Consider the following 144,179-nt stretch of genomic DNA (forward strand, 5'->3'; position numbering starts at 1 on the left):
ACCAACAAGGGAAGATTTGCTATTGTATCTTGTAGTCGGGAAGAAAGCAGATCAGATCCGAGAAATAACTGGAGGGGAACGTTCAGCAATACAGATCATACTTCCTCATTAAGAGGTTCGAGATGAGTAAGTGTTTGACGGAAATCAGCTAACCACTTGATTCAGTGACAGGTATCCTGAATGGTACACAGTGAACCAGAATGTTTGAGTGATTCAGGTAGATGACTGAAAATTCAATAAATAAACTCTCATGTCTGTTTGAGCTACATTGCTGGAAGTAAGCTTACCAGCGCTGCTCCAATTACGTTTGCATAAGGAATATGGAGTTTAGGGAATGCAGTTGATGAAAAGATCAATAATTGTCTTCGAATCCATACAGTGCAAAAGGAGGCCATCAGGCTCTTCGAGTCTGCAGTGACTCTCCGACAGAGTATATTTTCCTGGTCCTCTCCTGCTCCATCACCGTAACCCCACAGATTTCTCGTGGCGATTTATTCTAACCCACAAATATTTGACAAGTTGGAATGCTGAACGCATCTAACCTGCACATCATTGAACTGTCGGAGGAAAAGGGGCACCCCACACAGACACTGGGAGCATCTGCAAACTCCACGTAGCCTGGAACTGAACCCGGATTCCTGGAATTATGAGGCAGCAGTGCTAACCACTGTGACACCACTGTACCAATTAATGACAGCCAAGCACACACGATGGGGTGAATGGCCCATCGCACGATCTGCAAATGTTTTGGATTTGCAGGATTCCCTTGGTGGTTTACACACTTCGCTGTGCGGATGTGAGCAGTGAGGATAAGGTGGTGCTGCTCCATTGGATGACTGTCGATAAAACGCGAAGTGCAGCCATGGTCTGCTCCACTACTTTTGCCTTCACCGTCTTTGCCCGGGTGCAGACAGCAGCGGAATGAATCGCTTCAGCAATTGCTGATGGCGGGTAGTGGGGCTGATCAACAAGGAAGGATCACTGCTTAAATCTGGTGAACATTATCCATTTCCAACCAATCCAAGAGCAGAGAACACACGTGAATTTAAATGTATGTCGCTAACTTTAGCTATCTGCTTCTTATTTACACCGCCAGTCTCATGGTCTCTACTAATGACGGATTCATTAAATGAGACAAATAGAAAGGGCACATTGATTGTCAGGTAGCAATGTGAAAACACCGCAACGACGGTAAGTCACGCCACCTGCTGGTGGTTTCGGGTAGCTTTGTTTGTCGAGTTTGTCAAACTCTGTTGTCACCCTTTGAATTATTTGAATTAATTTCCAGTCATTTGATAGCGACAAGGAGGTTTACAAAAAATGAGAGGTTGGTATAACAGAGAGACGGAAGCAATGAGACAGAGTTATGAGGAAAGTCGCATAAGACACAGAAGGAACCAGAAAATGCGATTCTTCACAGCTCTCATTTATTGGCGGGGAATATCCATCAGTTCCGGCAGAATAGCCAATCCTGTCTCTGGGAAATGCCCCTCAGTTTCTCAAAAAATAAACCCAGACTATAACAGGGGCTACCCTTTACACTGGATTGGAATCACCGGCAGAATTAGAGCATTTTGTTACTTTGTATCGAGATGTATACACGGAAACCATCTGTTCTCCATGCTCCTTACTGATTATAATGATCTTGCTGCCCGGCGGGTCCATTATTAAATGTTAACCATGTCATCCAGTGGTTATTTTTAAACCCTGACTTTTGAGCTAATCTGTATTTACGTGACATGAATGAGTGGCAAAACTTCAGTGTTCCAGGCTCATTTCGAATTGACAATTCGGGAAGGACAGTGTGGACTGGACTGCCGTTACTTGATAATCTACACTACCCCAGCTCTCCACTGGTACATGCAGTCTTCCGGGGAAGCTCCGAGATATTTGCTGAAGAAATATAGCTTAGGGGGTGAAGAAAGGTCCCCAAGCCGAGGTTCTCTGCAGATTTGCTGAAGGGAAACAAAACAGTTCCTTTATATCTTCTGTCGAATACTGCCGTGTATTTCCGTGCGATGGAGACACATATGGAGCGGATCCAGGAGACGAAACTCCCCAGAATGGGTGTTCCAGTTGGTGGCCAGAGGATGACGCTGTCACACCGATAAATAGGGACAAGAATTAAACTCAGTGGGAGTCACAGGAATCTTCCGAAAAGAACAAAATATAACCCCCCACAAGAAGAGGTGAGGGACACTTGCGGAATTGTATTAGTTGGTTTTAACTCGCGTACATAATTAAACTCGCCGTTATAAATCTATTTGATCTATTTCGTTGACTTAGTGTTTTGAAGCTGTTTCCATGCCTCTCTGTAACATTAAACAACTCTTCCTCATCTCCCCTTTTAGATTTCTGGAGCCTTTGGCCCGAGACCAGTTCTCTGGTTTTTTTTGATCAGACTGTGCTGTTGCGTCCGAAACAGTTTATGAAAAATGAACAGATTTCAGAACTCATTGACTTTGATCATTCAATTGAATTTCACAATGTTTCCCAAACAGTATTCAAATATTCATCTGATTTACAGAATCAAGGAGCAGCGACAAACAGATGAACAAGCCAGATATGATAAGAAGTTTAATGCTACCCTGGTATCAGGTGGAGACAGTCAGGGAGATGTGGAAATTGGCTGCTCGGATTTGTTTGAGAAATCAAAGTCACAACTTTATGAAATGTGTTCAGGGTGTGCAAGCTGTCTGGAATGTAGCAATAGTGATCAAATAAACGCTATGAACAGCTCACCCTCAAAGGCCCCCAGAAACTGAAAAGGGAGATGGAGCGAGTGGTGTTCAATATGGTAAGCAGGCATGGAAAAAGAAGGAAAAGGACAAATAGGGACTTCGGGATCAGAGGACGTCACACAAACATGGAGAACTGTCCGTCTGCTGTGTGTGTGGCGCTTCACGGCGAGGTTTGACGGATGTTTGGGATTTTATCACCCAGGTCTGATTTTAGAGGAAAACAGAGTTGATTAGCAGGAGAAGGGACGATTTAATTGACACATTCATTATGTGATGGACTTGTCGGCCTAAAACGGTTCTGCAGTTTGTTTTCTCGGCCTCTCCTGGAAACAGTTCGGTGACAGTTGATCCGAGGTGAATATGGTTTCCTGTCGGTTTGTGTTTGAGCGGCTGACAGCGCCGCTGCTCATTGTGGCTGCATCTGCCAGAGGTTCTATACAGCAGCGAGGAGCTCTGACTTATCTTGCTGAGACAGTTTTTGTACAGGACTCAGGCTGCTTTCCATCACTGTGAGGCTGAAAGCGCAGTAATACACGGCCGCGTCAGACAACTGCAGATCCGAGATAGTCAAACTGATGGATTTCTTCGGGGTTTGGAGGTCAGTCGAGAAACGGATTTTCGCAAAATCTGCTTTATCTTCATCACCCCCCGAGTACTTCTCCAGTATGTACTCGGGCTGGGAGTCTGGATGCTGTCGATACCAGTATAAATAATAGCTGGTTTCTGCAGTATCATAGTTGCAGTTTAATGTCACCACGTCTCCTTCTGGCTTAACATCTGAGGACAGCGGCTGAGTGACAGAATCTCCATGGGTCAGACCTGGAAAATATGTTCAAATAGATAAAGAAAAGAGTGACGTGACTCAACAGTAAGATTCCACCCCAGTTTTGGAAATGAGAAAACTAACGTGATGCCCAGAAATACCTGTTAGAAATGCCCCCCACACAATCCAAATGACGAGTATCTTCATTGTCTCTGTCCGCTCTGTGAAAGCGGAATTGGTTATTTGAAGACACCCATTCTAAATCCCCACCCTTAATAATCTGACGACATTTCTCAGAGGCTCATGCGTCAGTTCCGTGTCTCGCCAGTGGCACCCTGAGATTGGTAATTGCTCAGATGACTATCAGTGAATAGAAGCTCCCCAACCTGTACTACATTCGGTGTCACTGTTGGGCGAATTGTTCCGCTTTGGAAACGGGATGTCAAGAAAAAAACCTTCATTTTGTTATTGGAACGGAGGAGCAAGGAGTGTTGATACATTTGGTGGATTTCCAATCAATGTTCTGTGCACATTCTCTTAATTTTAGCATCCGAGCATTAGTGCCTGAGCCTCAGTGAGAGTCCAGAGAACGGTGGAGGCTGTGGGCCACTGAATAATTTTAAAACTGAGTGAAACCAACATTTTAACGAAAATGTATGCCACGGTTCAAGAAGATCAAGGCAGAAAAGTGGATTTAAACGGAAATTCAGATGAACAGTAATCTGACTGAATGTTAGAGCAGATTTGCAGGCAGTCTAATTTTTATGTTCGAATGTTGAGATATCGGTGGATGGGCTGTGAATACCATGCAATCTTCTTTGTTTTACTGAAGGTACAGAGAAATCAATCAATGAAGTCTAGTTGCCTGTATATTATTCCTGAGATAATGTAAAGCGTGTACTGTGGGTGCTGTCCTGAAAGCTGGCCATGCACTGTTGGAGAACAGATATCCACTCCATCTGATGAAGGAGCTGTGCTCCGAAAGCTTATGGTATTTGCTACCAAATAAACCTGTTGGACTTTAACCTGGTGTTGTGAGACTTCTTACTGTCTGAAATCAGCAGGGTTAGGATATGAAATTGTCATGGTGCAGCTAATTGTGACATTGCCGTTTCTTCAAAGGTCCACTCAGAGACAACCCGATGCACTGTGTGGTTGTGATCCCATTCTGATATAATGTACTGGGAAGAGTCAACTTTAAGAACTTGCGCTTTTTCTTATTAATTATTATCAACATGGGAGTCACTGGACAAGTAGTTCAAGGGCCCAGAATAATGCTTTGGGAAAATTAGTTCAAATCCCACCATATCAAATCGTTATATTTCAATTCGATTTTGGAGAAAAATGGTCAAAAATTAAATTTAGAAAAGTCAAGGTTAAATTTAAATGTGATGAATTGATATTGAAAGCTCGTCGCATTGATGGTGCTGGAACGCTTTCACTGCAAATCCACCTAGTTCACTAATGCACTTTGTGGAAGGAAATATGCCATCCTAGCGAGGCCTGGAATGTGTGCGATTGCAGAATAACAACAATATAACGAATTCTCAAATATCCCAGCCCGGTTCGAGGACAAAACGTGATGGACAGAAATATTGTCTTGTCACCGACGCCCAATTAATAATTTTTAAAAAGAGTTCATATCATTTGAATAATGGCAATGCCTGAGTTACAGCGGTCAGGAGAACAGCATATTCTTTACTTTCAATTGGGAAGAAAACGCTAAGTGAGAAGTGAGAAAATTGATGAGGAGAGGTCGGTTGTGGTTCTGCTTCCTTCTCCCCGAGTCTATGACTACAGTTCGGAAAAAATCCCCGTAACACTAAGGGGCTATTTAGCATGACCAATGCACCTAACCTGCAAATTTTTGGACTGTGGGAGGAAACCGTAGCATCTGGAGAATACCCAGGTAGACACGGAGAGAACGTGCAAACTCCGCACAGACAGTCATCCAAGGCCGGAATTGTATCTGGGTTCCTTGCGCTGTAAGGCAGCAATGATAACCACTGTGCCACCGTGCCGCTCATTTAGTAATGCAGGACACGTGAGGTAGGCCAGAGAGAGGGGGCGACACAGAGCAGAAAAAATAGACTGCGGGCTTTGTTGCCAATAGCAACGGTATGCCAATGGTACCAGAGACATTGTCCGTGTCATTTCAAGTTTGGAGAAACATGTGACGACTGCGCCCTCTGACGGTGACTCAGGGTACGTGACACTGTCCGCAAGCGCAAGGTTGTCGATGGGCAGACTCCAGCGGTCTTTTATTGAGAGACGTGTTTTCAAACAATTCAACTATGTAAACACACGCTAGGGAAATATAAATAAATTGAAAGAACAGTGCATTCTGTGTCATTTCTGAATCTCTTCCTTTCTGTCCTCCCCCCATCAGTTGGCTTTGTATTTCGCACTCGTAATGTCTCACTTTCTTTCATTTCTCCTTCCATACTTTTCAAATTGGTTGTCCTCTGCCTGTAATCCTAAGCAGAAAACGATTTCCAGAATTTTGACGCAAGGAACGGCGATATGGTTCAAAATGAGGATGGTGTGTGGCTTGAAGTGGTGCCGCAGAATGTGGTGTTCTTGTGCATCTGTTCCTCTTCTCCTCAGAGATGAAAGAGATTCCGGATTTCGAAGGTGCTATCGAAGCAGGCCTGGCGGGTTAATTTAATCAAAGTTTCAAGTACATACATTAACTTATAATGGAAGAACAAAGAACAATACAGCACAGGAACAGGCCCTTCGGCCCTCCAAGCCCGCGCCGCTCCCCGGTCCAGGATTGAATCCTGAATCCAGGATCCCCGCCCAATTTTCCAGCCTATCTACATCCTAATATCCTATCCACCGAGCTGTCCCTCACAGCTACGATGCTTTGTTCATCACAACCTATTAACTCACCCCCACCCCCCCATTCCAGACCATGTGATCTCCAGGGAGAGGCGAAAACCCAGAGTGAAAACCCCAGGGCCAATATGGGGAAAAAAATCTGGGAAATTCCTCTCCGACCCCCTGAGGCGATCGAAACGAGTCCAGGAGATCACACTGGCCCTGATCGGAAAATGCTTCCCAACCCTATTCATTTCCACTTCTAGACTGTGGTTTTGTTGGTTAACAAATAAGGATCATTGGACACCGTTATTTTTAAGAAGGTTTGTTTATTGATGAGAAACGTTGCGCAAACCTGGTTATCCAGATTGCCGAGTGACATTGATTTATAGAGTCCACTCTCTAAGCCTCTTGTGTCGTCCACCTCCTCCTCTTCCAGTTACCATGCCCCAAGAGGGCATTGGTGACCATGGATGTCCATTTGACCGCTCTGTGATTTCAAAGTACTCCAGCGGTCTGTCATTGACTTCTGCAGTATTGTTGACCAGGTATCGGTTCCGTTCCCATCACCTGCCATCAGCAATACTGAAAGGATTTACAGGCTGATAATCAACGTGTTGACCTCGTTAAGAACATGACCATCAAGTTTGGTAGTTTGTGTTCTGTGGAACGAAGGGAACTTGGCGTGTTTGTCCACAGATGTCTGAAAGAGGAAGGGGATGTTAGTAGGGTGGTGAAAAGGGCGTACGTGACACTTCACTTTGTCAATCATGACATAGGTTGCAAAAGCAGGGAACTCATGTTGGAACTGTGCAGAACTTTGGTGAGGCCACAGCTTGAGTACCGTGTGCAGTTCAGGTCGCCACATTCTCGGAAGGATGTGATTGCAATGCAGGGGGTGCAGAAGATATTTACCAGGATACTACCTGGGATAGAACATTTAAGTTATGAAGCAAGGTTGGGTAGGCTTGGCTTGTTTTCGTTGGAGCAGAGAAAACTGAGGGGCGACCTGATCGAGGTGTACAAGATTATGAGATACACGGACAGAGTGGATAAAGAGCAGCTATTCCCCTTAATTGAAGGGTCAGTCATGAGGCGAAATAGGTTCTAGGTGAGGGACAGGAGGTTTCGGGGGAATGTGAGGAAAGCCTGTTTACCCAGAGGGCGGTGACAGTCTGGAGTACGCTGCCTGGGAGGATTGCAAAATCTCTTCCCAGCATTTTCTTCCAAGTCCCGCAGTTTGATTTGAAACAGCACAGCTTCTGTTTGTAGCTTCACCACAGACTCAAACTTCACCACAGACTCAAACTTCACACACAGACTCAAACTTCACACACAGACTCAAACTTCACACACAGACTCAAACTTCACACACAGACTCAAACTTCACACACACAGACTCAAACTCCACACACAGACTCAAACTTCACCACAGACTCAAACTTCACACACAGACTCAAACTTCACACACAGACTCAAACTTCACACACAGACTCAAACTTCACCACAGACTCAAACTTCACCACAGACTCAAACTTCACCACAGACTCCAACTTCACACACAGACTCAAACTTCACCACAGACTCAAACTTCACCACAGACTCAAACTTCACACACAGACTCCAACTTCACACACAGACCCAAACTTCACACACAGAACCAAACTTCACACACAGACTCAAACTTCACACACAGACTCAAACTTCACACACAGACTCCAACTTCACACACAGACCCAAACTTCACACACAGAACCAAACTTCACACACAGACTCAAACTTCACACACAGACTCAAACTTCACACACAGACTCAAACTTCACACACAGACTCAAACTTCACACACAGACCCAAACTTCACCACAGACTCAAACTTCACACACAGACTCAAACTTCACCACAGACTCAAACTTCACACACAGACTCAAACTTCACCACACACTCAAACTTCACACACAGACTCCAACTTCACACACAGACTCAAACTTCACACACAGACTCAAACTTCACACACAGACTCAAACTTCATCACAGACTCAAACTTCACACACAGACTCAAACTTCACACACAGACTCAAACTTCACACACAGACTCAAACTTCACCACACACTCAAACTTCACACACAGACTCCAACTTCACACACAGACTCAAACTTTACACACAGACTCAAACTTCACACACAGACTCAAACTTCACCACACACTCAAACTTCACACACAGACTCAAACTTCACACACAGATTCAAACTCCACCACAGACTCAAACTTCACACACAGACTCAAACTTCACACACAGACTCAAACTTCACACACAGACTCAAACTTCACACACAGACTCAAACTTTACACACAGACTCAAACTTCACACACAGACTCAAACTTCACCACACACTCAAACTTCACACACAGACTCCAACTTCACACATAGACTCAAACTTCACACACAGACTCGAACTTCACACACAGACTCAAACTTCACACACAGACTCAAACTTCACACACAGACTCAAACTTCACACACAGACTCAAACTTCATCCTCTGGACAACATCTGTGAGGAAAACACTTTCTTTCTCCCCCTGGGAAATACAGAGACAGAGAAATTCTCTGGAACTGGAATTAGAGCTAAATATAGTGAGGGGGAAATGTTTGTATTTTGTGGAACCTGTTTTTATTGTCTGAACTTTTAAAGTGTAATTTATCTTGTCTATTCAAATACTGTTTCTTAATGCATGATTCAGTGATGTTAATTTTAGATTAATTTTTAAAGTAAAATTTTTTAAAAATGAAACATTGTCTTTCAGTTTATTCCATTGGGATTTGTGGGAATGTGTTTATTATAAGGTGACCATGAGGATCGTAACAACATTGATATGTCTGGTGTTGTTATATGGTGCATATGGTGTGGAGATGCCGGTGTTGGACTGGGGTGGGCACAGTAAGAAGTCTCACAACACCTGGTTAAAGTCCAATGGGTTTATTTGGAATCACGAGCTTTCAGAGCGCTGCTCCTTCTCACCTGATGAAGGGGCAGTGCTCTGAAAGCTTGTGATTCCAAATAAACCTGTTGTACTTTAACCTGGTGTTGTGAGACTTCTTACTATATGGTGCATATTAGGTATATTATTTATGGATTTGTATTACAGTTGATGTTGTTTAATTCCAGAATAGTATTGTAACTACTCTGTATATTTTCCAGTCAAAGAGTCAGCAGAGCACAAGATAAATCAATTCAGCAGCTTGAGTCCATGCCAAGTCTCTGTCGGGGAATCCACTCAGTGCCATTTTTCCTCCATACCCCTGTTCCCCAGTACGTTTAATTCCTTCAAGTGCCCGACCAATTTTATTTTGAAATGACTGGTCGTCTCCACTTCCACCACTCTCATCGTCAGTGAGTTCCAGAACATGATTGCTTGCTCCCCAAGTCAAGTTCTTCCGCACCCATCTGTATCTCTAATCATGTAATAGAGTTCTGAATATTGCATACATTTTTAGTCCACTAAATATGCAAATTTTTTATATGCTTAGACACAAGCCTGTGAGAAGATTTCAGGAATATGTGTCCTGTACATGAAATAGTCGGCACGGATCTGTCGATTAGGATGAATCAGCACCCTCAGGACAATGTCTATTTCAGGTCCAGCAAAGGTGAGAATGGAGGGAGAGTGTTTGGGATGGAGATTTACAAATTTTCAAGAATGAGAGGAAAGAATGTTCCACAGAAACTAGAATTGTCTGTTCTGAGTTTTTATCCTGTACTGGCAGCAATGATTTTTGTGAATTTCTTTCACAGGCTATTAGAAGGGGAGAATTTACAGACACAAATCTCAACAAACATGACGTTAGGATCTGACAGAGTCACACAATTGTTCAGGATTTGAATACCATCGGCATTTGAAACTAGAATGGAAAATGTTTGTCTGTTCCTTCAAACTGTTTAAACATCAGTGTGACTGGAAAATCACTGAGACACATCCACTCGAGTGAGAGTATTCCAGTGAACTGACTGTGGAAAGAGCTTTAACCAGTTACACAGCCTGGAAAAGATTGAAGGATTCACAGTGAGGAGAGACCATGTCTGTGTTAACTGTGGGGTCAAATCTTCATCTGAACCTGGAGATGTACAAAGACACTCAGACCATGGAAATGTAGGGACTGTGGGAAGGGATTCAATTGTCCCTCGAAGCTGGAAACCCTTCGATGCAGCCACACTGTGGAGACACCGTTCACCTGCTCTGAGTTTGGAAGGGGATTTCGTGATTCATCCACCCTGAGGAATCACCAGCGACTTCACATCAGGGAGAGGCCATTCACCTGCTCTGAGTGTGGGAAGAAATTCAGCGATTCGTCTGCCCTGCTGACACACCAGCGGGTTCACAATGGGGAGAGACCATTCACCTGTTGTGTGTGTGGAAAGGGATTCACTCAGTCATCTACCCTGCAGAACCACCAGCGATTTCACACGGGTGAGGGACTGTCCCCCTGCTCAGAGCATGGGAAGGGATTCACTCACTCATCCCTCCCGCTGACAAACCAACCCATTCACACCATGGCAGGCACACCGATTAGTGATCTTTTGGATGCTTTGACTGTGGCTGTTAATTGTATCAATAGAGGTGAAGTTTATTCAAATTGAGGGCACTGATGAGATAGTTATAATGAGCAGGTAAAAAGTGGAACTCACTAATATAACTTGGAGTCAGAGTTGAACCTGTAATGTTTGATTCTGTGAACAAATCTAGACCAAATAAAGTTTGACTCCACCCCAAGGCTGTCAGGATTATAACATGGTAACATAAAATGCTTGTCTAATGGTGAAGGTTGGAAACTAAAAGAAAGTATATTTCGGACAGAAGCTTCCAATCCCAGCAGCTTTTGTGAGAAATGACTGAAAGGCAGTGGGAATTGTCAGGGTCTGATTACCTGCTGATGCTCTCGGAGTCTGAACCATACAACCAGTGGAAGAATGAAGTGGCGATGTGGACACGGGTTACATCCCGATCAAGGAGGAAACAAGATCTGGCCTTGGCACTGTCACTTCCTAACACAAGGAAAATCAGCAACAAAGCATTTTCTGACCAGCCAAACTGCAAGTTGATAACTGCACTGGCACGGATGATTCATGTCAAGAATTCACTTCAGGTGGTTGGAGGGTAGAGTCCCTGTCAATTGGTCTATGGGAGAAATCCCTAATTCCCCTCTGTGCCGGGCGATCGCCCCCCTGCTTTAAAGGGATACAATTAGTTCCATTTTCAGTCATCAATTATCTGATTGTTCCATGAAAAGAATTGCTCGAAGCAACAAATTATTGGAGATACCAGAAGAGGGTTTCTTCATGTGTAACGTTTGGACTGAAGGAGAAAAACCATCTTTTTCTTCGATTTGTTTTGAAACACTGTTTGTGTGAATTTTTGCGATCCCGGTCAGGACTGTTAACGTTTGCAGAGAAATTCGAACACCCGGTGATTAACTGAAAGAATTACATCACAAGATTCCACATTTTTAAACAAAAACAAACTTTACTGTATGTTTAAATAAAATTTAAAAAGACAACACTACAAATTGAATACTACAGCCAATAAAGATTTATGATATAAACCAAGTTCTATTTTTTTACCTCACCCCAAGAGTTTCTTTATACTTAACAATATCTTGAAGGTTCATTCACTTCTGTTCCTAGGACCATCCCAAAGGTATGTCAAAGCTCTCCACAATTCACTTTAATTCTCCCCAGTACTCCAGATATTCTCCAAGCTCCAAGAGTTTATGGGAGTCCATCCATTATCTTTTCACTAAACAAGCCTCCAATTTTCCTTTAAACTCTCAAACTGTGGACTCCTCATTCCAAACATGGGCTTCACTGCATTCTTGCTGAGGGATTTAAATGTTGGAAACACCCCTGGTTTCCAATGGTCCTCTAGGCTTCTAGTCCCACAGCTGGTTCACAGTTCCTGGTCCCACAACTGGTGGCTTCCAAGCTAACTGCAGACTGTCCGTTGGAACCAGGTCATTGATTGGAAAGGACTCAAAAGGTTACGGGGAAAAGGCAGGAGAATGGGATTGAGATTTATCAGCCATGATCGAATGGCACAGCAGATTCAATGGGCCGAATAGCCTAATTCTGCTCCAATATCTTATGGTCTAATTCTAACCAAGGCTCCACCCTGAATCACATATCCCCATGGTAACAGAGACGATTGAATATCTAACAGATATTCAGCTTCAAAATTGGACCTTTTTTCCTGAGGTCTGCATGAAGAATTCACCTAACAAAAACAGTACAATAATTGTCAGACCCAATGTCTCCAGCTAAAAGACCCAGCTGACCTTTTACAGTTCTTACCTCTGGAGTTTTGACTTCTGAAACCAACATGGACCATGCTTTGTGACTGCGAATTCCCTGAGGGTGTTTTTGTCAGATTCTCAATCCAGGTTTTCCATTTTTTAAAAGCAATTCTTGCAACTAATTCTTATTTCTAAAACATAGGAATTATAAAATTAGATTTCTGTAACAAAAACAGGAAGAAATGAAAATGTATCACCTTCATAATATCCCAGTTAGAATATTACAATATACAACATGCTGTATATCTGAACAGCCATGATCTTATTGAATGGCGGAGCAGGCTCGAAGGGCCAAATGGCCTCCTCCTGTTCCTCAATCCACTGTTTTCCTATGTTGATCTATCTTATAACCTGCAACAGACACAATAATCCCTCCATTGTCCACTTCACATTCACAAGTCCAGCTTGATAACAGCACACTGCTGGGTTCCATGTCCAGGAATTCAGTCCACTGAAGGTGGAAATTACTGCTTGCAGTGTTTTCTGAAAGTTCTCTTTTTACAATAATTATAGTCCAAAGTTCCTCCTGCAAGAGGACAGTCCTCATTGCTGTTCATTTGTGAATTTTCAAGTTCTGTTTTAAAACAGTCTGTTCAGAGTTCACGTTTTGAAATTTATTTTCTTCCATATTTGTGGTTCCTCCATTGTTTAAATCCAGAGAGAATATTCCAGTCAATTCCACATTGAAACTGTCTTCTTCTTGCTCAGTTATAGCTGATTCCTTTATTGTCCAGGACAATATATTCACAATATCTTTAAAACAGAAATTAAACATTCCCATTTGATTTCAGACAGTAACATATTCTGTTAGTTTGTTCTTTATTGTCGATGTCAGGCTGGGGTTGTTCCCCTTGGAGCAAAGGAGGTTGAGGGGAGATTTGATAGAGGTGGACAAGATTCTGACAGGTTTAGATAAAGGTGGACAAAGAAAAGCTGTTCCCATTAGCTGAAGGGACAAGGACTAGGGGGGACACAGATTTCTTGTTTTGGGTCAGAGATGCAAGGGGGGGGTGGGGGGGGGATGTGAGGAAGAATATTCTGATGCAGCGAATGGTAATGACCTGAAACTCGCTGCCTACGAGGGTGGAGGAAGTGGAGACAATAAACAATTACAAAGGAAATTGGATGGGCATTTGGGATGTTCCAAACAGAACGAAGAACAAAGAAAATTTTGTTTTCTTGAAACAAAAAGAAACAAAAAAAGAACAAAGAAAATCCATCAAGACATCATTTGACTGAGTGTGGCAGAAAGGGACCGACACAGGGTTGGAGTCGGTGGGATTCGGGGGAGGGCGGGGGGGAACTCTCCACCGGTTGGGGATATACCAGGGACAGACGAGGATGGCTGTGGTTGTTGGAGGTCAGTCATCACTGCAAGGGTCACTGCAGAGTTCATCTAAAACTCTGCTGGCCATGTTTAAACTCAGTAAGAAGTTTAACAACACCAGGTTAAAGTCCAACAGGTTTATTTGGTAGCAAAAGCCACACAAGCTTTCGAGGCTCTGAGCCCCTTCTTCAGGTGAGTGGGAATTCTGTTCACAAACAGAACTTATAAGACACAGACTCAATTTACATGAATAATGGTTGGAATGCGAATACTTACAACTAATCCAGTCTTTAAGAAACAAAACAATGGGAGTGGGGAGAGCATCAAGACAGGCTAAAAAGATGTGTATTGTCTCCAGACAAGACAGCCAGTGAAACTCTGCAGGTCCACGCAACTGTGGGAGTTACAAATAGTGTGACATAAATTCTGATTCTAGGATCGCATGATAAAGACTCAGGAGGAAAAAAGCAGAAATATTTATGTGAAATAGTGTGACATAAACCCAATATCCCGGTTGAGGCCGTCCTTGTGTGTGCGGAACCTGGCTATCAGTTTCTGCTCCGCGACTCTGCGCTGTCGTGTGTCGCGAAGGCCGCCTTGGAGAACGCTTACCCGAATATCAGAGGCCGAATGCCCGTGACCGCTGAAGTGCTCCCCAACAGGAAGAGAACAGTCTTGCCTGGTGATTGTCGAGCGGTGTTCATTCATCCGTTGTCGCAGCGTCTGCATAGTTTCCCCAATGTACCATGCCTCGGGACATCCTTTCTTGCAGCGTATCAGGTAGACAACGTTGGCCGAGTTGCAAGAGTATGTACCGTGTACCTGGTGGATGGTGTTCTCACGTGAGATGATGGCATCTGTGTCGATGATCCGGCACGTCTTGCAGAGGTTGCTGTGGCAGGGTTGTGTGGTGTCTTGGTCACTGTTCTCCTGAAGGCTGGGTAGTTTGCTGCGGACAATGGTCTGTTTGAGGTTGTGCGGTTGTTTGAAGGCAAGAAGTGGGGGTGTGGGGATGGCCTTGGCGAGATGTTCGTCTTCATCAATGACATGTTGAAGGCTCCGGAGGAGATGCCGTAGCTTCTCCGCTCCGGGGAAGTACTGGACAACGAAGGGTACTCTGTCCACTGTGTCCCGTGTTTGTCTTCTGAGGAGGTCGGTGCGGTTTTTCGCTGTGGCGCGTTGGAACTGTTGATCAATGAGTCTAGCGCCATATCCTGTTCTTATGAGGGCATCTTTCAGCGTCTGGAGGTGTCTGTTGCGATCCTCCTCATCCGAGCAGATCCTGTGTATACGGAGGGCTTGTCCGTAGGGGATGGCTTCTTTAACGTGTTTAGGGTGGAAGCTGGAGAAGTGGAGCATCGTGAGGTTATCCGTGGGCTTGCGGTACAGTGAGGTGCTGAGGTGACCGTCCTTAATGGAGATGCGCGTGTCCAAGAATGCAACCGATTCCGGAGAGTAGTCTATGGTGAGCCTGATGGTGGGATGGAACTTGTTGATGTCATCATAGAGTTGTTTCAGTGATTGTTCACCATGAGTCCAAAGGAAGAAAATGTCATCGATGTATCTAGTGTATAGCATCGGTTGAAGGTCCCGTGCGGTGAAGAAGTCTTGTTCGAACCTGTGCATGAAGATGTTGGCATCTTCATGAAGATCTATGATGACATCAACAAGTTCCATCCCACCATCAGGCTCACCATAGACTACTCTCCGGAATCGGTTGCATTCTTGGACACGCGCATCTCCATTAAGGACGGTCACCTCAGCACCTCACTGTACCGCAAGCCCACGGATAACCTCATGATGCTCCACTTCTCCAGCTTCCACCCTAAACACGTTAAAGAAGCCATCCCCTACGGACAAGCCCTCCGTATACACAGGATCTGCTCGGATGAGGAGGATCGCAACAGACACCTCCAGACGCTGAAAGATGCCCTCATAAGAACAGGATATGGCGCTAGACTCATGGATCAACAGTTCCAACGCGCCACAGCGAAAAACCGCACCGACCTCCTCAGAAGACAAACACGGGACACAGTGGACAGAGTACCCTTCGTTGTCCAGTACTTCCCCGGAGCGGAGAAGCTACGGCATCTCCTCCGGAGCCTTCAACATGTCATTGATGAAGACGAACATCTCGCCAAGGCCATCCCCACACCCCCACTTCTTGCCTTCAAACAACCGCACAACCTCAAACAGACCATTGTCCGCAGCAAACTACCCAGCCTTCAGGAGAACAGTGACCAAGACACCACACAACCCTGCCACAGCAACCTCTGCAAGACGTGCCGGATCATCGACACAGATGCCATCATCTCACGTGAGAACACCATCCACCAGGTACACGGTACATACTCTTGCAACTCGGCCAACGTTGTCTACCTGATACGCTGCAAGAAAGGATGTCCCGAGGCATGGTACATTGGGGAAACTATGCAGACGCTGCGACAACGGATGAATGAACACCGCTCGACAATCACCAGGCAAGACTGTTCTCTTCCTGTTGGGGAGCACTTCAGCGGTCACGGGCATTCGGCCTCTGATATTCGGGTAAGCGTTCTCCAAGGCGGCCTTCGCGACACACGACAGCGCAGAGTCGCGGAGCAGAAACTGATAGCCAGGTTCCGCACACACAAGGACGGCCTCAACCGGGATATTGGGTTTATGTCACACTATTTCACATAAATATTTCTGCTTTTTTCCTCCTGAGTCTTTATCATGCGATCCTAGAATCAGAATTTATGTCACACTATTTGTAACTCCCACAGTTGCGTGGACCTGCAGAGTTTCACTGGCTGCCTTGTCTGGAGACAATACACATCTTTTTAGCCTGTCTTGATGCTCTCTCCACTCCCATTGTTTTGTTTCTTAAAGACTGGATTAGTTGTAAGTATTCGCATTCCAACCATTATTCATGTAAATTGAGTCTGTGTCTTATAAGTTCTGTTTGTGAACAGAATTCCCACTCACCTGAAGAAGGGGCTCAGAGCCTCGAAAGCTTGTGTGGCTTTTGCTACCAAATAAACCTGTTGGACTTTAACCTGGTGTTGTTAAACTTCTTACTGTGTTTACCCCAGTCCAACGCCGGCATCTCCACATCATGTTTAAACTCACATTAAGTGTTATTCCACTATCACCCTTGTGCACGATGATCCACCCAGTAAAGCAACAACTTAATATTAAAATTCTCATCCTTGGTTTCAAATCACTCCATGACCTTGCCTGTCCCAATATCTATAATCTCCTATCAGCCCCACAACCCTCAATATATTACACTGCTCTAATTCTGGTCTTTAGTTTGTCCCTGACCTTGCTTCACCATTGCAAGCTCTACCTTCAGTTGCTTAGGCTCCAACCTCTGGAGTACCATCCCGACACGTCTCCAGCTCTCCATCTCGCTTTACTCCTTTAACACACCCCTTAAAATCTACCACTTTGACCAAACTTTTGGTCATCTAACCTAATATCTTCTTTGTGGCTCAATATCATGCTTTACTTTACAATGCTCCTTGGATGTTTTATTACTTTAAGGCGCTATATAAATATATTTTGTTGTTCCTCATGTCTCCTGGACCTAATCATTTTCAGCGGCTTCATTAATTACCGTCTCCCCACCGTAGGGTGGGAAACGGGGATGTTCACTGATGATTGCAGTGTATATTACCATTCACAACTCTGAATACTGAAGCTGCCCGCATGCAGCGCAGGACCAGGACAACATTCAGGTTGGAGCTAATACTGTCAATTCATACTGATACCACATAATTATCAGGAAATATCTATTTCCAGCAAGAAAATCTAACCATCTTCCCTTGATATTCAATGGCATTACCATCAGTGAATGTCCCACCAGCAATAACTTTGGGGTTACCATTGACCAGTCATTTAAATACTGTGGTTACAAAAGCAGATCAGAGGTTGGGAGCTTTGTGGCAGGTTACTCACTTAATGACTCCCCAAAGGCTTGCCATGATTCACAAGGTATAAATCAGGAGTAAGGTGGAATATTCCCTACCTGGATGAGTGTATCTGCAACAATTTTGTAGATCCTATCCAGGACAAAGTAGCCCGCCTGATCAGCATCTCAAATACCACCTTAAACATTCACTCTCCACCATTAGCCCACAATGGTGGCAGTGTATCCCACATATTAGATGCACTGCAAGAAATCACCAAGGCTGTTTTCACAGCATGTTCCAAACCCTAACTTCTACCACTTGAAAAACAAGTGCAGCCAGAGTTTGGGAATGCCACCATCTGCAAATTGTACTCCACATCACATACCATTCTGAGTTGAAAATCAATCACCATTCCTTCTCTGTCACTGCATCAAATTCCTGGAACTCCCCAACAGCATTGTGGGTATACCTACACCAGATGGATTGCAGCGATTCAAGAAAGTGGCTCACTTTCTTCACAAGGGCAATCAGTGATGCACAATGAATGTTGGCCTTGCCAGCCACATTCACATCCCCTGAAAGAATAAAACAAAATCCTCATCCCTGGTATCATTCCCAGTCATGAGGACTGTAATTATCAATGAACAGCTCCGCTTTCGACTTTATGATGGGGGGAAGGTCATTGGTGGAGCAACTGAGGATGGATGGGCCTCGGACACTACCCTGGGGCTGAGATGATTGGCCTCCAACAACCGCGATCATCCTCCTCTGTGCGGGATGTGGCTCTCGCCGGTGGAGAGTTTCCCCCTGATTCCCATTGACTTCAATGTTAATCGGGTTGCTTGATGCCACGCACAGTCAAATGCTGCCTTGATGTCAATGGCAATCACTCCAACATCACCCAGTTCAACTCTTTTGTCCATGTTTGGACAAAGGCTGTAAATGAGGCAGGAGGTGAGTGGTCCTCGGTGGAACCCAAAATGAGCATCAGTGAGCAGGTTATTGCTGTATAAATGCTGCTTGATCGCACCGTTGGCAACAACATCTTCCATCATTTTGCTGATGATCGAGACGAGAGACATTGGATGGCAGTTGGCCAGTTTGGATTTTTCCTTATCCATCGCCTTCAGCTGTTTATTGATATCCCTTGAAGTGAATCGAATTGGCTGAAGATGGGCATCTGTGATACTAGGGACCTCAGGATGGATAATCCATATGGAGAGATTAGAGAAGCTGGAATTGCACTCTATAGAGCAGGAAAGGTTAAGGAAAGATTTAATCGTGATATTCAAACTTTTGAGAGGTTTTGATAAAATGCATGTCTGTTTCCATTGGTTGAGAACTAAAAGACATCGGGTGGAATTTCATGAAAAAAAGTCGAAGTGCTGAATGAGTGAGAAAAGTTTCAAACTCGTTTCTTGGGCAGATTAAAAAACGCAATCTTGTGGCACTTAGTCAAAAACAGTCACAATATAATCCTCACTGCAGGAGGAAGGGGAGGAACCTAAACTTGCTGGGGAAGCCAGCTGCTGATCTGGAGGGGTGTCATTGTGCATGCGCTCCATCCTCCCAGTTTCCATCTTCAGTGGACATCCCCCCCTCCCCACAGAAATCGCCCCGCCAATCTCCTCATCTGTAGCGTTTCCCCCAAATCACCAACCCCTCCCCGCAATCAGCATCCCTGCAGAGTTCCCCCTCTCGCCACCTCCCCGATCGCCACCCCTGCAGAGTTTCCCCGATCACCAGCTCCCTCCCCCATCAGGACTCCTGCAGAGCTCCCCCCACTAACCCTCTCCTCAATCACCACCCCTGCAGAGTTTCCCCGATCACCAGCTCTCTCCCCCATCAGGACTCCTGCAGAGCTCCCCCACCCCGAGCCCCCTCCTCAATCACCACCCCTGCAGAATTTCCCAATCACCACTCCCTCCCCCGAGTCAGCTTCACCGTCCCACGGAGTGACCCAGGGGTCCATTGGCGCCTCGAGGGAGGAGGGAGGCCTGGGGATGGTGCTGGGGCCTTCCACCTGGGGGATTCCGGCCGATGGGATGCAGCACTTTCCGACTCCCCCTTTCCTGACACCGGTGCATCTCAAGAGCAGCAGGGTGAACAGCAAGGCAAGGATACATCCATATCACCAGGAAGACGGCTGGACCCCTCTAGGTCCCAGCTCTCCAGCAGACGCCTGCCAGGGGCATCACAGGAAAATGGGTGCGGAGTGCAGCTGGCTGCCTCCAGTTCTGATGTGCATCCTGGGGGGATGCGTTGATGTGGCGCTGGACCACGGGAGATGGAGATGTTGTGGGGTGGCCAGGAGGGCACGGGTGAAAGTCTATATGAGAAAGGTTTAGGGAATTGGGCTCTGTTGATGATCACATCCACCTGTTTTATAGCACTGTTAACTATCGGCCCTTCGTGTTATTGCATTGTTAGTTTCACCAATAAATGTTCAAAGATGTGCAGGTTAGGTTGATTGGCCATACTAAATTGATCCGAGTGTCAGGGGGATTAGCAGGGTAAATGTGAGTTTACGGGAGTAGGGCCTGGGTGGGATTGTGGTCGGAACAGGCTCGATGGGCTGAATGGCCTCCTTCTGTACTGGAGGGATTCTATTCTATTCTCTATAAAATTACAGCACAGAAACAAGCCCTTTGGCCCTCCAAGCCTGGAGCAACCATGCTGCCCGTCTGAACTAAAACCCCCTACCTTTCCGGGGACCATATCCCTCTATTCCTATGCTATTCATATATTTGTCAAGACACATCTTAAAGTTACTATCGTATCTGCTTCCACTACCTTCCCCGGCAACGAGTTCCAGGCACCCACCACCCTCTGTGTAAAGAACCTGCCTCGTACATCTCCTTTAAACCTTGCCCCTCGCACCTTAAACCTATGCCCCTAGTAATTGACTCTTCCACCCTGGGAAAAAGCTTCTGATTATCCACTCTGTCCATGCCCCTCATAATCTTGTAGACTTCTATCAGGTTGCCCTCCTCAACCTCCGTTGTTCCAGTGAGAACAAACCAAGTTTCTCCAACTTCTCCTCATAGCTAATGCCCTCCACACCAGGCAACATCCTGATAAATATTTTCCGTACCCTCTCCAAAGCCTCCACATCCTTCTGGTAGTGTGGTGACCAGAATTGAACACTAGATTCCAAGTGCGGTTTAACTAAGGTTCTATAAAGCTGCAACATGACTTGCCAATTTTTAAACTCAATGCCCCGGCCGATGAAGGCAAGCATGCCGTATGCCTTCTTGACTATCTTCCCCACCTGCATTGCCACTTTCAATGACCTGTGTACCTGTACACCTGGATCCCTCTGCCTATCAGTACTCTTCAGGGTTCTGCTATTTACTGTACATATCCCATCTGTATTAGACCTTCCAAAATGCATTACCTCACATTTGTCCAGATTAAACTTAATCTGCCATCTCTTCGCCCAAGTCTCCAACTGATCTATGTCCTGCTGTATCCTCTGCCGGTCCCCATCGCTATCCGCAATTCCACTAACCTTTGTGTCGTCCACAAACTTACCAATAAAACCAGTTACATTTTCCTCCAAGTCATTTATATATATTACAAACAGCAAAAGTCCCAGCACTGATCCCTGAGGAACGTCACTTGTCACAGCCCTCCATTCAGAAATGTACCTTTGCACTGCCAACCTCTGTTTTCTTCTGACTAAATATCTCGAAACTTCCTAACACCCTGTCACTCTGTGATCCTTGTGACATTTGAAACCAGGTATTCACAAAAAGACTCAAAGAGCATCAGCCCACTGGAGGCTGAGACCAGCCAGTCCAGCACAAAGAAACCCTCTGACCCTCCCCATTGACCAACTGTGAGAATGAACAAAATGCAAGCCTGGATGCAACTGAGAGCAGAAACAATAACAGCAGAATCCAACCCCTGGAATCACTCGTGAACTTGCTGGTGTCTCAGCAGCTCGGATGAAACTCTGAAACACTTTCCACACTGAGAGCAGGTGAATGGCCTCTCCCCTGTGCGAACTTGCTGGTGTGTCTGCAGGTCAGATGAGTTCGTAAATCCCTCCCCACACTGAGAGCAGATGAATGGTCTCTCCCCAGTGTGAACTCGCTGGTGTATCCGCAGGTGGGATGACCGAATGAATCCCTTCCCACACTGAGAGCAGGTGAATGGCCTCTCCCCTGTGTGACGTAGCTGGTGTCTCTGCAGGTCGGCTGACTGCTTTGAGTGTGGGAAGAGATTCACTCAGTCATCACACCTGCAGACACACAAGCGAGTTCATAGTGGGGAGAGGCCATTCACCTGCACTGAGTGTGGGAAGGGATTCAAGGATTCATCTACCCTGCGGACACACCAGCGAGTTCACACCAGGGAGAGACCGTTCACCTGTGCTGAGTGTGGGAAAGGATTCACTCAGTTATCCAACTTGCTGACACACCAGCGAATCCACACTGGAGAGAGACCATTCATCTGCTCTCAGTGTGGGAAAGCATTCACTGAGCCATCCTGTCTGCTGACACATCAACGCAGTCACACCAGGAAGACGCTGTTCACCTGCGCTGAGTGTGGGAAGGGATTCACACGGTCACCGCATCTGCTGACACACCAGCGAGTTCACACTGGGGAGAGGCCATTCACTTGCTCTGTGTGTGGGAAGGGATTCACTCAGTCATCCAACCTGCTGACACACCAGCGAGTTCACAGCAGGAAGAACCCATTCACCTGCTCCAAGAGAAGGATTCATTGAGTCATCCAGTCTGCTAAAACACCAATGTGGTCGCACTGGGGAAAGACCTTTGATGTGTTTTGTGTATGAGGAGAGATTCACTGATTCATCCAACCTGCTGAGACACCAGCAAGTCCACATTGAGGAGAGGCCATTCCCCTGCCCTGAGTTTAGGGAACGTCATCAGTCATCCAACTGGCTGACACACCAACAAGTTCACACCAATTAGAGACCTTTTCTTTTTAATCACAGAATTCCTACAGTGCAGAAGGAGGTCACTTGGCCCATTGAGTCTGCACCGACCACAATCCCAACCAGGCCCCACTCCAGTAAACCTACACATTTACCCTGCTAATCCCCCTGACGCTAAGGGGCAATTTACCACGGCCAATCAACCTAACCGGCACATCTTTAGAAAATGGGAGGAAATCGGAGCACCTGGAGGAAACCCACACAGACACGAGGAGAACATGCAAACTCCACACAGACAGTCACCCGAGGCTGGAATTGAACCCGGATTCCTGCCCTGACTATGGGTGTTAATTGAATCAATTGAGTTGAAGAATGTACAGATGGAGGGCTTTGATCAAATAATTATATGAGTGTGTATGAAGAAAGTATGTATAAAGAGTTGGGAGTTAAATGTATTCCAAGTAAAGATTGGTTCCAGTTTCTTCCTTCACCATAAGGCTGCCAGGATTAGAACATGGTCACAGGGAATGTTTGTCCAATGGTGAAGTTTGGAAACTGGAGGGAAGTATATTTCAGACAGAAGCTTACAATCCCAGCAGCTTTTGTGAGAGATGAAAGGCAGTGGGAATTGTCAGGGTCTGATTACCCGCCGATGTTCTCGGAGCCTGAACCATACGACCAGTGGAAAAATGAAGTGGAGATGTGAACATGGGTTACATCCCTACAATGAGAAAACAATGTCTGGCCTTGGCATTGTCACTTCCTAACGAAAGGAAAATTGGCAGCAAAACATTTTCTGAGCTGGAAATCCACGAGTAGTATACTGATCAAGGTTTGGATCTTTTACTCGGTTTCATTGATGAGATTTACAAGAAAGATGATCTGATGGGTGCCTGTGAAGCATAGTCAGACTTTGTCAAGTTTTGAATCAGGGTGTAAGTATATTTAGCAGATCTGGATATCACAAAAAAGTAAGAGTTTTATCAACACCAGGTTAAAGTCCAACAGGTTTATTTGGTAGCAAATACCATTAGCTACCAAATTTTTTACATGGAATTTTTTACATGCAAATACCATTAGCTACCAAATATTTGCTACCAAATAAACCTGTTGGACTTTAACCTGGTGTTGTTAAAACTCTTACTGTGTTTACCCCAGTCCAACGCCGGCATCTCCACATCATATCACAAAAAAGACAGGATTGGAAAAGCACGAATAGGTGAATGAATCTCAGGAATGACAGGGGAACAATTACCGTGAAATTCCCCTGGTCGTCACAGTCCGGCGCCTGTTCGGGTTAATGCGCCTAACGTGGGAGGAAACCAGAGCACCCGGAGGAAACCCTCGCAGACATGTGGAGAACATGCAAACTCCACACAGACAGTGACCCAAGCCAGTAATCGAATCCAGGTCCCTGGCGCTGAGGCAAGAGTGCTAACCAGTGTGCTACCCTTCTGTCCCAGAGATAAAGACAGCAACCAGTCTTAGAGCTACGCAAACAATTTTCTTATCTTTGTTAAAGATTAAAAATCCCGCAAAAAGATGCAGGGGAGTTGATGAAGAGTATCTGAGGCTCATAGAACAGACTAATGCAAAGTGTGGAATGTGTTAAAAGGATTGAAGGATGCTGTCACATCCGATTGTAAAGCTGCCCTTGGCACATGACCTTAACGAGGTATTTTCGTGGATCTAAAGGTATGAGACAAAGACAGAAATATTTCCATTCTACACATGACAGACATGGTGACCCAATTTAGTCTTTCTCCAATAATACATGGCAAGGACAAAAGGGTGATTCTAGACCAAGTGATGGAGAAGTGGACATGGACTGGACCTGGGGCACCAGCTAAGTTTCTGGCTGATAATGGAGGGGAATTTGTTAATGATGAGTTTGGAGACGTGTGTTAGAACATGAACATTCTGGTCATGAACACAGCAGCTGAAAGTCCTTTCAGTGATGGACTCTGTGAAAGGAATCACACGGTGATCGATGAAATGCTGCAGAAAATCTTAGCTGATCAGCCAAACTGCAAGTTGATAACTGCACCGGCCTGGACGGTTCATGTAAAGAATTCACTTCAGGTGGTTGGAGGGTAGAATCCCTGTCAATTGGTCTATGGGAGAAATCTCTAATTCCCCTCTGTGCCGGGCGATCGCCCTCCTGCCTTAGAAGGGGACGACAATTAGTATAAATTTTATTCATATTATCAGATTGTTTCACTAAAGTAAGTGCCCGAGCTCAGAAATTATTGTGGATCCTAGATCATAGAAACCCTACAGTACAGAAAGAGGCCATTCGGCCCATCGAGTCTCCACCGACCACAATCCCACCCAGGCCCTACCCCCACATATTTTACCCGCTAATCCCTCTAACCTACGCATCCCAGGACTCTAAGGGGCAATTTTTTTAACCTGGCCAATCAACCTAACCCGCACATCTTTGGACTGTGGGAGGAAACCGGAGCACCCGGAGGAAACCCACGCAGACACGAGGAGAATGTGCAAACTCCACACAGACAGTGACCCGAGCCGGGAATTGAACCCGGGACCCTGGAGCTGTGAAGCAGCAGTGCTAACCACTGTGCTACCGTGCCGCCCAACAGAACAGCAGTGTCTTATAATGTAATACTTTGTACATTTTTTTTCTTTGATTCATTGTGAAATATGTTGTTGTGTATTGTTCTGATCCTAATCAGGATTGTTAATGTTTAAAGAGAAACTCAAATACCCAGTGATTAACAAAGAATTGCACCACAAGATTCCACATTTTTAAACAAGAACAAAATTTATAAAACAAAATATTAAAAGCCAGTTCTATGAACATAGCATAAGTCTTTCAATTATCAGATTATTTCATGAAGAGAATATTAACAACTTATTGTGGTTCTGAGGAGAGGGGTGTCTTTATTTGTAATGCTTTGTACAAAAGGAGGAAAGTCACATTTTTTCTTCTTTGATTTGCTCTGAAACATTTTGTCTGAATGTTTTGTGATCCCGGTCGGGACAATTAATGTTTAAAGAAAATTGTGAACACCCAGTGATTAACTAAAAGAATTAGATGAAAAGATTTAACATTTTTAAACAAAAACAAACTTTACTGTATATATGAAACAAAATAAAATGTAAGAATACAGCACTACAAACTGAATACTGTAATCGATAAAGACTTATGGTATAAACCTGTTTTTTAACCTCACCCCAAAAGTTTCTTCATACTTAATGATATCTTGAAAGTTCAATTCTGTTCCTGGGACTCTCAAAGGAATGTCAAAGCTCTGCAGAATTCACTTTAATTTTCCTCACTTTTCCAGCTCTTCTCCAGGCTCCAAGATTTTACGGAGGGTCTTTCCATTAGCTTTTGGCTAAACAATTCTCCAATTTTCCTTTGAGACCTCAAAACTGTGGACTCCTCAGTCCAACCGTGGGCTTCGCTGCTTTCTTGCTGAGGGATTTAAACATTGGCAGCACCCCTGATTCCCAATGACCCAGTGGCTTCTGGTCCCACAGCTCCTGGTTCCATAGCTGCCTGCCTCCAAGCTAACGGCAGACTGCTTGCTTTCTGTGAGAAACACCCAGAATTCCAACCAGGGCTCACTTACCCCGTGCTAAAACATCTGTTGGGATGTCTGATATATATTTAGTTTCAAAACTAAACCTTTTTTTCCTGAGGTCTGCATGAAGAATTCCACTCTCCAACAAAGACAGGGCAATAATTGTCAGACCTGAAGTCTCCAGGTCTCCAGCTAAAAGAGCCCAGCTGCCCTTTTACACTTCTTACCCTTCGAGTTTTGACATCTTAAACCAACATGGGCCACGCCTTGTGAATGTGAATCCCCTTCGGGTGTTTCTGTCAGATTCTCAGTGCAGGTTTTCCATTTACCTTAAATTTTAAAAAAAGCAATTGTTGAACTAATTCATACTTCTAAAACATAGGAATTATGAAATTAGATCTTTGCAACACCTTCCCCATGAAGAAATGAAAATGTATCATCCTCGTATTATCCCATTTGAAACATTACAAAGTAGCCTTGAAAGATTGGCTCTTCTCTCTCCCCACAGATGCTGTCAGACCTGCTGAGATTTTCCAGCATTTTCTGTTTTTGTTTCAGATTCCAGCATCCGCAGTATTTTGCTTTCGACAACGTACAACATGTTGTATATTTAAATAGTTGTGATCTTATCAAATGGTGAAGCAGGCTCAAAGAGCCAAATGGCCAACTCCTGTTCCAAAGTCTAATGTTTAATTACCTTATAACCTGCAATAGACATAATAATCCCTCCATTGTCCACTTCACATTCACAAGTCCAGCTTGATAACAGCACACTGCTGGATTCCATGTCCAGGAATCTCAGTCCACTGAAGATGGAAAATATTACTGCTTGGAGTGTTTTCTGAAAGTTTTCTTCTTACAATAATTATCGTGCAAAGTTCCTCCTGCAAGAGGAGGGTCCTCATTGCTGTTCATTTGTGAATTTTCAACTTCAGTTTTGAAAACAGTCTGTTCAGAGTTCACATTTTGAACTTTATTTTCTTCCATGTTTGTAGCTCCTCCATTGTTTAAATCCAGAGAGAATATTCCAGCCAATTCCACATTGAAATGTCTTCTTCTTGCTCTGTTGTAGCTGCAGCTTCATTTTTAATTTCATTTCCCAGAATCTCACATTCTGGATTCTCTTTTGGAGAGAGCAAGATCAAAATGGCTTCTTTTTGTGTCAACAACTCTTTCCTTCATTGGACAAAATCTTCTTCAGCCAAACTGTTGTTAAAATGCATTTTATGTTCAAGCAAAAATGTTGACCATTCCCATCTGGAGACTATGTGATCTCGGGCTTCAGAAACAGAGGAATTGAGAACAAAAGCAGGGAGGTTATGCTGATAGTTTCTAAAGCTCTGGGTGAGGCCACAACAGAATACTGAGCCCAGTTCTGGTCACCACACATTTGGAAGGACGTGAGGGTCCTTGAGAGAGTGCAGAGGAGATTTACCGGGATGGTTCCAGGAATGAGGAATTTTATCCACAAGGCTAGGCTGGAGAAGCTGGGGTTGTTCTCTTTCGAGAAAAGGAGATGGAGGGGAGATTTGCTCGAGGTGTAAAAAATTAAAATAGGATTAAATAATGTGAGAAGGTAAAGTGATGTGAGTAAGGTAATGTGAGAAGGTGGGGCGGCACGATGGCACAGTGGTTAGCACTGCTGCTTCACAGCTCCAGGGACCTGGGTTCGATTCCCGGCTTGGGTGACTGTCTGTGTGGAGTTTGCACATTCTCCTCGTGTCTGCATGGGTTTCCTCCGGGTGCTCCAGTTTCCTCCCACAGTCCAAAGATGCTAAAATTGTCCCTTAGTGTCCTGAGATGTGTAGGTTAGAAGATTAGCAGGTAAATATGTAGGGATATGGGGGTAGGGCCTGGGTGGGATTGTGGTCGGTGCAGACTCGATGGACCAAATGGCCTCTTTCTGCACTGTAGGGTTTCTATGATTCTATGATAAAGCTGTTCCCATTAGCTGATGGTGCAAGGATAAGGATGCGAGAGATCCAGGGGGATGTGAGAAAGGGATGTTTTATGCAATGAGTGGGAATGAGCTGGAACTCTCTGCCTGTGAGGGTGGTGGAAGCAGAGACAATGAACGATTTAACAAGGAAAATGGACCGACACTTGCGGGAAATAGAACTGAAAGGATAAAGGGATAGAACCGGGCAATGGGACTGACCGGTTTACCCCATGAGAATAATCCCGGAACTGAGAGCATTTAACCCTCTGAAAATGCCGGTGTTACTTTTCTCTGGAAAACTGAAGACTGACGGAAGTCTTCAAGATTATGAAGGGGTTCAATAATCCAGTACGGATTTAACGAGAAACACCTTTACCAGCGAGTGGTGAGAATGTGGAACTCACTACCACAGCGATTGGTTGAGGTGAACAGCATGAATACATTGAAGAGGAAGCGAGATACATACATGAGGGGGAAAGGGATGGAAGGATATGCTGATGGGGGGAGATGAAGAGGGGTGGGTGGAGGCTCATGTGGAGCATAAATACTGACATAGACCAGTTGAGCCGACTGGCCTGGCCCTGTGCTGTAGACTCAATGGGACAGAGACTAATGTATTTATTTTAGATCTACTTGAAGGAGAAATAGGATTTACTATCCAGGATCAAATAAATGTCCTTCATCAGCTTGTGTGGTTCATTTGTGGAAATGTGCTCTCCCAGCCCACTGGAAGCAAAGTTGTGAGAAAGACCAATCCAGCAGAGCTGGACCTTCTGATTCAGGATCTTCTGATCCTCCCAATTCACCAACTGTCAGAATGAACATGGTTCAGTCCTGGGTGTGATTAACAGCAGCAATAACAGCAGAATCCAATCCCTGTCATCACTTGTGAACTCGCTGGTGGTTGCGCAGGTAGGTTGACCGACTGAATCTCTTCCCACGCTCAGAGCAGGTGAATGTCCTCTCCGCAGTGTGAAGACGCTGGTGTATCTGCAGGCTGGATGAATCAATGAATGCTTTCCCACACTCGGAGCAGGTGGGTGGCCACTCCCCAGTGTGAATCCGCTGGTGTGCCTTCAGGAAGGATGACCGACTGAATCCCTTTCCACACTCGGAGCAGGTAAACGGCCTCTCTTTGGTGTGAACTCGTTGGTGTATCCGCAGGCTTGATGAGTCAATGAATGCCTTCCCACACTCAGTACAGGTGAATGGCCTCTCCCCAGTGTGAGTGCGTTGGTGTATCCGCAGGTTGGAGGAGTGAGAGAATCCCTTTCCACAATCAGAGCAGGTGAACGGCCTCTCCCCGGTGTGAACTCGCTGGTGTGCCTGCAAGTGAGATAACCGACTGAATCCCATCTCACACTCAGAGCAAGTGAATGGCCTTTCCCCAGTGTGAATTCGCTGGTGTGTCAGCAGATCAGATGAAGGAGTGAAGGTCTTCCCACACTCGGAGCAGGTGAACGGCCTCTCCTTGGTGTGAACCCGCTGGTGTCTCAGCAGGTGGGATGAATGAGTGAATCCCTTACCACAATCACAGCAGGTGAACGGTCTCTCCCCAGTGTGACTGCGTCGATGAATTTCCAGCTGAGACGGGGATTTGAATCCCTTCCCACAATCCCCACATTTCCATGGTTTCTGCATGGTGCGGGTGTCCCTGTCTCCAGGTTTGTTGTTCAGCTGAGGTGGCCACACAAAGCGTCTGTACAATCTCTTCCTGGTGTAAATGGTGATGGTCTTTCAAACTATGTAACTGTCACTGGAACAGTCTTACCAGATGTTTGTATCTTGCTGCTTTTCCAGTCACACTGATGTTTAAAACTTTCTGAAGCAAACAGAACAGAAAGACATTTCTCCTTCTTGATTCAAAGGCTAATGATATTCAGATCCTGATAATCGAGTGACTCTGTCAATTCTTCACTTGATGCTTGATTTGAATTTTGTGTCTGCAAATCCTCCCCCTTTGAAGATCCTGTAAAAGAGGTTTACAAATTTCATCACCGTCAGTTAAGGATAGAATCTACAATTGGCATTTGTTAATTTCTATGAAGCATTATTTTCTATCTTGTTCCCCGAAAGCTGTAAATAACTGTCCCACACACTCCCTGCATTACCTGGAGTATTGTGTGGAGCTTTTGTCTCCTTACTAAAGGAAGGATACACTTGCAATAGAGGGAGTGGAGCAAGGGTTCATTCGACAAATCCCTGGAAGGGTGGAAGTTTCCTCAGAGGAGACTGGGCCTCTATTCTCTCAAAGTTTCGAAGAATGAGGGCTGATCTTCTATAACTCAACTGAGTTGAGGAGGAACTTCTTCACACAAAGGTTGTGAATCTGTGTAATTCCCTGCCCAGTGAAGCAGTTGAGGCTACCTCATTGAATGTTTTTAAGGCAAGGATAGATACATTTTTGAACAGTAAAGGAATTAAGGGTTGTGGGGAGCGGGCAGGTAAGTGGAGCTGAGTCCACAAAAAAATCAGCCATGATCTTATTGAATGGCGGGGCAGGCTCGAGGGGCCAGATGGCCTACTCCTGCTCCTAGTTCTTATGTTCTTATAATAACTCTAGATGTATCAATGTTGTTATGATCCCTATGAATACAATAACCTTAAAATTAACAAATTCCCAGACAAACCCAATGGAATAAACAAAGGGAAAGATTTCACCTTCTAATAAATCTTGCAATAATCAAATTAAAATCAACATCAATGAATCATGCATTAACAGACAAACAGTATTTGAATAGACAGGATAAATTTCACTTTAAAAAGCTCAGACAATAAAACAGGTTCCACAAAATCACAAACATTTCCCCCCTCACCATATTTGGCTCCAATTCCAGTTCCAGAGTCCCACAACTCTCTGTATTTCCCAGGGGGAGAAAGAAAGTGTTTTCCTCACAGATGTTGTCCAGAGGATGAAGTTTGAGTCTGTGGTGAAGCTACAAACAGAAGCTGTTCTGTTTCAAATCAAACTGCGGGACTGGGAAGAAAATGATGGGAAGAGATTTTGCAAAGTCCCCTCCCCCACTCCCTCAGCTGGCAGCCCAGCACGCAGGCGCAGAGAGCGCTGCTGAGCCGAGCTGTCCGGAGCAGGCGCAGAGAGCGCTGCTGAGCCGAGCTGTCCGGAGCAGGCGCAGTGCGGCTGCCGCCAGCGGTCGCTCTCGATCTCTTTTTGGAGCCGCAGCCGCCGTAGAGAGAGGGGGGAGGGGGAGATCACCGAGCGGCTTCTCGCTCTGGCCGGAGCCGCCAGCCGGTTGCCTGGAAACCGTGGCTGGAGGAGGTGCAGGGGGAGGGGAACAATGGGCGGGGGCGGGGCTCCCGGGTCCGCGAGCCGGGCCTGCGCCATGGAACCCCGACACGTCACTACGAAGCCCAGTAATTCCGATTGGCTGATTTAGGCAGCGCTCCATTGTGACGTCTCAATGCGGAAGTTGGCCACTGAGCTTCAGATTAAACCTTCCACTTCGATTTGAAAAGACTTCGGCCATCAGTGAGTGGAAAAGCAGCAACACACTGCCACACCCGAGTGAGATTGTTCCAGAGCACGGACTAAAGAGCTTTAACCAGTTACACAGCCTGAATAAATATCACACCATTCACAGCAGGGAGAGACTGTACCCGTGTTCTGTGTGTGGACAAGGCGTCAACTGATTGGCCACCCAAGGGAGAGGCAAGGACACCTGCACCATGGAGAAACCATGGAAATGTGCGGACTGTGGGAAGAGATACAGAGCCCCCTCTCTGCTGGATGCTCATCGGCGCAGCCACACTGGGGAGAGGCCATTCATCTGCTCTCAGTGTGGGGAGGGATTCGCTCTGTTGCCCAGTCTGCAGTCACACCAGCGAGTTCACACTGGAGAGAGACCATTCACCTGCTCTCAGTGTGGAAAGGGATTCACTGTGTTATCCACTTTGCAGAGACACCAGCGAATTCACACTGGGGAGAGGCTGTTTATTTGCTCTCGGTGTAGGAAGGGATTCAACCAGTTATCCAATCTATGGACACACATGCGAATTCATACTGGGGAGAGGCCATTCATCTGCTCTCGTTGTGGGAAGAGATTCACTCGGTCATCCGACCTGTGGACACATCAGCACGTTCACACCGGGGAGAGGCCATTCACCTGCTCTCAGTGTGGGAAGAGATTCACTCGGTCATTCGACCTGCGGAGACACCAGCAAGTTCACACAGGGGAGAGGCCATTTACCTGCGCTCAGTGTGGGAAGGGTTTCAGTCACTTATCCACCCAGCAGAAACACCAGCGAGTTCACACTGGAGAGAGGCCGTTCACCTGCTCTCAGTGTGGGAAGAGATTCACTCAGTCATCCCACCTGTGGAGACACCAGCAAGTTCACACAGGGGAGAGGCCATTTACCTGCTCTCAGTGTGGGAAGGGTTTCAGTCAGTTATCCAACCTGCAGAGACACCAGCAAATTCACATGGGGAGAGACCATTCACCTGCTCTGAGTGTGGGAAGGAATTCACTCAGTTATCCCACCTGTTGAGAGACATCACTGAAGTTACACTGGGGAGAAACTGTCCACCTGCTCAGTGTATAAAAAGTGTTCAGAATTTCATCACAGCGGCTGAGGCACCAACAAGTGCACAGGGGTTGGATTCTGCTGTTATTGTTTCTGCTCTCAATTACATCCAGGATTGCATTTTGTTCATTCTCACAGTTAGTCAATGGGGAGGGTCAGAGGGTTTCTTTCTGCTGGACTGGCCGGTCTCACAACTTTGCCTCCAGTGAGTTGATGCTCTTTGGGTCTTGTTGCGAATACCTTGTTTTAAATTTCACAAGGATCACAGAGTGACCGGGTGTGAGGAAGTTCAGAGATATTTAGTCAGCATTTCTGTTTGAAACTCCCCCAGATGCCCATCCAATTTCCTTTGTAATTGTTTATTGTCTCCATTTCCTCCATCCTCGGAGGCAGTGAGTTCCAGGTCATTACCATTCGCTGCATCAAAATATTCTTCCTCACATCCCTCCCTACATCTCTGACCTGAAACTTTAAATCTGTGACCCCCTCGTCCATGTCCCATCAGCTAATGGGAACAGCTTTTCTTCGTCCACCTTATTTAAACCTGTCAGAATCTTGTCCACCTCTATCAAATCTCCCCTCAACCTCCTTTGCTCCAAGGGGAACAACCCCAGCCTGACATTGACAATAAAGAACAAACGAACAGAATATGTTACTGTCTCAAATCAAATGGGAATGTTTAATTTCTGTTTTAAAGATATTGTGAATATATTGTCCTGGACAATAAAGGAATTGGAATAACTCACCTTGGGAGTGGTTGAATGGAATATATCAATCTGGTATCCATCTGCAGTCCAGTGAAAGTCTGGAATGTGTAGCTGGAAATCCCTCCCTAGCAGTACTGTGGGTGTACTTACACCTCAGGCATTGTAACAGTTCAGGAAGGCAGTGTTGGGGTTGACCACGGCCGAGGCAGCTACATACAGCCACATATTCTGTTATAATTGAAGGACTGCAGATTGAATGTGAGGCATTATGGGACTGGACTATCTTGACCACATTCCTGTGACTGCTCAGTTTCTGCAATCACGGACCATTAAAGCTGCTTAGCAGGGCCCAGACAGAGGACCTGGTGAGAATATTTACTCAGAATGAGTTAGAATTAAACTTATTCCAGGACCGGCTGGTGTTCAGCGGCTGATATACTTGAATCTGTGAAGAGGAGGTCTGACCAATCAACAAACAGTAGCAGATAGTTGGTTCAGAAGTTAAAAAGCGTTCTCAGGCATTGTTTAAATTATTTTATCCCAAATTTGTGATAAGAACTGTGAGGGACATGTGACCCGTTAGTCGGTGAAGTAACGGTACACTCCAAATAGCACTCGACTGAAAAGCAGACCTCAGAGTAGATTCTAATGGTTATAAACTGACCCAAGCATGGCCAGTGAAAAAATCAGAGCTCGAGTGAGGACTGGACAGGTCTCTTACCTGCTGTTTGGAAACTAAGAACAAGAAACTTATCGATAAAATTATTAGAGAATACAGCCAACGTTTCGAGTCTGGAAGACACTTCATAACCGCTCTTATAAAGGGTCATCCATACTTGAAACATTGGCTCCACTCTGTCTCCACAGATGCTGTCAGACCTGCTGACATTTTCCAGCATTTTCTGTTGTTGTTTCAGATTCCAGCATCCGCAGTATTTAACTTTTATGATAAAATGATTAGTTCTGATTGGAATCCCCACGACACTCCCGCAAAACAGAGGGAGTGGTGGCAAAGGGAGAAAAAGGATAAGGATGATAAAGTCTGGGTTCTGATTCTCCGAGTTCATGGAGAATCAACAAAATGAGTGAAGCAGTTTATAAAGAACAGAAGTTACCCATCCCTAACAAAAACTGATCAAATAAAAATAATTAGGTGGTGGAATATAACAAAAAAATTAAGAGATGAAGTTTACAATCGAGTTTGTTTTGATTTTTATACTTGTGTAAAGTGGTATTATTGTGGGCCAATTTTTTTCTGCTCACTCCCCACCCCTTTAGGTTCTGTAGAAAAGTTAACCCTTTCAGCAGACAGTTCATTTGTTTTCAAATCATCTGAAAACTCATGTCTATTTTAGTTTATAATTGAAGATTTATGGGAATTGGCGAAGATGGGATTTCGGCATTTTTAAAGTATAAAGAAGTGGTCTTGAGAAGGCAACTTGGGAGAGAGAGGTGGAGGGAGATATGTTTACAGAGAGGTGTTGAGAGCTGTTGGTTTTACAAGTTATCCACGTTTTTGGAGCCGTCACTTCATGTCCTGGTCTGAGAGGGATGGAGAGAAGTCTGTTCAATTGTTAAAGTGAACCCTTCTCTATTAACTGTTAATCGATACTTTGCCTTTTATCGTTCTGACTTGTTACATTTTTAATGGTTAATTAACTTTCTGAATTCACCATTTAAATTGTTCTTTCTTGCCATATGGTTAAGACACTGGAACCTGGTGTGATTTACGATTAGGGAGGTTATTGTAAACAAGAGAACCCCCATAAATCTTAGTTCAAATAAATCAAAGTTCTTACAAATGGAATGTGATCCTTTATTACGAGAGAAATTGAACAGAGAAGTAAAGATATTATGCTTCAGTTGTACAGGGTGTTGCTGAGACTGCATCTTGAACACTCGGTGCAGCTTTGTCTCCTATTTAAGAAATGATACAAATGCATTGAAAGTGGTTCAGAGGAGGTTTAATAGATTGCTTCCCAATTCTTGACCCTCACAGTATAAATTTTGTCTGATTTTCCTTGTCTTCACCTCTGACAAAAAGTAATCCTGACTCAAAATGCTGTCTCTATTCTCTCTTTACAGATGATGTCAGACTTGCTGAGATTGTCCAGGATTTTCTGTTTTTGTTTCAGATTCCAACAACAGCAGAATTTTGCCTTTATACCAACTATTGTTGGATAAGGGCATCAAAAATATCGGGTGTGGAACGAGAATGTGGAACGCAACTGTTATGGTGAAATTAAAATAATGGACAGAAAATGGTTACCTGGCACACAAAATGGACTCTGGGAAGGGACATTAAAAGGCACTGGCTTTGGGCACAGACAGTTACACAAAGAGTTAAAACCTGCAGTATCTGAATTGCTGCAGGAAGCTGGTCAGACCTGGGGCACTTTAAGACTTGAGATAAGAGCAGACCCAGAACAATGAGTTTGATGATAAGATCCGCCACTGATGGGGACATAAATACATAAATGTATATATCGAAACCAGTCATTGATAGAGGACATAACTGCATAAATGTATCCATTCTATGTATAATGATGTGTTAACTGTCCATGTCCGTACCTGTCTGCTTGTAACAATGTGTTAATTGTCGATGTCCGTATCTGCCTACTCAACTTGTAACGATGTGTTAACGGCTAATGTCCGTACTATCTATTGTCTAAAAGATATAAAGATGCTCAACTACCATTGTGTAGTTGAGAAGGTCGCTGCCAAGTACTGCGGAGTACCAGTGCTTTCTCCCAAAGCTTTGTCCGAAATAAAACTGTTTTGTTGAACCTCCAAGTCTGACTCCGAAGTGGTAAATTTCCCACAACACAAGACAAACAGATCAGCCATGATGTAAATAAATGCTGGAGCAGACTCAAAGGGCCAAATGGCCAACTTCTGCTCCGATGTCGAATGTTGGTCACAGATTTCTGAGAATTGTGAAACAAGGCTGGAAGATTCGCCTTGCTTGTGTTCGTGGGAAAATGTCCAGGAGAACCATCACTGTGAAGGACAGTTCTGGGATTAAAGGTTGCCAGACTGGAAAAGGAAAACAATGGAAATAAACTCTTGGGGAGTGAAAAATCACCTTGGACTCATTCTTGGAGAATTGAGTGTCAACATTCCAAGATGGAATAAAATATAACCATTGAGTGCGACATTTGATGGTGTTAAGAGTAAAAGGGCAAAGTTCAATTTTACAGTTTAAGGGTTATGTTCCCTACAAAAAAGTGTTTCGTCATTGTTGCTTCCAGTTTGTTGGAGTAGAAGTCATAAAACTTGAAGTTTTGTCATGTGATTCTTTGATTTACTCATTGAGTTTAGAATTCATTTCTTTAAATTATTGATCATTACAGAGATCCTAATAATTCATTCAAAGCCCTGTGTTTTGACTTCCCATTTGAGCCTGGGGCACCTTTCTGTCTCTCTATTGCTTGTGTCAATGACAGCCAGGCGACGGAGCTGAGGGCTGAATTTAGCTGAGAATAATGAGGCCTGCGCCCCAGTTGGAAAACTGCAATGTATGTTGCAGTAATCGAGAGACAGGAAGGTGCTGGAGGACTGAGTGAGAAATGGGCCTCCAACCAATTGTTATATCGGTCACTCAGAGCTAAAGAGAAACTCGTCTCTTTAAATACATATACAGGGAAGAGGCTGCAATGAAATCTGCCCCTTTTAACACGCACAAAAGCCGGAGGATGAGATTGACAGGCTACAGGAGGACTCCATTCAGCCCATCGTCCTCCTGTTATCTCTTTGAAAGAACTCTCTGATTCATCCAACTGCACTGTTTTTTCCCCAAATTCTTCCCACTCAAGTCTTTACCCTTTGGAGGTAAACTATTGAATCTGCTTTCAGGCAGATCAGAACAACTCACTGTGTCAAAAAATAAAATCTCATCTCCCCCTCTGGCTCCTTTGCCAATTCCTTAGAGGGATGACTTTCTGTTAAAGAGCCTGCCAACCCCTCTCACCCACTTTCCCTAAAGTGCATCAATCTCATCAGGAAAAGTCCAGGAAAATCAAATATTTTTACTGATAAAAGTTTATTAATGAAACAGAACATGGTTAAAACAAACAGAAAGTGACTTGAGGATCAAAGACAACCAGAGTAAAAGGATGTTCACAATGTTCTGGACACAAATGGTTTCTCTTGAATTCATCTGCAGCCTGTTCCCTGCCCTCTTTGTGGAACACCTCCGCTCAGTCCACAAGCATCACCCTGACCTTCCGCTTGCTTGCCATTAGAATTCACCACCTTGCTCTCACACTCACATTTCTGTCCTCGGCCTGCTGCAATGTTCCGGAGAAGCCCAACACAAGGTGGACGAACAGCCCCTCATCTTCCGATGAGGCACTTTACAGCCTTCTGGATTCAACATTTAGGTCAACAACTTCACACCCTGAACTCTCTCCTCCATTTCGATTTGTTTTGTTTTGCCGAGTGCCAGTCTGTATCTTGTTTTCATGTTTTTTGCTTCCAGACAGAGCTGTCCTTTATTCTGCCGTTGACACTTACTGTGGACCAATGCTTTGTTTCTTTACCACAACCATTACCTCTCCCTTTGCCTTGGGTTCCGGGATATTTTTGTCATTTAATCTCACCCACCCTCTAACCAATCCCTGACTTTCCCTTTTGTTCTCCCTGCCCCTCCCCCCTTTCTCAGCAGCATCAAACCCATCACATTTCTCCCTCTCTTTAGTTCTGAAGTAGAGTTACATTGGACGTGAAACATTATCTCTGTTTCTCTCTCCACAGATGCTGCCAGACCTGCTGCGTTTTTCCAGTTCTTTCTGCATTTATTTTAGATCTATCTGTAGCGGTAGAAAAAACACTATTTACTATCCAGGATAAAATAAATGTCCTCCATCAGCTTTTGTGGATCATTTCAGTGGAAATGTGCTCTCCCAGGCTCAAAGAGCATCAGCCCATTGGAAGCAAAGTCGTGAGACCGGCCAGTCCAGCAGAAAGAAACCCTCCGACCCTCCCACTTCACCAAGTGTCAGAATGAACATGGTTCAGTCCCGGATGTGATTAACAGCAGCAATAACAGCAGAATCCAACTCCTGTCATCACTTGTGAACTCGCTGGTGTCTCTGCAGGGATGTTGACTGAGTGAATCCCTTTCCACATACAGAGCAGGTGAATGGTCTCCCCCCAGTGTGAACTCGAACGTGTACCTGCAGTCTGGATAACTGAGTGAATCCCTTCCCACAGTGAGTGAATCCCTTCCCACAGCCCCTCCCCAGTGTGAACCCGCTGGTGTGTCAGCAGGCTGGATGCCCGGGTGAATCCCTTCCCACACACACAGCAGATAAATGGCCTCTCCCCAATGTGAGTTTGCTGGTGTTCCCGCAGGTTGAATGAATCAGTGAATCCCTTCCCACACACAGAGCAGGTGAATGGTTTCTCCCCAGTGTGAATTCGCTGGTGTCTCTGCAGGTGGGATGATGTTCTAAACCTCTTTGTGCAGTGAGAGCAGCTGAACGGCCTCTCCTCGGTGTGAATGTGCTGGTGGTCCCTCAGATCCTGAGACCTTTTGAATTCACTCCCACAGTCGGAGCATTTAAAGGGTCTCTCACTGGTGTGAACTCGCTGGTGTTCCTGCAGGTTGGATGTTGATCTAAATCTCTTTGAGCATTGAGAGCAGCTGAACGGTTTCTCCTCAGTGTGAATTCGCTCGTGTCTCAGCAGTTCCTGCGACCTTTTGAAGCTGCTCCCACAGTCGGAGCATTTAAAGGGTCTCTCATTGGTGTGAGTGACTTTGTGGTTCAACAACTTGGAGAAATAAGTGAATCCCATGCCACACACAGAGCAGGTGAATGGCCACTCCTCAGTGTGAATACGTCGATGAATTTCCAGCCGAGATGGGAATCTGAATCCCTTCCCACAGTCCCCACATTTCCACGGTTTCTCCATGGTGCGGGTGTCCTTGTGACTCTCCAGGTTAAACAATCAATTAAACCTCACACAGAACACAGGTACAGTCTCTGCCCACTGTGAATGCTGTGATGTATTTTCAGGCTATATAACTGGTTAAAGCTCTTTCCACAGTCAGTGCACTGGAACACTCTCACTCGGGTGTGTGTGCGTTGGTGCATTTCCAGTCACACTGACGTTTAACGCCTTCTGAAGCAGACAGAACAGAGAAACATTTCTCCTTCTAGATGCAAAGGCCGATGGTATTCAGGTCCAGATGAATTGAGCGACTGTCAAATCTTGACGTGGCGTATGGTTTGGGATTCTGTCAATGGATCCTAACCTTCTGATATCCTATAAAAGGAGTTTGCAGCAGACATCAGAGTCACTACGGGATCAAAATTCAGAACAGATAATTCTAGTTTCGATAGAACATTCTTTCCCCACTCATTCCCCTAAATCTGTAAGTTGGTTAAGATATGGGGGTAGTGATTAGTCATGCTCCTGAACTTGCTGCCTGTGAGGGTAGTCAAGCAGAGATGATCAGTAATTTCTCAATGAGATTGGATGGGTGCTGCAGGGTTACAGAATGGGACCCTCTCCAGACTGACAGAATTGCTCGACAGAGAGTCAGCAGGGCCTCGAATTGTCCAATGGACTCCTCCTCTGCTGTAATGACTCTGACTAGAAATATATAACGTAGCTACAGTACTACATTACAAGACAAGAAATAATAATAAATGTACTTTATTATAGAACCATCCAATATTTATCACATAACCACACTGTCATAATTCTGTCCTCAGAGTTTTAAAGCACAGCAAGAGGCCCTTTGACCCATTGTATTTGTGCTAGCTCTCAAGCACCAATCTGTTCTAATCCCACCTTTCACCACTTGGTCAGTAGCAGCCTTATATGTTATGGCACTTCAAGTACTTATCTAAATGCTTCTCAATGTTGAGCGTTCCCACCTCTCTCACCCTTTCAGGCAGTGAGTTCCAGATTCCCACCACCCTCTGGGTGAAAATCTTTTCCCTCAAATCCCCTCTAAATTTCCTGCCCCTCACTTAAATCTATGTCCCTGAATATTGACCCAGCTACTAAAGGTCAGTGGACTGAGGGATCATATTTTTGTACATCTCAATCAGGCCCCCCCCTCAGCCTTCTCTGCTTTAGGGAGACCAGTTCGAGCCTAACCAGCCTCTCTTCATGACTGACACGTTCCAGCCCAGGCAACATCCTGGTGAATCTCCTCTGCACCTTCTCCAGTGCAATCACATCCTTCCTAAAGTGTGGCGACCCGAACTGCAAACAGTACTCCAGCATTTTATACACTCAATCATAACCTGCCTGCTGAAATATTTGATGCCTTGGCTAAAAAAGACAAGTATCCCATATCCCTTCTTAACCAGTTCATCAATCTGTCCTGCTGTCTTCGGGGTCCAATGGACATGCATCCCAAGGTCCCTCTGGTCTTCTGTACTTCCTGGCGTCCTATTGTTCATTATCTGTTCCTTTTTTTTAATACTTTTCCAATTCAATCAAATCAAATCCAATTCAGAGTCCCAACAAGTTGAGACACCCCAGATCCAGGCTGACAAGACAGGGCGAGCGACCAAACCACCCTGTCCCGGGCCCGATCCACATGAGCCAAGCTAATTGGAGAAGGGGGAGGCTCCTCCTCCAAGACTTGAACCCATCTGCACCTCAGCCAAAAGGCCGAGATGACGCTTTTAAAAATTGCTTCATATGAAACACATGAAGCCCCAGCGCAACCCAATGACCCCGACCAAGTGCGGCCGACCATGGGCTGCCAACCACACTACACCCGATCTCAGCCAAAAGGCCGAGTTCCTTTGCCTTGTTAGTCCTTCCAAAATGCATCACCTCAGACATTTCAGGGTTAAATCACATTTGCCACTGTTCTGCCCACCTAACCAGCTCGTCCACATCATCCTGTAATCTAAGGTTTTCCTCCTCGCTATTTACCACATCACCAATTTTTGGACCATCAGCAAACTCACTGATCGAACCCCCACATTCATATCCACAGGAAACTCCGCGCGGCCATTGACACAGGGCACGGACTCTGATTGGCTGGAGGACCAGCGTTCATCCGGTCCTCCAGGCGTTGCCATTGGTCAATCTGCCGCATGTGGACAATGAGGGGGCGGAACCCGAGCCCACGTGGGGGTGGGCGGGGGCTCAGCCAGCACACAGGGACTCATCCAGCCCGCCCCTCCGCCATCGAGCACGTCCCCAATTCAGGTCACCCCGGCGTCCACAGCCCTCCTCTCCGCCAGCCACCTGAAGTCATACGGCTGGAGGAGCGGATTCCTGAGCAGCGGCTCTCGCACGAGAGCTGCTACTCCTGACGGGGGAGAGCTGCGTCGCGAGGCGACCTTGTTCCAGACAGTGAGGAGGTCCTGGTAAAAGACGGTGGCTGAGCCAGGATGGGGCCGTTAACCTGGGCCTGTTCCCGGGAGGGAGGGAGAAGCCCCGCAGCTGCAAACCAGGGAGCTGACAATGATTCTGAAGGGTTTGCGGATCCACAAAGTGTTTCCAAATCCTCCCAGCCACCGCCTAACGCTGACTCCGCTTCTCCGGGACAAACAAGCGCCAAGGACAGCAATGACACTGCGCATGCTCCACATCACAATGCCCCGGGGACAGATTGACGGCTGCTTCGGACCAATAGGAAGAGGGGGCAGGGCTGAGGATCAAGCAAGAGAGGCTGGTCCTCCAGCCAATCGGAGTGAATGAGGGGCGGGGCTGTGGCGTCCCCATACAACGCACGGGAAGTAGTTCGCATGCGCAGTAATGTTACAGTCTGGAGCATACGCAGTAAGCAACGGCGTTTGCAGCACGCAGTGTGGGTGATAGCAATCGGAGCGAAGTTCCTCTGTCTCATCAGCAGCCGGTAAGGATGCGGAAACATAGAGGGAGTAATGGAACCGGTGGATTGACGTAGAGGGTTTCTAAATACCTGGTCAAGGCCTCAAATCTCGAAAATGAGCCCGTCGGTCTGTGTTTGCAGCTTCCGGTCTTTTTCCCGAGCCGAGGCTCAGGTTAACGGCCGCCATCTTGATTCAGCAGGGAGGAGAGCGCATGCGCGGTGTCTTGGTGACGCAACAGCGAGTGGGCGGGGCTTCACGTTTCTGCTTCCCCTCCAGGTCCTAGCTCCCGGTCCATTAGCATATTGAGCAATAGGTTTCTCAACAGCTTCACCCACCCAGGCTGCAGCTGCTGTTTGCAGCCTCGATGAGTCCATGGGCCATGTACATATTCAGTGTGAGAGGTTGCAATCCCTGTATAGTTACCTAAAGCGGTTACACAGCTTTTGGTTACACTTCAGCCCCAGGCTCCTCATGTTTACACAGAAACATGATGTGGAGATGCCGGCGTTGGACTGGGGTGAACACAGTAAGAAGTCTCACAGCACCAGGTTAAAGTCCAACAGGTTTATTTTGTATTTGCTACCAAGTAAACCTGGTGAGACTTCTTACATAGAAACATACACAGAAAATAGAAGCTGGGAGTCGGCCGTTCGGCCCTTCGAGCATGCGCCGCCATTCATTATTGTCATGGCTGATTATCAAATTCAATACCCTGATCCCTGTCGCCCCAAGAGATTTATCTAATTGAAATCAGACTCTACTTCCACTTTTGAAGAACGTGAATTCAAAGATTCATGACCCTCTGAGAGAAAAACTTCTCATCTCTGTTTTCAATGGGCAATGCTGTTTTTTAAAATAGCGACTCCCTCGATTCTCCCCTGAGAGTAAACATCCTCTCCAGATCCAAAAGAGAAAATGCTGGAAAGTCTCAGCAGGTCAGGCAGCACCTTTTCTCCCCCTTTGCTTCCCCTTTCCCCCTTTTTCTCAATTTTGCCTCCCTCCAATCCACCCCCCCCCCCCCCCCCATCTTCATCCATCACAACTTCTTCAGCTTCTCTGCTGTTTGGCCATTCACGCTTTCTATTCTCTCTATGGACTGCCATTAGCATCCTTTCCCCTGGTTCCTGTGGCTTGGACCCATCTTTCATTCCCTCACAGTGTAAACATCTCCCACTTTCTATGCCTTTTTTATGCTTTGACAAAAGGTCATCTGGACTCGAAGCTTCAGCTCTTTTCTCTCCCCCACAGATGCTACCAGACCTGCTGAGATTTTCCAGCATTTTCTCTTTTGGTTTCAGATTCCAGCATCCGCAGTAATTTGCTTTTACCCTTCTCTCCATATCCACCCTGTCAAGAGTTTTCAGAATCTTGAAGGTTTAAATTAAGTTGCCTCTTACTCTTTTGAAGTCGAGCAGAAGCTAAACTCGAGCAGAGACTGTCTCACTGCTCCTCATCAGACAATCCACCTATTCCAGGTATTAGTCTACTAAACCTTCCATGAACTGCTTCTCATAAAGCAGTTAAGGAATAATATGCACTCATATTCTTTCTTAAATAAGGAAACCAATAATGTACACACTGCTCCAGATATGTCTAACCAATGCCCTGTGCAACTGGAACATAACTTCCCTGCTTTTACTCAATTCCCCTCATAATAAATAATAGCTTTCTGAATTACTTGTACCTGAGACAATCTTGCGATTTTCTATCGTGATGGATTTTGGATACTTTTTCTTAAACAGGGGGTTAGAAGGGGAGGATTTACACACAACAAGCTCAAACTAAGAGAAAAATGTTGTCTCTTCTGATATAGGCTTTCTGAATGGGATAAGTAGGTAGATGTGAATGGACTTGTTGGTGTTTCTAATACTGGGAACCATGAACAGACAACAGAGACGAATACATCAAACAGGAGGAGATATTTATTTATTCGGACAGTTGTTAGAATATGGAACTCACTGCGACTGGAAGTGGTTGAGACAAATACTTTAGATGCTTTAAAAAGGAAACCAGATGAGAACATGAGAGAAAAAGGATTAAAAAGTTGAGCTGAAAAGCTGAGTTAAGGTGAGCAGAATGAGAGGAGATTTGTGTGGATTAGAAATTCCAGTACAGATCAGGGCAGGGGTGGGAGGGTGGCGGCGGAGGCAGTGGCACAGTGGAACTATCACTGGACTAGCAATCCAGAGACCCAGGATAATGTTCTGGGGACCTAGGTTCGAATCCCACCACAGCAGATGGTGAAATTTAAATTCAATTAAAAGTCTGATGATGACCATGAAACCATTGTTGATTGTCGTAAAAACCCATCTGGTTCACTGATGTCCTTTAAGGATGGAAATCTGCTGGCCTTAACTGGTCTGGCCTACATGTAACCACAGCAATGTGGTTGACTCTCAAAAGCCCTGTGAAATGGAGGGCAGTTGGGGATGGGCAATAAATGCTGTCCCAGTCGGTGACGCCCACACCCCGTTAAAAATGAATTTAAAAAATAGACTGGCCTGTTTGTGTATTGTGTATCTCATGTATTCATAGAATCCCTACAGTGCAGAAGGAGGCCTTTCAGACCACCCCACCCAGGCTATTCCCGTAATCCCACATATTTACCCCGCTAATCTCCCGAACCTACACATCTTGGGACAGAAAGGGGCAACCACCTAACCTGAACATCTTTGGAGAGTGGGAGGGAACTGGAGCACCCGGAGGAAACCCACACAGACACAAGGAGAATGCGCAAACTCCATACAGACAGGTAACCAAGGCTACAATCGAACCCATGTCCCTGGTGCTGAGAGGCAGGAGTACTAACCACTGTGCCATCCATGTAATTCTTTGCAAACTTATTTTACAGGAAATTGAAGAGAAGGATCTGCAGTCTGGATGATCGAATCTCACGTCAGACAGAGTCAATCGGTTCATCGGGATCTGAAAATTTGTGCATCTGAAGGGATTTAATTGACCATCTCAGTTGGAAACTGGTGAGAATCTGTTTCCTTGCTCCTCCTGTGGGAAGGGATTGATACAGCTGGAAAACATGCTGACACGACAGCGAGCTCGCAATAGTGAGAGTTCATTCACCTGCTCCGTGTGTGGGAAGAAATTCATGTGTTCGTCCAACCTGCTGGCTCACCAACTCGATCACATTATTCAGAAGCCTCTTCAAAGCTCTGACTCTGGGGAAAGCATTGAAACCTCTGAGGAACAGGCCCAACACCAGCTCCTTCACACTGACGAGAGACCGTTCAGCTGCTCCCACTGCGGGAAGAGGTTCAGCCAGTCCTCCTGCCTTGCAGAGCACCAGCTCCTTCACACACACGAGAGACCGTTCAGCTGCTCCCACTGCGGGGAGTCGTTCAGCAACTCAGTGCATCTCACTGAGCATCAACCAGTTCATACCAAGGACAGGCCATTCAGCTGCTCCCAGTGTGGGAAGAGATTCACTCAGTCCTCCCACTGCACCGTTCACCAACTGGTTCATTCTCAGAAGAGACATTTTAAATGCTTTAAATGTGAGAAGACCTTCAAAAGAAGGATTAGTCTGCTGAGACACCAGGACACTCACACCGGGGAGAGGCCGTACCCCTGTTCTGTTTGTGGGAAGAGATTCGCTCATTCATCTCATCTTCTGACACACAAGCGAGTTCACACTGGGGAGAGGCCTTTCCTCTGCTCCCTGTGTGGGAAGAGATTCACTCGATTTTCACACCTTTTGACACACAAGAGTATTCACACTGGAGGGAAACCATTCACCTCCTCAATGTGTAGAAAGGAAGAAGTTCAATCAACTGACCAGCTGACACACCAGCGAGTTCACACTGGGGAGAAGCTGTTCACCTGCTCGGTGTGTGGGAAGGAATTCACTCGGTCTTACTATCTTCTGAGGCACCGGCGAGTTCACACTGGGGAGAGGCCATTCCTCTGCTCCGTGTGTGGGAAGATGTTTCCTCATTCATCCCAGCTTGTGATACACGAGCGTGTTCACACAGGGGAGAGGCCTTACGTTTGCCCTGTGTGCGGGAAAGCATTTGCTTCTTTACAACACCTGCTGAAACATCGGCCTGTTCACACCGGGGAGAAGCCATTCTCTTGCTCCATTTGTGGCAAGAGATTCACTCAGTCATCTGACCTGCTGAGACACCAATACATTCACACAGGGGACAGGCCGTTCACCTGCTCTGTGTGTGGGAAGGGATTCATTGGTTCATCCAGCCTGCAGACACACCAGCGAGTTCACACCGGGGAGAAGCCGTTCACCTGCTCTGTGTGTGGGAAGGGATACACTCAGGTATCGAACCTGCAGAGACACCAGCGAGTTCACACTGCGACAGAACCATTCACCTGCTCTCAGTGTGGGAAGGGATTCACTGATCCATCCCACCTGCAGAGACACCAGCGAGTTCACACTGGGGAGAAGCCGTTCACCTGCTCTGTGTGTGGGAAGGGATACACTCAGGTATCCAACCTGCAGAGACACCAGCGTGTTCACACCGGGGAGAGGCCGTTCCTGTGCTCTGTGTGTGGAAAGGGATTCGCTCAGTCATCTGGCCTGCTGAAACACCAACGCATTCACACCGGGGAGAAGCCGTTCACCTGCTCTGTGTGTGGGAAGGGATTCACTGATTCATCCTATATGCTGAAACACCAGCGAGCTCACACTGCGACAGAACCGTTCACCTGCTCCCTGTGTGGGAAGGGATTCACTGATCCATCCCGGCTGCAGAGACACCAGCGAGTTCACACTGGAGCAAAACCGTTCAACTGCTCCATGTGTGGGAAGGGATTTAATCAGTATTACAGCCTGCTGAAACATAGACGACTTCATGTGTGACCGGCAAAGTTGGATTCTGTTGTTTCTGCGCCCTGAGATAAACAATAACAATTGGATGAATAGGGGAGGCAGCGGCACAGTGGAATTATCACTGGACTCAGGGTAAGGCTCTGGGGACCCAGGTTCGAATCCCACCACAGGCAATGGTGAAATTTGAATTCAATTAAAATCTCGAATTAAAAGTCTAATGACAAACCTTAACCATTGTTGATCGTTGTCAAAACCACTCTGGTTCAGTCATGTCCTTTCGGGAAGGAAACCTGCTGTCCTTACCTGGTCTGGCCTACATGTGACTCCAGACCCACAGCAATGTGGTTGACTCTCAAATGCCTTCTGAAATGGAGGGCAGTTAGAGATGGGCAAGAAATGCTGGCCCAGCAAGTGACGCCTACATCCAGTAAAAATTAATTTAAAAAAGTTCCTCAGTATCTCAGTAACCTCCTCCAGTCCCACAACACTCTGTGTAAATACAAGTTGTTGCTGATTATGCCCTGAGATAGAGAATGTGAACCCGATTCCCCTCGTCCACCAACACAGCAACTTCTTCATAAAAATTGAAGCACATGGGATTGGGGCGAATGTATTGAGATTGAAAACTTGTTGGCAGACAGGAAATAGAGTAAGATTAAACAGGTCTTTTTCCAACTGGCAGGCAGTGATTATTGGGGTAATGCAGGATCAGTGCTGAGACCCCAGCTAGTCACCTGCCATGGGTCTTCTGTTTTTTTCCCCCCGTTTATAATGCATCATTTTTAAATTGTTGCTTCTTAATATTCTGATTTAAAACCATGGATAAGCTCAAACCACTTTTGGATAACCTGTGACTCCCTGATCAAGAATCTTACCGACCATTGCATGCCATTCTGGTCACCGTATTATAAAAAAGATATCTCGGCACTGGAGAAGGGTACAGAGATGATTTTTAATGATGATACCAGAAATGTAGAAAACAGCTCACCATCACCTTCTCGAGGTCAATCAGGGGTTAGCAATAAATGCTGGCCAAGCTCGCGATGTCCACATCCCATAAATGATTTTTAAACTGTGTGTTTGGTTATCCATCAGGAAAGGATTGACACGCTCACGCTTTCTTGAAAAATTAAGGCTGAGGGGGAACCTAATAGAGGGCTTCAAAATTATAAAAGGTTTTGAAATAATGTTTCTTCTTTTGGAGAAAGGCAAAACTGGAGACCATCAATACAAGACAGTCGCCAAGAAACCCAATAGGAAATCCAAGATAAATTTCTCCACCCAAAGAGTGGTGAGAATATGGAAATCATGACCACAGGGAGTGAAATGAACAGTATCGATGTCTTTCAGGGGAAGCTCAACAAGTATTTGTGTGTGATTTTATAATTCATTCAGGATTTATTTCAAAAAAACTAAGAATAAAGTAACAGGAGATATTTTGAGGCATCTGAGAGTCTGTGTGTGTGTGAGGGTGTCTGTGTAAGGGTGTCTGTGAGTGTGTGTGTAAGGGTGTCTGTGAGTGTGTGTGTTACTTCTCATTGGTTTCACACCAACCTTCCTCTTTCTGAGCAGACATTCTGGCCCCTGATAAACCCATTGAGTGATTTGAATGGTACAATTCAGAGATTCTTCATCCAGGGTGAAACCACAGGCTGACTGTGTGCTGTGTAAAACCTGACATCTACACAACCTAATCCCACTTCTCCTGGAACAACGTGAAGTGACTACAATTTTCCAGATTGATTTCTTTGCTCTCAATATTCTTTCAGATAGTTCATAAATTCCATGAGTACATTATCCTTTAACACACCTATGGTGTCCAGTTTAAATACTACCCTCAGTCTGACCAACATATAGCAATGGGATTGTTGCTATTACAGGAATCCATTCTGTAAATCTGATTCCAAGGCACTCTGGAGTAATGCAGTGATCCACACCTTCCCACTCAACACCAATCTATAGTTCCATCTGAGTTCCAGAGTTTAACATGATTTTTCAAAACACAGGCAGCAGGGTGGCACAGTGATCAGCAGCGCCAGGGACCTGAGTTCAATCCTGGGCTCAGGTAGTACGAGTAAGCTTACATTAACACTGCAATGAAGTTACTATGAAAATCCCCTAGTCGCCACACTCGGCGCCTGTTTGGGTGTACTGAAGGAGAATTTAGCATAGCCAATGCACCGAACCAGCATGTCTTTCAGACTGTGGGAGGAAACCTGAGCACCCGGAGGAAACCCATGCAGATACGGAGAGAACGTGCAAACTCCACACAGTCACCCAAGACCGGAATTGAACCGGATCCCTGGCACTCTGAGGTAGCAGTGCTAACCACCGTGCCACAGCTCTCTGTGTGGAGTTTGCACGTTCTCCCTGTGTCTGCATAGGTTTGCTCAGAGTGCTCCACTTTTTGGAAGGAGTAATTTGACAAGGAAAAATTCAATGAACGGCATGACACTAGTAAGCTCTGTGGAACAAAGGGACCAGGGTGTGATTGTCCATAGATCTCTGAGGACAGAAGTGTATGTTAGTAGGCTGGTGAAAAAGGCATGTAGGACACTTGCCTTTATCAATTGAGGTATAGATTACAAAAGCAAGGAAGTCATGTTGGAGTTGCATAGAACTGTGGTGAGGTCACTGCTGGAATACTGTGTGCAGTTCTGGTCGCCACATTATAAGAAGGATGTGATTGCATTGGAGGGGGTGCAGAGGAGATTCACCAGTGAAGGTGAGTTACAGATGAGAGGGACAGTGTCAAAAGAGAGAACCATTGACAATATTAGATAATGTGGGGAAGTTGGGTTATCAGTGGTTTAGAGGGTAAAGGGAGATGAAGGGAGGTCTCATGGACAAGATGAGCAGTGAGAGGGTTTGATGGGAGATAGCAGAAGAATTGGAGAAAGATGTGAGTTCAGTACTTGGAAAAAGGGAAATTTCAGAGAGAGTTTTGTCTGGTGGTCCAGTGGAAGGGAGGGAGGCAGCTGATCAGATTGTCTCAATCTTAGAGACAAAGAAGCTCCACGAGCTCCTCACACTTGTTGTTGAAGATGAGGACGGAGGAGACGGGAGAGAGGCCCTTCAAAAGGAGAACCATTCACAGATTTTTTAAAAAGACAACAGCGAATACATTAACACAAAGACGGTGTATTTGAATTTTGTGCAGAATATTCGCCTCTATAACTGGCCTGAAGTTTATTAACATCAGCAGGTGCAGACCACAGTGTGATTGACAACAACATCCAATCTCCAGTTATTTATGAACTTGCTGGTGTCTCAGCAATGCGGATGACTGAGTGAATCTCTTCCCACACTTGGCGCAGGTGAATGGTCTCTCCCCGGTGTGAACCCGCTGATGTACAGTGAGATGAGATGATCGCCTGAACCCAGTCCCACAGTGAGAGCATCTGAATGGTTTCTCGCCAGTGTGAACTTGTTGATGGGACACCAGTTCCTGCGAGGTTTTAAAACATTTCCCACACTTCAGACACTTAAACGGTCTCTCATCAGTGTGGCCTCTTTGGTGTGTAATTAGGATGGATGAATTAACAAATCCCTTCCCACACTGGGAGCAGGTGAACGGTCTCTGCCTCGTGTGAACTTGCTGGTGTGTCAGCAGGGTGGATTTGTGAGTGAATCCCTTTCCACACTCAGAGCAGGTGAATCGCTTCTCCCCGGTGTGAACTCGCTGGTGTGTCAGCAGCGTGGATGACTGAGTGAATCCCATCCCACACACAGAGCAGGTGAATGGTCTCTCCCCAGTGTGAATTAGTTTGTGTTTAATCAGGGTGGATGACTGAGTGAATCCCTTCCCACACAAAGAGCAGGTGAATGGCCTCTGCCCAGTGTGTGTGCGCTGGTGATTTTGCAGGGTGGATAACTTAGTGAATCCCTTCCCGCAGTCCGAGCAGGTGAACGGCCTCTCCCCGTGTGACCACGCCGATGGGTTTCCAGCTGGGATGGGTAATTGAATCCCTTCCCACAGACCCCACATTTCCACGGCTTCTCCCCATCGTGACTGCATTTATGTTTGAACAGGCCAGATGACTGGTTGAAGTCTTGTCCACAAACGGAACACGAGTACGGTTTCTCCCCACTGTGAACGGTGCTTTTTCCTTCCATGTTCAAAATCCGATGATATTCCGGTCACAAAAAATTAGGCGACTCTGTGAGATCCTGATGTGGAATTTGGTTTCAGTTTCCCAACTGCAAATCCTAATCTTCTAAGACACTGTGAAATTGATTTAAAACAGAAAAAAAGGGAGTGAGAGAGAACACACAAAAACAGGTTGTGAAATTGAGCTGAATGAATGGGGTAATTTGTGGGGCCGGCATTAAGAAAAAGTGACCATGAAAGCTGCTGGATCGTCATAAAAACCCAACTGATTCACTCATGTGCTTCAGAGAAGGAAACCTGCCGCCTGGTCTGGACTGACACATGAACCAATATCTATCGAAGGGGTGAGAGAGAGGTGGAAGAAGCAGAGGGTGATGGAGAGGGTTTCTCTACATCTACATCCTGACCAGAATCTCCTAATCTCTCAACATCCACCATTTAGCTGGACCAGGGTAGTAGGTGCATGTGAAGATCATCACCTCCTAGTTCCCCTCCAACTCATACAACATCCTGACTTGTCTGACATCAATTACTGCATGAGCAGAAGTTTCCAGCATTTAAATATCGGGAAGATTGGAGTCATTGTCTTCAGTCTCCACTACAAACTTCACCACCCTCACAACTGACTCCACCCTCTCCATGTTAAATATCTGAAGCTGAACTAAGTTGTTCACAACCATGGTGTCTTACTTGAGAAGAGTTTTAGACCACATATCCACATCATCACCAAAATCATCTATTTCCACCTCAGTAACATCCCCCAACTCTGCCTTAGCCTCAGTTAATCATAGAATTGGGCGGCACGGTAGCACAGGGGTTAGCACTGCTGCTTCACAGCTCCAGGGTCCCGGGTTCGATTCCCGACTCGGGTCACTGTCTGTGTGGAGTTTGCACATTCTCCTCGTGTCTGCGTGGGTTTCCTCCGGGTGCTCCGGTTTCCTCCCACAGTCCAAAGATGTGCGGGTTAGGTTGATTGGCCAGGTTAAAAAAAAAATTGCCCCTTAGAGTCCTGAGATGTGTAGGTTAGAGGGATTAGTGGGTAAATATGTGGGGGTAGGGCCTGGGTGGGATTGTGGTCGGTGCAGACTCGATGGGCCGAATGGCCTTCTTCTGCACTGTAGGGTTTCTATGATTTCTTTCTCTGAATCTCTGCAGTGCAGAAGGAGGCCATTCGGGCTATAAAGCCCACACTGACAACAATCCCACCTCAGCCCTATCCCCATCGCCCCATGTATTTACCCTGCTAAACCCTGACACTAAGGGGCAACTTAGCATAGCCAATCAACCTAATCCACACATCTCTGGAATATGGGAGGAAACCGGAGCACCTGGAGGAAACCCACGCAGACACGGGGAGAATGTGAAGACTCCACACAGACAGTGACCCAAGATGGGAATTGTCCCTGGCACTGTGAGGCAGCAGTGCTAACCACTGTGCCATCATGTCACTGCAGAATCCATCATCCATTCCTTTCTTACCTCTCAACTGAACAATTCCAATACAGTTCCAACCGGCCTCCAACATTAAGCAACCCCCTCCAAACCATCCTAAACTGCCCATATGCTTACTCACACCAAATCATGTTCACCCATCGCCCCTATGCTTGCTGATCTACAAATGCTTCCTTTTACGAAGCATCAGAATTTTAAAATTCTCATCTTTGTTTTCCTCCATGGTTACAATCATTCCTGTGTCTGTAATCTTCTCCAGCCACACACTCCTCTGAGATCTCAACGATAATCTAATTCCTCTTGAGCATTCTCAGTTTTAATCATTATACCATTACAAATCATCCTTTCAGTTGCACAGGCCACAAGCTCTGCAATCTCTTCTTCAAATCTCTCTGCCTGTCCATCACCTCTGCTTTCTTCAAAACCCACCTCTTTGACCAAACCTTTGGTCACCTGTCCTAATATGGCTCAGTATCAAATATCACTGTACAATATTTGTGAGAAAATGTCTGGGGCTGTTTTATTATGTTAAAGACACAATATGAATATAAATGATTGCAACTGCCCTGATATCGTTGTTCTCATCAGTAAGAAATTGGAAGTGAAAGGGTGAAGCAGTTAGATGGTCAAGTTGTTCACAAGCTTCTTCACGCAGAGAGTTGTGGGAGTGTGGAATGCGCTGCCGGGTAAAGTGGTAAATGCGGGGTCACTTTTAACATTTAAGAAAAACTTGGAACGGGTTCATGGATGAGCTGTAATTTTCTATGGTTCTATAAGTGCAGGTCAGTGGGACGAGGCATAAAATGGTTCGGCACAGACAAGAAGGGCCAAAAGGCCTGTTTCTGAGCTGTAATTTTCTATGGTTCTAGGGGTGTGGAGGGATATGGTCCAAGTGCAGGTCAGTGGAACTAGGCAAAAAATGGTTCGGCACAGACATAAAGGGCCAAAAGGCCTGTTTCTGAGCTGTAATTTTCTATGGTTCTATGGTTCTAGGGGTGTGGAGGGATATGGTCCAAGTGCAGGTCAGTGGAACTAGGCAAAAAATGGTTCGGCACAGACATAAAGGGCCAAAAGGCCTGTTTCTGAGCTGTAATTTTCTATGGTTCTATGGTTCTAGGGGTGTGGAGGGATATGGTCCAAGTGCAGGTCAGTGGAACTAGGCAAAAAATGGTTCGGCACAGACATGAAGGGCCAAAAGGCCTGTTTCTGAGTTGTAATTTTCTATAGTTCTATGGTTAAGCTGTCAGTGGTAATTCCAAAACATTGCCCCAAACAAAGATGGCGACTGCGCATGCGCCGTGTTGCTCTTGCCCCGATGACGATGGCGCTGATCAACCCGGGTCTGGAACTGGGAGAATGCCGAGGCCCTGCTCTGCGCTGAGGGCCGGGACCATTCTCTGATATCGCTAGGTTCTTTTTTAAGAGTTCGCAGTTTACGTAACATGTTTACGACGCCTCTCCAAACCCCCGCCTGGTCTATCGCGTCCTCCGTCCCGCCATTTCCACCTTTACTGATTGTGGATCCGAGAAAGAATGTCTCCACCGCCATTAATCACACTGCGCATGCTTCACTCAGCCCCGCCCCTCATTCACTCCGATTGGTCGGAGGACCAGCTGTTCCCACGCGGCCGTCCAGCTTCCTCTCTTTCTATTGGCCCGGAGTTGCCGTCAATCAGTCCCCGGGCATTGTGAGGTGTCGGGTGAGAGGTCAGTGCCGGGGGGCGGGGTTTACAATGAACATCCTCCACTCTCCCTGTCTACCGCTTCCGGCTTCTCCCCTCAAACCATCTCCAACAAAGAGAGAAGGGGACACACTGACCGAGTGACAATGTCACTGCATTAGTAATCCAGAGAGACAGCACAATGTTCTGGGGACAGGGCTTCAAATCCATTCAATTAATACAATTTACAATTTAAAGTTAGTCTCAGTGAGGGTGACTGAGGTTTCTCTGAGAAAATCTGCACACATTCCATTCTGGGCACAAGATTCAGATTCCTGTTTTGTCACAAGGTATGAATGAAATTATGTTCAGTTTGTTATTTTTGTTAAAATTGGTTTTTTTTTGTTAAATTTGACAAATGGTACAGTGGTTAGCACTGCTGCTTTTCAGCGCCAGGGACCTGGGTTCGTTTCCCGGATTGGGTCTGTGTGGAGTTTGCATGTCCTCCCCGTGTCTGCGTGGGTTTCCTCCGGGTGCTCCGGTTTCCTCCCACAATCTGAAAAATGTGCTGGTTAGGTGCATTGGCCATGCTAAATTCTCTCTCAGTGTACCCGAACAGACGCTGGAGTGTGGCGACTCGGGGATTTTCATGGTAACTTCATTGCAGTGTTAATGTAAGCCTACTTGTGACTAATAAATGGACTTTACTTTAAAAGGATCTGGAAAAAATTATCTAAAACTTAATTTGGATATCCAGAGAGTGTGTGGGACGGGAATTTACAGATTTGGGGGAACAAGAGAGGATAAAATATTCCAGAGAAACTAGAATTGTCTGTTCAGAGTTTCTGTCCTGGACTGACATTTGGTTACATTTGTAAACCCCATTGACAGCATATTAGAAGCGGAGGATTTGTGGAGAAAATATTTAATTAAGGATCAATTCAGGGTCAAAGTCATTTGGGGAATGAAAGTGAAAAATATTCCACCAAATGAGAACTGTCTGTTCTGAATTTCTATCTTGTACTGACAGTGATGACTTTTTAAACAGTCCAAAGATGTGCGGGTTAGGCTGATTGGCCAAGCTAAAAATTGCCCTTAGTGTCCTGGGATGCGTAGTGGGTAAAATATATGGGGGTAGGGCCTGGGTGGGATTGTGGTCGGTGCAGACTCGATGGGCCGAATGGCCTCTTTCTGTGCTGTAGGGATTCTAGGATTCTAAGATTTCTAAGATAAACTCCTTTATCAGGTTATTAGAAGCAGAGGATTTGGAGATAGGAAATGCAAACCAAACATCACATCAACATCTGATGCTCAATGAATCAGAGTGTGAGTATCATTGGCCTTTGAATGTGGAGGGAAGATTGTTTTAACAAGTTGCATAGCCTTTAAAATATTTCAACATTTGAAGCAGATAGAATCCACGTGTACTGTGTACGAGGCTTGAACTGATCAACCAACCTGGAGAGAAACAAGGATACCAGCACCACAGGGAAACCGTGTAAATGTGGGGATTGTGGAAAGGGATTCAAGTATCCATCCCTGCTGGAAATTCATCGACGCAGTCACACTGGAGAGAAACCATTCACCTGCTCTGTATGTGGGAAGGGATTCACTCAGTCAACCACTCTGCTGAGACACCAGCGATTTCACACAGGGGAGAGACCGTTCCCCTGTTGTGTGTGTGGGAAGGGATTCACTCAGTCATCTGAGCTTCTGATACACTGGAGAGTTCATACTGGAGAGAAGCCATTCACCTGCTCTGTTTGTGGGAGGGGATTCACTCAGTTATCCCAGCTGCTGACACACCAGCGAGTTCACACTAGGGAGAGGCCATTCACCTGCTCTGTGTGTGAGAAGAGATTCACTAATTCATCAAACCGGCTTACACATCAGCAAGTTCACACTGGCGAGAGACCATACGTTTGTTCCATGTGTGAGAAAGGATTCACAACTTCATCCAACCTTTTGACACACCAGCGAATTCACACCCGAGAGAGGCCATTCACCTGTTCGGTGTGGGAGAGGGGATTCAGTCAGCTAGCCCACCTGCTGACACACCAGCAAGTTCACAAGTGACTGAAGGGTTTGGATTCCACTGATGTTGCTGGCGTTCATCATACCCAGGACTGAACCATGTTCATTCTGACAATTCAGGTTTGTCTCTCTGATGTGACCAACCATAGTTCTGGCTGGTGTTTAAGATTCTAGTTAGTTAACTGATTGTGTTCTTGGACCTGCAGCCTCCCTTTAAGAATATGTGTCTGTGATCATTCCCCTGAATTCAGAGAATTCCACCAGCAATCAGTTTGCCACAAATATTGAACTTTTACTTCAATCCTAAATTGATCTTTGGTTCAAACTCGACAATTCACTGTCTGAGAGGTTCTACTGATGAACATCTTCAATTAGAAAGTGCTGATTAATCCTTGCTGACAATTCTTACTGACCTGCACATTACACACAGTGAGAGCTCCGTTATCCCCCAGAAAGAAGAGGAATGGGAATTGGTGGAGAATCAAGCATTCCCAAATGTTACCCCTCCCGTCTGGTACAGAAATCCCCTTGGCCCGGGAATGAAGACAGGTCCAATTGAAATAACAAACTGGTGTATATCTTTTATGAAAAAGGGGCTACAAAATCAACAGATAGGAGAGATTGGTGTCAATCATATTGAGTAAACAAGTAAACTAAATCAAATTAGCTGAGGGGAGGGGATTGGTGTCAGTGACTGTGGAGTTTACATCAGTCAGCAGGAGATTGGTGGCACTGACTGTGGGGTTTACATCAGACGGGGGAAGATTGATGTCAGTGACTGTGGGGTTTTATATCATGATGTGGAGATGCCGGCGTTGGACTGGGGTAAGCACAGTAAGAAGTCTCACAACACCAGATTGTCTGTACCTTTAAGACCTGGCTGGCTGTAGAGATTTGCATTCTAATCAGTATTCTGTAACTTGATTTTGTGTCTCTGTGCACTGTTGGAGACAGATATCCACTCCATCTGACGAAGGAGCAGCACTCCGAAAGCTTATGGTATTTGCTACCAAATAAACCTGTTGGACTTTAACCTGGTGTTGTGAGACTTCTTACCGGGTTTTATATCGGACAGGAGGAGATTGGTGTCAGTGACTGTGGGGTTTATCAGACAGGAGGAGATTGGTGTCAGTCACTGTGGGGGTTTATGTCATGATGTGGATATGCCGGCGTTGGACTGGGGTGAACACAGTAAGAGTTTTAACAACACCAGGTTAAAGTCCAACAGGTTTATTTGGTAGCAAATACCATTAGCTTTCGGAGCGCTGCTCCTTCGTCAGATGGAGTGGAAATGTGCTCTCAAACAGGGCACAGAGACACAAAATCAAGTTACAGAATACTGATTAGAATGCGAATCCCTACAGCCAGCCAGGTCTTAAAGGTACAGACATGTGGGTGGAGGGAGCATTAAGCACAGGTTAAAGAGATGTGTATTGTCTCCAGACAGGCCAGCCCGCAAGTCCAGGAGGCAAGCTGTGGGGGTTACTGATAATGTGACATAAATCCAACATCCCGGTTTAGGCCGTCCTCATGTGTGCGGAACTTGGCTATCAGTTTCTGCTCAGCGACTCAGGGAGAGTTCACCAGCTGCATGAGGAAAAGGATTAACTGGCTCGTCCCATTCAGTGACACAGTCGGACAATCACACTGAGAAAGGGTTCAGACACTTCCTGTCTCTGAAGGGATTTACTCAGCTTTCCCGCCTGTTAACATCCCAGTTTAAAAACCAAATGATTTCTTGCACAATCAGTTGTGGGATGGAGGAGAGTCAGTGTGTGGATGAGGAAGATTCACAACACTCCCCTCAGGCTGCAAATCCCAAATCCACATTTTCCCCATTTGCGTTGGCAGCTCTGGGCATTGCCCAGGTGATGGGCCCAGGTTAACAGCTGCCATCCTCATAGGGGGCCATGAGCAGCTGGTCATGTGTGCACATATTAATCTGACTTTTCACTGCACCCTTGCTCTGACTGAAACACTATGATCTGCACCCTTTCCTTCTCCCTTATGTACTCTATGAACGGTATGTTTTGTCTGCACAGCACGCAAGAAACAATACTTTTCACGTGACAATAAATCAAATCAATGTGTCATCATCCTGGGCTCGGAACTGGGAGGAGAGAACATAGAACAGTACAACACAGAACAGGCCCTTCGGCCCACGATGTTGTGCCGAGCTTAATCTGAAACCAAGAATGTTGTGAATTTCCCAGAATTGTTACAGCGCAGAAAGAGGCCATTTGGCCCATGTGTCTGTGCTGACTCTTGGAATGAGCAATTCATGGAGAGCTATTCCCCTGTCTCCTCCCTGCAACTCAGTTCATTTGTCCCCTTCAGATAACCAAATTCAGAGTTTGTATCCTGGACTGACAGTGATGGATTTTGGAAACTCCTTTTACAGAGGGCTAGAAGGGGAGGATTTACATATAGCAAACGCAAAGCAAGAGAAATATTTGTTCGGAATGTTCTCCTGTCCTTACACTAACAGCTATTTTACACACCTTTTTCGACAGGAAGTTGCAGTCGGAAAACACGTCAATATCTGACAAATTCACTCGATTCATCAGGATCTGAATATCTTTGACCTTTGAATGTGGAAGGAGAAACGTTTGTTCTGTCTGTGGGAAAAGATTTCAAACATCAGTGTGACTGGAAAAATACACACACCCGAGTGAGAGTGTTCCAGTGAACTGACTGTGGAAAGAGTTTTAACCAGTTACACAGCCTGAAAAACCATCGCACCATTCACAGTGGGGAGAGATTGTACATGTGTTCTGTAGGTAAACAAGAATCAAAGTGATCATCCACCTTGAAGAGACACAAAGACATCTTAACCATGGATAAACCATGGGAATGTAGGGACTGTGGGGAGGGATTCTGTTACCCATCCACACTGCAAATTCATCAACGCAGTCACACTGGGGAGAGACCATTCACTTGTTCTCGGTGTGGGAAGGGATTCACAAATTCATCTGACTTTCTGGCACACCAGCGAATTCACACAGGGGAGAGACCATTTATCTGCTCTGAGTGTGGAAAGGGATACACTCGGTCATCCCACCTGCTGATACACAAGCGAGTTCACACAGGGGAGAGACCATTCACCTGCTCTGTTTGTGGGAAATGTTTTACAAATTCATCTGATCTTCTGACACACCAGCCAGCTCACACTGGGGCGAGACCATTCACCTGCTCCATCTGTCGTAAGAGATTCACTCGGTCAACACTCCTCACTGCACACCAACTTGTTCACACTAACAATAGACCTTTTAAATGTTCTGATTGTGAGAAGAGCTTTAAAAGCAGGCGTGAAGTGCTGTCACACCAACGTACACACACTGGGGAGAGGCCATTCACCTGCTCCGAATGTGGGAAGAGATTCACCAATTCATCCAACTTTCTGAGACACCAGCGAGTTCACACTGGGGAGAGGTTGTTTACCTGCTGTGTGTGTGGGAAGGGATTTGCTCAGTCAAACAACCTGGTTAGACACCAGCGTGTTCACAAGTGACTCAAGGAATTGGATTCTGTCGTTATTGCTGCTGTTAATCACATTCGGGACTAAACCATGTCCATTCTGACTGTTGTGTTTTTTCTGCTGATAATAATTGAACTGAAGTTTAATATTCTGGATATATCTCACATTAATTAACTTTGGTTTAAACACATTGTTGTAGATTTTGTTTTTCCCACCTAAGTGTTTAACATCACCTGTCTGGACCTCAAGGACAATCCAGGGGAAGATCATACAGCAGGAACAGAACTTCAGCCTGGACACAGTCCAGGAGTATAATGACCATCAACATCTTGTCCCTGTTGAATAAAATCAAACATAGCGTTTATCTTCCTTCGAGTTATCTGACTTTTTCATTTTGTACATTTCACACTGATCCCCGTGGTAACATAGATATTATGTTCCTTCTTCATTTCAACCCAGAACATCATATGGACCTTTACAATTAACTTCTCAGTCCCACTTCTTTCATCAATGCTTTCAACTTTAAATGTTCAATAGGTGATGAAGTAATGTAATGTTCTTGGTGGTTCATGGGCAGTACCGATCTTCTTTACTGCCTGTAGCAGGGAGGGTGCTATGGTTTGTTGGAGTTTTTGTAGAAACTGGTCATGAGTCTATTGTGTAGCAATGGGGGGTGGGACCCTGGTGGAAAGCACAATCTGGATTGGCCGACCAACCATGAACTGAAATGGGCTGTGAACAGGGTTTTGAAAAGGAGGGATATGAATGGTCATTTCGACACCAGACGAGGCAGTGATCCAGTCATTGACCCTGAACAGATCATCAGCTCCCTTCTTGACAGCTTTTTTCAATATTGTTTCTCCAGAGTCATCTAGGATGTGCAGAATTATTGAATTAAGCACTAAATGAGACTCTGTGTGCTTAAGTAACCAAATGAACCCTTAATATCTGGACAATTGAATTTGATTTGATTTATTATTGTCACATGTATCAACATACCGTGAAAAGTATTGTTTCTTGCGCGCTGTGCAGACAAAACATACCGTTCATAGAGAAGGAAATGAGAGAGTGCAAAATGTCGTGTTACAGTCATAGCTAGGGTGCAGCGAAAGATCAACTTAATGCAAGTAAGTCCATTCAAAAGTCTGACAGCAGCAGGGAAGAAGCTGTTCTTGAGTCGGTTGGTACGTGACCTCAGACTTTTGTATCTTTTTCCTGATGGAAGAAGGTGGAAGAGAGAATGTCCAGGGTGCTTGGGGTCCTTCATTATGCTGGCTGCTTTGCCAAGGCAGCGGGAAGTGTGTAGATGGAGTCAATGGATGGGAGGCTGGTTTGAGTGATGGATTGGGCTACATTCACAACCTCTTGTAGTTCCTTGCAGTCTTGGGCAGAGCAGGAGCCATCCCAAGCTATGATACAACGAGAAAGAATGCTTTCTATGGTGCATCTGTAAAAGTTGATGAGAGTCATAGCTGACATGCCAAATTTCCTCAGTCTTTTGAGAAAGTAGAGGCATTGGTTGGCTTTCTTAACTATAGGAGCAAGTGTGTTCAAGAACTATCAACTGGAAAACTCATGTACTCTGGCACGAGAAAGAAACTGTTGATTCTGGAATCGAAGCCAGTCAGGGTATGGTCAGGGGCGGAGTGGTGAGTGGAGGGATGTTAATGTGCAGTTGGAAAAGTTTAGAAACCTTTGCTTATTTGCAGAGGAGAGTAGGGGTTTAAATCACTTTGAGAAATGAAACATAGATCATCTATTCAAAAGAATTAATGTACCTCAATTGGGGAGCAAAATTATTTCATAGGCCCGGTTTCACTGTGCAATGGCGCTGTAGGTACCCAGCATTCGCTGCGGGTGTGAAAGTGCCCAATTCAGTCCACAGGAGGCCAGTGCGCAGTCGTGGTGCTGTATCTGGAGCATGCGCAGTGTCACTTTGCTCGGAGCCCTGCGAGTGCGGGAGACGCTTCTTTCAGCGGGTGAGAGTCGGTCGGGCGGAGAGAGGAATGGAGTCGGGGTGGGGAGAGGAGAGGGGAGGGGGGAGGGGGGAGGAATGGAGCCAGGAGTCGGGGTGGGGGGGGGGAGGAATGGAGTCGGGAGTCGGGGTGGGGAGGGAGGAATGGAGTCGGGGTGGGGAGGGGGGAATGGAGTCGGGGTGGGGAGGGGGGAATGGAGTCGGGGTGGGGAGGGGGGAATGGAGTCGGGGTGGGGAGGGAGGAATGGAGCCGGGAGTCGGGGAGGGGAGAGAGGAATGGAGTCGGGAGTCGGGGTGGGGAGGGAGGAATGGAGTCGGGGTGGGGAGGGAGGAATGGAGCCGGGAGTCGGGGAGGGGAGAGAGGAATGGAGTCGGGAGTCGGGGTGGGGAGGGAGGAATGGAGTCGGGGTGGGGAGGGAGGAATGGAGTCGGTGTGGGGAGGGAGGAATGGAGCCGGGAGTCGGGGAGGGGAGAGAGGAATGGAGTCGGGAGTCGGGGTGGGGAGGGAGGAATGGAGTCGGTGTGGGGAGGGAGGAATGGAGCCGGGAGTCGGGGAGGGGAGAGAGCAGAAGCTTCACAAACACCCGCTGGAGGCCGCAAGGCACCATAATGACCCCGTGGGCCCGTGACCTCCGTGCTGTGGCTTTTACCCAGGAACCCGCCAGAATATCAGCCGCCATCTTGTTCCAGCAGGGATTAGAATCATAGAATCCTGCAGAGCAGAAAGAGGCCATTCAGCCCATCGAGTCTGCACCGACCACAATCCCACCCAGGGCCTATCCCCATAACCACATGCATTTACCCTAGCTAGCCCCCCTGACACTGAGGGGCAATCTAGCATAGCCAATCCGCACAGAGAATCCCTACAAGTGCAGAAAGAGGCCATTCAGCCCATCAAGTCTACACCGACCACAATCCCACCCAGACCCTATCCTCATAACCCCATGCATTTACCCCTGACACGAAGGGGCAATTTGGCATGGCCAATCCACCTAACCCGTACATCTTTGGAGGAAACCGGAGCACCCAGAGGAAACCCACACAGACACAGGGAGAATGTGCAAACTCCACACAGACAGTGACCCAAGCCGGGAATCGAACCCGGGTCCCTGGCGCTGTGAGGCAGCAGTGCCAGGGACTTGGATTGAAAGGCATGTGCGGTTATCTCTGTGACACAACAGTGTGGCCGGGGCTTCATGGTCCCGGTGACCAGGAGAGAAAATCTTTATATCCAGCATGTCCTTTTCCATGCAATCATGGAATGATTAAAGGACATAAGGAGACCATTTAAGCCATCATCCCATCCTGGCTCTCTGCAGGGACAGTCAGTGAGTCCTACACCCTCACTCTTTCCTCACACCTCAGAATTTCTTTTTTCTCTTCAGCAACTTGTTAAATTCAATTTGATTTTTGCATCAGTATGAACTGGAGTTGAGATGAAGGGGAAGCTGCTGGGTTTAACCCCAAGGACTTTTGGAACTCAGTTGGGCCCAGAAGTTTCCAATGTGAAATTGCCTCGGGAGGTAGATTCCAGGGAGATTTGCTTGTTAAATGGACAATGTGAGTACAACGTCAAAGATTACTGTTTCAGAACAAGTTTTTCTGTCGCTGTTTTAAATCTATTTTACATATAGAAACCCTACAGTGCAGAAGGAGGCCATTCGGCCCATCGAGTCTGCACCGACCACAATCCCACCCATGCCCTACTCCCACATATTTACCCGCTAATCCCTCTAACCGACACATCCCAGGACTCTAATGGGCAATTTATAACCTGGCCAATCAACCTAACCCGCACATCTTTGGACTGTGGGAGGAAACCGGAGCACCCGGAGGAAACCCACGCAGACACGAGGAGAATGTGCAAACTCCACACAGACAGTGACCCGAGCCGGGAATCGAACCCGGGATCCTGGAGCTGTGAAGCAGCAGTGCTAACCACTGTGCTACCGTGCCGCCGATTTTTGTCGCATTTATTGTTGGGATTTGTGGGTCACTAACAAGACCAACAGCAAATATTCTCCATCCCCAGTTACCTGTGGAGAAGATGATGCTTGACTTTCTTGAACCGCCGCAGTCAGTGTGGTGAAGCTGCTCCCACAATGCTGTCAGGGAAAAGGTAACATGGTTTTCATCTGTGATTCTGAAGGAACAGTGATGTATTAACTTAGTGCCTTTAATGTGATAGAACATTTCAAAGCATTTCATAGAAGTGTTTCAGAAATATCAAGCGACCAAAGGAGATATTTGGGAAGGTGACCTGAAGCTTGATCAAAGAGGGAGGTTTTAAGGAGTATCTCAAAGGAGGAAAGTGGGGTCGAGAGATGGAGAGCTTAAAAGGAAATTCCAGAGCTTGGAGTGGAGGCAAGAAAGAATGGTCAGCTTTGGTGGAGTGATTAAAATCAGGAATGCTGAAGATGCTGCAATTCGATGAACACGGAGGTTTGGAGGGTTCTGTGGTGAAGGAGATCACAGAGATAGCAGTAATTGCAACTGTGAATAGATTTCAAAAATATAATGAAAATATTGCTGTTTCTTAAACAGAAACCTTTGTCAGTAAGTGAGCACAGGAGTGTAACAGGTGATGTGATGTGAGTCAGAACATGGGCAGCAGGGTGTACGATCATCTGGAGAATATGAGGAGCATGGATGTGGAGGATTGGACTGGGGTGCATTTGGATAATAAAGTCTGGAGGTAAGAATGGAATGGGTGAGAGTTTCAGGAGCAGATGAGCTCGGGCTGGGGTGGAATCGGCCAATGTTCCTGAAGTGGAAATAGTTGGTCTGGGTGATGATGTGGTTGGAGTAAAACCACACAGGTTGTGAACAGTCTGGTTCTGCTTTAGTGTTTCTCAGAAGAGGAATGTAGTCAGTGGCTGGAGAGTGGAGTTTTTTTCCGACTCATCTTCCCAATATTTAATTGGATGACATTTCTGTTTATCCAGTACTGGGTGTCAGACAGTGTCAGGATGGTGTGTGACTTTTTAAAGTTTTTTTTATAGTTTAAAGTTTATTTATTAGTGTCACAAGTAGGCTTACATTAACACTGCAATGCAGTTACTGTGAAAATCCCCTAGTCGCCACACTCCGGTGCCTGTTCGGGTACACTGAGGGAGAATTTAGCACAGCCAATGCACCTAACCATCACATCTTACAGACTGTGGGAGAAGCTACGGCATCTCCAGAGCCTTCAACATGTCATTGATGAAGACGAACATCTCGCCAAGGCCATCTCCACACCCCCATTTCTTGCCTTCAAACAACCGCACAACCTCAAACAGTCCATTATCCACAGCAAACTACCCAGCGTTCAGGAGAACAGTGACCACGACACCACACAACCCTGCCACAGCAACCTCTGCAAGACGTGCTGGATCATCGACACAGATGCCATCATCTCACCTGAGAACACCATCCACTGGGTACATGGTACGTACTCTTGCAACTCGACCAACGTTGTCTACCTGATACGCTGCAGGAAAGGATGTCCCAAGGCATGATACATTGGGGAGACCATGCAGACACTGCAACAATGGATGAATGAACACCGCTCGACAATCACCAGGTAAGACTGTTCTCTTCCTGTTGGGGAGCACTTCAGCGGTCACGGGCATTCAGCCTCTGATATTCGGGTAAGCGTTCTCCAAGGCTGCCTTCACGACACACGACAGCGCAGAGTCGCTGAGCAGAAACTGATGGCCAAGTTCTGCACACATGACGATGGCCTCAACCAGGATATTGGGTTCATGTCACACTATTTGTAACCCCCACAGCCTGCCTGGACCTGCAGAGTTTCACTGGCTGTCCTGTCTGGAAACAATACACATCTTTTTAGCCTGTCTTGGTGCTCTCTCCACTCACATTGTTTGTACCTTTAAGACTTGATTAGCTGTAAGTATTCGCATTCCAACCATTATTCTGTAAATTGAGTTTGTGTCTTTGTGCCCTGTTTGTGAACAGAATTCCCACTCACCTGACGAAGGAGCAGCGCTCCGAAAGCTTGTGGCTTTTGCTACCAAATAAACCTGTTGGACTTTAACCTGGTGTTGTTAAACTTCTTAGAGTATTCATTACAGCAGGGACCAGAGTCTGAGGACATAAACCGCTGAGTTTGCTTTCAGACTAATTCCTTCAAAATCTGACAAGTTTGAGTTTATTTATTATCATCACAAGTAGGCTTATATTAACACTGCATTGAAGTTCTGTGAAAATCCCCAAGTCACTACACTCCAGCGCCTGTTCGGGTACACTGAGGGAGAATTTAGCATGGCCAATGTACCCAATCAGCACATCTCTTGGGCTGTGGGAGGAAACTGGAGCACCCAGAGAAAACCCACGCAGACACGGGGAGAACATGTAGACACCGCACAGTGACTGAACAGCTCGCCTATCAAATAGCTCCAGCCTGGGTGGATTAGCCATGGGAAATGTGTGGGTTTATGGAGATAGGGCGGGGGAGAGGGGCTCAGTAAGATACTCGATCAGAGAGTTGTTGCAGACTTGATGGGCCTATTAACCTCTTCTATGCTGTAGGGATTCTCTGACTCTTCTATGATAAAGATGAGATGACCAAAATTCAAATGAGAAAACAGATTTTAGAACTGCTGGATTGAACTGTGATCTGTTTATTGTTCATCTTTAGTTCAATACAGTTTGAGTGATTTAAATTTAAAACAAAGTATGCAGGTGTGATGATTTATTGACACATGAATGTGAGATGCTGTGGGGCTCACCCCAAGTCCAACAGGGCCAATTTACATCAAAAATAAACTCTATCAGAAACATAATTCAGTCTGGGATGTGATTAACAGCAGCAATAATAGCAGAATCACACCCCTGTGATCACTGGTGAACTCGCTGGTGTCTCACCAGGTTGTATGACTGGGTGAATCCCTTTCCACACATTGAACAAGTGAACGGCTTCTCCTCACTGTGAACTTGTTGGTGTCTCAGCAGAGTGGATGACCGGGTGAATCCTTTCCCACACTCAGTGCAGGTGAACGGTTTGTCCTCAGAGTGATTTCGCTGGTGTGCGAGCAGAAGTTTTCTGCTTTTAAAGCTCTTCTCACAGTCAGAACATCTGAACGGTCTCTCATTTGTGTGAACAACTTGGTGTGAAGTGAGAGAGGATAAACAAGTGAATCTCTTCCCACACACAGGGCAGGTGACCGGCCTCTCCCCAGTGTGAATTCGCTGGTGTACAGTGAGGTCGCCTGATCGCAGGAAGCCAATCCCGCAGTGAGAACATGTGAATGGTTTCTCATCAGAGTGAACATGTTGATGGTGATGCAGTTCCTCAGAACTTTTATAGCCCTTCCCGCAGTCTGGACATTTAACCGGTCTCTTTTCACTGTGAGGGAAGAATTAGAGGACGAGAGAAAGGCAGCTAGATATATAAAGATGGATAGTCAGTGGTTCTGGATATTTAAATAGGAAAAGTGTTGACAAAGTGAATGTTTGTCCTATAGAAAGTGAGTTTTAGCCATTAATAATGGAAAGTAAGGAGATGGCAGATGAATTCAACAGGTGCATGGTGTTATGGGCAATGCATTAACATGGGCAGCATGGTAGCACAGTGCTTAACACTGCTGCCTCACAGCTCCAGGGACCTGGGTTTGATTCCCAGCTTGGGTCACTGTCTGTGTGGAGTTTGCACATTCTCCTCGTGTCTGCGTGGGTTTCCTCCCACCATCCAAAGATCCGCGGGCTAGGTTGATTGGCCATGCTAAATTGTCCCTTAGTGTTCTGGGATACGTAGGTTAGAGGGATTAGTGGGGAGAATATGTAGGGTTGCGGGGATAGGGCCTGGGTGGTATTGTTGTCGGTGCAGACTCGATAGGCCAAATGGCCTCCTTCTGCATGATAGGGGTTCTATGATTCTATGAACAGCGAGATTATGTTGCAGCTGTGCAAGGTGCTGGTCAGGCCACACCTGGAGTACTGCGTACAGTTTTGGTCTCCTTACTTGAGAAAGGATATACTGGCATTGGAAGGGATGCAGAGAAGATTCACTAGGTTGGTTTATGAGGAGAGCCTGAGTAGACTGGGACTATACTCATTGGAATTCAGAAGAATTCCAATTCGTGGGTGGCATGATTCCAGAGTGGTTAGCACTGCTGCCTCATAGCGCCAGGGACCTGGGGTTGATTCCAGGCTTGGGCCACTGTCTGTGTGGAGTTTGCACATTCTCCCTGTGTCTGTTTCCTCTGGATGCTCCGGTTTCTTCCCACAGCCTGAAAGATGTGCTGGTTAGGTGCATTGACCGAACGGGCGCGAGAGTGTGGCGACTAGGGGAATTTCACAGTAATGTCATTGATGTTAATTAAGCCTGACTTGTGACTAATCAATAAACTTTAACTTTGAATGAGGGGAGATCTTACAGAAACATACAAGATTCTGAAGGGAATAGATAAGATAGAAGCAGGAGGTTGTTTCCACTGGCAGGTGAAACTAGAACTAGGGGGCATGGCAAAATAAAGGGGAGCAGATTTAGGACTGAGTTGAAGAGGAACTTCTTCACCCAAAGGTGTGGAATTCCCTGCCCAGTGGAGCAGTTGAGGCTACCTCATTGAATGTTTTTAAGGCAAGGATGAATAGTTTTTTGAACAGTAAAGGAATTAAGGGTTATGGTGAGCAGCTGGCACCTCAATCTTTTGACCATTTATATCAATGATTTAGAAGGAACTGAAGGCATGGTTGTTAAATTTGTTGATGACACAAAGATAGGTAGAGAAATAAGTTGTGAAGAGGATGCAAGGGGGCCACAAAGAGACATAGACAGGTTAAGCAAGTGGGCAAAGAACTGGCAAATGTAGTATAATGTTGACAAATGTGCAGGGCAGCACAGTGGTTAGCACTGCTGCCTCACAGTGCCATTCCCATCCTGGATCTACTGGTTACTGTTTTAACCACGGTCTAGAGCAGGTCCAGGAGAAGATCCTCCCACTCACCCACCCCCTCCACACTTTACAGCCTCCTGGACTCACCATTCAGTCCAACAGTTTCAGAGAGTGAACTCTCAGCCCGTTCTGTTTCTTTCTCTTTGATTGTGGTCCTGTGGAACAAAGAGACTCGAGGATGGTTTGTTGCCTACCGGATGCCAGGGTCCGTGACGTCTCGGACCGTGTTTTCCGGATTCTTAAGGGGGAGGGGAAACAGTCACAAGTCGTGGTACACATTGGTACCAACGACATAGGTAAGAGAAGGGACGGGGATTTAAAACAGGAATTTCGGGAGCTCGGCTGGAAGCTGAGAGCAAAGACAAAACATGTGGTCATCTCTGGTACGCTACCGGTGCCACGTGATAGCGAGTTGAGGAACAGGGAGAGAGTGCACTTAAACATGTGGTTGCAGGGATGGTGCAGGAGGGAGGGTTTCAGATACGTGGATAATTGGAACACGTTCTGGGGAAGGTGGGACCTCTACAAACAGGACGGGGTGCACCTGAACCAGAGGGGCACCAATATCCTCGGAGGGAAATTTGCTACGGCTCTTCAGGGGGATTTAAACTAATTTGTCAGGGGAGTGGGAAAAGGAGTTGTAGTTCGGAAGTCAGTGTTGAGGGTGGTGAGATATTGGGGAAGGTATCAAGGTCAAGGGTGGGTACCGGTAGACAGGAAGATGGGTTGAAGTGTGTCTACTTCAATGCAAGGAGCATCCGGAACAAGGTGGATGAACTTGGGGCGTGGATTGCTACTTGGGACTACGATGTTGTGGCCATTACGGAGACGTGGGTAGAACAAGGACAGGAATGGTTGTTGGACGTTCCGGGGTATAGATGTTTCAGTAAGTGTAGGGAAGCTGGTAAAAGAGGTGGAGGAGTAGCATTGTTAATCAAGGATAGTTTAACGGCTGCGGAAAAGCACTTTGAGGGGGATATGCACACTGAGGTAATATGGGCTCCAGTTAGAAACAGGAAAGGAGCGGTCACGTTGCTAGGAGTTTACTATAGGCCCCCAAATAGTAATAGAGATGTGGAGGAAGAAATTGCTAAGCAGATTATGGATACGTGTGGGGGTCACAGGGTAGTTGTCATGGGGGACTTTAACTTTCCAAATATTGATTGGAACCTTTGTAGGTCAAATAGTTTGGATGGGGCACTTTTTGTGCAGTGTGTGCAGGAGGGTTTCCTGACACAATATGTGGATAGGCCGACAAGGGGTGAGGCCACATTGGATTTGGTACTGGGAAATGAACCGGGCCAAGTGTTAGATTTGGTTGTGGGAGAGAACTTTGGAGATAGTGACCACAATTCGGTGTCTTTTGTTATTGCAATGGAGAGGGATAGGGCCGGACGGCAGGGCAAGGCTTACAATTGGGGGAGAGGTAATTATGATGCGATTAGGCAAGAATTAGGGGGCATAAGATGGGAACAGAAACTGTCAGGGAAAGGCACTGATGAAAAGTGGAACTTTTTCAAGGAACAAATACTGGGTGTCCTTGATAGGTATGTCCCTGTCAGGCAGGGAGGAAATGGCCGAGTGAGGGAACCGTGGTTCACAAAAGAGGTGGAATGTCTTGTGAAAAGGAAGAGGGAAGCTTATGTAGGGATGAGGAAACAAGGTTCAGATGGCTCGACTGAGGGTTACAAGTTAGCAAGGAACGAGCTGAAAAAGGGGCTGAGGAGAGCTAGGAGGGGACATGAGAAGTCCTTGGCGGGTCGGATCAAGGAAAACCCCAAGGCTTTTTACTCTTATGTGAGGAATAAAAGAATGACCAGGGTGAGGATGGGCCGGTCAAGGACAGTGGTGGGAACTTGTGTATGGAATCAGTAGAGATAGGCGAGGTGATGAATGAATACTTTTCTTCAGTGTTCACCAAGGAGAGGGGCCATGTTTTTCAGGAAGAGAAGGTGTTACAGGCTAATAGGCTGGAGGAAATAGATGTTCGGAGGGAGGATGTATTGGCAGTTTTGAATAAACTGAAGGTCGATAAGTCCCCTGGGCCTGATGAAATGTATCCTAGGATTCTTTGGGAGGCGAGGGATGAGATTGCAGAGCCTTTGGCTTTGATCTTTGGGTCCTCGCTGTCCACGGGGATGGTGCCAGAGGACTGGAGAGTGGCAAATGTTGTTCCTCTGTTTAAGAAAGGGAATAGAAATGACCCTGGTAATTATAGACCGGTTAGTCTGACTTCGGTGGTTGGTAAATTGATGGAAAAGGTCCTTAGGGATGGGATTTACAACCATTTAGAAAGATGCGGATTAATCCGGGATAGTCAGCACGGATTTGTGAAGGGCAAATCGTGCCTCACAAATTTGATAGAATTTTTTGAGGAGCTAACTAGGTGTGTTGATGAAGGTAGGGCGGTTGATGTCATATCCATGGATTTTAGTAAGGCGTTTGATAAGGTCCCCCATGGTCGGCTTATGATGAAAGTAAGGAGGTGTGGGATAGAGGGAAAGTTGGCCGATTGGATAGGTAACTGGCTGTCTGATCGAAGACAGAGGGTGGTGGTGGATGGAAAATTTTCGGACTGGAGGCAGGTTGCTAGCGGAGTGCCGCAGGGATCGGTGCTTGGTCCTCTGCTCTTTGTGATTTTTATTAATGACTTAGAGGAGGGGGCTGAAGGGTGGATCAGTAAATTTGCTGATGACACCAAGATTGGTGGAGTAGTGGATGAGGTGGAGGGGTGTTGTAGGCTGCAAAGAGACATAGATAGGATGCAAAGCTGGGCTGAAAAATGGCAAATGAAGTTTAACCCTGATAAATGTGAGGTGATTCATTTTGGTAGGACTAATTTAAATGTGGATTACAGGGTCAAAGGTAGGGTTCTGAAGACTGTGGAGGAACAGAGAGATCTTGGGGTCCATATCCACAGATCTCTAAAGGTTGCCACTCAAGTGGATAGAGCTGTGAAGAAGGCATATAGTGTGTTAGCTTTTATTAACAGGGGGTTGGAGTTTAAGAGCCGTGGGGTTATGCTGCAACTGTACAGGACCTTGGTGAGACCGCATTTGGAATATTGCGTGCAGTTCTGGTCACCTCACTATAAGAAGGATGTGGAAGCGCTGGAGAGAGTGCAGAGGAGATTTACCAGGATGCTGCCTGGTTTGGAGTGTCGGTCTTATGAGGAAAGGTTGAGGGAGCTGGGGCTGTTCTCTCTGGAGCGGAGGAGATTGAGGGGAGACTTAATAGAGGTTTATAAAATGATGAAGGGGATAGATCGAGTGAACGTTCAAAGACTATTTCCTCGGGTGGATGGAGCTATTACGAGGGGGCATAACTATAGGGTTCATGGTGGGAGATATAGGAAGGATATCAGAGGTAGGTTCTTCACGCAGAGAGTGGTTGGGGTGTGGAATGGACTGCCTGCAGTGATAGTGGAGTCAGACACTTTAGGAACATTTAAGCGGTTATTGGATAGGCACATGGAGCACACCAGGATGGTAGGGAGTGGGATAGCTTGATCTTGGTTTCAGATGAAGGTCGGCACAACATCGTGGGCCGAAGGGCCTGTTCTGTGCTGTACTGTTCTATGTTCTATGTTTCATTTTTCCTTCTTTCAGTCGGCAGCCCCCCTGCTCCAGACACAGCTCCTGTTTCTCTCGCTCCATCTCCATTGGCTCTGGGGTGATTCACTTTTCTCTCATTCAATCTCTCCTGTCTTCCACCCTCTCACAGACCTTCCTTTAGTCCCTGTCCCACCCGCCCCTTTCTCCAAATCTGTCACATTTCTAACTTTCCCCAGTTCACAGGAAAGGTCACAGACCTGAAATGTTAACTCTGATTCTCTCTCTGCACAGATGCTGCCGAACCTGCTGAGTTTTATTCCAGCATTTTAGGCTTTTAAAGATTTCAGAGTCACTGAAGAGTTTTGGTGCAGAAGGAGGCCATTTGGCCCATCATGTCTGCACCAGCTCTCCGAATGCATAACTCAACTAGTTCCATTCTGCCACCTTCTCCCTGTATCCCTGCACATTCTTCCTGTTCAGGTAACTCCCCTTTGAATGCTTGAATTGAATCTGCCTGCACCGCACGTTCAGGCAGTGAATTCCAGACCCTAACCTGTGTGTGCGAAGGGATTCGCTCTGTCATCCTGCCTCACTGAAATTTAATTTCTTCACACTGAAAATAGTCCTTCTAAATGTTCTAAACGTGTAAAAATTTTAAAAGCCGACCTGAAATGCTGAATCACCGACTCATTCACACAAGGGTGATGTCATTCACCTGCTCCATTTGTGGGAAAGGATTTGCCCTTCCAACCTGTTGAGACACCAGTGAGTCCACACAGGGGAATAGTTGTTTTGAGTGTGGACACAGTAAGTAGTCTCACAACACCAGGTTAAAGTCCAACACGTTTATTTGGTAGCACGAGCTTTCGGGAACACTGCTCCTTCATCAGGTGAGTCTCCACATCACGTTTTGAGTGTGGGAAGAGCTTCATTCAGTTATTCAACCTGGTTAGACACCAGCGAGTTCACAAGTGACTCTAGAGATTGGCTGAGAGTCAGAGAGTCATAGAGGTTTACAGCATGGAAACAGGCCCTCGGCCCAACGTGCCCATGCTGCCCTTTTTTTAAAAACCCCTAAGCTAGTCCCAATTGCCCGCATTGGCCCATATCCCTCTATACCCATCTTACCCATGTAACTATCTAAACACTTTTTAAAAGACAAAATTGTACCCGCCTCTACTACTACCTCTGGCAGCTTGTTCCAGACACTCGCCACCCTCTGTGTGAAAAAATTGCCCCTCTGGGCCCTTTTGTATCTCTCCCCTCTCACCTTAAGTCTATGCCCTCTAGTTTTAAACTCCCCTACCTTTGGAAAAAGATATTGACTATTTAGCTGACCTTGCCCATCATTATTTTATAGACCTCTATAAGATCACCCCTCAGCATTTTACGCTCCAGAGAAAAAAGTTCTAGTCTATCCAGCCTCTCCTTATAACTCAAACCATCAAATCCCGGTAGCATCCTCGTAAATCTTTTCTGCACCCTTTCTAGTTTAATAATATCCTTTCCATATTAGGGTGACCCTATTATAACTGTGTATTACACAGTTATAATAGGGTGACCAGAACTGTACACGGTATAATACGGTGACCAGAACTGTACACAGTATAATAGGGTGACCAGAACTGTACACAGTTATAAAAAGGTGACCAGAACTGTACACAGTATCCTCCAACTATACAACTGGTCACCCACAGGCTTCTCCTGTCAGTACTGCTGTTTTTTTTTAAAGTTTATTTATCAGTGTCACAAGTAGGTTTACATTAACACTGCAATGAAGTTACTGTGAAAATCCCCTGGTTGCCACACTCTGGCACCTGTTCGGGTACACTGAATTTGGGAGAATTTAGCATGGCCAATCCACCTAACCAGCACATCTTTGTGGGGAGAAAGCAGAGCACCCAGAGGAAACCCACACAGACATGAGGAGAACATGCAGACTCCACAAAGACGGTGACCCAAGGGAAACAAACCTGGGTCCTTGGTGCTGTGAGGCTGCAGTGCTCACCACTGTGCCACCATGCCACCCAGTTTGATTGAACAATGTTCATTCTGAGTCAGGTTTTGTTTCTGACAGTAATAACCATCCTAACTCAACTGGGCTTTATTTCTGGATAAATATGAAATTAATCCTTTTTTTCCCAAAATTATTTTTCTGGATTTTTTTCTTTTCCAAAGCCTGCAGAGCTGTTACATTATTTCTGCTGAGGAATGAGAACCATTATCACTCTCCATCCATTTCAGGATGTCTCATCTGGTAAAGATCTGTTCGCACAAGATTTTAGCTGTCGTATCTGCATCATTTTTACAAACAGGGAAAGCTTCAATCCACCAGGTAAACATAGCTGCAATTAGCAGGATATACCAGTCTCCTCCTTTTAGTGTGGAGAGTGAGCCGGTATAATCGAGCTGCAGTGTTTCCCAAGGAAGATCAATAATATGGGATGTGTTAATTGGGACAATGCATTTTGCAGGATCTGATTAGTTTGGACACAGATGAGGCACAGCTTCAGGTGCCGATGGACATTCTCAGCTGCTGATAGTATGATCATCTTGTATAATATTGAGGAGTCAAAAAACAAGCAATATGCCTTGCTTTGATCTTATACTACTTCCTTTCCAAGGTGTGACTAAAGTCAAATTCAAACCACGCTTGTGATTTAAAAATAAAGCTGTCAGATAAGTGAGTCCTTACTTGCTGTAAGTGACGAGGAGAAGTTTTTTCAGTCGTGCCCACTCTCTTTACCCACAGTCACATTTGGGTCAGCGTCCTGACCAGTTTTTAAATGACATTTTCCTGGAGTCTGTCGGTCCCAACAGTTGTGTTTTGGGTGGATCCCATGGAATCTCCTCTGGAGCAGCTTTCCTGGTGATTCAGTTTGCCTGGTTATTACCATCACTCCCTTCACTACTCCTGCTGCTGATCTACCTTCACCTCACAAATAGCAATTTGTCCTGGACACTTACCAGCAACATCCCCAATCATTCAGAGTTCGGAGTGGTGAGGAGTGGTTTCCTTTCTGCTGTGGAGAAGCTGTGTTTTCTCCCCCAGAGGGGTAGGTTTTCTGTGAGGGAATTACAACCAAAGGAGCTTTCAGAATATTTGGTGATTGTATCAGTAACAGTTTGAAAGGCTGTAATCACAATAACCTCAGATTTCTGGTCTAGCGGTTGTGGTTGTGGTGGATATTTAGTAAGGATACTACAACTGTTGTGGAGAATCAAAGAGACAGCTGCAGTCTGATACAGACCTTGTTCATAAAACCAAAACCTGATCACATAAACCCCAGTGCAATCTAACAGTGATTTGTCTTTAACAGGTCTATTGGACACGACCCCTTTCGCCTGACAAGTAATTGGAATTCTTTCATGCTGAAGCATCCCAGCCAAGTAATGATCATGAAGATTCAGGATATGAGGCAGCACGATGGCACAGTGGTTAGCGCTGCTACCTCACAGCGCCAGGGATCCGGGTTTGATTCCTAGCTTGAGTCACTGTCTGTGTGGAGTCTGCATGTTCTCCCCTTGTCTGTGTGGGTTTCCTCCGGGTGCTCCTGTTTCCTCCCACACTCTAAAGACGTGCTGGTTAGGTGCATTGGCTATGCTAAATTCTCCCTTCACTATTGGTGCTAATAGCAGCTCCTTCACTGCTAATGCGTGCTGCTCCCTCTGGTGGACTTGGAAGTTGCCATGATGGTGATGTGATGGTAACTAAAAGTACTTCATTGGCTGCACAGCGTTTTGAGATGTCCTGTGGTTGTGAAAGGTGCTGTACAAATGCAGGTTTTAAATTGAACATTTATGGTACCTGATCTTGTTATCTGTAACTTAATTGACTCATTGATTCAGCCACCCCACTAATGTCATTTAAGAAATTCACTTTGGATTGGACTACTTTAACTAATTAAAGCAAAGTCAGAATTCTCTGATTAATAAAATTAAGAAATGTATTGAAAGAAAAACGTTTACTAAACAATTTTAAAACATTGACTTTTACAGCTTCATGTGGGTGATCAGTCTGCAGAAGCTGAACCCTCTCGAGCTCCTTCTTTGACAGTAATTCTTGTGGAATTCAGCCTCGGTACTTGGACCTTTGGAAATCACTTTCATCGCCAAAGTGACCATGACTACATGTCAGAGTACGGCCCATTGACAATTGGTCAGTTTGGTTAAATGATTAATTTAATTGATCCCCAATTACCTACAACCACTTCTTCTTGTCTTAGACTGGAATACAATAGAACTGTTTCATACCATCTCTTTATTGGATTCTAAAGAATCCCCCGGGGCAGCACAGTGGTTCTGCCTCTCAGTACCAGGGACCCGGGTTCACTTCCCAGCTTGAGTCACTGTCTGTGGAGTCTGCACGTTCTTCCCATTGGGTTGCCTCCCACAGTCTGAAAGATGTGCTGGTTAGGGTGCATTGGCCATGCTAAATTCTCCCTCAGTGTAACCTGAACAGGTGCCAGAGTGTGGCGACAAGGGGACTTTCACAGTAACTTCATTGCAGTGTTACTGTAAGCCTACTTGTGACTATTAAATAAACTTTACTTTAACTTTTTTTGTTGGAGATGGTCATTGTCTGGCACTTGTGTGGCATGAATGTTATTTGGCATTTGTCAGCCCAAGGCTGGATATTGTCCAGATCTTGCTGCATTTGAGGATGCACTGCCTCAGTATCTGAGGAGTTACGAATGGTGCTGAACATTGTGCAATCATCAGCAAACATCTCCACTTCTGACCTTATGATGGAGGGAAGGTCATTAATGAAGCAGTTAAAGATGGTTGGGCCTGGGATAGTAACCTGAGGATCTCCTGCAGTGATATCCCAGAGCTGAGATGACTGATCTCCAACAACAACGATCTTTCTTCGTGTTGGATACAACTCCATCTTTATCTTCATTGCACATTTACATCCACAGTCATTAAAGTATTACACTTTTACAGCAAATAAAACTCAGTCTGTAATATAACAGATTTATTGATTCATTAATTGCAGTTCAATTAAGGCTCACCACTTATTCAGTCATCTGTTACTGACTAGTAGGTAGTTAATAAAGAAACTTTTAATGAATAGATGCATCACTTCACAGTTTTCAGGGTTAAATTCCATTTAAATGTTCAAAGACTATTTCCTCGGGTGGATGGAGCTATTACAAGGGGGCATAACTATAGGGTTTGTGGTGGGAGATACAGGAAGAATATCAGAGGTAGGTTCTTTACGCAGAGAGTGGTTGGGGTGTGGAATGGACCGCCTGCAGTGATAGTGGAGTCAGACACTTTAGGAACATTTAAGCGGTTATTGGATAGGCACATGGAGCACACCAGGATGATAGGGAGTGGGATAGCTTGATCTTGGTTTCAGATAAAGCTCGGCACAACATTGTGGGCCGAAGGGCCTGTTCTGTGCTGTACTGTTCTATGTTCATAGAATCCCTACAGCGCAGAAGGGGGACATTCAGTCCATCGAATCTACACCAACCACAATCCCACCCAGGCCCTATTCCCATCACTCAACATATTTACCCTGCTAATCCCCCTGACACTAGGGTTAATTTAGCATAGCCCATCAACCTAACCCACACATCTTTGGACATTTGCCACAGATCTGACCAGCCCGTCAATATGGTTCTGTGATATTGACGAACTGAGAACATTTAACTTTCAGGAAAGGCCAGGGCTGCTTTACATTCAAAAGAAAATGATGGGTGACCTGATGAAAGGTCTTAAAGATTACAAAGCAGTTCAATAATCCAATAGGGATTTAATGAGAAACCTCTTTACCCAGCGAGTGGTGAGAATGTGGAACTCACTACCACAGCGAGTGGTTGAGGTGAACAGCGTGAATACATTGAAGGGGAAGCTCGATACATACATGAGGGAGAGAGGAATAGAAGGATATGCTGATGGGGGGAGATGAAGAGGGGTGGGTGGAGGCTCATGTGGAACATAAATACTGACACAGACCAATTCAGCCGACTGGCCTGGCCCTGTGCTGTAGACTCAATGAAACAGAGACTAATGTATTTATTTCAGATCTACCTGTTGTGGTGGGAAGAACAGTATTTGCTATCCAGGATAAAATAAATGTACTTCATCAGCTATTGCGGATAAATTCAGTGGAAATGTTCACTCCCAGGCTCGAAGAGCATCAGCCCCCTGGAAGCAAAGTTCTGAGACTGGCCGGAGAAACCCTCCCACTTTACCAACTGTCAGAATGAACATGGTTCAGTCCTGGATGTGATTAACAGCAGAAACAGCAGAATCCAACTCCCATAATCACTTGTGAACTCGCTGGTGTGTCTGCAGGTGGGAAGACTGAATGAATCTCTTCCCACACTCAGAGCAGGTGAATGGTCTCTCCCCCGTATGAACTCGCTGGTGTGTTTGCAAGTTGAATGAATTACTGAATCCCTTCCCACACTGAGAGCAGGTGAACAGACTCTCTCCAGTGTGAGTCTGCTGGTGTGTCAGCAGGTGGGATGACCGAGTGAATCCCTTCCCACACTGAGAGCAGGTGAATGGCCTCTCCCCGGTGTGGCCTCGCTGGTGGGTCAGCAAGGTGGATGAATCATTAAATCTCTTCCCACACTGAGAGCAGGTGAATGGCCTCTCCCCAGTGTGAATTCTTTGGTGTGTCCGAAGGCTGGATGATGTTCGAAATTTCTTTCCACAGTGAGAGCAGCTGAAGGGTCTCTCCTTGGTGTGAATTCGCTGATGGACCCTCAGATCAGCAGCTATTTTGAAGCTGCTCTCGCAGGCTGAGCATTTGAAGGGTCTCTCCTCGGTGTGAGTGACATGGTGTGCCCGCAGGCTGGCTGACTGAGTGAATCGCTTCCCACACACTGTGCAAGTGAATGGCCTCTCTCCAGTGTGAACTCGCTGATGTGTCCGCAGGGAGGATGGATGAGTAAATCGCTTTCCACAGACGGTGCAAGTGAATGGCCTCTCCCCAGTGTGAACTCGCTGGTGTATCAACAAGTTGAATGAATTGCTGAATCCCCTCCCACACTCTGGGCAGGTGAACAGACTCTCCCCAGTGTGAACTCGCTGGTGTGTCTGCAGGTTGGACAACCGAGTGAATCTCTTCCCACAGTCAGAGCAGGTGAACGGCCTCTCTCCAGTGTGAACTCTCTGGTGTTTCCGCAGGGTGGATGAATCACTGAATCTCTTCCCACACACAGAGCAGGCGAACGGTCTCTCCCCGGTGTGAACCCGCTTGTGTGTCAGAAGGTTGGATGAATGAGTGAATCCCTTCCCACACTCGATGCAGGTGAACGGCCTCTCTCCAGTGTGAATGCGTCGATGAATCTCGAGCTCTGATAGGGATTTGAATCCCTTCCTACAGTCAGAACAAGTGAATGGTCTCTCCCCAGTGTGAACTCGTTTGTGTTTCAGTAAGTTGGATGAATTACTGAACCCCTTCCTACACTCTGAGCAGGTCAACGGCCTCTCTCCAGTGTGGCTGCGTCGATGAATCTCCAGCTCTGATGGAGATCTGAATCTCTTCCCACAGTCCCCACATTTCCATGGTTTCTCCATGGCGCAGGTGTCCTTGTGTCTCTCCAGGTTGGATGATCATTTGAAGCCTCGTACAGACATAAAACGTATGTACAGTTTCTCCTTCCTGTGAATGGTGTGATGTGTTTTCAGGCTGTGTAACTGGTTAAAGCTCTTTCCATAGTCAGTTCAAGGGAACACTCTCACTCGGGTGTGTGTCGGTGCTTTTCCAGTTACACGGTTTGGGATTTCTGTCTGCAAATATTCCCCTTCTAATACCCTGTAAAAGAAGTTCATGAAAGTCATCACTGTCGGGCAGGATAGAAATTCAAAAGCAAAACTTCGAATGTCAATGGAACCACCTTCCCTCTATCGTTCCTAAACAAAAATCGACCCTGATCATAGAAACCATAGAATCGCTGCAGTGCAGGAGGAGGCCATTTGGCCCATCGAGTCTGCACTGACAACCATCCCACCCAGGCCCTATCCCAATAACCCCACATATTTACCCTGCTAATCCCTCTAATCCACGCAGACACGGGGAGAACAGGCAAACTCTGCATAATGACCCAAGCCGAGAATCGAATCCAAGTCCCTGGAGCTGAGAGGCAGCAGTGTCAACCACTGTGCCACCATGCTGCATGACACATTCTCTCTATTCTCACTCTGCTGTACTAAATATTCAGCCAAACAATTTTAGTGAAGGAGCAATTCAACAGCTTCAAAGAAACCTGAAAACCTCAATATGCAGTCTGCTGGAATATATATTTAATATCACGTGTATAAACCTGAATGACAAATGTGTGATATGCCATACTCTATTTCTTAATTAGCAGCACAGTGGCAGGGGATGTGAGGAAGAAAATTATCCAGACAGTGAGTAATCTTAATCTGCATCTCTGCCTATGAGGATCGTGGAAGCAGTGGCAAATTATTTCAAAATGAAATTGGATGTAAATAAACTTACAGAAGTACAGTTATATGGGGAGGAATAGAGCTGACTAGATTGCTCGACAAAGCATTGGTAAGGGCTGGAGTTGCTGAATGATCTCCTCTATATCGCGAGGACTGTAAAGATATAAAGTACATATTAAAATGTAGATGAGTAAATAATTATTACAGAAACATAAATAATGTCTAATATGTACCACAACAACACTCTGTCCCATTTACTGTCCCCTTAAAAGATCAGCCATCCTCTGGGGAAACCACCCCTTTAATTGTGAACATTAGGAAAGAGACCATCCTTTTAGCCGACAAATCAATGTGTCAAGCTGAGGGAGCAAAGGATGTCAATGTCTTTCAGAGAGAGAAACCTGGGCCAACCTTTCCAGAGTCTGCAGCCTCCCTGGATTCACTTCCTTTCCCTTCAGTTGCTGCGAGTCCCCAATTTCCCCCAGAATGAGAAAAGAAATGGAAAGGGGGAGAGAAGAAAGTGTTTTACTCACAGATGTTGGAACAGGAGGAAGTTTGAGTCTGTCTGAAGCTCAATCTTCATTCAGAGAGAGAGAAGCAGCAGCAGCTTTGCTGGGCAGGAATGAGCTGCTGAACTCTACACTCAGACAATGGGACAAAGCGCGCGCAGGCCCGGGCGCGCGGACCCGGGAGCCCCGCCCCCACCCATTGTTCCCCTCCTCCTGAACCTCCTCCAGCCACGGTTTCCAGGCAACCGGCTGGCGGCTCCGGCCAGAGCGAGAAGCCGCTCGGTGATCTCCCCCTCCCCCCTCCCCCCTCTCTCTCCGGCGGCTGCTCCAAAAAGAGATCGAGAGCGACCGCTGGCGGCAGCCGCACTGCGCCTGCTCCGGACAGCTCGGCTCAGCAGCGCTCTCTGCGCCTGCTCCGGACAGCTCGGCTCAGCAGCGCTCTCTGCGCCTGCTCCGGACAGCTCGGCTCAGCAGCGCTCTCTGCGCCTGCGTGCTGGGCTGCCAGCTGAGGCAGTGGGGGAGGGGACTTTGCAAAATCTCTTCCCATCATTTTCTTCCCAGTCCCGCAGTTTGATTTGAAACAGAACAGCTTCTGTTTGTAGCTTCACCACAGACTCCAACTTCACACACAGACTCCAACTTCACCACAGACTCAAACTTCACCACAGACTCAAACTTCACACACAGACTCCAACTTCACCACAGACTCAAACTTCACACACAGACTCAAACTTCACCACAGACTCCAACTTCACCACAGACTCAAACTTCACACACAGACTCAAACTTCACCTTCTGGACAACATCTGTGAGGAAAACACTTTATTTCTTCCCCTGGGAAATACAGAGAGTTGTGAGACTCTGTAACTGGAATTAGAGCCAAATATACTGAGGGGGAAATGTTTGTGATTTTGTGAAACCTGTTTTTATTGTCTGAGCTTTTTAAAGACAAATTTATCCTGTCTATTCAAATACTGTTTGTCTGTTAATTCATGATTCAGAGAATCATACAGCACAGAAGAGGCCCTTTGGCCCATTGAGTCTGCACCGACACATGAACTCCCACCTTATCCTATCTGCCAGCACTTGGCCCATAGCCCTGAATGTTATGACGTGTTCATCCAGATACTTTTTAAAGGATGTGAGGCAGCTCGCCTCTACCACCCTCCCAGGCAGCACATTCCAGACTCTGAGTAAAGAGGTTTGTCCTCACATCTCCCCCTAAACCTCCTGCCCCTCACCTTGAAACTATGTCACCTCATGACTGACCCTTCAACTAAGGGGAACAGCAGCTCCTTTTGCACTCTGTCTATGTCCCTCATTATCTTATTCACCTCGATCAGGTCACCCCTCAGTCTTCTCTGCTCCAATGAAAACAATCCAAGCTGATCCAATCTCTCTTCATAACTTAAAGGTTCCATCCTGGCAGCATTCTGATACATTTATGTTGATTTTAATTCAATCGTTACAGAAAAAGTTTTTTCATAAGTGAAACCTTGTCCTTCAGTTTATTCCATTGGGATTGTCTGGGAATTTGTTTGTTTTCAAGGTCTTTACAGGGATTGTAACAACATAGATATGCCTAGTATTATATGGTACATATTTTGTTTATGGTTCTATAATAAAGATAATTTCTTTATATTTCTAGTCTTGTAATCTTGTACTGTAGCTCTGTTATATATTTCCAATCATTAAGTTGTGGCACAGGACTATATTGAGCAACTTGAATCTATGCCCAAATCTCTGCAGAGCAATCCAGTCAGTCCCATTCTCTTCCCCCCGCCATATCCCGATATACCCTAACACCATTTCCCTGTAACATTATTACTTTTTGTGTTCATCCAGGTAAATTCAGGAATTATTGATCATCCTGTCCAACACTCTCAAAGGCAGTGAGTTCAATGTCATCTCTCATTGCCTAAATAAATATCCTCCCCACCCAACCTCTGTAACTCACATCGAATAATATTACCCACACTTTTAGCCCACTAAAGATGCACTTGTACGTTTAGACCAGTTACATGCATATCAATTTTCAGGTCCCTGTGTTCTGGACAGGACACAGTAACAAGTCTCACAACACCAGGTTAAAGTCCAACAGGTTTATTTGGGAGCAAAATCCACTAGCTTTCGGAGCGCTGCCCCTTCATCAGGTAAGTGGGAGTTCTGTTCACAAACAGGGCATATAAAGACACAAACTCAATTTATTAAATAATGGTTGGAATGCGAATCTTTACAGGCAATCAAGTCTTAAAGGTACAGACAATGTGAGTGGAGAGAGCATTAGCACAGGTTAAAGCGATGTGTATTGTCTTCAGACAGGACAGTTAGTGAGATTATTAGTGAGTGGGATCCAAGGGCTGAAGGAGATTAAACCACTCCAGATGAAACCCACTCCAGCCAGGACAGTTAGTGAGATTTTGCAAGCCCAGGCAGGCTGTGGGGGTTACAGATAGTGTGACATGAACCCAAGATCCCGGTTGAGGCCGTCCTCGTGTGCAGAACTTGGCTATCAGTTTCTGCTCAGCGATTCTGCGTTGTCGTGTGTCGTGAAGGCCGCCTTGGAGAACGCTTACCCGAAGATCAGAGGCTGAATGCCCATGACTGCTGAAGTGTTCCCCAACAGGAAGAGAACAGTCTTGCCTGGTGACAATCACCAATCCTGTTGGCTCCCCAACAGGAAGAGAACAGTCCTGCCTGGTGACAATCACCAGGCTGGAGTGTTCTCTTCCAGTTGGGGAACACTTCAGCAGTCATGGGCATTCAGCCTCTGATCTTCAGGTAAGCTTTCTCCAAGGCGGCCTTCACGACACACGACAACGCAGAATCGCTGAGCAGAAACTGATAGCCAAGTCCCGCATACATGAGGATGGCCTCAATCGGGAACTTGGGTTCATGTCACACTATCTGTAACCCCCATAACTTGCCTGGGCTTGCAAAATCTCACTAACTGTTCTGTCTGGAGACAATACACATTTCTTTAACCTGTGCTTAACCCTCTCTCCACTCACATTGTCTGTACCTTTAAGACTTGATTACCTGTAAAGACTCGCATTCCAAACATTATTTTGTAAATTGAGTTTGTGTCTTTGTGCCCTGTTTGTGAACAGAACTCCCACTTACCTGACGAAGGAGCAGCGTTCCGAAAGCTCGTGGATTTTGCTACCAAATAAACCTGTTGGACTTTAACCTGGTGTTGTGAGACTTCTTACTGTGCTTACCCCAGTCCAGCACCGGCATCTCTACATCAGAATTTTATGGCCCGAGCACAGCTTTTCTTCTTCTGGAAAGACAATGAACCATTTAAATCTGCATTTAGTTCAACAGGACAATAATGTACTGCTGGGCAAGAAGGGCAGTAAAATCCTGGTTCCCATCTCTGGTTATTTTAATCTGGGCCCTGTCTCAGTTATTATTATCTGTTATTATTACACCTGAGCCTTTTTGTACAACTCCAGACCCTGTCTGAGTTCACATTGTTCACAGCTCTGTCTCAGTTACTGTGCCAGGCATTCTCCTATTTAAATTACTGCAGCCCCTCCCTTTGTTAATACTGTTTCTAGACCATGTTCATATTTCAAAGCATAGAATCCCTCTCATTCAGAAAGAAGCCATTCAGCTCATCGAGCCTGCACCGACAATCCTCCCTAGGTCCTAGCCCCATAACCCCACGTATTTACCCTGATAATCCCCCTGACACTAAGGGGCATGGCCAATCAACCGAACCCACACATGTTTGGAGTGAGCGAGGAAACTGAAGCACCCAGAGGAAACCCAAGCAGACACGGGGAGAATGTGCAGACTCCGCACAGACAGTGACCCAAGCCGGGAATCAAACCTGGGTCCCTGACACTGTGAGGCAGCAGTGCTAACCACTATATTTATGTTAAACCAGGTTGTGTCTCAGTTTATGTTACACTAGACAATTGCTCTATTCTACATTTAACTCTCCTTATTAATAATTAGGCAAAACATCTCTCTGTTTAGACCATAGGAGGCCCTGGTTTTATTACCACTAAAGATCAAGTCTCGGTTTATACTTCATGTTTACACTTCACATCTCTCTTAGTTACCGTTACATTAGATTCTGCATCGGCTTACATCAGACTGGATATTCTGTTGAAACTGCACCAGACACATCTCAGTTTTAACTTTACAATTGACCCTTTCTCACTGCTGCTGCTTTCAATCATGTTTCTCACTGTAAGTAGGTCCGATTGGTTAGACCTGAATTTAACTTGACCATTTTTATATTGTATCTGCTGTAATAACTAACAAGGTCAAGGAAGTCAGACTAACATGTGATGCAAGAGATCATTTTGTTTTCTGTATTAACCACATATATTAATCAAATTACTGTATGATGGGAGGAACCAGTCATGAAACAGATGATTGTACAATTGATGAACCTTGATTAAGTTATAAATAATGAATTAATCATATTGGAAAGACTGGGTTTTCATTCAAAACTTGTTAAGTTGAATTATTACATGTCTCTCTGTATGAGAAACGACAATTTCAGACAAACTGTTCTAATAATGAAGGATCCCTGATAAAGGTCCCGAGGAATGGTACATTATAATCTTTAGTTTGATCCAGTGGATAGCGAGATAGTTCAAAATCAAGAGATTTTAACTCTCTTGTATTCTTGTCTGCTATACTGAGGCTGGGTGGCCACTGTGCCTAAGAACTAATTGGATTAACCCGAGCAGCAGCTTGAGGTAATTATTCACTGAGGAAAAGGTTGACTCTGATGCACCATCAATCAAGCAAAGACTAGTTTGTATGCAAGAACAAATAGGCTTTTATTAGCAAAAGACTTGGAGCACACCCATGCCGATGAACTGGTCCAGACTGAGGCAGGGGGGTGGGGAGCAGTCGCCTTTATACCTGGACCGGGGGGGGGGGGGGGAGGAGTCTCGGGTAGGGCCGGCAGGGATGTGTCCAGGCATGTTACATGTACAGGTAATAAGCTAACAGTGGTTTACCACAGACTCTGACACCGGGTGCTGGCCACTCAGGGGTGAAAGGTCAGGGCTCTGTAATGATTTGTTGCTGGCTGATTACTGAAGACACTCACTCGAGGCAAGAATCACATGTCCATCTCAGCAAGTGGGATTGTGTCTGAGACAGAGTCTTGAGAGCGGAACGCTGCGATGGGTCAACACCGAGACAAAGTTGCAAAAATCATTGTCTGATTTGATTTGATTTGATTTATTGTCACACGTATTAGCATACAGTGAAAAGTATTGTTTCTTGTGTGCTATACAGAGAAAGAGTACCGTACGTCGAGAAGGAGAGGATGCTGAATGTAGTGTTTCAGTCATAAGAGCTAGAATATAGTTTTAGAAGCACAGAACGAGTAGAAGATAGAATTAGAGGGTATGCTGGGCACAGCTTGCAAGAAGTTGCCACACTCCAGCACCATCTTGGAAGATTTCCTGAATTGATATGCAAACCTCTTTCCTTTAATAATAATTTTAATGTTAATTTAATGTAAAATTTATTATCTAAAGAATCCTGTCCTGCCTTAATTAAGTCTTGTTTGAACAGACATTTTCTTTTCATGGGGTGTGGGTGTCACTGGCCAGACCAGTATTTTTATTGCCTATTCCTAATTGCCCTTGAGGTGGTGGTGAGCTGCCTTCCTGAGATCCCCTCTCATTCTAAATTCCAGTGAGTAAAAGCCCAGTCGATCCAGTCTCTCTTCATATGTCAGTCCTGCCATTCCAGGAATCAGTCTGTTAAATTTTATCTGGACTCCCTCAATAGCAAGAATGTCCTTCCTCAGACTAGGAGACCAGAAATGCACACAATACTCAAGGTGTGGCTTCACCAAGGCCCTGTACAACTGAGCAAAACATCTTTACTCCTATACTCAAATCCTCTTGCTATGAAGGCCAGCATGCCATTAGCTTTCCTCACTGCCTGCTGTACCTGCATGTCAACCTTCAGCAACTGTCCCACCATGACACCCAGGTCACGATGCACTTCCCCTTTTCCTAAACTGCCACCATTCAGATAATAATCTTTCTTCCTGTTTTTGCCACCAAAGTTGATAACCTCACATTTATCCACATTATATTGCATTTGCCAAGTATCTGCCCACTCAGCCTGTCCAAGCCACCCTGTAACCTCTCAGGATCCTCCTCACAGCACACACTGCCACCCAGCTTAGTGTCGGCTGAAAATTGGAGATATTGCATTCAATTCCTTCATCCAAATCATTAATGTATATTATGAACAGCTGGGGTTGCAGCACTGAACCTGCCGCACCCACTAGTCACTGCTTCCCACTCTGAAAAGGATCCATTGACTCCCACTCTCTGCTTCAGTTTGAGCATAATCTCCCTCCTCTTATACACTAGGCTTGGGCCAAATGTCTTCTTGACCACCTGATTGAGAAACGTATCAGCCTTGATTGAATGGCAGAGCAGACTCAATGGGCTGAATGGCCTAATTCTGCTCCTACATCTGATGGTCTTATGATCTACCTGTCCAGCCTCCTTCACAGATGCCTGGATGTTGACTCCAGGTTCTCTCTGATCCTCTATAACTCTCAGCATCATCCCTTTATTGTTCATTCCCTTGTCTTGTCTAATGTCCCAAATTCATTCCCTCTCACTGCTCCAGATCGAATTCCATGTGCCATTTTTCTGCCCATCTGACCAGCCCACTGATATCTTCCTGCAGTCCACGGCTTTCTTCTGGATTGTTAAACACAAATACAATTGTTGTATCATCTGCAAACTGAATCATGAGCCTTACATTTAAGTCTAAGTCATTGATATATACCACAAAACTGTGGAACCTCACTGGTAACCAGACACTATTCAGTCCTGGGTGTGATGAACAGCAGCCATAACAGCAGAATCCAACCCCTGCTGTCGCCTGTGAACTTGCTGGTGTTTCAGCAGGTTGTTTGACTGAGCGAATCCCTTCCCACACATGGAGCAGTTGAACGGCCTTTCCCCAGTGTGAACTCGCTGGTGTTTCAACAGATTCTGTTTACTTTTAAATCTCTTCTCACAATCAGAACATTCAAAAGGTCTCTGATCAGTGTGAACAAGTTGGTGTGTAGTCAGGTGGGATGACTGAGTGAATCTCTTGCCGCACAGGAGGCAAGTGTACGGTCTCTCCCCAGTGTGAACTCGCCAGTGTATCAGAAGGTCAGATGTATCAATGAATTCCTGACAACACACAGGGCAGGTGAACGGCCTCTCCCCAGTGTGAACTCGATGGTGTCTCAGAAGGTTAGCTAATCGAGTGAATCCCTTCCCACAGAGAGAGCAGGTGAATGGCCTCTCCCCAGTGTGAGTGTGCTGGTGTTTCAGAAGATCCTTTTTGCTTTTAAATGTTTTCTCACATTCAGAACAATTGAAAGGTCTCTGATCAGTGTGAACAAATCGGTGTTTCGGGAGGTGGGATGACTGAGTGAATCTCTTCCCACACATGGAGCAGATGAACGGCCTCTCCCCAGTGTGAGTGCGCTGATGAATCAATAAATCCGTTTTACTTTTAAAGTTCTTCTCACAGTCAGAACATTTAAATGGTCTCTGATCAGTGTGAACACTTTGGTGTGTCAGGAGGTGGGATGACTGAGTGAATCCCTTCCCACACACGGAGCAGATGAATGGCCTCTCCCCAGTGTGAGTGCATTGGTGAATCAATAAATCCGTTTTACTTTTAAAACTCTTCCCACACTCACAACATTTAAACGGTCTCTGATCAGAGTGAACTTGGTGGTGAGTCTGGAGGTTTGATAAAGCCTTAAATCCCTTCCCACATTGAAGACAAGTAAATGGCCTCTCACCAGTATGGACATGCTGGTGTGTGTACAGGCTGGATGACTGAGTGAAGCCCTTCCCACACACAGGACAGGTGAACGGTCTCTCCCCAGTGTGAATACGTCGATGAGTTTCCAATTCAGACGGGTAATTAAATCCCGTCCCACAGTCTCCACATTTCCATGGTTTCTCCATGGTTAACGACAGGCTATTGGGCGTAGGTGGGGTGAGATTTGAAGTCACTATCAGATCAGCCATGATGTTATTAAATGACAGAGCAGGCTGGTGGGGCCGAATGGCCTGTTGCTGTTCCTTGTTCATATGGTAATCAGTTGAAGCCTGATCCACAAACACAACACGAGTAAGGTGTCTCCTGATGTAAATGTGCAATTTCTTTTCATGCTGTGTGACTGGTTAAAGCTCTGTTCCAGAAAACTGCGGAAAATCGCTTAGATGGGTGTCTCGGTTCTTTTCCAGTCACACTGATATTTGAATCATTTCCCAAAGACAAAACTGACAACATTTCTCCTTCCACATTCATAGGCTGATGATGATCAGCTCCTGATGAATCAAGTGACTCTGACCAATCTTGACATGATATTCAGTTTGAATTTCCAATCTGCAAATATTCTGCGAAAGGAGTTTAAATTGAATTACTTCAAACTTATCAGACACAAACAGTCCATTTGGTCCAACTAACCTGCTGTTGTTTATACTCGACACACATCTCCTCCTATCCCATCATGGGCGGCACAATGGTTAGCACTGCTGCCTCACATGCCAGGGACCTGGGATTGATTCCAGCCTTAGGTGACTGTCTGTGTGGAGTTTGCACATTCTCCCCGTGTCTGTGTGGATTTCCTTTGGGTGCTCCGGTTTGCCCCCTCAGTCCAAATATGTGCAGGTTAGGTTGATTGTCCATGCTAAATTGTCCCTTACTGTCAGGGGGACTACCAGGGTAAATAAGTGGGGTTATGAGTATAGGGTCAGGGTGGGATTGTGGTTGTGCAGACTCAATGGGCCAAATGGCCTCCTACATTGTAGGAATGCTACAAATTCTACCTACCACATCTCAATCTTTCAGCTGATCTTTCTATTCCTTTTTCTCTGATGTGTTTGTCATGAATTTCTTCAGCCCGAGGATGGTGAATCTGTGAAATTCAGTGCCACAGAAGACTGTGGCGGCAAGGTCATTGAGTACATTTCAAAGAGATAAAAAGGTTCTTGATTGGTAAAGGGATCAAAGGTTACAGAGAAAGAGCAGGAGAATGGGGTTGATAAACTTATCAGCCATGATTGAATAGTGGAGCAGACACAATGGGCCAAATAGCTGAATCCTATATTTTATGGTCTTATGTTTTCCTTCTGACAACAGCTCAATAATTTCCTCAACTGCTTCCTGTATTAATGAATTTCACATTCTCAACCTGTGAGTAAAGAAATTTATCCTCAGCTTCATCTTGGATTGATTAGTAACTATCATGTATTTATCACTCTTTGCTGATTGATGGTCACTAATTTTGAACTCTCTCAAATGGAAGTATTTTCTCCACATCTCCCCTGTCCAAGCACCTGATAATTTTAAAAGACTATCGGGTCACTGCGTAATCCCTTATTTTCTAAAGAAAAATGGTTCAACCCCTTCAATCTCTGTTTACAAAACCCATTGCTGTCAATGCACGATAGAAATCACAAAGTGACATTTGTGTTGGTTTGAGTTTCCTGTGTGTAAATCCTCATCTGTAAAAGCAGTTTCAAAAATCCATCACTGTCAGTCCAGGATAGAAATTCTGAACAGACAATTCTAGTTTCTCTGGAACATTTTTTCTTCTTGTTCCCTCAAATCTGTAAATCCCCGTCCCACACACTCTCCCTCCTCCCTGAGCTGAAATCCAAACGCATCTCACCATCTGCACCATTTCTTTCCTCCACTCCCAGTTTTCTCCCTCCCTCTCCTCTGTCTGGGTTCAGTTCTCCAGCTGCTGTCTGCAGACTGACAATAAAACCAATGGGTCTTACTGGGGATGTTGGGGCCTCCAGCGGGTGTTTGTGAATCCTCCCCGCCCACCTCCCAGGGTTTCCTTCCTTCCCAGAGATCAGAGTCCTCATTGATTTGAGGCCAAAGTGTAACCTCTTATTTATTGTCCCCCTCCCCCATCCTCTGATGTGAACCATCCTCCAGTGGCTGAGCCAGGATGGGGCCGTTAACCTGGGCCTGTTCCCGGGAGGGAGAAGCCCCGCAGCTGCAAACCAGGGAGCTGACAATGATTCTGAAGGGTTTGTTTCGCTCACAATGCCCAGGGACTGATTGACAGCAGCTCCGGACCAATAAGAAGAGGGGGCGGGGCTAGAGGACCGAGCAGGAGCAGCTGGTCCTCCAACTCGTTATTGAGGGGCGGGGCTGGGGTGTAAATGAAGCATGCGCAGTGTGATTAATGGCGGTGGAGACGAATCTTGCTCAGCTGCACAATTAGTAAAGGTGAGAATGGCGAGGCAGAGGGAGCGATGGATCAGGGGGGCGGTTTGCGAGACTTCGTAAACACGTTACATAAACCGCGAATCCTTGAAAAAGAACCTACCGGTAATTGGGGATGGTCCCCGGCCCTTTGCACAGAGCGGGGCCGGAACTTTCTCTCAGTTACAGACCCGGGTTAACCGCCGCCATCTTTTTCCGGCGGTCCCAGCCAGACGCATGCGCAGCTGTCATCTTTAGCGGGGGCACTCGCAATAGGACGCATGCGCAAATGACATTTTTATTGGGGGCAATAATTTTGAAATTCCTCCCAGTGACAGAACGTGGACAACTTGCCCATCAAACTGCTTCACTCTTTCACTTCCAATTGCTCACTGATGCAGCACAACAACTGTGCCACCCCCTCAACCATGGTTATATAACATCATGGTTCTGAACAACCTGGTTATTTATTAGTGTCACAAGTTGGCTTACATTAACACTGCAATGGAGTTAATGGGAGAATCCCCTAGTTGCCACATTCCGGCGCCTGTACGGATACACTGAGGGAGAATTCAGCATGGCCAATGCACCTAGGTGTCTTTCTCTGCTTGGAGGTCAGTGACCAGTGGAGTGCCCCAGGGATCTGTTCTGGGACCCTTGCTGTTTGTCATTTTCATAAATGACCTGGATGAGGAAGTGGAGGGATGGGTTGGTAAGTTTGCTGACGACACCAAGGTAGGTGGTGTTGTGATAGTTTGGAGGGATGTCAGAAGTTGCAGCGAGACATAGATAGAATGCAAGACTGGGCGGAGAAGTGGCAGATGGACTTCAACCCGGATAAGTGTGTGGTGATCCATTTTGGCAGATCCAATGGGATGAAGCAGCAGTATAATATGAAGGGTACCATTCTTAGCAGTGTAGAGGATCAGAAGGACCTTGGGGTCCGGGTCCATAGGACTCTTAAATCGGCCTCGCAGGTGGAGGATGCGGTCAAGAAGGCGTACGGCGTACTGGCCTTCATTAATCGAGGGATTGAGTTTAGGAGTCGGGAGATAATGCTGCAGCTTTATAGGACCCTGGTTAGACCCCACTTGGAGTACTGCGCACAGTTCTGGTCACCTCATTACAGGAAAGATGTTGAAGCCATTGAAAGGGTGCAGAGGAGATTTACAAGGATGTTGCCTGGATTGGGGGGCATGCTTGGTCTCTTCTCCCTGGAGAGACGAAGGATGAGAGGTGACCTGATAGAGGTTTACAAGATGTTGAGAGGTCTGGATAGGGTAGACTCTCAGAGGCTATTTCCAAGGGCTGAAATGGTTGCTACGAGAGGACACAGGTTTAAGGTGCTGGGGGGTAGGTACAGAGGAGATGTCAGGGGTAAGTTTTTCACTCAGAGGGTGGTGGGTGAGTGGAATCGGCTGACGTCGGTGGTGGTGGAGGCAAACTCGTTGGGGTCTTTTAAGAGACTTCTGGATGAGTACATGGGATTTAATGGGATTGAGGGCTATAGATAGGCCTAGAGGTGGGGATGTGATCGGTGCAACTTGTGGGCCGAAGGGCCTGTTTGTGCTGTGGCTTTCTATGTTCTAACCAACACGTCTTTCAGATTGTGGGAGGAAACTGGAGCACCCAGGGGAAACCCACACAGACACGGGGAGAATGTGCAAACTCTGCACAAACAGGCACCCAAGCCAGGAATCGAACCCAGGTCCCTGGCGCTGTGAGGCAGCAGTGCTAACCACTGTGCCACCGTGCCAGCCACACAGTTGGCCGAGAGAGTGACGGTGTCAGTAGTTAGAGAATGAAGTTTGGAGTGGGAACTGGAAAGTATGGCTTCAGTCTTCTCAATATTTAAATGAGAGAAAATTTTGAATGTTCCAGTATTGGGCCCAGCAGGAGTCTGGGAAGGTTTTTGGAGGGTTTAAAAGTAGGCCGCACTTTTGAGCGGGCAGCGTCGTTAGCGGGCAGCAGAGTGAGCAGGAGGCAGAGTGAAAGCAGTAGGGCTTTGGCTCACAGGGCTTGGGCAGAAAGGGCGAGCAGGGGTGAGTTAATTCATTTTTTGCTGTTTCTACCTGGTACTGGCAGGGTATCTAGAGAGGATGGGTGTGAAGGCAGTGCAATGTTCCTCTTGCACTATGTTCGAGGTGAGGGACGACGACAGTGTCCCTGCTGATTATACCTGTGAGAAGTGCATCCATCTGCAGCTCCTCCAAAACCGTGTAAGGGAACTGGAGCTGGAGTTGGAGGAACTTAGGATCATTAGGGATGCAGAGATGGCCATAGACAGAAGCTTCAGGGATACAGTTACTCCGAGGAATGAAAATAGATGGGTGACGGTGAGAGGGGCTGGGAAGAAGCAGTCGGTGCAGGGATCCCCTGTGGTCGTTCCCCTTAGCAATAAGTATTCCGCTTTGGATACGGTTGAGGGGGACGACATGCCAGTGGTGAGCCGCAGTGAGAGGATCTCCGGCACTGAGTCCGTCCCTGTGGCTCAGGAGGGTAAGGAGGAGAGCGGGAGGGCAATAGTTATTGGGGACTCGTTAGTTAGAGGGATAGATAGGAGGTTCTGTGGCAGCAAAAGAGACTCGAGGATGGTTTGTTGCCTACCGGATGCCAGGGTCCGTGACGTCTCGGACCGTGTTTTCCGGATTCTTAAGGGGGAGGGGAAACAGTCACAAGTCGTGGTACACATTGGTACCAACGACATAGGTAAGAGAAGGGACGGGGATTTAAAACAGGAATTTCGGGAGCTCGGCTGGAAGCTGAGAGCAAAGACAAAACATGTGGTCATCTCTGGTACGCTACCGGTGCCACGTGATAGCGAGTTGAGGAACAGGGAGAGAGTGCACTTAAACATGTGGTTGCAGGGATGGTGCAGGAGGGAGGGTTTCAGATACGTGGATAATTGGAACACGTTCTGGGGAAGGTGGGACCTCTACAAACAGGACGGGGTGCACCTGAACCAGAGGGGCACCAATATCCTCGGAGGGAAATTTGCTACGGCTCTTCAGGGGGATTTAAACTAATTTGTCAGGGGAGTGGGAAAAGGAGTTGTAGTTCGGAAGTCAGTGTTGAGGGTGGTGAGATATTGGGGAAGGTATCAAGGTCAAGGGTGGGTACCGGTAGACAGGAAGATGGGTTGAAGTGTGTCTACTTCAATGCAAGGAGCATCCGGAACAAGGTGGATGAACTTGGGGCGTGGATTGCTACTTGGGACTACGATGTTGTGGCCATTACGGAGACGTGGGTAGAACAAGGACAGGAATGGTTGTTGGACGTTCCGGGGTATAGATGTTTCAGTAAGTGTAGGGAAGCTGGTAAAAGAGGTGGAGGAGTAGCATTGTTAATCAAGGATAGTTTAACGGCTGCGGAAAAGCACTTTGAGGGGGATATGCACACTGAGGTAATATGGGCTGCAGTTAGAAACAGGAAAGGAGCGGTCACATTGCTAGGAGTTTACTATAGGCCCCCAAATAGTAATAGAGATGTGGAGGAAGAAATTGCTAAGCAGATTATGGATACGTGTGGGGGTCACAGGGTAGTTGTCATGGGGGACTTTAACTTTCCAAATATTGATTGGAACCTTTGTAGGTCGAATAGTTTGGATGGGGCACTTTTTGTGCAGTGTGTGCAGGAGAGTTTCCTGACACAATATGTGGATAGGCCGACAAGGGGTGAGGCCACATTGGATTTGGTACTGGGAAATGAACCGGGCCAAGTGTTAGATTTGGTTGTGGGAGAGCAATTTGGAGATAGTGACCACAATTCGGTGTCTTTTGTTATTGCAATGGAGAGGGATAGGGCCGGACGGCAGGGCAAGGCTTACAATTGGGGGAGAGGTAATTATGATGCGATTAGGCAAGAATTAGGGGGCACAAGATGGGAACAGAAACTGTCAGGGAAAGGCACTGATGAAAAGTGGAACTTTTTCAAGGAACAAATACTGGGTGTCCTTGATAGGTATGTCCCTGTCAGGCAGGGAGGAAATGGCCGAGTGAGGGAACCGTGGTTCACAAAAGAGGTGGAATGTCTTGTGAAAAGGAAGAGGGAAGCTTATGTAGGGATGAGGAAACAAGGTTCAGATGGCTCGATTGAGGGTTACAAGTTAGCAAGGAATGAGCTGAAAAAGGGGCTGAGGAGAGCTAGGAGGGGACATGAGAAGTCCTTGGCGGGACGGATCAAGGAAAACCCCAAGGCTTTTTACTCTTATGTGAGGAATAAAAGAATGACCAGGGTGAGGTTAGGGCCGGTCAAGGACAGTGGTGGGAACTTGTGTATGGAATCAGTAGAGATAGGCGAGGTGATGAATGAATACTTTTCTTCAGTGTTCACCAAGGAGAGGGGCCATGGTTTTGAGGAAGAGAAGGTGTTACAGGCTAATAGGCTGGAGGAAATAGATGTTCGGAGGGAGGATGTATTGGCAGTTTTGAATAAACTGAAGGTCGATAAGTCCCCTGGGCCTGATGAAATGTATCCTAGGATTCTTTGGGAGGCGAGGGATGAGATTGCAGAGCCTTTGGCTTTGATCTTTGGGTCCTCGCTGTCCACGGGGATGGTGCCAGAGGACTGGAGAGTGGCGAATGTTGTTCCTCTGTTTAAGAAAGGGAATAGAAATGACCCTGGTAATTATAGACCGGTTAGTCTGACTTCGGTGGTTGGTAAATTGATGGAAAAGGTCCTTAGGGATGGGATTTACGACCATTTAGAAAGATGCGGATTAATCCGGGATAGTCAGCACGGATTTGTGAAGGGCAAATCGTGCCTCACAAATTTGATAGAATTTTTTGAGGAGGTAACTAGGTGTGTTGATGAAGGTAGGGCGGTTGATGTCATATACATGGATTTTAGTAAGGCGTTTGATAAGGTCCCCCATGGTCGGCTTATGATGAAAGTAAGTAGGTGTGGGATAGAGGGAAAGTTGGCCGATTGGATAGGTAACTGGCTATCTGATCGAAGACAGAGGGTGGTGGTGGATGGAAAATTTTCGGACTGGAGGCAGGTTGCTAGCGGAGTGCCGCAGGGATCGGTGCTTGGTCCTCTGCTCTTTGTGATTTTTATTAATGACTTAGAGGAGGGGGCTGAAGGGTGGATCAGTAAATTTGCTGATGACACCAAGATTGGTGGAGTAGTGGATGAGGTGGAGGGCTGTTGTAGGCTGCAAAGAGACATAGATAGGATGCAAAGCTGGGCTGAAAAATGGCAAATGGAGTTTAACCCTGATAAATGTGAGGTGATTCATTTTGGTAGGACTAATTTAAGTGTGGATTACAGGGTCAAAGGTAGGGTTCTGAAGACTGTGGAGGAACAGAGAGATCTTGGGGTCCACATCCACAGATTTCTAAAGGTTGCCACTCAAGTGGATAGAGCTGTGAAGAAGGCATATAGTGTGTTAGCTTTTATTAACAGGGGGTTGGAGTTTAAGAGCCGTGGGGTTATGCTGCAACTGTACAGGACCTTGGTGAGACCGCATTTGGAATATTGCGTGCAGTTCTGGTCACCTCACTATAAGAAGGATGTGGAAGCGCTGGAAAGAGTGCAGAGGAGATTTACCAGGATGCTGCCTGGTTTGGAGTGTCGGTCTTATGAGGAAAGGTTGAGGGAGCTAGGGCTGTTCTCTCTGGAGCGGAGGAGATTGAGGGGAGACTTAATAGAGGTTTATAAAATGATGAAGGGGATAGATCGAGTGAACGTTCAAAGACTATTTCCTCGGGTGGATGGAGCTATTACAAGGGGGCATAACTATAGGGTTCATGGTGGGAGATATAGGAAGGATATCAGAGGTAGGTTCTTCACGCAGAGAGTGGTTGGGGTGTGGAATGGACTGCCTGCAGTGATAGTGGAGTCAGACAGTTTAGGAACATTTAAGCGGTTATTGGATAGGCACATGGAGCACACCAGGATGGTAGGGAGTGGGATAGCTTGATCTTGGTTTCAGATGAAGGTCGGCACAACATCGTGGGCCGAAGGGCCTGTTCTGTGCTGTAATGTTCTATGTTCTATGTTCTATTTAGATGCCCCACCCTAGATCCCGTGAGGTTTAATCTGATGCAACAACCTTATGTGGTACCTTGTCAAAAGTCTTGCAGCAGTCCTTGTCGGCAACATCAACGGCACTGCCCTTATCTACCTTCTTGGGAGAGGGGGGGTGTGCGGTGGCAGGAGAGGGGTGGAGTGCGACTGCGAGAGGTGGGGTGGAGTGCGGCTGCGAGAGGGGGGGTGGAGTGTGGGTGCGAGGGGGGGTGGAGTGCGGGTGCGAGGGGGGGTGGAGTGCGGGTGCGAGGGGCGGGTGGAGTGAGGGTGCGAGGGGGGGTGGAGTGCGGGTGCGAGGGGGGGTGGAGTGCGGTTGCGAGGGGGGGTGGAGTGCGGGTGCGGGGGGGGTGGAGTGCGGGGGGGGTGGGTGGAGTGCGGGTGCGGGGGGGGGGGTGGGTTGCGGGTGTGAGGGGGGTGGAGTGCGGGCACGGGGGGGCGGGGAGAGGGTGCGAGCAGATTGTTGAGGTGAGATGGGGAGAGTGCAGGGTAGAGCGAGTGTGCTGGAACGGGGGTTGTTGATGCCAGGGAGTGTGTTGAGGTTGGCGGGGGAATGTTGATGTGAGCGGGGGAGCATCATGAGGAGGGCGATATCTTGAGTGGAGTGTGAGTGATGGGGTGAGGGTGGAAAATGTTGTGGCGTGGGTCAGTGTTGAGATGTGAGGAGACAGTTGAGATGAGAGGTGAGATTGTTGAAGTTTGAAGGAGGAGAATGTGTCAGAGACAGACAGTGTTGAGGTGATTCTGGGAGTGTTGAGATGAGATGGAGATTGTTGAGGTGTGAAGGAGGAGAGTGGGTCAGAGACAGACAGTGTTGTGGTGATTCTGCGAGTGTTGAGATGAGAGGTGAGATTGTTGAGGTGTGAAGGAGGAGAGTGGGTCAGAGACAGACAGTGTTGAGGTGATTCTGGGAGTGTTGAGGTGAGATGGAGATTGTTGAGCTTCGAGGGGGGAGTGTGGTTTTGAGAGCGAGACCGGTGACCAGACGGGTGAATGTTAAGATGAGAGGCAATTGTTGATGTGAGAGAGAGAGATTGATGAGGTGAAAGGGGCTTGTGGAAGTGAGAGGGAGAGTGATGACATGAGGGGGTGTATTGAGATATGGGGGGTTGTGTTGAGGTGAGAGGGGGGAAAGTTTATGTGAGATGGTGGGAGCTGAGGTGAGGCAATGTGCTGAGATGAGAAGGGAGAGCTGACGTGATGGGGGGAGAATGTTGTGGTGAGACAGAGGGTGGGATTTGTCCCCCGTGCTCACACCTAAATCGGATAATCCCACCAGAGGTAATGGGATCTTTACGCGATCTGTGCCCGTCTGCTCCGACTCCCATGCGTTTTGGGACGGGGAATTTATCTCTTGGGGATGTTGAGGTGAGAGTGTGAAGCTGAGTGGGAAGTGCAGGGATGCGATGGGTAGGGTTGTGGTGCGTGGGTTAATGTAGAGTTGAGCGGGAGGATTGATGTGAGGGAGGAATATGTTAAGGTGGGAGGGGGACAGTTGTGTTGAGTGGGGGAGCGTTGAGCTGAGAGGGGGTGTTCTGGTGAGAGGGATTGATGTTGACCTCAGAGGGAGAATGTAGATGTGAGAAGTTGAGTGTTGAGGTCAGAGTTGGTCTGTTGCGATGAGAGGGGATGTGTTGCGGTGCGGGGATGTGTGTTGAGGATTGGGGAGGTGTTTTGAGGTGGTGGAGAGTGCTGAGTTGAGGGGAAGTGTTTTTGAGGGGTGAGAGTGTTGAGGTGAGAAGGGGAGTTTTGACATGAGAGGGACATTTTTCCATTGAGGCACGGCAGTGTTAAGGTAATGGGGCATGTCGAGCTGAGAGGAGGAATGTTCATGTGAGAGGGCTGTGTTGATGTGTGAGGGGGCGTATTAAGGAGAACGGGGAGTGTTTAGACAGGAGTGGTCGCTGAGATCAGAAGGGGTGGGTTTTGAGATAAGGGAGGTGTGGATCGCAGGCGGTGAATTCGGGTGTGAGGGGGAGAATTTAGAAGCGAGACGGATAGTGTTGAGGAGAAAGGGTGTAATGTCTGTGTGATAGAGATTGCGTAGAGAGGGGAAGGGGAGTATTGAGGTGAGCGGGGGGGGTGTTGAGGTGAGGGAGTGTGTTGAAGTGACAGGATAGTGTTGGTGTGAGAGAGAGAGTGTTGGGGTAATGGGGAGTGCTGAGTTGAGAGCGTGAGTGTGAATGTTGTCATGTGAGTGGACCTTGAAGAATTAATGTTTAAATCATGCAGCTTACATGGAGGTGGAGCTAAGCTGTGGCAGTCAGGTGGTAGTTTTTTTTGGTATTTTAGTTTTGTTTTCGGAAGCAGTTGAGCAGCAAGCTAAGAAGCAATCTCTCTCCCTCTCCCTGTCCTTCTCTTTTTAAAAGGCTGTGTTTTGTGAAACAGATTCGATTACAACCTCTTCTGAGTTTCTTCTCAAGGGAATTTGAGCATTCAGCCCAGGAGGCTGGACACGTGTAATAATTCGGTATTAACCTCTGCTGTATTGTGGTGATTTGGAGGGTTTCGTGGATTGGATGTTGGCTTTGGTTGGAACACACGAGAGATAGTTCCTTCAGAGTTGTACATTATCGTGGTTGTTGTGTTTCTTGATTGTAATTGTTAAAGGTTCTTGCTCGTTGTCTTACTATAAATGTCAACAATATTCTTAATTAAACTTTGTTTTGAATAAGAGTTCCTCGTGGGTCAGTTCACTCACAGCTGAAGTGAAACCTCTCGTGCTCCTTCGAGCCAGATTCAAGGTAAAGAGTTACAGGTCACCCAAGCTTCATGAAACACCTGGGAGTATCCAACATGACTGAGAACAACTGGGGGCTCCGGGATTGAAATAGAACATAGAACATAGAACAGTACAGCACAGAACATGCCCTTCGGCCCACGATGTTGTTCCCAGCTTTGTCTGAAACCCAGATCAAGCTATTTCCTCCCTATCATCCCGAAGTACTCCATGTGCCTATCCAATAGCTTCTTAAATGTTCCTTAAGAGGTTTCTGACTCCACTATCCCTGCAGGTAGTCCATTCCACACCCCAACCACTCTCTGAGTAAAAAACCCACCTCGGACATCCTTCCTATATCTCCCACCATGAACCCTATAGGTATGCCCCATAGTTACCGCTCCATTCACCCGAGGAAATAGTCTTTGAACGTTCACTCTATCTATCCCCCTCATTATCTTATAAACCTCTATCAAGTCTCCTCTCAACCTCCTCCACTCCAAAGAGTAAAGCCCAAGTTCCCTCCACCTTTCCTCATAAGGCCGACGCTCCAAACCAGGCAGCATCCTGGTAAATCTCCTTTGCACTCTTTCCAGCGCTTCCACATCCTTCTTATAGTGAGGTGACCAGAACTGCACACAATATTCCAAATGTGGCCTCACCAAGGTCCTGTGCAGTTGCAGCATAACCCCACGGCTCTTAAACTCAAGCCCCCTGTTAATGAACGCCAACACACTATGGGCCTTCTTCACGGCTCTATCCACTTGAGTGGCAACCTTCAGAGATCTATGGATAAGAACCCCAAGATCTCTCTGTTCCTCCACATTCTTCAGAACCCTACCTTTGACCCTGTAATCCACATTTAAATTTGTCCTACCAAAATGAATCACCTCGCATTTGTCAGGGTTAAACTCCATTTGCCAATTTTCAGCAAAGCTCTGCATCCTATCTATATCTCTTTGCAGCCTACAACAGCCCTCCACCTCATCCACTCCTCCACCAATCTTGGTGTCATCAGCAAATTTATTGATCCACCGTTCAGCCTCCTCCTCCAAGTCATTTATAAAAATTACAAACAGCAGAGGACCAAGCACTGATCCCTGTGGCACTCCGCTGGTAACCGGTATCCAGTCCGAAAACTTTCTATCCACCACCACCTGTCTTCTGTTAGATAACCAGTTACCGATCCAATCGGCCAAACTTCTCTCTATCCCACACATCCTTACTTTCTTCATAAGCCGACCGTGGGGGACTTTATCAAACGCCTTACTAAAATCCATGTATATAAGACCATAAGACCATAAGACATAGGAGCGGAAGTAAGGCCATTCGGCCCATCGAGTCCACTCCACCATTCAATCATGGTTGATTTCAACTCCATTTACCCGCTCTCTCCCCATAGCCCTTAATTCCTTGAGAAATCAAGAATTTATCAATTTCTGTCTTGAAGACGCTCAACGTCTCGGCCTCCACAGCCCTCTGTGGCAATGAATTCCACAGACCTACCACTCTCTGGCTGATTTGACATCAACTGCCCTACCTTCATCAACGCACTTAGTTACCTCCTCAACAAATTCTATCAAATTTGTGAGGTAAGACTTGCCCTTCACTAATCCGTGCTGACTATCCCGGATTAAGGTGCATCTTTCTAAATGGTCGTAAATCCCACCCCGAAGGACCTTTTCCAGCAACTGACCGACCACCGAAGTAAGACTAACCGGCCTATAATTACCAGGGTCATTTCTATTCCCTTTCTTAAAAAGAGGAACAACATTCGCCACTCTCCAGTCCTCTGGCACCACCCCCGTGGACAGTGAGGACGCAAAGATCAAAGCCAAAGGCTCTGCTATCTCATCCCTTGCCTCCCAAAGAATCCTAGGATATATTTCATCAGGCCCAGGGGACTTATCAACTTTCAGTTTATTCACAATTGCGAGTATATCTTCCCTCCGAACATCTACTTCCTCCAGCCTGTCTGCCTGTGACACCCTCTCTTCCTCAAAAACATGGCCCCTCTCCTTGGTGAACAACGAAGAAAAGTATTCATTCATCACCTCTGCTATGTCTTCTGACTCCATGCACAAATTCCCACTGACGTCCTTGACCGGCCCCAGCCTCACCCTGGTCATTCTTTTATTCCTCACATAAGAGTAAAAAGCCGTGGGGTTCTCCTTGATCCGACCCGCCAAGGACTTCTCATGCCACCTCCTAGCTCTCCTAAGCCTCATTTTCAGCTAATTTCTTGCTAACTTGTAACCCTCCATCGAGCCAACTGAACGTTGTTTTCTCAACCGAACATACGCTTCCTTCTTCCTCTTGACAAGACATTCCACCTCTTTTGTGAACCATGGTTCCCTCACTCGGCCATTTCCTCTCTGCCTGGCAGGGACATACTTATCAAGGACACGCAGTATTTGTTGCTTGAAAAGGTTCCACTTATCATTAGTGCCTTTGCCTGACAATTTTTGTTCCCATCCTATGCTTCCTAATTCCCGCCTGATTGCATCATAATTACCTCTCCCCCAATTGTAAACTATGCCCTGCCGTATGGGCCGCTCCCTCTCCATTGCAATAACAAAAGACTCCGAATTGTGGTCACTATCTCCAAAGTGCTCTCCCACAACCAAATCCAAAACTTGGCCCGGTTCATTTCCCATTACCAAATCCAATGTGGCCCCACCTCCTGTCGTCTTATCCACATATTGTGTCAGGAACCCCTCCTGCACACACTGCACAAAAACTGCCCCATCCGAACTCTTCGACCTATAAAGGTTCCAATCAATATTTGGAAGGTTAAAGTCCCCCATGCCAACTGCCTGTGACCTCCACACCTATCCAAAATCTGCTTAGCAATTTCTTGCTCAACATCTTTATTATTAATTGGGGGCCTATCGTAAACTCCTAACAACGTGACCGCTCCTTTCCTATTCCTAACCTCAGCCCATATTACCTCTGTAGGCAGATCCCCTTCGACATGCCTTTCTGCACCCGTTAAACTCTCCTTGATTAACAGTGCCGCTCCTCCACCTCTTTTCCCAACTACCCTACACTTACTGAAACATCTATACCCCGGAACTTCCAACAACCATTCCTGTCCTTGTTCTACCCATGTCTCCGTAATGGCCACAACATCGTAGTCCCAAGTGCCAATCCACGCCCCAAGTTCACCTACCTTATTTCGGATGCTCCTTTCATTGAAGTAGACACACTTCAACCGACCTCCTTGTCTGCTGGTACCCACCTTTGACCATGATACCCTTCCCAGTACCTCACTACACTCACTGACCTCCGGACTACATCTCCTTTTCCCATCCCCCTGACAAATTATTTAAAACCCCACCGCAGAGCCGTAGCAAATTTCCCTCCCAGGATATTGGTGCCCCTCTGGTTCAGGTGCACCCTGTCCTGTTGGTACAGGTCCCACCTTCCCCAGAAAGTGTTCCAATTATGCACATAGCTGAAACCCTCTCTCCTACACCATCCCTGCATCCATGTGTTTAACTGCACTCTCTCCCTGTTCCTCAACTCGCTATCCCGTGGCACCGGCAACATACCAGAGAAATCTGTATTTCTTGATTGATTTGGGATTAGTGAACTCAAAGACAGTGAGCGGTGCACAGATTTGTGTTTTCTTTTCAGGTTTTGTATTCCAGTTCAAATAGGGAGTGTGGTTTGGATTAATGGCTCTTTCAGAGGCTCAGAAGTTGCTGCGGGTGGAGGAAGTCACGCAAGTTACCTTACAGAAAGTGACTAAAGCAAAGCTTTTGGAATTGGAAACATATTGCAGTTGACATTGCCTGACAGAGGACGGAAAGGAGAGATAATTGTGGCAATAGCACAACATTTGGAATTGTCAGTAGCACAGTCAGAATCGTTGGAAATGGCGAGAATTCAGTTACAAATGAAACTGACTGAATATAAAAAATAATTAAAACCCTTTGAATTGCAGGCAAAAGAAAAGGAAATGGAGGAACAGCAAGCAAAATAATTAAAACGATCTGAATTACAGGCAAAAGAAATAAAAGGAGGCAAGGGAAAGGGGGAAGGAAAAATAGAGTGACTTTGAACATCAGAAACTGGCCTTCAAATGTAAACATCGGGAACGATTAGCGGAGGTAAAGGGTAAAGTACAGTCTGAGGGTAGTGATGAGGATAGTGAGAGAATGAGGGGCAGAAAATACATCAGGAGATAGAAAAGGCAATGTTACAATAATCATGGGGGATTCAATATGCAGGTGGACTGGGAAAATCAGGTAGGTCGTGGATCCCAAGAAAAGGAGTGTCGCGGATAAAGTGGATGAGCTCACAGTGTGGATCGATGCTTGGAAGTGTGATGTGGTGCCCATTACAGCGACTTGGGGACAGGGACAGGACTGGATAATTCAGGTGCCGGGTTTCAGATGTTTCAGAAAGGACAGAGAGGGGGGGAGGGGGGAGAAGTGGCACTACTGATCAGGGATAGTGTCACAGCTGTAGAGAAGATGGAAGCCTTGGAGGGATTGTCTACGGAGTCTCTGTGGGTGGAAGTTCGGAGCGGGAAGGGGTCGATAACTTTGCTGGATGTTTTCCATAGGCCGCCCAATAGTAACAGGGATGTTGAGGAGCAGATAGGGAAACAGATCCTGGCGAGATGTAGGAATAACAGGGTTGTTGTGATGGGAGACTTTAATTTCCCAAACATCGATTGGAATATCCCTGGGGTAAGGGGTTTGGATGGGTAGGAGTTTGTGAGGTGTGTTCAGGAGGGTTTCTTGACACAGCATGTGGATAAGCCCACAAGAGGAGAGGCCGTGCTCGATCTGGTACTGGCTAATGAGCCTGGACAGGTGTCGGATCTCTCAGTGGGGGAGCATCTTGGGCATAGTGATCATAACTCTATCTCCTTTACGCGAGCAATGGAAAGAGATAGGATCAGGCAAGCTAGGAAAGTGTTTATCTGGAGTTCGGGGAAATATGGAGCCATCAGGCAGGAGATTAGAGGCGTAAATTGGAAGGAGGTATTAGCGAGGAATAGTACCGAAGTAAGGTGGCAGATTTTCAAGGAATGTTTGTCTCGAGTTCTACATGACAACGTTCTGATGAGACAGGGACGTTTTGGTAGGTTACGGGAACTGTGGTGCACGAAAGCTGAGCTGAACCTAGTCAAAAAGAAAAGGAAAGCGTACAAACGGTTCAGAGAGCTCGGCAGTGATAGGAATCTAGATGAGTATACGGCTTGTAGGAAGGGACTTGAGAAGGAAATTAGGAGAGCCAGAAGGGGTCATGGGAAGGCCTTGGCAGGTAAGGTTAAAGAGAACCCTCAGGCGTTCTATAAATATGTGAAGAGTAAAAGGATGAGATGTGAAGGAATAGGACCTATAAAATGTCAAGGTGAGAAAGTCTGTACGGAAGCGGAAGAAATGGTAGAGATGCTGAATGAATACTTTACCTCGGTATTCACGGTGGAAAACGACCTGGGTGGTTGTACTACAGGATTGTGGAGGACTGAAAAGATTGAGTTAGTGGACATTAAGAAAGAGGATGTGTTGGAAACTTTGAATAGATCAAGATAGATAAATCGCCGGGACCGGATGGGATATACCCCAGGTTTATGTGGGAGGCGATGGAAGAGTCTGCAGAGCCTTTGGCGATGATCTTTGCGTTGTCGATGGATACGGGAGTGGTGCCGGAGGATTGGCCGATTGCGGATGTGGTTCCTATATTCAAGAAAGTGAATAGGGATAGCCCAGGAAATTACCGACCGGTGAGTCTAACCTCAGTGGTTCGTAAGTTGATGGAGAAGATCCTGAGGGACAGGATCTGTGAACATTTAGAGAGGTTTAGTATGCACTGACGTAGTCAGCACGGCTTTGTCAAAGGCAAATCGTGCCTTACGAGCTTGGTGGAGTTCTTTGAAAAGGTGACTAAACACATTGACGAAGGAAAAGCGGTAGATGTGGTTTACATGGACTTCAGCAAAGCGTTCGATAAGGTCCCCCATGCAGGACTTCTCGAGAAAGTGAGAGGGCATGGGATCCAAGGGGCTGTTGCCTTGTGGATCCAGAACTGGCTTGCCTGCAAGAGGCAGAGAGTGGTTGTAGATGGGTCTTTTTCTGAATGGAGGTCGGTCACCAGTGGAGTGCCCCAGGGATCTGTTCTGGGACCCTTGCTGTTTGTCATTTTCATAAATGACCTGGATGAGGAAGGAGAGGGATGGGTTGGTAAGTTTGCCGACGACACGAAGGCTGGTGGTGTTGTGGATAGTTTGGAGGGATGGCAGAAGCTGCAGCGTGACATAGACAGGATGCAGGACTGGGCGGAGAAGTGGCAGATTGACTTCAACCCGGATAAATGTGTAGTGGTCCATTTTGGCAGGTCAAATGGGATGAAGGAGTATCATATCAAGGGCAAGACTCTTCGCAGTGCAAAGGATCAGAATGACCTTGGGGTCCGGGTCCATAGGACACTTAAATCGGCCTCGCAGATGGTTAAAAGGGCGTATGGTGTCCTGGCCTTCATCAATCGAGGGATTGAATTTCGGAGTCGAGAGATAATGATGCAGCTTTATAAGACCCTCGTCGGACCCCACTGAGAGTACTGTGCTCAGTTCTGGTCACCTCATTACAGGAGGGATGTGGAAATCATTGAAAGGGTGCAGAGAAGATTTACAAGGACGTTGCCTGGATTGAGTGGCATGCCTTATGAGGCTAGGCTGAGGGAGCTCGGTCTTTTCTCCTTGGAGAGACGAAGGATGAGAGGTGACCTGATAGAGGTGTACAAGATGTTGAGAGTTATAGACCGGGTGGATTCTCAGAGGCTTTTTCCCAGGGCTGAAATGGTTGCTACCAGAGGACACAGATTTAAGGTGCTGGGGAATAGGTACAGAGGAGATGTCAGGGGTACGTTTTTCACTCAGAGGGTAGTGGGTGAGTGGAATCGGCTGCCGTCTGTTGTGGGAAAATCGATGGGGTTTTTCAATAGACTTCTGGATGAGTACATGGGACTTAATAAGATTGAGGGTTATAGGTAAGCCTATATATAAGCCTAGGTAGGTAGGGCCATGACCGGCACAACTTGTGGGCCGAAGAGCCTGTTTGGTTTGGAGTTTTGCTATGTTCTATGTTCTAAAAGGAATTTGTGGAGTGTCTAAGAGAGGTTTTTTGGAGCAGCTTGTGACAGAGCCTACTCGGGAACAGGCAATTCTGGATTTGGTGATGTGTGATGAGGCAGACCTGATTAGGAAACTTAAGGTGAAGGAACCCTTTGAGAGCAGTGACCCAATATGATAGAATTTAGCCTGCAGTTTGAGAGGGAGAAGCTGGAATCAGATGTAACGGTATTACAATTAAATAAAGGTAACTACAAAGACTTGAGGGAGGAGCTGGCCAGAGTTGATTGGAAGGGGAGCCGAGCAGGGGAGACAGGGGAACGGCAATGACAGGAGTTCGTGAGGGTTATTTGGGAAGCACAACAGAAATTCATCCCAAGGAGGGGGAAACATGCCACGGGGAGGGCGAGGCATCCATGACTGATGGGGAAGTCAAGGACAGCATAAACGCAAAATAAAAAACCTCCAAAGTGGCAAGGATTCGTGGGAAGGCAGAGGATTGGGAAGCCTTTAAGAGTGAGCAGAGGACAACTAAAAAAGCAATAAGGGGGGAGAAGATTAAATATGACTGTAAGCAACTAGTAATATAAAGGAAGATCGGAAGAGTTTTTTCAATATATAAAAGGTAAGCGGCAAAAAAAGCCATTGGACCACTGGAAAATGAGGCTGCAAAATGAATAAGAAACTAAGAAATGGCAGAAGAACTGAATAGTTACTGTGCATCCGTCTTCACGGTGGAAGACACCGGTGGGATACCAGAGCTCCAGGAGTGTCCGGGGGCACAGCTGAAGGTACTGGCCATTACTAACGAGAAGGTTCTGGGGAAACTGAAAGGTCTGAACGTGGATACATCACCTGGACCGGATGGACCACACCCCAGGGTTCTAAAATAGATAGCTGAGGAAATTGTGGAGGCAATGGTGGTGATCTTTCTGTTACAGTTCTTTGAGGAGGTAACAAGGAAGTTAGATAAAAGAGAACCTGATTTATTTAGATTTCCAGAAGGCCTTTGACAAGATGCCACATTGGACAATGTTAAATAAGTAAGGTGCCAATGGTGTTGAGGGTAAAATCCTGGCATGCAGAGATGATTGGCTGACTGGCAGAAGGCAGAGAGCGGGGATGAAGAGGTCTTTTTTTCAGGATGGCAGCCAGTGACGAGGGGTTGGTGCTGGGACGGCAGCTGATACAAAGATATGTAGATGGACAGATAGTATTGAGGGAGGGGGAGCGGGGCGGGGGGAATGCTGCAGAAGGACTTGGACAGGTTAGGAGAGTGGGCAAAGAGGTGGCAGATGGAATGCAATGAGGAAAAGTGTGAGGTTATGCACTTTGGAAGGAGGAATGGAGGCATAGACGTTTTTCTAAGTGGGGAAGTGCTTAGAAAATCAGACGCACAAAGGGATTTGGGAGTCCTTGTTCAAGATTCTCCAAAGGTTAACGTGCAGGTTCAGTCGGCAGTTAGGAAGGCAAATGGAATGCTAGCATTCATGTCGAGAGGGCGAGAATATAAGAGCAGGGATGTACTTCTGAGGCTATATAAGGCTCTGGTCAGACCCCATTTGGAGTATTGTGAACAGTTTTGGGCCCCAGTTTAGAAAGATGAGGGGGGATCTTTTTTCAGGATGGCAGCCAGTGACCAGTCGTGTGCCTCGGGTCGGTGCTGGGACCACAACATTTCACAATATACATTAATGCTTTGGAAGAATGAAATGAAGGCATTTTTGCTAAGTTTGCAGATGACACAAAGGTATGTAGATGGACAGGGAGTATTGAGGAAGGGAAGTGGGGGAGGAGGGGGGTTGGCTGCAGAAGGACTTGGACAGGTTAGGAGAGTAGGCAAAGAGCTCAGACTAAAGGGACGATCTTTTAAAACAGACGAGGAGGAAGTTCTTCAGCCAGAGAGTGGTGAATCTGTGGAACTCTTAGCTGCAGAAGGCTGAGGAGGCCAGGTCATTCAATGTCTTTAAGACAGAGATAGATAGGTTCTTGGTTAATAAGGGGATCAGGGGTTATGGGGAAAAGACAGGATAATGGGGATGAGAAAAACATCAGCCATGATTGAATTTCAGAGCAGGCTTGATGGGCCGAGTGGCCTAGTTCTGCTTATGTCTAAAGGTCTCTTATGGTATGGGGAATGAGGGATACAGGTGGACATAAGGAGCATTTGGAATATGTTTCGAGTGCAGGGATTTGGGGTGGTGTTTTGAGGGCAGGTTGGGGTGGTGAGGAATGGGGTTGAGGCCTTTTGTGTGAGGGAGTGGGGAGCAATCTCCCCGGTTTCAAATCCACCCCAGGTTTGCACCATACCTGTCATCAAGGTATCATTAGGTGCGCAGCCTCATCTGGTTCAGAACATCAGGTTCATATCCGCACCAACGTCGCTCAATCAATATTTCCAAACAATTCCAGAGGTTCAGGCCCACGACAGGTTCAGACTCACCCCAGTTTCACAATCATAGAAACATTGAAATATAGGAACAGCAGGAGCAGGCCTTTCGGCTCTTGGAGCCTGCTCCGACATTCAGTTTGATCATGGCTGATTATCAACTTCAATATCCTGATCATCCCTTGCTCCCATATCCCGTGATCACTTTAGCTCCAAGAGCTATATTTAATTTCTTCCTGAAATCACGAAAGGTTTTGGCCTCAGCTACTTTCTGTGGTAGTGAAGTCCAAAGATCATCAGAGTGGAGAAATTTCTCCTCACCTCTGTTCTAAAAGGTTGATGCTTATCCTCAAATCTTGAACCATAGTCCTCAACTCCCTGAGCACCAGGAACATTCTTTCTGAATCTACCCTGTCTAAACCTGTTCCAATATTATATGTTTCACTCGAATGAACTCCAAGGAATAAAGTCCTAACCGACTTAGTCTCTCTTCATATCACAGACTTGCCATCCCAGGAATCAGCCTGGTAAACATTCGCTGTACTCCCTGTATAGCGAGGACATCCGTCCTCAGATAAGGACACCAGAACTGCACACAATACTTGAAGTGTGGCCTCAGCAATGCCCTGTACAATTGCAGTAACACATCTCTATTCCTGTACTCAAATCTTCTCCCTATGAAGGCCAACATTACAGTTGTCTTCTTTACTGCCTGATGTACATGCACGCTTACTTTCAGTTACTGATACGTACGGACACCAAGGTCTCGCTGAGTATCCACCTCTCTCAATTTACACCCATTCAAATTATAATCTGCCTTCCTATTATTGCTGCTAAATTGGATAACCTCACATTTATCCACATTTTACTGCAACTGCTTTGCACATGCCCACACATTGAGCCTGTTCAAATCACACTGAAGCATGTCTGCATATTTCTCATAGTTCATCCTCACCCACCTTTTATCATCTGTAAATTTGGAGATGATACATTTCGTTCCATTTTCAGAATAATTAATATATAATGTGAACAGTTGGGGTCCGTGCACAGATTCCTGCAGTATCCCACTAGACACTGACTGCTAATCAGAAAAAGGCCAATTTATTGCCAAATCTTTGCTTTCTACCTGCGAACCAGCTTTCTATCCATCTCAAAACATTGCCTGCAATCCCATGTGCTTTCACTTCACTTGGCAGTCTGTGACGTGAGACCTGGTCGAAAGCCTTCTGAAAGTCTCAAGAAACCACATCCACTGGTTCTCCTCAGTGAACTCTACTGATTGCATCCTCAAAAAATTCCAATAGATTCTTCAAACAAGATTTCCCTTCTGTAAATCCATGCTGACTTTGTCTGATTTTCCCACTGCCTTCCAAGTGCTGAGTTATGAAATCATTGTTAAATCCTCCAGCTCCAACTTTCCCTGCACTGACGATAGGTTCACTGGGATCAGTGTATCTTATCACTGATCATGTGTCTGTAAAATGCTGACATGTAGATCAGTCACAGAGTAACAGCATAGAGCAGCTCACACACACATTTAGGCAACTACAAGAGTAATAGTCACTTACCAGGAACATCAATAGCTCCATGGATCAGGTGGGATATTTTCTTCACCATGTTTTTGAGGAAGAGAAGGTGTTACAGGCTAATAGGCAGGAGGAAGTAGATATTCGGAGGGAGGATGTACTAGCAGTTTTGAATAAACTGAAGGTCGATAAGTCCACTGGGCCTGATGAAATATATCCTAGGATTCTTTGGGAGGCAAGGGTTGAGATTGCAGAGCCTTTGGCTTTGATCTTTGGGTCCTCACTGTCCACGGGGATGGTGCCATTAGTACTGGAGAGTGGCGAATGCAGTTACTCTGTTTAAGAAAGGGAACAGAAATGACCGTGGTAATTATAGGCTGGTTAGTCTTACTTCGGTGGTTGGTATGTTGATGGAAAAGGTCCTTAGGGATGGGATTTACGACCATTTAGAAAGATGCGGATTAATCCGGGATAGTCAGCAGGGATTCGTGAAGGGCAAGTCGTGCCTCACAAACTTGATAGAATTTTTTGAGGAGGTAACTGAGTGTGTTGATGAAGGTAGGGCAGTTGATGACATATACATGGATTTTAGTAAGGCGTTTGATAAGATCCCCCATGGTCGGCTTATGATGAAAGTAAGGAGGTGTGGGATAGAGGGAAAGTTGGCCGATTGGATGGGTAACTGGCCATCTGATCGAAGACAGAGGGTGGTGGTGGATGAAAAATTTTCGTACTGGAGGCAGGCTGCTGGCGGAGTGCCACAGGGATCAGTGCTTGGTCCTCTGCTATTTGTGATTTTTATCAATGACTTGGAGGAGGGGGCTGAAGGGTGGATCAGTAAATTTGCTGATGACACCAAGATTGGTGGAGTAGTGGATGAGGTGGAGGGCTGTTGTAGACTGCAAAGAGACATAGATAGGATGCAGAGCTGGGCTGAAAAATGGCAGATGGAGTTTAACCCTGATAAATGTGAGGTGATTCATTTTAGTAGGACAAATTTAAATGTGGATTACAGGGTCAAAGGTCGGGTTCCGAAGACTGTGGAGGAACAGATATCTTGGGGTCTATATCCACAGATCGCTGAAGGTTGCCACTCAAGTGCATAGAGCTGTGAAAAAGGCCTATAGTGTGTTAGCTTTTATTAACAGGGGGTTTGAGTTTAAGAGCCGTGGAGTTATGCTGCAACTGTACAGGACCTTGGTGAGACCACATTTGGAATATTGTGTGCAGTTCTGGTCACCTCACTATAAGAAGGATGTGGAAGCGCCGGAAAGAGTGCAAAGGAGATTTACCAGGAAGCTGCCTGGTTTGGAGGGTAGGTCTTATGAGGAAAGGTTGAGGGAGCTAGGGCTGTTCTCTCTGGAGCAGAGGAAGTTGAGGGGAGACTTAATAGAGGATTATAAAATGATGAAGGGAATAGATAGAGTGAACGTTCAAAGACTATTTCCTCGGGTGGATGAAGCTATTACAAGGGGGCATAACTATAGGGTTCATGGTGGGAGATATAGGAAGGATGTCCGAGGTAGGTTCTTTACTCAGAGAGTGGTTGGGGTGTGGAATGGACTGCCTACAGTGATAGTGGAGTCAGACACTTTAGGAACATTTAAGCAGTTATTGGATAGGCACATCGAGCACACCAGGATGATAGGGAGTGGGATAGCTTGCACTTGGTTTCAGATAAAGCTCGGCACAACATCATGGGCCGAAGGGCCTGCTCTGTGGTGTACTGTTCTATGTTCTGTTTGAAATTCCTGATACATTTTCAGCGTGAAGTAATGTGCCCCTTCGCTCTACAGGTAATCTCTGTGTTAACTCCGTGATGATACATTCCCAAAGACATTCATATGTACCCTGTGGTATCCCCTGTGGGATACTGACATTGCAAAATCGCTCATCTTTGAGTTTCTTCAAATTAACAAACACGTGACGACATTGATTGAGGTTGTGAAATATATTTATTTCTGAGATTGAATTGCTGCCAATCAAAGAATGGACAATGCTAATCACATTAATTAATTTGTAACATTAGAGGCTATGTTTCCCGCCAAAGGTATTCCCATCTAAAACACAACTCTCAGATCCCATGTTGCATCAGCGTTATCCTTCACCTGTCAGTGACCTTTCAACGATTCAATTCCAAATGTTAGAGTGTCTCTCCGGTCTGTTCCACTCTCTCCTGGGTATAGTTACCCTCTTTATCTCTGGAAATACACTGAATCCATTCAGGTCCTATAATTGTGACTCGAATTTCAGATTTAATCTGAAATGAATTCAAAAACGTGAATCACAGCAACTGAATCTATCCCCTCCAGCTCCATGTTTCCCAGCAGCCCAGAAGAGATGTCCCGAACCGGAGCACCAGTCAGGCAACACAGCCTTCGAGACTCTCAATCCTGGCCACAGAGGAAATTGTCTATTCCTCTGACGAACTATGCCCATTTACAACTACATTTCCCTTTTCTCCCCACTCTTGAATAACTCCCTGATCCCCCGTGCTATTGTTCAGTTGCTCAACCTCATTTCAGCCCCCGCCCACGTCCGCACAGGGAGCCAGTGTCACAAACCTGTTTGTTTAATCATTCGAAGGACATGGGCGTCCCTGGCTGACCAGCATTTACTGCCTGTCCCTAGTTGACATTGGAGAGCAGTTGAGAGTTAAACACATTGCTGTGGCTCTGGAGCCACATGGAGGCCAGACCTGATACGGACAGCAGGTTTCCTTCCCTAAACGGTGTTAGTGAACCAGATGGGGTTTTCCGACAATGGAGAATGGTTTTATAGTCATCAGTAGATTTTTGACTCCAGATATCTTTTAGTGAATTCAAATTCGACCAGCTGCTGTGACCGGATTCGAACACGGGTCCCCAGAACATTAACAATATTGGGAGCCCTTCCTGAAGCTATCACGTCAGCAGGAGCTGCTCAGAAAATTCCCTGAGTGTTCCTTCCAAGGCCTTACTCACCTTACCGCTGCTTCCGTTGGTCCCATGGAACTTTCTGAACTGTAATGTCTGGGTGACACCTGGTCGTAAGGGACCGGGCAGTAAGGGACACAAGACACAGCAATACATCTCCATCCAGTTCCCTAAACTCCCACACTTACCCCAACTCTCAGTGCTTCACTCTCTGCAGCTTGCACTCTGTGGAGCTCCCTGAGTGGGCACATTTCACAGGCCTCAGTTCGGTAGTTTATATTTGCCCGTGTCCAACTCATGAACCGGATTGAAGTCACTGCACCCCCTCCCCCTCCAGGTCTGAGTAACCGCCGAGGGCTGACCGCCTTAGAAGCCTTTTTTGGAGTTTCAATGCTGGGTCCGGTTCCTGCTGCTCAGCTTCGGAAGTGAGTGGGGTTCAGCAGACCGGAGCTCGCCTCTTCCACCATGAGCCTTGTGGCCCGAGTTCCCTTTATCAGGTGACAATGTGATCGAGAGGCTTAACCCACTGTGTCCATTTCAGACTCCGAGGTTCCCACTGGCGGAGATGGAGAACAGGAGCCGGAGTGCCTGGAGTTCTTTCCAAAGTTCCCGGTGTGCTGGAAATAGACTTTTCAGGCACGGTTTGGGGCTTCATGGCTTGTAGATGATTGAAGCATTCTCATAGGATGGTATCTCCCAAGCGGACTTGATAAGAAACTGGCCCTGTTCCTCATGCCTCATAACTACGCGGATCCATTGCCATGATTGTTTACTAATAACCTATCAAGTGCCTTTAAGTCCCTCTCTCGGCTGGTGGGATCGGCACGGGGTGTCTTGATGCCTTGCCAACCTCCCGCCCTCGGGAAAATTAGACTCAACCTTGAGTGGAGTCAACTTCCCCTGAACCCTGCTGCGGCTATTCCAGTCATTGCAGGTGGGAGGGGGGTTGGTGCTGTCGTCCTGTAATTGAAGATGAATCTGGATGGTTTGGTGTCCAAGGAGGCTGTGGGCTGGTTTTTTGAACCTGCTTTTACTGTTTGGGCCGCTCTTTCTGCCAGGCCGTTGGATGATGGGGAATTTCGCACTGTCCTAATGTGTCAAATTCTGTTCAACTTCATCTAATGCACAAATTCCTGACTGATGAAGGGTGGTCCATTTTCAGACGCGAACATTTCTGGGATTCCGGGTGTCAAGAAAGAGGTGCGAAGTTTCTCCACTCTTGTCCTTGTGCTTGATTAACTCACCCTGTGTACGGCCATCCATTTTGAATCAGCATCTACCATTATCAGGAATATAGACCCCATGAACGGTCCGGCACTGTCCATGTGCAGCCACGTCTACGGCCGTCCTGGCCATTCCCAAGTGTGAAGAGTAGTGACTGGTGATAGTTCTGCCCTTGTTGATATTGCCAACACTGACCCACGAACAAATATCTGCATCCATACCTTGCCACCAGACAGGGCAACCTGGAGGATCTTCAGTTTGCCATTCCTGGGTGGCCATGGTAAAGTTCACCATGGGATGGTGAACCTGGCTCAGGATGACACTCTTGAACCCCATAGGTGTGTGCCCTCTTCCACAGTCAGCTGCTTTCTGCCACTCCAATATGGGTGTAATTCAGGCTGTAACGGCCTTTTGGATTCCCCCATCAGCACTAGCTGCTTCAATTCATTCAGGACTGGATAATTTTGCCTCCACAGCCGAATATTATTGTCAGCTACTGGGAGAGTTTTGAAAAAGTTCCTGATTACCGTCTCTTCCATTGGGGGTACGACAACTGTCGCTTAATCGTAGCCAGCTCAAGGCATCTGCCTTAGCGACTCGGCTTTCTGGAGGATGTTCCAATCGATAATGTTAGGCAGACAGTAATAAAGCCCACAGCTGGATATGGGCCGATGTTATGCGCTGCACCGCCATGCAGGCACTTCTGGAACCTCTTTGCCCAAACTATCACCGTCGACGAGGTGTCACAGTTGTTATTGGAATATTGGCATTTGGAATACTGCGTCCAGTTCTGGTCACCACACTACCAGAAGGACGTGGAGGCTTTGGAGAGAGTACAGAGGAGGTTTCCCAGGATGTTACCTGGTATGGAGGGGCTTAGTTATGAGGAGAGATTGGGTAAACTGGGGTTGTTCTCCCTGGAAAGACGGAGGATGAGGGGAGACTTAATAGAGGTGTGTAAAATTATGAAAGGCATAGGTAGGGTGAACGGTGGGAAGCTTTTCCCCAGGTCGGTGGTGACGTTCACGAGGGGTCATAGGTTCAAGGTGAAGGGGGGGAGGTTTAACACAGATATCAGAAGGACATATTTTACACAGAGGGTGGTGGGGGCCTGGAATGCGCTGCCAGGCAAGGTGGTGGAGGCGGACACACTGGGAACATTTAAGACTTATCTAGACAGCCATGTGAACGGCGTGGGAATGGAGGGATACAAAAGAATGGTCTAGTTTGGACCAGGGAGCGGCAGAGGCTTGGAGGGCCGAAGTGCCTATTCCTGTGCTGTATTGTTCTTTGTTCTTTGTTAGCACTGCTGCCTGATAACGCCAGAGACCTGGGTTCAATTCCTGGATTGGGTCACTGTGCCGAGTCTGCACATTCTCTCCGTATCTGCGTGGGTTTCCTCTGGTTTCTCCGGTTTCCTCCCACAGTCTGAAAGACATGCTGGTGTGGTGCATTGGCCATGTTAAATGCTCCCTCAATGTTACCCGAACAGGCACCAGAGTGCGAGGACTAAGCGATTTTCACAGTAACTTCATTGCAGTGTTAATGTAAGCCTATATTTGACACTTTATAAATGTTAAACTTCCTCTGAGTATGAAGTGTTGAATATCGCTGGGAATCCTATATAAGTGCACGTGAATAAGTTCATAATTGGAAACAAGAATCATCCTGCCAGCTTTGAGTTTAAGTCCTCAATCAGAGGGATTGGGTATTTATCCAGCTGCGAGAAACAGTTTACCGTTTGTTTCCAATTTCCCAGTACAAAGTATTTTTATTCACTCTTGGGACTTGGGTGTCACTGGTCGGCCAGCATTTATCGCCCATCCCTTGTTGCCCATGTTCAGAGGACAATTAAGTGTCAACCACTTTGAGTCACATTGAGTCCTGACCACATAAGGACGACAGATTTCCTTCCCTGGGACATTGGTGAACCAGATGTGTTTTTCCGAAAATCGACAATGTTTTTATGGTCACCAGCTGATTCTGAATTCCAGATATATTTATTTAAATTCCACCATCTGCTGTGACGGGATTCGAACCCGGGTGCACAGAACTTTAGCTGAGTTTCTGGATTACTAGTCTCGTGATAAAACCACCAGTCCATCACATCCACAGCCTGAGTGTACACACCCTGAGTTCCAGTAACCTGGACACACCATATTATATACGTCTGCAGGGCTCCCGGATTGGACAGCATTAACTGCCTCAATCAGAGAGCTCATATTCCAATAACTCCACCTGATGGGTATCGTTAAAGTCACTAAGTATATCTCTCTCTGTCTCTTTCTGTCTTTCTGTGCATCCCACTCTCTGTATCTCTCTCTCTGTGTCTCTCTCTCTGCCTGTTTTTCTGTGTCTCTTACTGTCTCTCTGCATCTCCCTCATTCACCTTCTCTCTACACTCTTCCACTATGTATCCTCCCCCCTCTCAGTCTCACTCTCCTTCTCCCTCTCCTTCTCTGTCCCCCTTTTCTTATTTCTTTGTCTTTCTCTCTCTCTGCCTCGCTCTGTCTTTTGCTCTTGCTGTACTCATTCTTTCTCACTGTTTCAAATTCGCTGACGTTCTCTGTCTCTGTATCTGTTTCTCTCTGCCTCCCTTTCTGTCTCCCTTTCCGTCTTAGTCTCCCTCTCTCATTACATCCTCCCATCTGTCTCCCTCTGTCTCCTTTTCTCATTCCCTGTCTATCTCCCTCCCCATTTCCCCCAATCTCTATCCCTGTTTTTTCTCGCTCTGTGAGAGTCCCTATCTGTTTCTGTCCTTTCGCTCTTTTTCTCTCTCTCTCTCGCTCTCTCTGTTTCTTTCCCTGTATCTGTTAGAAACTCTTTCAAAATCTGTCACGCTCCATGTATTTATGCCCTTCCCCCTCTCCCTCAATCTCCGTCTCTCTGTCACTCTCACTGTTGCTCTCACTGCCCTCTCTCTCTCTCTCTATCGGTCACTCTTTCTGTCTCTGTGAGGCTGTTTGTTATTTATAGTTTGAATGTCCAATAGGAAGCGTCAGGGGTCTTGTGTTTGTAGTTTCCTCTCAGGGTTTAATGAGTTGAAGAATTGAAGTAAGGGGATATTTCAGCAGCTTTATTAGCTGCTGCCTGAAGTGAGTCTGTGTCACAGCATAAATGGCAGTGTTTGTACAACAGCTTGCGAGTTGCAGCATGAAGCCCAATTCCAGAACAAATTCATCTAACCGTACCAACTGATAGCCCAAATCATGCATCCGACGCCATATAGAATAAACCATTAATGTTGACCATAACAGGATGAAATTGGCTGAGATAACAAACAGTAAAATGATGGATTTCCTGCGACTCTCCATCTCTGGGTCTCTGGGATTCTCCCCACTGCTTTGAGCCCGAAGTCTCCTGCGGGCTCTGCTGCTCACGAAAATGTGTCTGACGGTGAAAGCATTGAGCAGCAGAATCAGGACGAATGGGACAGCCGGGGTTAGAATGTTGTGGAGGAACTCGATTGTTACCCAGTCCGGAGAATTCGTAACATCCTCTGTGACATCACAAAACCAGGGGACGTTCACCAGCTGATATACATTTAAGAACATAAAATACCAGAAAATGTTCTTTAAGCAGCTCAGCACCGTCACTGTTCCCAGAACCACAGCTGCCGATTTCTCACTGCAATATTTACTTTTCAGCTTGGGGCAGCAAATGGCCACAAATCGATCAAAGGTGAAAGTGACGGTGAACCAGACAGAACAGTCAGTAGCTGCATAAAGCAGGATGGCGTGGATGTTACACACGGGGACCGACAGCAGAAAATCAAACTGTTCCCAATAAACAACGGGAATGTGTCTCAATATCAGGTCGAGGATAATGACCAGCAGATCCCCCACTGACATGGCCACCAGGTAACGAGTCACACATTTGGACAGACCACAGTTTCTGCTCGTCAGTGTCACAATTGTGATTATGTTCACTGTCAGGAAGGGAAATAAAGAATAAAATTAGACAGGATTCAGGGAAAGAAGTTACCATTTGGACTGAGGATGGGTTGAAATAAAAAAGAATGTACACACATAAAATCACTTATTTTTAAAACCAGCATGACTTTTACAGTGTGAGAGGAAAGTGGAGCATCCGGAGGAAACCCACACAGACACGGGGAGAAGGTCCAAACTCCACACAGACAGTGATGCAAGCCTGGAATTGAACCCAGGTCCCGGACGCTGTGAGTCAGCAGTGCTAACTACTGTCCAACCGTGCTGCTCCATGGTAGCAACAAAATGGTATATATTTGGGAGCGAGATTTCCGGAGAGTCCACAACATTGGCCCCCACTCAGCTACAAGTAAATAGCCCCCCTCCCTTGTGGGTGATTTGGAGGGGAAGAAGGATGAGTGAGTAAACCCTGACAGAAAATCCAGACTGGAGTCCTGTCGGTGGTAACCTGTCGTCTCTCAGACAGCTTACTGACAACCCCTGCAACAGAGCTGGTACCAAATAGTGCTGGTTTGACCCTTGCCTCTGGACAATAGTAACAGTTGGCAGAGGGATACCATGATGTCTTGACAGCACGGAATCTCTATTATATTTTCACAGAACTGTACCCTGGAGAGGAGATTACAGCATTGTGGCCACTGTTAGCACAACACAGGAATAAATAGTAATCTCAAACTCGATTGGCACAGAACGCAAGTAACAGGGTTTGCTTTAAACAGTGGGAGAATGCTTCAGGTTTCAGCGAATAACTATCATCCATAATACTCAGTGCAATCGCTGCTGCCCCACTATCGTCTACTGGACCAGTGCAGCTCCATGAGTCCTCTCTGGGCAGGAAGGTTGCCAATCTATGCACCAGGTAAAATCTCAAACAAAGGCCAGTAACAAAGAAAAGGCCAAGCAGGCTGCCTTAATGACTATCGTCCGGTGACTCTGATATCCAATATTATGAAATGCATCAAAAGGTTAGTCATGACATGAATCATTTCCGGCTTCCCAGATTGGTTGGATCCACGACAGTTCACCGACATCCACAACAGGTCCACAATGCCATCTCCCTGGCCCGACAGTGAACCCTGGAACACAGACTCGTGTTTATCGACTACAGCTCAGCCTGCAACACCATTAGTCCGACGAAACTCATGTCCAAAGTCCGTGGCCCTGGGCTTGGCTCTTGCCTCTGCAATTGGATCCTGAACTTCCTAATCCATAGACAGCAAAATTAAGGACAATCAACAACATCTCCTTCACAATCATCCTCAACAGCGGTGCCCTGTAAGGCTGCGTCCTCAGCCCCCTATGCTCCTTATACGCTGGTGACTGTGTGGCCAAATTCCCCTCCAACTCGATTTCCAAGTTTGCTGATGACACTTGTAGTGAGTCGGATCACAAACAACGATGAGACCGAGAACAAGGAAGTGACAGACAATCTGGTGATCTGGGGCGACAACAATAATCTCTTCCTCAATGTCAACAAAGCAAATCGACTTTTGGAAGCATAGTGGAGTACATGCCCCTATCTACATCAATGGGATGAAGTTGAAATGGTCGGCAGCTTCACATTTTAGGGTCCAGATCACAAAAACTCTTTCCTGGCTCCTCCATGACGACCCTATAATTAAAAATGCCTACGAACGCCTCTATTTTCTCAGAGGTTTACGGACATTTGGCATGTTAGCTGCGACTCGCACCAACTTTTACAGATGCACCATAAACAACATTCTAGCTTGGTATGGCTCCTGCCCTGCCCAAGACTGCAAAAACTTCAAAGCTTGGTGAAGTTTTAGACTCTGTCTAAACTGTCTAAACTTCCCGTTGCCTTGCAAAATCAACCTGCCTAAATAAGGAATAGCGCACCATGGACATAAACTCTTCCCCCTTGTTCCATCAGAGAAAAATATAAAAAATGTGTGAGGACATGGACCAATCGACTCAGAATCATAGAAACACTGCAGTGCAGAAAGGGTTTTCAAAGTAAAATAAAGCTTCACTGGTGATGATGGAATCCCGGGGATTGAACCGGGGTCCCTGATGCTGTGAGGCAGCAGTGCTAACAACTGTGCCATACTGCCATCCTGCAAGGTGCCCTGGAGACATCCAGGATCACCCCAAGGACACCATCATCACCATATCCGTGGTGGGGAAATTATTGGAAAACAACCTGAGGGACAGAATTAATCTCCACTTCGAGAGGTAAGGATTTCTGAACAATAGTCAGCATGGCTTTGACAGGGAGAGATCACGTCTAAGAATTCGCTGGTATATATCGAGGAGTTGACTGGATGAGGAGATGAGGGAAGTGCAGTCGATGTAGTCTACATGGACTTCAGAAAATCTTTTGACAAATTCCCGTGTGGGAGACTGAACAAGAAAGTAATAGCCGATGGGATCCAGGGCAATTTGGTATATTACATTCAAAATTGCCTGAGTGGCAGGAGGCAGAGTGTGACGGTCGAAGGTTGCTTTTGTAACAGCAAGCCTGTATTCAGTGGGGTTCCACAGGGATCGATGCTGGGTCCGTTGCTGTTTGTAGTGTACATTGACGGTCTAGACATGTATGTGTGAGGTATGATCAGTAAGTTCTCAGATGATACAAAAATTGATAGTATGGTAAATATTGAGGAGGAAAGCCTTAGATAACAGGAATCATAGAATCCTACAGGGCAGAAGGAGGCCATTCAGCCCATCGAGTCTGCACTGAGCACAATCCAACCCAGACGATATCCAATAACCCCATGCATTTACCCTCGTGATTCTCCCTGATACTACGTCCAGTCTGTCCTCGCCCATCCATCTAACCCACAAGTCTTTGGACTGTAGGAGGAAACTGGAACACCCGGAGGAAGCCCATGCAGACACGGGGAGAATGTGAAATCTCCACAAAGATGTGGTCCAAGCCAGAAATCGAACACACGTCCCTGGCGCTGTGGGGCAGCAGTGCTAACCACTGTGCCACCGTGCTGAGGAAACTGAAAGGCTGGTCAAATGGGCAAATGTAATTTACACCTGAAGAATGTGAGGCGATGCATTTGGGACGACTATCCGGGCAAGGAAATGCACCATGTCCGGTCGAGTCTGAGGAAGTGCAGAGGACCAGAATGAATTTGGGGTGCAGATATGCGGTTCCCTAACAGCAGCAAGACAGGTAGATGAGGTGGTTAAGACAACATGTAGGATACTTGCCTTTAGCAGCCGCAGCATAGAATATAAGAGCTGGGAGGTGATGATGGAAGTTTATAAAATGCTGGTTAGACCAGAGCAAGAGAACTGTGTGCAGCTCTGGTCATCGCACGACAGGAAGGATGTAATTACGCTGGAGATGGTGGAGAGGAGATTCACCAGGATGCTGCCTGGGCTGGAGAGTTTCAGCTATGAGGAGAGGCTGGTGAGGCTGGGTTTATTTTACCTTAGAGCAGAGACGGCTGGAGGGGGAGTGGGTGTAGTGGGTGGTGGTCGGGAGTGCTTTCAGGTGGGGGGCGTGGACTGAGTGATATGTACAAAATTATGCTGCACACAGATAGGAAGAAACTTTTTTCCCTTCAGTAGAGGTGTCAATAACCAGAGGGGCGTGGATTTAAGGCAAAGGGCAGATTTCTGTGTGGATTTGAGGAAAAATGTTCCCATCCACAGGGTGCTGGGATCTGCAGCTCACTGCCTGAAAGGACGTTAGAAGCGGGAACAACCACAAGAGGCATTTAGATCAGCAATTCAAACGCCAGAGCATACAAGGCTGTGGATCGAGGGCTGGAAAATGGAATTCGATTGGATAGGTGTTTGATGACCAGTTCAGAAATAATGGGCCGAAGGGCCTCATTTTGTGCTGTTAAAACGCGATGGCTGTTAGACCACCCTCAGCAGTGGCCCCATCACTTGCAGCTCTCACAGTGCTGGCTCGGAGACCGACCATGTACCAAACCTATGTGGCTGCAAATGTGCAATTGCAGCCAGCAGTGAGCCGCCTGGTCTGAGAGAGACATCTGTCAGCTCTCTGCTGCTGCAGCGAGCTTCAACACAGCAGCTGCTCCCAGATAGTCCGGGGGGCCCCAGCTATTTGTGAGCAGCCGCCGACCGTTTATAGCCCCAAACTCACCATCTGGACCAATCACCCCCCTTCCCCCACATCAATTACATGCAGAGAGGCAGCGAGACCCACTCCCTATCCCACTGTGCATGCAGAGAGGCAGTGAGACCCCCTCCCTAACCCACTGTGCATGCAGAGAAGCAGCAAGACCCCCTCCCTACACTACTGTGCATGCAGAGAGGCAGCGAGAACCCCTCTATCCCACTGTGCGTGCAGAGAGGCAGCGAGACCCTCTCCCTATCCCACTGTGCATGCAGAGAGGCAGCGAGGCCCCCTCCCTAACCCACTGTGCATGCAGAGAGGCAGTGCGACCCTCCATCCCGAATCCACTGTGCATGCAGAGAGGCAGCGAGACCCCTTGCCTGCCCCACTATGCATGCAGAGAGGCAGCAACCCCCTCCTCCCTACCCCACTGTGCATGCAAAGAGGCAGCGAGGCCCCCTCCCCTAACCAGGGCAGCACGACCAAACTACCTCACCAATCTCGTGCAAAGTGGCAGCAGGACCGCGCTCCCTACTCCACCAATCACATGCAGAGTGGTATTGGGCCACCCTCCCTACCGGATTGACACGCTCTCCAAGGGCCAAGCTGCCTTCAGGCCCAGCCCCTGCGGGTCCTGCCCCTGCAGGTCCCGCCCCTGCAGGCCCCGCCCCTGCAGGTCCTGCCCCGCCAGGCCCCGCCACTACGGGACCCACTCCCTGGTACTGCCTAGTGTACAGTGCCCGGTGGGCATTACCCAACGGGCAACTACCTTTGCTCTCGAACTTGCCCAGTGTCCTCAATGGCCTTCGGTTCTATCGGCGAGGCCATTACGACTCGTCCTCATACATGTGGACCAGCTGTTTTCCTCACCGGACACAACCTCTCGCAGTGAGCCTGCAAAGGCAAGTGTGACGCACAATTCCATCCCAGGCTCGCTGATTTCATTTAAATTTGTTTTAAAATGAACTTAAATAATTTATTCAGCCTCCCGCCAGAAATGGGCAGAGACTGAATCCGCTGCATCTCCATTGCCAGTGAGGTTGCAGGAGGTGAGAAATGGGGCGTGGACCTGAGTTCTCGGCTGTTACACAGTTTTACTGCTCACCCTGTCATCAATGGACAGGGAGCAGCTGTAAACCCGCCCACCTCTCCTGTGTGTGTGTGTGTGTGTGTGTGAGCAAGAGAGCACTGTACGAGTGTCCCTAAGTGTGCGGCGTTCTGGAGTGTTACAGCAACTTTGGTTCTTCTTGGATTTGTGTGTGTGTGTGTGTAAATCTCATTGCCTTTATCAGCAAATGTTTGTATTTATGTATTTGCGTATAGGTGTCTGTGTGTTTGTGTTTCTGTGAATGTAGGAGGATTTGTGTTGGTACAGGGGATAGCACTGTTGCCTCACAGCACCAGAGACCCTGGATCAATTCCAGGCTTGGCTACTATCTGTGCAGAGTTTGCACGTTCTCCCTGTGTCTGCGTGGCTCTCCTCTGCGTGCTCCGATTTCCTCCCAAAATCTGAAAGTTACTCTGTTTAGGTGCATTGGCTAAGATAATTTCTCCCTCAGCGTACCCGAACAGGGGCTGAAATATTTACAGTAACGTCAGGGGATTGTTACACTAACTTCACTGCAATGTTAATGTTCCCATACTTGTGACACTGATGAATCAGCTTCAAACTTTAGAAAACATGTTCTCTCTCTGTGAGATTTTGCTGTGCACATATGACCAATAAAATGGATTCTGTGGTCTGCTGACTGGGTGGGTGATTAGCAGTGAACTGGTGTTACGTGTAGAGGGTAAAAATGATTCTGTCTCAATCTTTTACTCACGAAGGAGTAGCATTTGAGGTCACATGTCTATGGAAAGTCTCAGCACACAGAAGACATCCTAGCCCATAGGCCCTGAGACAATTGTCAGTGGCTGAAAGAATTAATAACCGGATACAGAGATTCAACAAGAGCAGCAAACCCAGTACAGTAAATGACAAGAAAGTCAACACAGTTAAACAGCCTTTCTAGAACTAGGAACTGGACACAGGAGCCGGCACTTTGCAGCCTCACTCTTCCCAAAGCTGCAAAATCCTACCCGTGTTCAACAGACCTTCCCATTCTCCGCCCCTCTCCTGCTCCAATTCCCATGGCGGTCGGGCCGGTACAATTCGAGCCAGGGGCTTACCCAGAACACCAACAATCGCCAGGAGAGGATAGTAAAGGTATTGAATCCCCAGCAGTAGATATCGAATCCGATCAGCTGATGATATCCCCCAATAATCTGCAGTAAACCAATAAATCCAGTCGGAAAAACTCCTGTCCTTTGTTTGAAGATTCCAATCTTTGGCAGCCAGGTTGACAGGGTTGTTAAGAAGGCGTACGGTGTGTTAGCTTTTATTGGTGGAGGGATTGAGTTTCGGAGCCAGGTCATGCTGCAACTGTTCAAAACTCTGGTGCGGCCGCATTTGGAGTATTGTGTACAGTTCTGGTCGCCTATTATAGGAAAGATGTGGAAGTGTTGGAAAGGGTGCAGAGGAGATTTACCAGGATGTCGCCTGGTATGGTGGGAAAATCGTATGAGGAAAGGCTGAGCGGCTTGATGTTGTTTTCGTTAGAGAGAAGAAGGTTAAGAGGTGACTTAATAGAGGCATACAAGATGATCAGAGGATTAGATAGAGTGGATCGTGAGAGTCTATTTCCTCGGATGGTGATGGCCAGCTCGAGGGGGCAGAGCTTTAAATTGAGGGGTGAGAGATATAGGAAAGATGTTAGAGGTAGGTTCTTTACTCAGAGAGTAGTAAGGGCGTGGAATGCCCTGCCTGCAGCAGTAGTGGACTCGTCAACATTAAGAGCATTCAAATGGTTATTGGATAAACATATGGATGATATTGGAATAGTGTAGATTAGAGGGGCTTCAGATTGGTTCCACTGGTCGGCGCAGCATCGAGGGCCGAAGGGCCTGCACTGCGCTGTAATGTTCTATGTTCTAATCCATTCTTCCCAGATTCTGATCCATTGTTGGAAGATTCCAGTCCATTGTTCCCAGATTCTGATCTCTCCTCTCCCTCCTTCTCTCTCCACAGCCGCTGATCTCTGTTAGTGTCAGAATTTCTCTCCCGCTGACTCAATGGGACAACACATTGAACGGAATCTCTTATTAATACAAGAGGGAAAACCCTCCAGGCACACTAACCGGATCCATGGAGACTCACATCAATTCCAGTCAATAAACAAAAAGATTCACCTAACCCCCTTCAATCCAGCACTTTTTACACCCAAAGTAGAACAGTTACAGCCTAGATGGGGTGTTGAGGTTCCGGGAGGTCTGGAAAGTTGGTCGTAATGGAGGGTCAGACTCTAAATCTTTCAATATTCATTCGATATAACAGAGGTCCCTCTGCTAACGTTCATTTCCAGAGGGCAAGAATATAAAAGCAAGGGTGTACTGCTGAGGTTTTGCCAGACTCCGGTCAGACCACATTCAGAATGTTGTCAGCAATTTTGGGCCTCGTACCCAAGGAAGGATGAGTTGGCTTTGGAGAGGGTCCCGAGGAGGTTCACGAGAATGATCCGGTGAATAAAAGACGTGATGCATGAGGACTTTGGGTCTGTACTCGAAGGAGTTTGGAAGGATGAGGAAGGCGATATCATTGAAAGTTACAGAATAATGAAAGGCCTGAATAGAGTGCACTTGAGGAAGATATTTCCATGAGTCGGAGAGACTAGGACCCGAGGCCACAACCTTAGAGGAAAGGGACGGCACTTTAGAACTGGGATGTGGAGATGCCGGAGTTGGACTGGGGTGGGCACAATAAGAAGTCTCACAACACCAGTTGTCCACTCACCTGATAAAGGAGCAGCGTTCCGATAGCTCATGATACCAAATAAACCTGTTGGACTTTAACCTGCTGTTGTGAGACTTTTTACTTTCGAACTGTGATGAGGAGGAATTTCTTCAGCCAGATGCTGGTGAATCTGTGGAATTAATTGTCAGACAAGGCTGTGGAGGCCGGGTATTTGAGTGTATTTAGGAAAGAGAAATCTGGGTTCTTAACTGGTAAAGCGCTCGAGGGTTACGGGGAAAAAGCGGGAGAATGGGTCTGAGAAACTTATCAGCCAGAATTGAATGGCGGAGCACGCTCGCTGGGCCTAATGACCTAATTCTGTTCCTATATCTTATTGACTTATGGTGGTCACGTTTGTGGGTTTTGGATGAAGTTAACGTTCATCAAGGTTGATATAGTCTGATTAACCCAGGCTGTAGCCGATCTTATGTACAGCTCATGTACAGAAAAACCTTTGGAAGGGACTTCACATAGAACTATCTCTCAGTGCTATGTACAGTACAATCTTAGCTAGAGTCATCAGATAGAACTATATCTCAGTGTTAGGTACAGAAGAACGTTATCAAGAGGTTTCACATCAAACCTTCTCAACATTTTCTATTGTGAGGTTGTAAGGAGGCAAGAGTGAGTTGAGGAGAGTGTGGGAGAAGGGCACCGAGCACCTAATCAGAGTTAGCAGCAGCTTGAGGAGAGTGTGAGAGGGGGACACGGGACACCGGGACAGTCAGTCGGCACCTTGTGGAGAGTGGGATAGGGGGACACTGGTACACCGGGACAGACAGTCAGCACCTTGAGCCGAGTGTGAGAGGGGGACACTGGGACACCGGGACAGACAGTCAGCACCTTGAGAAGAGTGTGAGAGGGGGACACTGGGACACCGGGACAGACACTCAGCACCTTGAGGAGAGTGGGAGAGGGGGACATAAAGGATTGAAGCTACTGGTAGAGTTGTGCAGCACTGGGATCGAGAGCGTTTGTTTATCTCCTGTGGTTCTGAGGATTCTCTTCAATATCGACTCCACAGTCAGGTGTCAGGGACACAACTCTTTATTCCATCTGTTCACACAACACTCCAAATATTGACTGCCCACTCTGGGAGGATCACAACAGCTCACCCCACACCTGAGATCACATGGCCCGTTCCCTTAAAGGTATTTCCCAACATATATAACACTCTCCCCTGTAAGTAACACCTCCCACCCACCCCCACACCCCCCGGTACAGCAACAGCATTTGAAAACATTTGCGAACAATTGTACATTTTTCTCTATTCACTTAATACAGGCCTGGTGCATAATCCATAGCATATTTACAATATAATACAGCCTATAGTTCATTCCTGATCCTTATGTCCATCTTACATAGACCTGATCGGGGGAGCGACAATCCCTTGGGGGTTGATGCTTGGGGACTGAAGCCAGTTTTAAGATCCTTTCTGGTGGGTGAGGCCTTGATGAACCCACCATCGTTTGATCGTCTTCCCGCCCGTCGTCAGTAACCAATGTCGAGTTCCCTGCCCCCTCCATGAGTGGAGGAGCTGCTGATACCAGGCCTCCCTGGCCTCCCACATAACATAACAGAGAGTATAGAAGGTGGCAGGAATCTAACCTCAGGCAGTGCAAAAAATGTGAGAAGAAGGAGAAGGGAGGTGGTCAATGCAGGACTGAGGGTGTTGTACCTAAATGCACGCAGCGTACGGTAACAACGTAAATGAGCTTGTTGCGCACATTGAAATTGGCCGGTACGATGTTGTGGGCATCACAGAAATGTGGCTGCACGGGGATCAGGGCTGGGATCTAAATATCCAAGGATATGTGTCCTATCGAAAGGACAGGCAGATGGGCAAAGGGGCGGGGTTGCATTGTTAGGAAGGAATGGCGTTAAATCAATAGCAACAAGCGACATAGGATCAGAATGCACAGAATCTCTGTGGGTAGAGTTGGGGAAAAACAATGGTAAAAAGACCCAGATGGGAGTTATGTACAGCCCTCCAAGCAGTAGTCAGGATGAGGGGCAGAAAATAAATTCGGAGATAGAAAAGGCAAATAAAAAGGCAATATTACAATAATCATGGGGGACTTCAATAAGCAGGTAGACTGGGAAAATTAGGTAGGTCGTGGATCCCAAGAAAAGGAATTTGTGGAATGTCTAAGATGTTTTGTTTGGAGCAGCTTGTGACAGAGCCTACTGGGGAACCGGGAATTCTGGAGTTGGTGAAATGCAATGAGGCAGATTTGATTAGGGAACTTAAGGTGAAGTAACACTCAGGAAGCAGTGACCCCAATGTGATAGAATTTACCCTGCAGTTTGAGAGGGAGAAACTGGAATCAGATGCAACGATATTAAATTAATTGAAGATAACTACAAAGAAATGAGGGAGGAGCTGGCCAGTGTTAATTGGAAAAAGGAGCCCAGCAGGGAAGACCGTGGAAGAACAATGGAGTTTTGGGGGGGTTATTCGGGAGGCACAACAGTAATTCATCCCAAGGAGGAGGAAACTTGCTAAGGGGAGTACGAAGCATCCATGGCGGATGAGGGAAGTCAAGGATAGCATAAAAGCAAAATAATCATTGGAGGCAGGGAGGGTACCAGAGGACTGGAAAGTAGCTCATGTAACACCGCTGTTTAAGAAGGGAGGGAGGCAGCAGATGGGAAATTATCGTCCGGTTAAACTGACTTCGGCCATTGGCAAGATTTTAGAGTCCATTATTAAAGATGAGATCGCAGAGTACTTGGAAGTGCATGATAAAATAGGACTGAGTCAGCAAGGCTTTGTCAAGGGGAGCTCCTGTCTAACAAATCTGTTAGAGTTATTTGAGGAGGTAACAAGGAAGGTAGATAAAGGAAAACCAGTGGACGTGATTTATTTAGATTTCCAGAAGTCCTTTGACAAGTTGCCACATAGGAGACTGTTAAATTAGTTAAGTGCCCGTGGTGTTAAGGGTAAGACCCTTGCATGGATAGAGGATTGGCTGACTGGCAGAAGGCAGAGAGTGAGGATAAACGGGTCTTTTTCAGGATGGCAGCTGGTGATTAGTGGTGTGCGTCAGGGGCTGGTGCTGGGACCACAACTTTTCACAATATACATTTAAAATTTGGAAGAAGGAGGTGAAGGCACTGTTGCTAAGTTTGCAGATGTGACAGTGATATAGAGGGAGAGATAGTATTGAGGAAGCAGGGGGGCTGCAGACGGACTTGGACAGGTTCGAAGAGTGGGCAAAGAAGTGGCAGATGGAATATAATGTGGAAAAGTGTGAGATTATGAACGTTGGAAGGTGAAATCGAGGCATAGACTATTTTCTAAATAGGGAAATGCTTAGGAAATCAGAAACACAAAGGGACTAGGTAGCCCTTGTTCAAGATTCTCTTCAGGTTAATGTGCAGGTTCAGTGGCAGTTAGGAAGACACTTGCAATTTTAACATTCATGTCGAGAGGGCTGGAATACAAGAGCAGGGATGGACTTCTGAGGTTGTCTAAGGCCCCATTTGGAGTATTGTGACCAGTTTTGGGCCACGTATCTAAGGAAGGATGTGTTGGCCTTGGAAAGGGTCCAGAGAAGATTCACAAGAATGATCCCTGGAATGAAAATCTTGTCGTATGAGGCATGGTTGAGGACTTTGGGTCTATACTCGTTGGAGATTAGAAGGATGAGGGGGGATCTTATTGAAACTTACAGGATACTGCAAGGCCTGGATAGAGTGGACGTGGAGAGGATGTTTCCACTGGTAGGAAAAACTAGAATCAGAGGGCACAACCTCATGCTGAAGGGACGATCCTTTAAAACAGAGTTGAGGAGGAAATTCTTCAGCCAGAGAGTGGTAAATCTGTGGAACTCTTTGCTGCAGAAGGCTGTGGAGGCCAGGTCATTAAGTTTCTTTAAGACAGAGATAGATAGGTTCTTAATAAATAAGGGGATCAAGGGTTACGGGGAGAAGGCAGGAGAATGGGGATGAGAAAAAAAAAACACCAGCCATGATTGAATGGTGGAGCAGATTCGATGGGCTGAGTGGCCTAATTCAGCTCCTATGTCTAATGGTCTCATGGTCTCATCTGTAAGAGTTCGTAAGAGTTGTAGCTGACATGCCAAATTTCCTTAACTATAGTATTGGATGGGGGACCAGGACAGGTTATTGGTGATCCAGACACCGAGAAGCTTGAAGCTCTGAAAGTTCAAAACTTAAAAAGCAAAGCTTTTCCCAGTTCCAGGGGTGAAGATAGACATGAATATTTATTTACAGAACTTACTGCTGGGAAGCAAGTGAGGTTCAATGTCCCATTGAATGGGAAAATGTAAGTTTCGAAGGTACGTTTGTGGGATGGGGTGGGCGGGTGGTGTTTCGGACACATTGGGGAGTCGGATGACATGGGGCGTGGGGTGTGCGGCTCAAGGATGTGGGGGCCAAGTCAAAGGGACTGCAGAGGAGATTTGCCAGGATGCTGCCTGGGACGCAGCATTTAAGTTATGACTCAGAGGACACAACCTCAGAGTAAAAGGACAGTCCTTTAAAACAGATAAGGAGGAATTTATTCAGCAGAGGGTGGTGAATCTGTGGAACTCGTTGCCACAGACGGCTGGAGAGGCCAGGTCATTGAGTATCTTTAAGACAGAGATAGATAGGTTCTTGATCAATAAGGGGATCAAGAGCTACGGGGAGACGGCAGGAGAACGGGGATGAGAATCATATCAGCCGTGATTGAATGGCAGAACAGACTCGATGAGCCAAATGGTCCAATTGTATTCCTATATCTTGTGGTTTTTTGAAGAGAGGTTGGATAGGCTTGGGCAGTTTACGTTGGAACAGGGAAGACTGAGGAGCGACCTGATCGAGGAGTACAAGATTATGAGGGACATGGACAGAGTGGATAAGGAGCTGCTGTTCCCCTTAGTTGAAGGTCCTGTCACGAGGGGATTTGGGTTCAAGGTGAGGGGCAGGAGGTTTGGGGGGGGGATGTGAGGAAAATCCTTTTTACCCAGAGGGTGGTGATGATCTGGGATGCGCTGCCTGGGAGGGTGGTGGAGGTGGGCTGCCTGACAGCCTTTAAAAAGTATCTGCATGAGCATTTGGCACATCATAACACTCAGGGCTAAGGACCAGATGCTGGTAAATGGTAATTACGTGGGCAGGTCAGGGCATTCCATGCGTCAGTGCAGACTCGATGGGCCGAAGGGCCTCTTCTGCGCCGTCTGATTCTATGAATCTCTGAGTGTTGCTGAGGTCATGGAGGGGCCCGGAAGTGATGGGTTCAGGCTGGTTGGGTTGGTGGGGATCAGGTGGTGGACAGGCGGGTGTGAGTGGAATGTTAGAATGGAACCAATGTAACAACCAACAGAACCACATTGGATCTGTTGTAGGGCCCAATGGGAACAAGCCATAAGGGTCAACTGACCCAGTAAACTATGTAACCAATGAGAAAATGATGTGGTGGTCAGCTGACCAACTGACTCAGTATAAGTAAGAAGCTGCTGGGGTTTGTGGGAGCTTGGAATGGCCCAGGGTGAGGCCTCGAGTGTTGGAGTAATGAAGTTTCATTATTAAAGCTTTTTGTTTGCTTTCCAAGTTGGAGTAAGTTTTGTTTCATTTTATTGCCAAGAACTGAAGAGTCCCTTCTGCTGGATGAACATGGAATATCGAGGGGGACGGGGGGGGGGGGGGGGGACTGGGTGGGGGCTGGTAATGTGTGTGGGGCTGTCGCATATGGGGCACCATCTGCACCTTTGAGATAAAATCCAAAGTTACAAGAGATTATCCCCCTCCTATTTTTTTAATTGTAACTATGATCTGATGTCAGTGATTGAAATCAGTTTGTCAGGTGGTATTAGGCACAGCACAACTCTCCAGTAGAATAGGCCCTCTGGACAAATGCCGGGTGAACCCTTAACTATCAGGGGTGCAACAAGTAGATAATACCCAGCCCCCCTTCCCATTACCAAACAGCAGCGCTCCCCCCCCCCCACGAACCGCCTCCACCGCCCCCCCCCCCCCCCCCCCACCAGCCCATGCTCCAATCCATTACTAATTTCAACTCTGTCTGTCTCCTCTAATTTACCAAGTCCCAGCATCCACCTCACTCCAAGGTAATGAATTCCACAGATTCACCACCCATGGAGAGAAGTAATTTCTCCTCATGTCTGTTTTAAATCTAACTGCTTCAGGTGATCGGGCCTTGCTTCTGGTTGTACTCCTGGCTCAAGCACTGGTGCATCTGCCTTGAAGGAAGTTGTGTTCTTTTTTATAATCCAAATGACCTATCAACAACCCTGTACTCAGATTGGCTTGAGGTTGGCAACAACAGTAACTTCAAATCTGATAGGTCCCCTTCCGTTGAGTGTTTTATTTAAACTCATAGACTGGCACAATGCAAAACGATGATGTGGAGATGCCGGCGTTGGACTGGGGAAAGCAAAGTAAGAATTCTCACAACAACAGGTTAAAGTCCAACAGGTTTATTTGGCAGCACAAGGTTTCGGAGCTCTGCCCCTTCATCAGGTGAGTGGGAGTTTTGTTCACAAAATGGGCATATAAAGACACAAACACAATTTGCAGGATCATGGTTGGAATGCGTGTCTTTAGAGGTAATCAAGTCTTAAAGGTACAGACAATGTGAGTGGAGAGAGGGTGAAGCACAGGTTAAAGAGGTGTGTATTGTCTCCAGCCAGGACAGTTAGTGAGATTTTGCAAAATATGGAGATGCCGGCGTTTGACTGGGGTAAACACAGTAAGACTTTTAACAACACCAGGTTAAAGTCCAACAGGTTTATTTGGTAGCAAATGCCATGATGACATTTGCTACCAAATAAACCTGTTGGACTTTAACCAGATTTTGCAAACCCAGGATTGTCGATCACCAGGAGTGTTCTCTTCCAGTCGGGGAACACTTCAGCAGTCACGGGCATTCGGCCTCCGATCTTCAGGTAAGCGTTCTGCAAGGCAGTCTTCACGACACATGACAGAGCAGAATCGCTGGGCAGAGACTGATAGCCACGTTCCGCACACATGAGGCAGGGCTCAACCGGGATCATGGGTTCATGTCACACTATCTGTAACCTCCATGACTTGCCTGGGCTTGCAAAATCTCACGAACTGTCCTGGCTGGAGACAATACACATCTCTTTAACCTGTGCTTAACCATCTCTCCACTCACACTGTCTATACTTTTAAGACTTGATTACCTGCAAAGACTCGAATTCCAACCATTATCTTGTAAATTGAGTTTGTGTCTTTATATGCCCTGTTTGTGAACACAGCTCCTCGCTCTCCTGAAGAAGGAGCAACATTCCGAAAGCTCGTGTGACCAAGTTAACCTGGTGGACTTTAACCTCGTGGTATAAGACTTCTTACTGTGCTGACCACAATGCAAAACCTGCAGAGCCGGTGACCAAGGCAACCCCGATGCTTTTGGCCTCTGAAACAAATGTTGCAACATAGAGTCTCTGTGTACTCTGCAATTTAAACATCCTAGCGTCGAACAAGAACAGCTTTTTAAATGGACCACATACGTTTTTCCCTCTGAAGGTTTTTACAATTCTTTCACATATTTCTAAACATCTTTTACATCATTACGAACTCAACTTCACAACACAGGCAGCATTGACATAGTGATCAGCGCTTTCTAGATGTGATAACTCAGAAAGGACGCACACCAGAAGCAAAAGTCGCAAACAGGGTAGAGCAGATGGCAAGATTGGCAGAGTTAAACATGGGTTACATAATTAATATTCAGTGGAGAAACTTACCAGGGACACCAACAACAGCCAGGATTGGATAGTAAAAGTATTGAATCAGTATAATTATGTAGGTGACACGCATGGCTGAAGACAACCAATCTTCAGAAAGAAAGTCAAGTGTCCAGGATACACTCCTCGCAATTGTTGTAACATTCAGATCTGTGCCCCTCAGTTGCTGATCCATTGTGGGAACATCCAGATCTACCATTCCTGGATTCACGTCTGTTGCAGAAAGCTTGCACTTTCTTTCTCCCAATGTTGATCCCTCGGCTCCCTCTCTCTGGAGCCACATATCACTGTGATGCTCCCACTGACACTTTGGATAACACTGGGAGGATTCCATTATAGCATGGATGGGAATGCTCCAGAGACACGATTAGTACCGGCAGAATAAATTCCGAAATTAATTACAGTCACTGAACAAACAGGTTAATATTTTCCATCCAAATATTACCTGTAAATGCATCACAAAAAAGTCTGGTTCTGTGTGAGCGTTCCTGACGGAAGGAATTTTGGGAATATCGGAAGGGCTGACCAGTATCTTTCAATCCTGCTGGGAGATGGGATTGTGACAAAAAAAAGGAACTGATTGGACAAAAGTTCCCCCAACCTGTCCGTAAAGGGAGAACATTTTAAACCTGGAAATGTAGAGTTGTCAGCATCGTATCACTGAAAAAATTGGGGAAAGTCTGAACCCATTATCTTGGAGAAAATAACTTGTGACTTCTAACACCATGGGTCGGTCGACTGTGATTTGTAATTCATATGAATGATTTGGATGAGAATTTAGGAGGCATGGTTAGTACGTTTGCAGATGACACTAGGATTGGTGGCATATAGACAGTGAAGAAAGTTATCTCCAATTGCAATGGGATCTTGATCAATTGGGCCAGTGGGCTGATGAATGGCAGATAGAGTTTATTTTAGATAAATGTGAGGTGATGCATTTGATAGATCGAACCAGGGCAGCACTTACTCAGTTAATGCTAAGGTATTGGGGACAGTTAGAGAACAAGTAAATCTGGAGGGTACAGGTTCATAGCTGCTTGAAAGCGGAATCACAGGAGTACAGAGTGGTGAAGAAGGCATTCGGCATACTTGGTTTCATTGGTCAGAACAGTGAATAAAGGAGCTGGGACGTCTTCTTGAAGTTGTACAAGACATTGGTCAGGCCACACTTGGGATACTGTGTACAGTTCTGGTCACCCTTTTTTAGGAAGGATATTAGTAAACTACAAAGAGTGCAGAAAAGATTTACTGGGAGGGTATCGGGACTTGATTATTTGTGTTTTAAGGAGAAACGTGATAGACTGGAACCTTTTCCCTGGGGTGTAGGAGGCCTAGGGGTGATCTTATAGAGGTCTACAAAATAATGAGGGGCATAGACCAGTGAGTTAGTCAACATGTTTTCCCAAAGCTAGGGGAGTCTAAAACTAGAGGGCACAGGTTTAAGATGAGAGGGGTGAGATACAAAAGGGTCCAGAGGGGCAATTGTTTCACACAGAGGGTGGTGAGTGTCTGGAACAAGCTGCCAGAGGTAGTACAGGTGGGTACAATTTTGTCTTTGAAAAAGCATTCAGACAGTTACATGGGTAAGATAGAGTAAAATGGGCCAAGTGCCGGCAATTGGGACAAGCTTAGCGGTGTATAAAAAGGGACAGCATAGACAAGTTGGCCTAAGGGCCTGTTTCCATGATGTAAACCTTGATGACTCTATGATTTTCCGGCCGTGTTCGTTCCAATGCCAGAAAATCCACCCTGAGGCCAACGGATCTTAGCATGATCTGTGTCTCGCCTGCCATGGGATTCGTAACGGATGGGATAGGACAATTCCATCCCGTGTTAATCAACAGCAATCCGTGCATATATCATAGAATCATAGAATCCCTATAGTGCAGGAAGTGCCTGCACCGACAACAGTGCCAGCCAGGCCCCATCCCATAATCCTCCCGAAGTCCCCTCCCCCCTCAGACACCCACTCAGCCTCTTTCACCCTCAGACACCTCAATCAGCCCTGCCCACCCTCAGAACCCCTGCCGACCCGGTCCCCCTCAGAACCCGCCCAGTCCCCTCCTCCTCACTCACCTGCCCCCATCCTCAGAACCCAGCCCGTCCCTGCCCCCTCAGATTCCCACTCAGCCATCTCCTCCTCAGACTCCTCACACGCCCGCCCCCTCCCTCAGAACCCCACTCAACCCCCTCACTACTTAGACTGCCCGCTCAGTTCCACTCCCACCTCAGACACTCCTGTCAGCCCTCTCCCCTTCCAACTCCTCGTTGCTCAGCACCCCTTCAGGCCATGAGCCTTGGCAGTGTCCATGGCACTGTCCACTTGTACTGACACCTGTGTTTCACGCCTTGCTCCTGCAGGGGGAGCTGAGGAGGTTGATCTCGAGGCCATTTGCCTCTTAGCTGCTGCCAGACTGCATAGGAAGGACCCCTCATGGGTTGTGGGGATTGGGTAGGTAGTAAGGGGTTAATAGGCTGATAGTAATGGGTTAATCTTGCCACTCTCTCAGGGATGGGGGTGCCAAGGCTGGGCTGCCCTTGCTAGCCCAGGCAGACCCGAAGCTGCAGGTGTGAGCTGACCCCTTTGAAGTCCTCTGACAGATAGGGGAGATTAGTTTGACTTGGCCGGGTGGGGGATGATTAGAGGTGTCTGAGGGAGATTGAGAGCGGCACGGCGGCACGATGGTTACCACTGCTGCCTCACAACGCCAGGGACCCAGGTTCAATTCCAGCCTCGGGTCACTATCTGTATGGAGTTTGCACGTTCTGCCCATGTCTGCGTGTGTTTCCTCCGGGTGTTCCAGTTTCCTCCGACATTCCAAAGATGTGCTCGTTTGGTGAATTGGCCATGCTAAATTGACTCTTGTGTAAGGGGGGTTAGCAGGGTAAATATGTGGAGTTTCGGGCAAAGGGTCTGGGTGGGATTGTGTTCGGTGCAGGCACAATGGGCTGAATGGCCTCCTTCTGCACTGTAGGGATTCTATGATTCTATGAGGGGTGCAGAAAAGTGTAGCTATGAGGAGAGATTGGACAGGTTGGGATTATTATCCTTGGAACAAAGAAGGCTGGGCAGTGACTTGATAGAGATGTACGAAATTATGAGGGTGAGATACAGAATGGACAGGTTAAAAACTTTTCCCTCGCTGGGGAAGTCCAGAACCAAGGGACATAGGGGACATGACGTATTGATGCAAAGGTTGTTGTTGTTGTCCAAATTCACTGCCTTATTTGCTGGGAGAGGCAGAGACCCTAAACTACTTTAAAAGTGTTTGGATCTACACATTATTATCTGAATGGCTTTAAACTAGGAGAGGGGAATGTGCAATGAGACCTGGGTGTCCTCGTACACCAGTCACTAAAGGTAAGTATGCAGGTGCAGCAGGCAGTAAAGAAGGCAAATGTTATGTAGTCCTTCATCGCAAAAGGTTTCGAGTACAGGAACAGGGATGTCTTCCTGCAATTATACAGGGCCTTGGTGAGGCCACACCTGGAGTATTGTGTGCAGTTTTGTTCTCTTTATCTGAGGAAGGATGTCCTTGCTCCAGAGGGAGTGCAGAGAAGGTTTACCAGACTGATTCCTGGGATGGCAGGACTGACGTATGAGGTGAGATTGAGACTATTAAGATTGTATTTGCTGGAGTTCAGAAGAATGAGGGGGGAATTTCATAGAAACCTATACAATTCTAACAGGGTCAGACGAGGTACATTCAGAAAGAATGGTGGGGGAGTCCAGAACTAGACTGAGGAAAAGGGGGTAGACAGTTTGGAAGAGAGATGAGGAGAAATTTCTTCACACAGAGAGTGGGCAGCCTGTGGAATTCACTACCACGTAAAGTGGTTGGGGGCAAAATATTGAATGTTTTCAAGAAGCAGTTAGACATGGAACTTGGAGCTGAGGGGATCAAAGTTTATGGCGGGAAGGAAGGATCAGGATATTCAGTTGGATGATCAGCCATGATCAGGATGAATGGGGGAGCAGGCTGGAAGGACCAAATGGTCTCTTCTTGCTTCTAGTTTCTATGTTTCTGTGGGCTGGGTTCAGGAATGTGGGATGAGAAAGTGTACTTGAGTCTCCTTGGGCCAGTATGAACAAGATGGGCCGAATGTCCTCCTTAATCTTAATAGAACGAAAACCACAATAGGTGTCACATGTAGACCATGCGGCAGTAGCCCAGAAGTGCTAGATGGTGTAAATGCTGAAATTATACAACTGTGTAATCAAAGCAGAGTGAGTACGAATGGATGATTTTAATCCTAACATAGATTGGAAAAGACAGACAAGTACCTGCCGGGAAGGTAATGATTTTCTGGAGTGTGTCTGGGATCGCCTCCTGTGGCAGCATGTCTTGGATGCAACAAGGGATCAAGCATTACTGGATCTAATACTGAGCAATGAACCTGATATAATTCGTGACCGAGGTGTTCGTGAGCACTTGTCAAATAGTAATCATCCAATGGATGTTCCACCCCTGGACCCGACGGTGCAAAGCCAACAAAAAGGCACAAAAAGACTGAGAAACAAAGAATCTGATGGACAACAACTAACGCACACATCCGATTCCCCAACCCAACCTTCCCAGCTCAACATTCCATTCCCCAACCCAACCTTCCCAGCTCAACATCCCATTCCCCAACCCAACCTTCCCAGCTCTACATCCCATTCCCCAACCAGACCTTCCCAGCTCAACCTCCCATTCCCCACCTCAAACTTCCCAGCTCAATATCCCATTCCCCAACCCAGCCTTCCCAGCTCAACCTCCCATTCCCCAAGCCAACCTTCCCAGCTCAACATCCCATTCCCCAACCCAACCTTCCCAGCTCAACATCCCATTCCCCAACCCAACCTTCCCAGCTCTACATCCCATTCCCCAACCAGACCTTCCCAGCTCAACCTCCCATTCCCCACCCCAAACTTCCCAGCTCAATATCCCATTCCCCAACCCAGCCTTCCCAGCTCAACCTCCCATTCCCCAAGCCAACCTTCCCAGCTCAACATCCCATTCCCCAACCCAACCTTCCCAGCTCAACATTCCATTCCCCAACCCAAGCTTCCCAGCTCAACATCCCATTCCCCAACCCAACCTTCCTAGCTCACCCTCCCATTCCCCAACCCAACCTTTCCAGTTCAACATCCCATTCCCCAACCAAACCTTCCCAGCTCAACATTCCATTCCCCAACCCACCCTTCCCAGCTCAACAGCCCATTCCCCAACCCAACCTACCCCGCTCAACATCCCATTCGCCAACCAGACCTTCCCAGCTCAACCTCCCATTCCCCAACCCAATCTTCCCAGCTCAACAGCCCATTCCCCAACCCAACCTTCCCAGCTCAACATACCATTCCCCAACCAAACCTTCCCAGTTCAACATCCCATTCCCCAACCAAACCTTCCCAGCTCTACATTCCATTCCCCAAGCCATCCTTCCCAGCTCAACATCCCATTCCCCAACCTAACCTCCCCAGCTCAACATCCCATTCCCCAACCCAACCTTCCCAGCTCAAGCTCCTCAAACACTTTCAGCTCAAACATCCGTCCCCGAAGGATAACAATAAAAACCCCTCAACAATATAATAAAACCCCCTAAAACCACACCCTCCCTTGCCCCTCTCCCACACACCTGGACACCGGAAGACAATCTTCACCACTCACCCCCAGTAAGAATCGACAATAAAGAAACAAAGGGAAAGGAATGAGCCCAATAGGAGTGCATGGCGGCCAGGACACTGAGGACAAGAGACCATAAAGGATCGAGGGAACTGGATGATTTCCAAAAGGAAAAAAGGTGGAGCAAGGAGAAAGCGGGACACACCCCCTCCTCTATCAAACCTTAGATCGGGGACAGATCCATCCCACGCTCAACGTTCCAAAGCCAAGAAAAAGACAAGAATGCTGACAACAGAAGGGAAGGAAAAAATCAAAGCAAAACAGTGGAAATATCCCACTACTCACTGAGCAAACAGCCTCACAGTGGGAATTCAACCTCTCCCCAACTGCCACAGATAGAGGGAGTTCGCCCACCTCCTCAGATCCCAACATAAGCCAACCCTGACATACAAACCCCTCCCCTCGACCTGCCCTTCACAACACTACATGGACCTGAATCCAACCCCCTACCCTTAAAAGGACTCCTGCAACCCTCTTCCCATTCATCAACACCATTGCCGAAAGACCCCCCCTACGCATCAGCCCCTTCCCCAACCCACCCTCCCAACAGCCATGCCCCACCTGTGTTGCCTCTTTTAGGGATCTGTGGACCTGTGCGCGCAGTTCCCTCTGGATGTTAATGTTCCGAAGGGTTCAGTCATTTTCAGTATAATTCTAAGATCTCTCAGTTAATCTCACTGGGTGTGGTACGAAGACCTTCACCGAGTAGGAGAGGCATCATTTTACGATCCGGCTGTTGCTATCTTTTCATAACTTATTCAGTGTGACAGCGAGCGCCAAAATGAGCAAGTAAGTGGCCATCCCGAGCCAATCATTTTGGCAAATCAAATAAATAAGCTGAGGGACAAAGCAAGAAAGGCACCCCCGCAAAAAGAAGGTGAACCCCCCGATACAAAAGACTAAGCAGAAGGGAAACTTAAAACATGAAATAAAAATGTGGTTAAAAGGATCAATCATCCACGTCAGTCCCTGTGGTGTCCAACGAGCACGAAATGCCTCGATGGTGCCCTCGGACACTGCATGCTCCCTCTCCAGGGACACCCCGCAACGAATGTAGCCGCGGTGGAGGGGCAGACAGTCGGGCTGGGCGGTCCCCTCGGTCACCCGCTGCCTGGACCTGTTAATACCTCGTTTGGCCAGGCCCAGGAGCAGGTTCACGAGGAGGTCCTCCACCTTCCCCATCCCCTTCCACACCGGGTGCCCATAAATCAGGAGCATGGGGCTGAAGCGCAAATAAAACTTTAATAAAACGTTTATGAGATAACTAAAAACGGAGTGCAGCTGAATACAGTGAACTTAGACATGGTCCATGGACTCTACATTATCACAAACAGGGCAGGTGCCTTCCCTAGCCTTTGCTTATTAAGCAATCACCTCAGTCCCTTTACCGCACCACACAAAGCACGATGAACCCAAAGTGAGACTCTGTGCAGTTGAAAAGGCAGCCAGGCATTTGAGAAAACAGGCAGATAGAATCCTGGATTCACAAGATACAAATTCATGATGAATCTCACTAGGTTGATTCTTTAAATATTTTATCAATAATGTCACTGACTATGACACCCCATTCTTCAATTCGTCCCTGGATTTACTTTGGGTCCCGGCATAAATTAACGGGTTCATGCAGCAGCTCAGGAGCAGAAGCTCAGGACAATCTTCCCGGTACCTGAGAGAAACCAAGCAGCGCGCCTCAATGACTATGTTCCGGTGGCTCTGACGTCCATCATTATGAAGTGCTTCGAAAGGCTAGTCATGGCACGAATCAATTCCAGCCTATCGGACTATCTGACTCCACTACAGTTTACCTATTGCCGCAACAGATCCACAGCAGATGTCATCTCCCTGGCAATGCACTCAATCCTGGAACACCTAGATTACAAAGACACCTCTGTCAGACTCCTATTTATTGACCACAGCTCAGCCTTCAACACTAGTATTCCCACAAAATGCATCTCCAAACTCCGTGGCCTGGTTCTTGCCTCCTCCATCTGTGACTGCATCCTGAATTTCGATCCCACAGACGACAATCAGTAAGGATAAGCAGCAACAACTTCTCCAAAATCATCCTCAACACCGGTGCCCCACAAGGCTGTGTTCTCAGCCCCTACAATACTCCTCATACACCTATGACCGTGTGGCAAAATTCCCCTCCAACTCGACTTTCAAGTTTGCTGACGATACCACCGTAGTGGGTCGGATCTCAAACAATGACGAGACAGAGTACAGGAATGAGATCGAGAATCTGGTGAACTGGTGCAGCAACAATAATCTCTCCCTCAATGTCAACAAAACAAAGGAGATTGTCATCGACTTCAGAAAGCGTAAAGGAGAACATACCCCTGTCTACATCAACGGGGACAAAGTAGAAATGGTGAAGAGCTTCACGTTTTTAGATTTCCCGGTCACCAACAACCTGTCCTGGTTCCCCCATGCTGACACAATAGTTAAGAAAACGCACCAATGCCTCTACTTTCTCAGAAGGCTCTGGGAATTTGGCTTGTTAGCTACGACTCTCACCAACGTTTACAGATTCATCATCGAAAGCATTCTTTCTGGTTGTATCACAGTTTGGTGTGGCTCCTGCTCTGCCAAAGACCGCAAGTTACTACAAAAAGTCGTGAATGCAACCCAATCCATCACGCAAACCAGCCTCCCATTCATTGACTCTGTCTACACTTCCCGCTGTCTCGGCAAAGCAGCCAGCATAATTAAGGGCCCCACACACCCTGCACATGCTCTCTTCCACCTTCTTTCATCGGGAAAAAGACACAAAATTCTGAGTTCACCAACCGACTCAAGAACAGCTTCTTCCCTGCTGCTGTCAGACTTTTGAATGGACCTACCTCGCATTAAGTTGATCTTTCTCGACACCCTAGCTGTGACTGTAAGATTACACTCTGCACTCTCTCCTTTCCTTCTCTATGAACAGCATGCTTTGTCTGTATAGCGTGCAAGAAACAATACTTTTCACTGTATGTTGATACATGTGGCAATAATAAATCCAATCAAATCAAATATTTAGAGCAATTAAACATTTTCACTTGAACCCAGCAAGAATGTACATTCTGAACAGGGCGGCAGGGGGCAGTAATGTCATGAAAGATAGTGAACTTCATCAAGGGGCACTGTCTCGTCAACAATAGCTTTGAATAAAGAACACAGAAAATTACAGCACAGGAACAGGCCCTTCGGCCCCTCAAGCCTGCACCGTCCATGCTGCCCGTCTGAACAAAAAACCCCTACCCTTCCGGGGACCATATCCCTCTCTTCTCATCCTATTCACATGTTCGTCAATATGCCCCTTTAAAGTTATTATCATATCTGCTTCCACTACCTCCAATGGCAAAGAGTTCCAGGCACCCACAACCATCTGTGCAAAAAACTTGCCTCATACATCTTCTTTAAACCTTGCCCCTCGCACCTTAAATTGACTCTTCCACCCTGGGAAAAAGCTTTTGACTAACCTCTCTGTCCATGCCACTCATAATCTTGTAGACTTCTATCTGGTCTCCCCTCAACCACCGTCGTTCTAGTGAGAGCAAACCAAGTATCCCCAACCTCTCCTCGTAG

The 144,179-nt window shown here is 46.6% G+C and overlaps 5 protein-coding genes and 1 gene segment (V, D, J or C); 2 read left to right on the forward strand and 4 right to left on the reverse strand.

Moving 5' to 3' along the window:
• Nucleotides 1-3,174: 3,174 nt before the first annotated feature.
• Nucleotides 3,175-17,390, reverse strand: LOC144486181 (T cell receptor alpha variable 38-1-like). The segment is given in 2 exon segments: nt 3,175-3,518; nt 17,306-17,390. Coding segments are annotated over 2 exon segments (429 nt in total).
• A 20,179-nt stretch (nt 17,391-37,569) lies between these two features.
• On the reverse strand, nt 37,570-42,532 carry LOC144486184 (uncharacterized). The gene is made up of 2 exons (XM_078204272.1): nt 42,440-42,532; nt 37,570-39,841 (listed from the first exon to the last, which is right to left on the reverse strand). The coding sequence occupies exon 2, from the start codon at nt 39,451-39,453 to the stop codon at nt 38,569-38,571; it is 885 nt and encodes a 294-aa protein (XP_078060398.1). The 5' UTR covers nt 39,454-39,841; nt 42,440-42,532; the 3' UTR covers nt 37,570-38,568.
• LOC144486182 (uncharacterized) lies at nt 42,270-48,915 on the forward strand. Its single transcript, XM_078204270.1, has 2 exons — nt 42,270-42,373; nt 45,202-48,915. Exon 2 carries the CDS (start codon nt 45,385-45,387, stop codon nt 47,176-47,178), a length of 1,794 nt encoding a protein of 597 aa, XP_078060396.1. The 5' UTR covers nt 42,270-42,373; nt 45,202-45,384; the 3' UTR covers nt 47,179-48,915.
• A 1,354-nt stretch (nt 48,916-50,269) lies between these two features.
• Nucleotides 50,270-91,701, reverse strand: LOC144486192 (uncharacterized). Its single transcript, XM_078204284.1, has 5 exons — nt 91,603-91,701; nt 90,090-90,199; nt 78,596-80,092; nt 66,940-67,209; nt 50,270-51,053 (listed from the first exon to the last, which is right to left on the reverse strand). The coding sequence occupies exons 3-5, from the start codon at nt 79,852-79,854 to the stop codon at nt 50,396-50,398; spliced, it is 2,187 nt and encodes a 728-aa protein (XP_078060410.1). The 5' UTR covers nt 79,855-80,092; nt 90,090-90,199; nt 91,603-91,701; the 3' UTR covers nt 50,270-50,395.
• Nucleotides 51,273-60,253, forward strand: LOC144486189 (uncharacterized). Of its 3 annotated transcripts, XM_078204276.1 has the most exons (3): nt 54,005-54,722; nt 55,619-56,526; nt 58,449-60,253. In XM_078204276.1, the coding sequence occupies exon 3, from the start codon at nt 59,243-59,245 to the stop codon at nt 59,915-59,917; it is 675 nt and encodes a 224-aa protein (XP_078060402.1). In that variant the 5' UTR covers nt 54,005-54,722; nt 55,619-56,526; nt 58,449-59,242; the 3' UTR covers nt 59,918-60,253. The 3 variants fall into 3 exon arrangements, with proteins under 3 accessions (XP_078060405.1, XP_078060402.1, XP_078060404.1); XM_078204279.1 differs by lacking the exon at nt 55,619-56,526 and having other exon boundaries at nt 51,273-54,722; nt 58,920-60,253; XM_078204278.1 differs by lacking the exon at nt 54,005-54,722 and having other exon boundaries at nt 56,396-56,526; nt 58,920-60,247.
• Nucleotides 86,147-89,986, reverse strand: LOC144486183 (uncharacterized). Its single transcript, XM_078204271.1, has one exon. The coding sequence runs from the start codon at nt 89,342-89,344 to the stop codon at nt 88,070-88,072; it is 1,275 nt and encodes a 424-aa protein (XP_078060397.1). The 5' UTR covers nt 89,345-89,986; the 3' UTR covers nt 86,147-88,069.
• Nucleotides 91,702-144,179: the final 52,478 nt, after the last annotated feature.

Source organism: Mustelus asterias, unplaced genomic scaffold (assembly GCF_964213995.1).
Source record: "Mustelus asterias unplaced genomic scaffold, sMusAst1.hap1.1 HAP1_SCAFFOLD_296, whole genome shotgun sequence".
NCBI classification, from domain to species: Eukaryota; Metazoa; Chordata; class Chondrichthyes; order Carcharhiniformes; family Triakidae; genus Mustelus; species Mustelus asterias.

Coding starts and splice junctions, on each gene's coding strand:
- LOC144486184 (XM_078204272.1), bottom strand. CDS start 39,453: ATGGAGAAACCGTGGAAATGTGGGGACTGTGGGAAGGGATTCAGATTC.
- LOC144486192 (XM_078204284.1), bottom strand. CDS start 79,854: ATGGAGAAACCATGGAAATGTGGGGACTGTGGGAAGAGATTCAGATCT. Junction 67,210..78,595: donor ACACACCAGCGAGTTCACAA/GTGATTATGGGA, acceptor CTTCCCTCACAG/TGAAAAGAGACCGGTTAAAT. Junction 51,054..66,939: donor ACAAATGAGAGACCGTTCAG/ATGTTCTGACTG, acceptor GAGGCCGTTCAC/CTGCTCGGACTGCGGGAAGG.
- LOC144486183 (XM_078204271.1), bottom strand. CDS start 89,344: ATGAACAAGGAACAGCAACAGGCCATTCGGCCCCACCAGCCTGCTCTG.
- LOC144486189 (XM_078204279.1), top strand. CDS start 59,243: ATGGATAAACCATGGGAATGTAGGGACTGTGGGGAGGGATTCTGTTAC.
- LOC144486182 (XM_078204270.1), top strand. CDS start 45,385: ATGCTGACACGACAGCGAGCTCGCAATAGTGAGAGTTCATTCACCTGC.